Genomic DNA, 120,428 nt, shown 5'->3' on the forward strand with positions numbered 1-120,428 from the left:
GTCTGCTCCTGTCGCCTATGACCCTGAAAGCTGCCACGGACAAGCAAAGGCCTACTGCCTGTCTGCTGGCGTCCAGCTCACCTGCTCTGGTCTTTCCTGACCCTGCGGTCAGGGCAATTTATCTAACACTCACACCAGATCATAGCTCTCTCCTGCTTTAGCACCTTGCCTGGGCGCAAGGACCGTGTGGACTGGCTTCTCTCCCTCCCCCAGCCTGTCCTGAGCCCGGGGAGACCCCCTAATGGGCCGTGCTCTGTCACACCTTCAGCCCTCCCCTCTGCGGTTCCCTTTGGCCTGGGGCCTCCTTCTCTTGTTCTGAATTCCTCCTCATTCTTCAGGGCTTGAACTTCACTTCTCGTGCCCCCCAGACTGGACTAGGCCTCCCCTGGGGGCTCCCACGGCACCCCAAATACTGCTCTGTTCTCCTTCTCCTGGGGCATGAGAGCCTTTGCCTCCCTCCCTGACCGAAGCTTGCCGAGGGCCAGGGCCATGCCCGAGTCTCTGGGTTCCGGGCAGCATACGTTCATGGAGTACGTGACCACAGCGGTGCCCACCGCCACCATGGCCCGCAGGGACCCTGTGTTTCCTTTATTGTGCGGATGAGAAACAGAGGCTCAGAGAAGCCACGGAGCACACAAAGGTCACTCACCTAGTGTGGCAGGCGCCGGGTTGCTTGGCTGGGTGCCGAGGAGCCAGCAGTGACAGAGGGACGGCCGTCCCTGCACTCGCGGTGCACGTGCAGGCTGAGTCGCAGTGGGGCTCGCGTGGGCGACTTCTCTCTGGCACTAACTGTTAAACCACAGCCACCGCAGACGTTCACGCTTCTGTCTTGAGGTTAGAAGGGTTACAGCCTCCCGAGGGTCACGAGAGGCATGAGGTCCCTCGCTGGGGAGGCCCAAGGGTGCTGGGTGTGGGCAGGACTCCAGCTAGAGGTCTCAGTTTCTGAGACGCACTTCCTTCCCAGCTGGGATTCAGTCTCATGGAGGTTCTTCAGACCCTTCCTAAATCCGTGAAGGTCGGCTGGGTCAGGGTTCCCAGCTCACCACCCTACCTTCCACTCCAGGGTTCACTGCTCTGGGTTCTGCCCCACGGAGGGAGCTCTCTCTGCGGGAGGCAGGGACCTGCGTGCTCCACTCTGACCGGGAGCTGGGCAAAGGGCCAGGGTCTGACCTTCGTGGGGCCTCAAGGCTCCTGTCAGGGACTGGGGACATGGGGCCGGGACAGGCTGACACCTGCGGCCTGTGTGTATGCTGGGCCCTGTGTGGGACCCAAAGGGACAGGCCCACGGGGGTGAACTCCAGCATCCTGAGAAGGCCCAGGGGCCATCCAAGTCACTGATGGTCACCAAACCCTCTGTGGGATGGAGGAACCACAGCCAAGCTGTGAGGACACCGACTCCTCAGGCCCCCATCCCTGCTTGAGGGATGCCTCCCCTCTTTAGGGTTCTGTGGACTCAAGTTTGGATTTCTGTCTACCCTCTTATCCTGTCCTCTGTCCTCCCCCAACAACCAGGAGAACAAGGGCCCAGCGGCCACCAGAACCACAGTGGAGTCTTGTTCCCTCTCGTTTCTCACCCCGCCCCGGCAGGGAAAGCCGGTCTGGGGGTGGGAAGAACATGAGCATGAGTGCTTTTGGGAAAGCAGGAGCTTTCTAAAGGCCAAGGGTGCTTGTCCTAGCCGCTCTGCGGTGCCCTGCACAGTTGCAGACGCTGAGGCCGTGCCTCACAGCAAGAGAGGGTCTGGTCAGGGCTGGAGTGCCCTGAGCACGTCCCACCAGCCGGCTTGTCCAAACCGTCTATGAGGCCACGTGGGGGCCGAGGCAGCTGCACTGAGGGAGAAGTGGCCGCTGCCGGCTCTTGGGGACTCCACCCTACGCTCACAAAGGGCCCACAAGGCCAGTGTCTCTCCGCCCAGATGTCTCTGCCAGGGTGGGAGCCCAAGGCTGGAGACCCATGGCGGCTGCCGACCCTGGGAACCGCTCAGGGTCTGAGAGACCGGGCCGGGGCTCCGGGAGAGGCTCCCGAGGGCTGGGAGCAGCTCCAAGTCATAGGAGAAACAGTTTCTTAGAGCAAGAGGGCCTGGACCACAGCCTCCACTTCCTCTTCTGTTCTGGAGAAAAACCCGCAGCTCAGCTGTGCTGGCTGATAATTCTGCAGCTCCATCCCTGGAGCCTGCCCCCAGGGGTCTGACACTTCAGCAGGTAGTGGCAGGTGGCCCCTGGGGCTTTGGATGGAAAAATGGGGTTGGGAGAGGAGGCTGGATTGTCCAGGGAAAGAGCACAGCTGGATTCCTCAGTCTATTGTCTAAACTGGAGCACTTTCAGGAATGAAAGGGAGCTGTCTTAATTACTACACTGGGACAGCAAACACCAACTGGGGCTCTTCCGGGCAAACAGGGATGTACGTTACCCTACTTATCACCACTTCCTAGCTGTGCGGATTTGGGCAGTTACATAACCTCTCTGAATTGTGGTTTCTGCATAAAAAAGGCTAATATCTTGTGCCTGCCTCCCAGGGCTGTTGGGAGGGATTAAAGGAGTGAATTAAATTATGTGAAAATTTGTGGAATAGCCCTCGGCAGAGAGTGGGGTTTGCAGGTTTGTTCTCCTCCTGTGAAGAAGTGGGGTCCCTATTCTTAAAAGTAAGCAAGGATCTGTCCGCTTGTTGGAGTCCTCACGGTGGGAGAGCCCAGCGAGGGTATGTATACAGCTGGAGTAAGATTCTAGTCCTTCTTGTGTCCTCCACAGGGCTGATGGGGGAAGGTGGTAGAGCCCTAGACCCCCGCCCCCGCCCCCCCGCCCTCAGGCCTTTCTGTACCTGGGGAGGGTGGGCCAGTGAAAGGTCCTAGGCTGGAACTCTGGCAGACTTGTCCCCCACCTTCCTTCCACGCCACGGTGATTTCTGTGCATGAAGACCCCAGTAGGGCCCGGTGGCTTTGCTGTCACTGGCTCTCTTTGGCTGCTGGGGGCACACAAAAAAAGTCTGTGTGCTTCTGTTGTCCTGAGATTGCCCCACGTGGATGTGATGTGGCCTCATTCCACGCCCCCCCCCCCCCCCGCCCCGGTCCTCCAGCAGGGGGATCTGAGAAGGCTGGAGGCTGAAGTGGAGGAGGCCACTTATATTTTCTGTGCCTGTTCCTGGGGCCTGATGAATTGACCAGAGCCTGTTCCAACCCAGAATTTCTAAAAAGAGGTGGGTGTGGGGCCCTGCTCTGCTACTGGACCCTGGGCTGGCCCCAGGTTCCTGCTGCGAGGTGGGGTTAGGGTTAGGGTCAGAGTCGGCTCCCTCTGCACCGCCCTTCTCCAACCCCTGGCCCCGAAGATAGGGGCACTCCCGCAGAGATAGCACTCTCCAGGAGCTGGGCAGAAGAGGCCTCAGGAAAGGAACGAGTTAGGTTGGAGCCAGGAAGTGAACCATTGTCTCTGTGCAGAGCTGCCCCCTCACCCCCCCGAAGCTGCCACAGGTGGATGTGACCTCCTGCCAGACCCCCTCATGCATTGCCAACATTCCCAGGTGATCCTATCCCAGCAGCCTCAGCTACAGGCTACTTTTGTCCTGTGTCCTTTCCTCACCCAGAGAAGGTTCTTCTGGCTGTTCGAGTCAGAGCTTGCTGGAAAGATGGTTTCTTTGGAAATGTCAGCTCTGGGGGCGCCTGGGTGGCTCAGTCGTTAAGCATCTGCCTTCAGCTCAGGTCATGATCCCAGGGTTCTGGGATCGAGTCCCACATCAGGCTCCCTGCTCGGCGGGAAGCCTGCTTCTCCCTCTCCCACTCCCCCTGCTTGTGTTCCCTCTTGCGCTGTGTCTCTCTCTGTCAAATAAATAAATAAAATCTTAAAAAAAAAAAAGAAAGAAAGAAAATGTCAGCTCTGGAAGACATTTTGAGAGAACAGGGCACAGCGCTCAGCAGACTCCTGTCGGGCCAGTCTCCTCCGTTCAGTGTGGAGCCCAAAGCCCCAGGTGGCAGTCACGGGAGCAGGAAGTAGGTGTGCAGCTGAGGGCTGCCCCTCAGGGTGGGTGCAGGCTCCACGGCGCAACTGAGCCTCCGGGCAGAGGCCACAAGGCTTCTAGCCACATCCCACCTCAGGACCTTCTGCCCAGGCAGGGCCTCCTGTGCTCCACTCTCCTGACTAAGGTCCAGGAGAGAAGTGGGACACGAAACAGGTCACCAGGGTAACTTACAGCTAAGAGACGAAAGGTCTCCAAAAAGAGGTGCTAAAATCCCACGCTAAGACGTTCTGGCCAAGCAGCCTACCTGCGGAAAGTCTTGAAAAGTGAGGCCTCCCTAATATTAACCATAAACAGCTCCTATATTCTCAGCAGTAGAATGTTCGACCATTCTCTCGTTGGCCCCAGATTTTGGGATATTATCCAGTGTTGACAACTTAAGTGGCAGAAGAATGGCATCTCATTGTTCTAATTTATATTTGTAACTGGGGAGACTGTGCGTTTTCCACATATTTGTGGGCCATTTGTACTTCTGGAAAGAGCCTGTCACAGCCTCTGTTCATTTTTCTACCGAGCTGGTTTTCTTTTCTTTTCAATGATTGATATAGGTACTCTGTATTATGGACATTAGTTCTTCGTCAGATATTTTTCTCTCTTTCCTCTGTCATTTGTCTTTTAATTTTGTTTATGTCACCTTCTGCGGAGTTTTACAGTTTCACAATGTCCCAAGCGTGTCTCTTCCTGCAGCTTGTGTTTCATGTCGTGCTTAGAATTTCTCTCGCTGAGATGATTCAACTGCTGCTTCAGTCGTTCTGAGAAATGACGGCCACAAGGCTTACAGTGGTAGCAAATCATGCTTATTCAAAAGAAAACGTTTATTTTAAAAATAAGAACTGTCACCCCAAGCATTTATTTAAATATTAATAGTTATGTGTAAAAATTATAAATGGTATAACAAAACTAACAGCTTTATATTCACAGATGGTGAGATGCTGACAAACAAGAAATAAGATCTATGTACATTGAGATTTGGTTGTTATGAAAATGCATATGAAGGCTTAAGAAACGGTCTATTTATAGGCTTTGGTGGAGCCATAATCCCCAATTTTCTAGTGGCTCCTGATGCTGCTTGAGAACCATGCACAGAGGAATGGGGTCCAAATATGTTGGAGGATTTACTTTTAGAAGATGTCTTTCTGCACACGGTGGACCCCCTAAAAGGTGACAAAGAAAAGAGAATTAAAATGTTAAATAAAATCAGAAGTGAACTTGCTCTCCGCCTGCACAGAGCTCTATAATCAGTCTGCGATTTTCCTTGCTCTTCCACATCTCTGTGCATTTCCTGCCTATAAATCCCCTGGCAGTTTCCTTTACAATTCAAGGAATAAAGGACTGCTGCCCTTCTCGCAATTCTGTCCTCAACTTGTCTTCTTAAAATGGCAAGGACTGTTTCTTAATTTTGGGACTTGAGACCAACCCCCTGTGCCTGCTCCCCACCCACACCATTCACGTCTGATAATCAAAACCCTCCCTCTGGACAACAGAGCCCAGATCCACAGTGCTCAATCTATTCTGCCCAAGGAAGGGAGAATACCTTGATTTAAGGTCCCAGATGCCCGGACAATAGACACAGTGGAGTTACAGTGCTTGCCCAGCTCAGAGAAAGGTAGCTGTGTGGCTGAGTGGAGCTGGGGTCCTGCTTTCAGCCTAGCGGGGCGGCAGCAGAGCACAGCGGGGAGCCTCCTCCGGGTCAGCGGTCCCAGCGCCGGGAGGGTGGCAGATGCGGCCCCCCGGGGAGGCACCTGGGTCTGGCACCTTGTCAGGGTCGCCAGCAGCTCGCTCTCTTGCCCACTCTCCTCTCCTACTAGCTGCCTTTAAAACCAGGCAAGAAGCCCCGCCACAGCCTATTACAAAGTCCTGCCAGCAGCTTCCCCCGCCCCCCCCCCCCCGAAGATACCAGCTCTTTTCTCCCTGCTAATGAAACGAAAGAAGAGAACCACAGGGCTAGCATTTTACAAGGATAACGGGAGAAGCCTTTCCAAACTGCTTGGGTTATTCCCCATGGCTTGTAACCGGGCTGAGTCCGTGCCCAGAGTTAAATCGGTAACATCAGGGCCTGCAAGTGGCCTCCCATCTCTGAATGTAGAGGCCAGGGTCTCAGGGCCACCCATCTGTACTTAAGGCATTCAACTGGGGGGGGGAGGGGGAGGAGTGCTTTTTTCAACATTTTTAAACTCTTGCTTGAGGGCAGTTTTACTGCAGAACTGGCAAAGATCTGCTGCACCGGCAGAGAAGAAGCCTTAAATTTCCCTACGCTGATTTCCTGCTGAGAAATTAAGCCCTGAGCGAAAACCTGCTGTTTATGTTGATTTACAGAACGAATCTGCCAACAGTGGTCTCTGGCGCCCAGGCCATCCATTTCACGCCCACTCTGAGAGACCAGAACACAACTGGTTCATTGTGTGTTATTCGGAAGATGTAAAGCTCGGAAGGTAGAGCGGGGAGTTAAGGTCTCTGGCACAGAGGCACCGTATTCCGGGGCTGCCTCTCAGCCAGGTGAGCAGCCTGGAAGTGATGGGAAACGGTCACAGTGGTTCAGCGGCAACAAGGGGAATGAAGCACGTGCACAAAGAGGCTGCTACTGAGGGTCAAAAAAAGTTACAAAACTCCCTGGTTTTGGCCAGAAGGGATTAGAAGAGAATCCCATGGTAAACACGTAGGTTAATTAACAACCAGCATTCAAATCGGTACTGGCTTTTTGAGAAGTGTGAGTTTTACTACTTCTTCCTAGATTAGGTTTGGACCCACAGGGCGAAGTGCTTCACTCTTACAAACAGAAGTTGGAAAAACTGCAAAGGGAGCCAAGGGCAATGAACACTGAAATATGGCGCGCTCTGTTCGAACAAGAAAGAATGGGAAGATCACAGTCACGTGTAAGGGATCTCCACCGGCAATGTGCAGAAATGAAAGCACTCTGGGTGGGCGTGGGTGAGCCAGAGGCCGGTCCTACTTGGGAAATTGAGACCCGCCTGGGAAAAGCCTCACACAAGCCTTTCCCAGGCCAGGTCTCAGCTTCCTCATCATAAACCCCGGGGGGGGGCTGGACCAGAGAGGCCTTTTAGATTCTCCTTCTACTCCCTGAGCTCCTGAGGAAATGAGTATTTCCCAAAACAGAGGAATAAAAGAGGAAAATAAGAAAATGTCGCCACTGAAGAACATCTGCTGGTCACTTGCACACGAAAAACCACAGAATTAAACTAACATTTACTAATGCCTTTAATTTCTGTACCCTGGCAGAGGGATTAGCACATACAAGATGTTTGTATATGGACTTAATAAGAAAATGACAATTTGGTAACATTTGCCTTCCTTTCTCTTGCCCCACTCAATTTTTTTTTTTTTTAATTACCCAGCAGGAAAAGAGGTAGAAAAACTGCAAAAGAAAAACACAACAGCTTGCAAAAGTTTACTGAGGACTTGCTTCCTTTTTCCTGTAAGCATTTCTGTTAGGTTATGCGGTTACTTGGGGGGCCACGTTCTCCAGGCTGACGGGATGGTCCCGATCCTGCCAGACCTTGCTCACCTACAAGGCAAGGGCAGTGCAATTATGAAGACATAAGAACACTGCACAGATCATCGGCCAGGACCTGACAGGGCCTCGGTCCCCGCTGGTGTGCAGGGAGCGCCCTAAAGGGGCCGCATCCCAGCCCCGGGGCCAGGAAAATGTGGGACAGGGGAGGTGGAAGACATTCCTGCAGCCCCTGCAGGCCTGGCTTAACTGACCTTTAGGTTTCCTCTTCTCTGCTACCCTGCACAAGTTGGGAGGTCGGTTCTCCCAGGTCTTAAGGAAGGGCAGGGAGTGAGCAGGGCCTGGGGGCAAAGGCCGGGAGCTGCCACACCAATGAAAGCCGTGTAGCGGGTACTGATGGAATCATAAAAGCAACGGGGAAACAAAACCCTTTGTTTACTCAGCTAGTATAGGATTTATAGCATTTTAGGTGGAAAAGTCCCTTAAGAAGAGAAATTATAAAGAAAAAAAATTTTTTTTTCCAAAGGTAACGTCAAAACTGGAGACATTTTGGCAAAGTAGACAACTTGAATGATAACTTAGGAGTAGAGATTTTAAAAATCTGAAACAAATGTTTCTGTTTTGGATTCAGTCTTAATCATCACTCCATTCACTAGAGAGGCAACATTTAACAATGGCTCATTTTAATAAACGCTTCGGAGCGAACAGGAGCCGCTGCGCTTTTGTACTCTCCTCCCTGAGGCACCCGCCGCCTCGCAGCCCTTGGGGCAGGACCTACCCTTTGGTCTTGGAGCCACCAAAGCTGGTTTTCCTCCTCTTAGGCCTTTGGGAGGCTGACATTCTCTTCCTCTTTCTTTCGTTTTTGGTTTTATTTGCAAAGTAGTGAGAAGATACGGGTGTTTCCTCATCGAACTCCTCGGCGGCGCGTCTTCTGGTGCCTCTGCGGCTGCCCGGGCTTCCCCGTGGGGAACCGTCCTCAGCTACAAATGGACAATGCAGACGTTTGTCCCTGATGCTGTGACGGCCCAGGCGCTGTGAATGTCCACGTGGAAGAACACCAGCAGGGGTGCAGTTGGGCTGATACCCAGCTGCTTTCCTGGGGGCCTCCTGCCACACGGGTTCAACAATTCCACAAGAATGGAAGATTTCTTTTATGTCAGAGCCCCAGAGTCCTCAATGGAAATTTACTTTTAACGTAAGGAGATCAGAATTTGTTAAAGAAACCGGTGAGATATATATAAAGTAAGCTCTATGCCCAATGTGGGGCTCGAACTCACAACCCTGAGGCCAAGAGTCACATGTTCCACTGCCTGAGCCAGCCAGGTGCCCCAGAAACTTGCGAAACTCTTTAACTTAACTAGAGACATCAGGTGTCTGTTGCACACCGTCTGTGTCCCTGTTATTGCTTGGGCAGTTAATCCTGCTAAGCACTTTGAAGAGTATAAAGTGCTATATAAAAGACAATTTTATTTATCATTTAACACATGCTATAAAAAAAAAAAGCCCTATATAAGAGAAACATAACAAACTATGCTCTGTACCTCCCTCACGTTTGAGCAACAGTTAGGTAGTGCTAGAAAACCCCAGACCCTATCATACTCTTCAAAGACAAAAAACGCTTCTTTGTTATGGTTGTGAACATTTCACATACCATGCAGGAAATGGGTCGGGATGAAAGCACTAGTTTGCAAAAAAGGTGGTAACTTCCACAAGTACTGGCATCCTAAGGCACCTAAAAAGCATGAAACCTCCTTGTGGGTCCACAGGGATCCCGGCTCCATTCTCGAAGGAAGGTATTTCGGGGCTGGTCTGGCTCCCCCTCGGGCTACGCTACTGCCTGACCGGAAGGGCCCTAATCCATGGGACTCCGCGTCCGCCCAACGGTTCACACGGGGAGGCCGTGCGGCTCTGGCGAAGCTGTCATCCCGTCATCCTAGCTGTGGGGCTTGGCAATAAAAAGGCTATGAAATGGGGTGTTGTGAGGACTGAATGATACAAAACAGGCCAAGCTCTTGGCACGGCGTCTGTCCCTCAGTAAGTGGGAGCGATCATCACCACACTGTGGGCTGTTTCCACAGAGCAGCCTGTCTAATGTGGGCAAAAATCCCCTTCCAAACAAGTTACTACACTAAACAAATGTTAAGTTCCTACCAATATTCAAAGCAAGGCTCTTAATGGGATAATTACCACACAGAGGAATTTATAAAAACCCCACTTTTCAGCATTTTGTTAATGGGTAAAAAACGGAGAAGGAGGGACAGAACTTGAAAGAAATGCTCACTCATTCCTCATTCTGCTTACCTTTTCCATCAGCCTTGGGAAGAAACCCCCGCTGTTTGTTACAGAAACAGGAGAAACATTGAACTTGGCTTGTCTACTGGCCATACGCGGGAGGAGGGCATGGGACCTCGCATCTCCTACAAGATCTCTGTCTCGATCTTCTCACAGTTAATGCTGTCTATAGCTCAGTGAGGAGGTTGACAATGAGGGGCGACATGACGGTCCCACTGTAACCCTTGGGATTGTCTGCTAACGATGCGCTCCCTTGGGCAGATTCTTTCTGATAACCATGATTATCTAGCATTCCAATTGCACATTCATTTTCCCAAAACATTTAAACTCCGCTCTTAAGTTTTATCTTTAGACATGCTTGTCAGATAACACGTTCCTCCCGCAGATAAGGAAACCAAGCACAAAGAGGTTATTTGTGGTCTGCCAAGGATAGCAGAGTAGAGATGGGAGTCCTTGGGCACTTGCCTTAACAGAATTGGAACTCCTGGGCCCAAAGGTCCTTCTCTGGGTCCTACCAGCAGGTCCAGTCACGGGCGTTCCCCCGGGGGGCCTAAGCGCCAGTGTCCTCTAAGAGGTGCCTGGCACAGCACTGGGACTGCTCTGCACTTGAATGTCAGTGTGACAAGGTGGAGGAAGCATTAATACAACCCAGAAACCACAAAATTCTAATCCAGTGAGATGCATTGCTTAACATTCAAACAGGCTTTTAGAAAACACAGAGTTAGCTGTATACAGAACCTGGCAATGTCCACTCAGAGTATTTCTGTAATACTGGAATCACTTCTGCACCATATTTTTCCAGTTTGTCTTCAGTAACACCATCAATTTGAAGCAAAACCTCAGGATCAGAAGATAAAGATTCTGTGCATGGGCATAAAATTAGGAATTTAAATTACCACCCATAGAAAACCCACTGAATTCACACTCATTCACTCATTCAGCACATGCCTGTGAAGTGCCAACTCGCTGCAGGGCACCAGGCACACGGGCCAATTTTCTAAAAAGCAGTGAGAGCCAGCAGAGGCAGCCGACAGGCCTGGAGGAAGGAGCCCCTCGAGCAATTCCAGCAGCAGAGGTGTGTAAGTCAGGGCAAGGGCGGCAGACGGTGAAGGGCACCGGGGGAAACTGGAGGCGGGTACCTCTGCTACGCGCCTCCGAGTTTAACCAGACTTCGCTCTCGCCTGCTGTTCTCACAACAAAGACTTGTCTAGCTGCCACACTGATGCTCCCTGTTTCTGGAGAACGCCCACATTTGTATTTCCCAGCTCCGACTGCTCCCCGGCACTCCAGACATGGATATCATCTCTTCCATAAGGCCGTAACTGAGTTCTTCCTCCACCCCCAACCCAGCCCGGTGCTTCCTCCAGTCTCTCTGCATGGGAGCAGCCGGGGGAAGCAAGTATTCGGACTTGAGCAAGTGGGCCATTAAGAGTCCTCTGCATACAGATGGCCCATCAGTCTTGTAGCTAGACAAGCCTGTCATTTTAAAGATCACTCTGGCTGCCGCATGGAAAACGAATTATCAGGGAAAGAGGAAACTGGGAGCCTGGGGGGAGCCCCTGCAGGAGCAGGCAAAGATGCTGTGAACTAACAACTCAGTACTGGATTCGGTCGGGAGAGAGATCTGGACACATTTCAGAGGCCGGGTCTGGCTCTGGGGAGTGAGGAAGTGATAATTCCTACTATTTGAGCAAAGAAAGGGCTGATCTCAAATCTGTGATTTTCACATCATTTCTATGTTTAGAGGAAAAGGAACAGACCTGTGGGACAGACCAGCAGGTTTAGGGAGGGTTAACGGAAGATGAAGTTGGACAGGCAAGCAGAAATCCGTCCCTCTTCGAAAAAGCTGTTGGGAGTTTTAGCGGACTCTGTGGGAGATTAAAAATGGGTCTCCTGTTCGTATCTGGAGTTAGAGACCAGGTAGGGAACTCACTAATAGCCTAAAAACAAAATGCTGCATTTCCTCGATTCGAAGACACACCCTTTTCCACGCTGTGCCATTCCTGAGGTCAGCATGCGTCTGACAGGGGCTGCTGGCCAAACGGCGGCCGCCACCCGTGTGCGTGAGGCCTCGTCCCGGCCGCCACACGAAATGTCCGCCAGAAGAGACTGCGAGAGCACTGGAAAGGTGACCGTGATGCAGAAAAGCTCAGGGTCATGGGGAACGGATTTGGCACGAATAAAGCCGATGTCTGCCTTTGAGGAAAAGGCCATAAATTTCCTAACTTCTTGCGAGCCACAACCAAGTGCTTATGGGACCCGAAAAGGACGCCGGCAGCCGATGGAGCAGCATTACGTTTGCGTCCCTGAGAGATGTGCGGCCTCCCGCCGACGCCTTCTGGCATCATCGGGGGACACGCCACCATCACATCAGAGCGGCTGGCGTGGGATTTGGTTAAAATGCCGGGGAGAAGACTGGAGTGTGCTAGAAAGGCTGTGTCGCTAGCGTTCTCAATGACACGAGGGAAAGACACGGACAGCCGAGTCCAAAAGTGATTCCCAAGAGTCGGGCTTTGGATATGAATTTCTCTAAGCACCTAAATCAACTTGCTTTGATTTTATGCGATTTTCATATATGCACAGAGTTATATAAAATAAAAATCTGTATTTAAATAGGTCAGAAACAATTCTTTCCATAAAAGCACTGTGTCACTGTTTAATTAGCATAATTTTTTCTTTAATAGTCCACAAAATAGCAGTGTCTGAAAACAGCATCTCAGAGTTGATGAGACGCCGTGATGACCTAGGGTGGTAGGAATGGGAATGGAACAGAGAGGAGGTGTGCATCATGAGATTTTATGAAGGAAGAATGTAGAAGGTAACATGTACACTAATCAGTCAGCTATGTGAAGGACTTATTTCATTTTCCAGGTGCTTTCCTATTAGGATTCTGGGTTGAGCTGTCAGAAGCTATGGAAATAACTCAGGTCAGCATGTATTTCTTAACTCAAGATAAGCAGTGTGCTAGATCTGGGTTCAAAGAAGCATGAAACATAATGTCTTTTCATAAGGAACGTTAGCTCCTCCTTGCAAAGACATTTGTACTTAACATAGCCAATCATCATAAAGCAGGCAGAAAATGAAGACAAAATCTCTGAGTGATGGGTGGTATTAGAGATTACAATTATCCAAATCCTAACATCCGGCATTAGAGGGAGAAGTTTAAATTAAAATTATGCTGTGTGAGGGGCGCCTGGGTGGCTCGGTTGGTTGGGCGACTGCCTTCGGCTCGGGTCATGATCCTGGAGTCCCGGGATCGAGTCCCGCATCGGGCTCCCTGCTCGGCGGGGAGTCTGCTTCTCCCTCTGACCCTCCTCCCTCTCATGCTCTCTTTCATTCTCTCTCTCTCAAATAAATAAATAAAATCTTTAAAAAAAAAAAAAAGCAACTTAGTAAACTACATATTTAAACACAATTTATAAAAAAAAAATTATGCTGTGTGTCTGAATAACACAGTACTGTATGTATCTTATTATTATTTTTAAAAGATTTTATTCATTTGTCAGAGAGAGAGAGAGAGAGAAAGCACAAGCTGGGGGAGTGGCAAGCAGAGGGAGAAGCAGGCTCCCCACTGAGCAGGGAGCCTGATGTCGGACTCGATCCCAGGACTCTGGGATCATGACTTGAGCTGAAGACAGACGCTTAACGACTGAGCCACCCAGGCGTCCCACTGTATACATCTTAAAGACCAGATTTCATCTCAAGTTTGGGGAAGTTGTTTGTTTGAGCTCTCAATTTAGAGATTAAATAAAAATAATGAAAATAAACTGAGCTAGATCTATGCACCTAAAAAGTTCTTTAGTAAGATTAACTTTTGGCTTATTAATTCATGCCACGTAACAGAAGATTCACCCATACCTACCTGCAAGCTTCTTGAGAGTGACAGTATTAAAAATATTAAAGTAGTGAACACCAAAAACTTTTCCCAGAGATTTGCAGACTTCTGTCAGTTCTCCAAGACACTTCTTCACCACCTCTTCCCTCTGAGATATCTTTGCCACTAACGCTTTCTGTTTTTTCACACTGGTGGAATTTTCCGTTTCCATAAAGTCTACCTTTGAGAGAGAGAAAGTGATCACAGGAGTGGGTACACATGCACTTGTATCCAAATACAGGCTTCATTTAATTCTTAATTACATTTGTGTGCCCTTTTTTTGTATTTCTGTTATGCTAAGTAGCTATAGCAAGCCCGTTAGGAATAGGGGCTGTGCATTCCTCATTTTTACATCTCCAGTGCCTGGCACAGAACAGCTTCTTGATAAATGTTTACCTAATGAATGTATGATGATTCAGAGATCGGACGACCCAACTGAATTTACTTTGGCAGGTGCTACATTACTTGGGTTCGATTTTAAGCTCTCTTTCCAGATTAAGAGGAACCGAGTACGTTCACATAGGACAGTATGTATAAATTCAGTATCCATAAGCTTTGGAGAAGACCCTCTAATTTGCAGTAATATATTTTTGCCCACTTACTGTAAGATAATTAAAATAAACATTTAGAACATCATACCTTTAAATGCCCATTTAGTACAGTTTGGGCTTTATTTCCCAGCATTACATAGGCAATCGGCTGGTCATTGGCGTTGATATATAAGTCTTCATCCAAAATCTTGTCAAGTATCAGTTTTTTAAAAAGTCTTTCGGCATTGTGTCGTGAGTAAGTAGAGCCCTTTCCAAATATCCCCGACTGAATTTTTGCGCTCTTACTCCCTGGCAAGAAGGCCCAAGGAGTTAGATTAGTAAATGTAGGTACGTCAGAAGCCTCTAGTAGGAGAGGCTGAAAAAGTCATTTATGGACAGGTCTGGATAAATGGGGTAGATAATCTGTTCCACAGGAAAACCCACAGCACAAGTAGACACCCATTTCCATAAAATGAGAATATTTGAGTAGAACTCTAAAGTTTCTATGGTTCTATGTACTTTTCCTCATCTTTTTATAACATGCATTGACCAAAACCAGCAGCAAAATAAGGCTATCATTTTATGATGGTGCACTTACAACTTATAAAATTACATTAGAGCAAAGAAATCAAAGAGAGAGTTTACATAAACTTTAAACACTTCATATCACTGTGCTACATTAGGATAACTGTGCATTACTGATCTAGTTACAAAAAAATTTGGACAACCATTTTCACAAATACTATGTCTGGTCCTATACTGAAAGCACTACTCGTGTGCAGTCCAATTACTGAAGCCCATACTTTTTGTGACCCTCACAGAGGAAGCCTTTATAGACTGTTAAGACAAAAACACATCACTCCAGGAGACTGCGTCCTTTCCTCCTCCTCCTACTGGCTGAGAGCACCACACTGGGCTGGATCTTTGGTCTCATATCCAATCTGCTGTAATTATTAATGTCTTCATTGTAAACACAACTTTATTATAGCAATCTATTTAAGAAGGCTTGTGATGCTGATTATAATCAGAATTAACAGTTACTCTGTAAAGCTTTAGTTCTATTTTAAGAGTTCCAAATAATTACATTAGTGTAAATGTCAGATGGCTTCTGGTCATATATGCCTCATGATTCAAGTTTTCCTTCCTTTAGTGGTTTGTATCCCTAAAACATCACATTACAGGACTAGCCCTAGTACTGGGGATAACTAAGCAAGCTGGAAAAATAAATAAACTTAAATTAAGTAAGGGGGGGACTGGTTTGAGATCGAGCCCCACACTGTTTGTAGAGATTACTAAAAAAATAAAGCTGAACCACAATTTTCTTAAAAACATGAAAGAGCTAATGAGAAACTGGGTATGTCAGAAAAATGCTTGATTTAGTAATCTTTCTAGGAAACTACATGAAAGGTGCAATCAGAGATGCAGTTGAAGGTATATTTAAAAGGCCATTTATCACATCATTATGTATAATAGAAAAATATGTCCTTAAATAAGACTACTTAAAAACATCTCATCAATATGATAAAATATAAATTACTAAAAATTACTTTAGAATAAAAAAATTAAGAAATGCTTATATCTTGTTATATAGAAATGATATAAACTATATGTACAATATGATAAATATGTGATTGTGAACAAATACATCTTAAAATATTAGCATTTTTTTCTGGAGTTACTTGTATTTTCTACACACTGCAATGTGGAGTGATCACATATCAGTCTTATAATACATTATTTTATCTGCAACCCCTTGTTCCTCCTGACTCCCGAAAGAAGTCCAAACTCAAAGGCAAAAATCCAGAAAGGGGGGCGCCTGAGTGGCTCAGTCAGTTAAATGTCTGACTTCAGCTCAGGTGATGATCTCAGTGTCCTAGGGAGTCCTGGGATCCAGCCCCACATCAGGCTCTGCGCTTAGCAGGGAGTCTGCTTCTCCCTCTCCCTCTGCCTCTCCCCCGGCTTATGCTGTCTCTCTCTCCCAAATAAATACTATCTTAAAAAAAAAAAGGAGGGACGCCCTGGGTGGCTCAATCCCTTAAGTGTCTGCCTTTGGCTCAGGTCATGATCCCAGGGCCCTGGGATCGAGCCCCGCGTCAGGCTCCTTGCGCAGCGGGGAGCCTGCTTCTTCTCCCTCTGCCCCTCTCCCTGCTCGTGCTCTCTCTCTCTCTCTAATAAATAAAATTCTCCCCCTGCTCATGCTCTCTCTCTCTAATAAATAAAATCTTAAAAAAAAAAAAAGAAAAAGAAAAAAGAATCCAGAACGGGAAGACCAGCACTAAAAGTTGCTTTTGTCCGGAGGAAAGAGCAGATCCAGAAGGAATAGTTGAGGAACTGAGTAAACCACATTCCTACACCAATCTAGGTTATTAATGTTTTAAAAAATAAATGCACCTATTAATTGCTTTATCTATTTTTTAAATTAAAGTAAGGTATGTACATGGGAAAAATAAAATATAGTACAGAAAGGTTTAGGATGAAAAGCAACATTCCTCTGTCCCATCCTTCCCTCCTCCCATCCTCCTCTCTTCTGGAAAGCAATCATGTTTTATTATTATTTTTTTTTCATTTTAATTTTTAGTAATCTCTACTCCTAATGTGGGGCTTGAATTCATGACCCTGAGATCAAGAGTTGTGCTCTTCCTGGGGCACCTGGGTGGCTCAGTCAGTTAAGTGTCCGACTTCGGCTCAGGTCATGATCCCAGGGTCCTGGGATCGAGCCCGCATCGGGCTCCTTGCTCAGCGGGGAGCCTGCTTCTCCCTCTGCCTGCCGCTCCCCCTGCTTGTGCTCTTTCTTCTCTGTCAAATAAATAAAATAAAACCTTAAAAGAAAAAAATATATATATTATATATATAAAAGAGTTGTGCTCTTCCTACTGAGCCATTTGGGCGCCCCAAGGCAGTAATTTTTTTTTTTTTTTTTAATTTTATTTATTTACTTGAGAGAGAGAGAGCACGCTCAGCGCTCAGCGCACACACACAGCACAGACGAGGGTGTGGGGAGGGGCAGAGAGGGAGGGAGAGGAAGAAGGAAAGACTCCCAAGCTGACTCACGAGCCCTTCTCAGGACTGAGATCATGACCTGAATGGAAGCCAAGAGTCGGATGCCTAACCGACTGAGTCAGCCAGGCACCCCAGTCCTGTTTTAAATAGCTTTTGTTTTCAGCTCTTCTGGTGGCCACCTCCACAAGGAACCTAAACCCTTGCTGTCATTCCACTAGCCAGAGCTACTGCCTGACATTTACCTACTGACCCCCCACCACGTAAGATGAGGCTTCATCTCATTTAGACTACTCCCTATACTTCGCCTTGCCCCAAATTCGGCTAGTTATATAATACTGTTTAATCTATTGATTATTTTGTTAACTTTATTTTTATTTTTTTAGATTTTATTTATTTGACAGAGAGAGAGAGAAAGAGTGAGAGAGAGCGAACACAAGCAGGGGGAGCGGCAGGCAGAGGGAGAGGGAGAAGCAGGCTCCCTGCTGAACAAGGAGCCTGACACAGGGCTCAATCCTAGGACCCTGGGATCATGACCTAAGCCAAAGGCAGACACTCCACCCAGGTGCCCCTATTTTGTAACTTTAGACAGAACTTCTGGTTACTCTACCTTTTACATAGGAGGTTATGAGCACCCCAAGCCTTTTATTTTTACATCATCAAGGTTAACACCTCCTGTCCTGTTCTCTAAACATATTTCAGTCTATACGTTGACTCTAACTGTTGCAGCTCGTTAGCAGTGTTTATGACAAGTTTCCTTCCCTACTTAGAAGGTCCTGCCTCCCGTGCAACCCTCAGGAGAATGTCTAGTGCACCCAGACAACTGGATTGCTTTTTGTACATCTTATCAATTACTCAAAATCCTGTAACAATTTCCTTTGTTTTACATTTGACCTTGGCTCTCTTTGTATAATCTTTCCCATGGAATTTCTAAATGTCTTTCTCCTTCTGTTGAGAATTAACATTTACATTCTTTACTGCCATCAAAAAAGATCATTTCTTATTCCTTCTCACAATGCTTGGGACCTATTTTTCTTGACTTTGTTACAATTTGCACAGACTGCTTACTACACCGTGGATCCGGGCTTTCTTTTCCCTGGACCGATGGGTCAGTTCCCCTGTTATAGTATCAGAATGAGTGCACTCACTCTTTTTTGCCTTCTAGCCTCTAGGGTTGCTGATATTAATCACCAGTTTGGGTTTGGTTTCTTTCTTTCCAAAGTTTTCAGGATTATCTCTGAAGGGGTCCAGAATATGCCACTGTGGCATAAAAATTATTTTGAGCAGGCTTTTGAGTTCCTGAAACCTCTTATCGGCAAAAAAGCAGAGACCCCCCCCACCCAAAAAAAACCTCAACTGTCATAAATTCTCTCCCTGAGAGCAACCAAAGAAGACTAATTCTTATCATTGGAGATGAGAAGTCTCCATACCACTCCTAAACACTGTCACAAAACTATTCTATCTCCCTCTCATCTATTCTCCTAAGGGCCCACTTATCTTTCCAAAAAATCATTTGTTTTTCCATAAGTGTTCTTCTCCCCCTCCCTTTCCGCTATTAAGATGGTATATAAGCCCCAATTTTAATTGGCCCTTTGAGTCACATTTTGATGAAATCTGTCTTTTGTCAGTTTAATTCACAGGCTCCCAACCACTAAATCTAACAGGATGGAGGAAAAGTTTTTCCTCTCCAACATCAATCTATTCTTGGTATTCTCAAATCTCATGAAGCATCTCCTTTGGCATTCAGTGAACATTTTAATCTGAAGGCTTTTTTCTCTTTCACTCAGGGAAATTTTCTTATATCACTGATTTGATAACTCCCTATATCAAAAATTTTGTCAGATTTCACATCTCTTAAGAATTGATCTATATTTTTTCTCTCATATTTTCCATATATCTTTTTGCTCAGGTCTCAGGAAATTTTCTTGACTTTATCTTTCAACATTTCCACTAAATTTACTTTGTCAATCATTTAAAATTTTTAACAGCTCTTGGAATGCCGGGTTGGCTCAGTTGGAGGAGCCTGCGACTCTTGTTCTTGGGGTTGTGAGTTTGAGCCCCATGTTGGATGTAGAGATTACTTAAAAATAAAATATTAAAAAATAAATTTAATTTTTAAATTTTTTATTTAAAAAAAATTTTTTTTTAAAGTTTTATTTATTTGTCAGAGAGAGAGAGAGCACAAGCCGGGGGAGTGGCAGACAGAGGGAGAGGGAGAAGCAGCCTCCCCGCTGAGCAGGGAGCCTGATGTGGGACTCGATCCCAGGACCCTGGGATCATGACCTGAGCTGAAGGCAGACGCTTAACTGACTAAGCCACCCAGGCGTCCCAAATAATAAATAAAATTTTTAACAGCTTTCTCACTCTTTGTTTCTTTTCCATAACATTCTATTATTACTTAAGTCTTTGTGAAGATTCTAAATTAGGAGTTTCTCCTCCATTCTCCCTAAAGCTACTGCTTCTTTTCTAAATTCTCTCTATCCTCAGGGTCAAAAACTTATTTGGTTTCTCTGATTGCCCAGTTGTATTTACCTTCAGGGATCAGGTTAAACTTTTGAGGTGGATTTCCTCTGTTATTAAAAAAAAAAAAAAATTTTTTTTTAAAGATTTTACTTACTTATTTGAGAGAGAAGCGTGAGCGCCCGGGGGGAGGGGCAGAGGGAGAGAGAATCTCAAGCAGACTCTCCACTGAGTGTGGAGCCCGATAAAGGGCTTGATCTCACGACCCTGAGTTCATAACCTGAGCCGAAACCCAAGAGTCAGATGCTTAACTGATTGAGCCACTCAGGCGCTCTTCCTCTGTTATTTTATATCTATTTCCCCTCAAATTCCTCCCCTGAATGGGAATATCCAGGTTTGCTTTCGGGTAAGTGGGTGGGCTGGGCGGCCCCCAAATGCCACTTAGGCGCTCTGGCCCCTAACTCAGCTGCCTTTCTATTCCTTAGGCCATTTATTTCTGTTCTAGAATCAATTCCACGCTGGCATTTGCTGCAGTTCTTTCCCCCCTATTTCTGGCTCCTCTGCTTTCACTCCCACCCCCTCGGACCCATAGACTCAGTCTGAGGCCTCCTGATCAGTGGAGTTCTGCCTGGTCCATAGTCCTCCCTCTTCTATGACACTTGCCTCTACATTCATTTTGCAGGTGGCTTATTGTTATTTCATTCCACATGTCACCATGCTTCTATCCATTTCCTAAAAGATTTGAAAAATCTTGAATCTGATGATGGTCTCCCTCTGGTTCTCTATGCCCTAATGAATTGAATCCCCATTTTATTTCCTATTATTTTAATAGGGTCACAAACAAACAAACAAAAAGAAGACATACTTTTACCCAGGCTGCCATCCGGAACTGGAAGTCACTCAACAGGTAATTCTCCAAGCAAGTTATATTCCACTAATTCAGATGAAATTGTATATGCTATAATAACTTCTGTGTATTTATTTATTATTATTACTATTATATTTATTATCATATAGTTGACATACAGTATTTTATCAGTTTCAGGTGTACAACATAGCGATTCAACAATTCTCTACATTACACTATGCTCAGCATGATAGGTGTAGTCACGTTATTACAATGTCATTGACGACATTTCCTATCAGGTACTTCTCATTCCCATGATGTATTCATTTTATAACTGGAAGTTTGTACCTCTTAATCCCCTTCACCCATTTTGCCCTATTATTTGTTCTTCTGAATGTGAAAACCTCACCTTAGTAACATATAAATTCTATATAAATAATTGGTATAATTCAATAAAGTTGATTTTCTTTCATTACTCGAAAAAGTTTTATTCTGAAATCTTTAATTTCTACAAGACAGACAAGAGAGATTTTTTCTATGTACTTGTGATGAATTCTTTAGATGTTCAATTTTATTTTTAAAAATATTTATTTATTTATTTGAGAGAGAGACAGAGTGCGCGCCTACGTGAGCGAGCACACAGAGGGAGAGGGAGAGGTAGAAGCAGGCTCCCTGCTGAGCAGGGAGCCCAATGCGGCACTCGATTCCAGGACCCTGGGATCATGACCTGAGCCAAAGGCAGACGCTTAACCAACTGAGCCACCCAGGTGCCCCTAGATGTTCAATTTTAATTGCTATAACTCAAACAATAAAAAAGATAACTTACCCAAGAAAATGTCGACCAGCATATTCATAGTAAATCTCCCAGAAGGACCTATATGGTTTTTATTTCTTGTTCCTTGCGATGAACTATGTTCTTGAACAAATCTGACAATATTTTCTACATCATCAGTCACATCTCTTGTCTTATAATCCTATGAGTAAAAAGATATTACCTTCTGCTGTAATTAAGATGATACTTAGATCACTAGGGTTTCACACTGTGGTAGTCTCATAACAAACCATTTCCACACCAAAACCAAGATCCAAGCCCAAATTTCAAATGTTCTTTCTTTTCTATGCTCTTACATTAAGCTTGTGTCTAGAACATTAGCACTCTACGACGTCTATGTTATTACTGGGTTACAGACATACCTCTCAGCATGCTGTGGGTAGGAGTATCCTTTGCTCCTTTTCAAACCCTTCATACCCTCTAGAACAGTGCTCTGTCACTTGGATGGTGATTTCTGGGATCAAAAACACTGTCCAACCATGCAAATCTGTGAGTTCTGATCACTTTTGGGGCTTTGGTGTCATAGTCAACCCTTTTAATGATCTCCTGTCAGTTCCCTTTCTCCATCTCCTCACTGGTCTCCAAACTCGGCCTACTTTTTAAAGCCCCCATTACTGTATGGTCTGTCTGCTTTCATCCATCCTAGATCTCCAAACTAGCAATACTAACCAACCATTGTTCTCAAAAGCAGCATCATGCTTCTGGCCTCTGTCTATGCAGCCTCCTCACCTTCTAACCTTTGTTCCTCTGCCACAATCTCACAGCCTCAAGACAAACAGGTTTCTTGTCTTATTCTAACAGTTAGTAGTGATTCTGAGGCTCTATCTAGAACCATCACGAAACAGTGCTCTGTCATTCTCTCCAACACCATTCCTGCCTTAATTCTTGGTGACTCAGCAGACAGATGATCCTCCCATCTTGGCCTCTGGCATCTTGAGCTCCTCTGCCCCACTGACCCCATCTTCCACGTATGCCCACCGCTCACTCCCTTGGTCACACCTACGACCTTGGCCTCACTAAAATCAGCAACCCCTTCATTCTCTGACAGCCACCTCGTGCCATCTAGTATATTCTGATTCCAACAGGCCACTGAGCCTGACTATCCACTCACTCCCATCCTCGGATGCTCCCCTAACTCAGCTTAAATTCCATAGCCCCTCATATACCTTCAGCTCCTTTGCCCTCAGGTCAATTCATCCCATTCGTTGTTTGACGATACACACTAGATCCAACTCTTCACCATTCTGTACCTAAACCTCGGTAGCTGGAGACCTTGGCTGGAGAAACACATGCAACCATGTGGAAAGTCTGCACTTTCAACACATGGCCACAAACCTCAAGTGGACCCTTCACGTAGCCAGGTAATCATCACACATCCTTGGTGTCCCACTCCTCTGTTCTAGAACAGGAGTCAGCACACTATGGCCCGTGAGCTGGACGCCTGTTTCCGTACATCAAATTTACTGGAACACGGCCATGGAAAATCGATGTATTTATTGTTTATGTCTGCTCTTGGGCTAAAAGAGCAGAGTTGAGTACTTGTGACAGAGCCTGTGATTCTAAGGCCCACAAAGCCTACCGTACGCACTCTGGCCCTTTAAGATAAAGTTCTCTGACCCTTGTCCTAGATGACAAGACTACTTCACTTTCTCCTTTCTCTTCAATCCCCTCTCTTATCCTGACTGTCAGCTGACAACTTGGCCTGCTACTTCACTGAGAAAACTGAAGCAACCACAAGAGAGCTTTCACAAACTTCCCTCACAACATCGGTCACCAGCAAATGCCCCACATGGTCTTCTCCCTCCTCCTGCTCTTACAGATGAAATCTCTCGGTTCCTGCCTGAAGCCAATCTCTGGACTTGCACACCAGATCCCCCTCCCCCCCACCTATTCAAGGACATTGCTTCAGTGGTTCTCCCCTTTCCTTACACATCAGCTTTTCATCCTATGCAAGTATGTTCCTATCAGCCCAGACAGATGTTACTTTTCCTGTCTTTTCCTGACTCCACTTCCCTGCCAGTTGCCGTTTCATTTCTCTGATCATCCTTGAAGCAAAACTTGAAAGAGTTCTCTGTATTCGTCGCCTCCAGGTTTGCCCCACTCTGTGGAAACTGTCAAACAAATCAAGCCACGTCTTCTCAGTCCCTTCCTGCCTGGCTTAGCGGAAGCACTCCCTCCTCCCTGGGACGCTTTCTGTACGGATTTGTGCTTTTCCTCTTACCTTGCTAATTCTCTTTCTTGGTCTCCTTCTCTAGTCCCTCCTCTTCTCCTTAAACTCTGAATGTCCCAGGACTCGGTGGTTTGGTTTTCTTCTCTTTGGTCTAACCTTATACCCCTGAAGATTTCATCTGCTCTTATGGCTCTGAATACCATCTGTACACCAACCAGTCCCAAACTGGTAGGTACCACAAGCCTCTTTTCAGAAATTCTGAATCTAACAGATACATCTAATTCAAAACACCCCAAACTGAGCCGATCTGCCCTGCCAAATGGCCATCCCCAGGCATTTTGGCTGAAGGTCAGTCACACCACCCCTCCAGCTGCAGCTCTGGCCCGTCATCTCTTTCCCCCCGACTGACTCTTAGCCCTGCTCAGCTACACGCGCTCCCTTTGCTATCCCTCCTATGCACGGGCATGCCCCCTACACCTGGGGGCCAAGAATGCCCATGTCCAGGGAGCTGCTCAGCTAACTCCCTTTTCAGGTGTCCCCTGCTCAGGCTGGCTGCATCTCTGTGATAAGACTTCCCTGGGCCACCGCACCTGATCCTGCAGCTTGCATCCCACCCACTACTCCTGGCTCCCACACCGCTGAGCTTCACAGACCCTTACACTGTCCGTACTCAGCCTCCCTCAGCCACAACGTAGGCCCCGCAAGGGCAGGGATCTTTTTATTTTGCTCAGTGATGCATCTCAATATCCTAGAACAGTGCCTGCCACACAGCAGGCATTCAAGTATTTGTTAAACAAGAACTGATACTGATTGGTAACGTCTGCAGGGCAGGCCGTGGGGGGTGCAAATGGCCATGAATCTGCAGACCCCGCCCTCTGCGCTGGCTAGTGCTGCAGATCTTTGTGACTGCTTATCACGCAGCATCATTACAATCATGTGAATACGTGTATGTCTGCCCCCCTCCTGTCTATGAACTGGCCCGCAACAGGCTCGTTTGTGAGTCCCCGGCACCTTGCACAGGCGTTTCAAATAATGTATCAAATGTGAAAATGCTCTGTAAACTGTAGAGTACGGAGACATTAAAACACAGAATTACCAGGAAAGGTAGAATTAAGTACCTAATGATTGAATTTAACAACTTCTCACGGTTATTTTTAGGACAGATGATAGCAAATTCATCTAGAAGCTATTGCCATTAATTCTTTATAGTTTTTAGATAACCAATTTATAGTATAATGTAATTGACCTGATTCAAACACACAGTACATCAGTTATTATAACTCTTCAGAATGAGAACTTCAAATATATATTGGGATTGAATCTAAATATTCTACCTGCCCATGTTGATCTTTTTGGATATTTACAGATTAATGATATTTCTAAAATATTCTATAGTACACACATATAACTTCAATATTTTAGATAGGTCCACGATATTTTTTTATAGGCTTCTAATTCAAAAGCTATTCCACAGAATTACTATTAAATGTTTCTATTCCAAATTACTATGGGGAGGAAGCCATCTTTCCCCGGTTCAATCCCTGAGGGCCCATTTATGGTAACCTTTGTTATCTTGTATCTTGTATCTAACTTCGCTAAATTAAAGTGTTGGCAATTTCCTGAATTACAAGGAATTTAAAACTTTCTTATTTTACCTTTGTTTTACAGCAATTATCACAAGAAACATCTGGGTATTTCTTACAAAAATCAGGATTAAATCCATTTTCACCAAAGTAAGCCAAAAGTTGTATTCTCCTGCATTCTGTTATATTTTCACAGTAATGCACCATACTATACAAATTATTGAAGTGAGTCTCTCTGGTATGATGGTTTCCATCTTTTTCCACTAAAAGAGGTAAAGAACAAAGTAAAAATACTTATTAGAGTAGGAAAACAGAAGAAAATATCACAGAAATATTTGTAATAGATTCATATAACTTTAAATATTAAATGAAATAAAATTACTAATAGCACTATAGATCAGTATGACATCATTCTATATCATGACCAACCTTGTACTTATGTTTATCCCTCAAATTTTTAGTTTTATAGGAATAAATGAGTAGCTGAAAAAAACGTTCACATCTGCATGATTCCCGATGATGAAGATCTGAATCAAATTTGCTGTATTTATCAGACAAGCATGTCCTTAGCCGGACGTCCCAAGTCAGCAGAGCAGGCAATTACAGCAGTGGGCCAGGCGCCTCCCTGGGTATCTGGGGTCCAAGTAGTTAAGCCAGTGGTCCCAAAGCCACGTGCCAAGGAGCCCTGGGGTGCTGCGGTGAACTCACGGGGGTGTTGGCAGGGTATTTTAAATTTAAGGGAAACACAGCAATATTTGAACACCACCCAAACTGCCAGTCTGAGGACATGGTGCGCTACACTCCTTCCAATGCCATCGCTGCGAAACTGAACTTTTGGCAGTTGTGATAAATACAAGTACCTCCAGAAAATCCATGTGAAACAGGAAATAAGGGTGGCAGTGTCTAATCTAATTTCAAGGTTTGAGAATCACATGCACATACTTTCCGTTTGTAAGCAACTGAGGTTACTTAAGAATGCAAATAAAATGGTTTTTTCTAGTTTATGACTATTCTTTTTTTCAAAATGTTGCTAAGCATTTAAAACTTAAATGCTTATTGAATTATTTAGACCTAACAATATAGGTTCTGTTAAAAACACAAACGGTCATGCTAAGTTTAAAAGTCTCATTTTTATTTATTTATTTTTATTTTTTTTTTAAAGATTTTATTTATTTATTTGACAGAGAGAGACACAGCAAGAGAGGGAACACAAGCAGGGGGAGTGAGAGAGGAAGAAGCAGGCTTCCCGCCGAGCAGGAAGCCTGATGTGGGGCTCGATCCCAGAACTCTGGGATCATGACCTGAGCCGAAGGCAGACGCTTAACGACTGAGCCACCCAGCCGCCCCTCGTTTTTATTTTTTTAAAAAGATTTTATTTATTTGGGCGCCTGGGTGGCTCAGTTGGTTAAGCGACTGCCTTCGGCTCAGGTCATGATCCTGGAGTCCCGGGATCAAGTCCCGCATCGAGCTCCCTGCTCGGCGGGGAGTCTGCTTCTCCCTCTGACCCTCCCGACCCTCCCCCCTCTCGTGCTCTCTCTCTCTCAGTCTCTCTCTCTCAAATAAATAAATAAAATCTTTAAAAAAAGAAAAAAAAAGATTTTATTTATTTATTTGAGAGAGAGAGAAAGAGAGAGAGCACAAGAGGGGGGAGGGTCTGAGGGAGAAGCAGGCTCCCCGCTGAGCAATGAGCCAGATGCGGGGCTCGATCCCAGGACCCTGGGATCATGACCTGAGCCGAAGGCAGATGCTTAACTGAGCCACCGAGGTGCCCTCACTGAGAATCATCGCGATAGAGCGCAAGGGGCGTGGACTTTGGGGGCTGGATAGACTTGGGCCCCATCAGGGCTCTGCCACCTACTGGCTTTACATCTGCCGTGCTCCTGTGTGAAATGAGAGTAACAGCAGTACCTGGAGGCCTGTTGTGATGAAGGGATATAATAAGCAGCTAAGACAGCGTATACAGCAGGTACCAAGCAATGTCACCTGTCAGTACTGCTACCACTGTATCCCCCCCGCCCCCCACTCCTACCACTGCTGCTGCCCATCCGTGCTCTCTTGGAGGCAAGTTACAAAACCTTAATGAAGTTCCCTCTTACCATGGGATGAACTCTACCTCAAAAGCTAGAGATTATGGGTACAAAAGATGACCCGATATTTGGCACAGTGCCTGGTAAGTGTCATATCCCATGTGTAGTATCTCTGGCAGGATCCATTCAAAAGTGGTCTCAAAATAGCAAATTTATTTAGGAAATGTATTTAACTATCACAACTTAGTAGAACAGTGGGCAAAAGGCATAATAAGATTCTAAAATATGTATTCACTTTGACCTGGCAAGTCTAAGTCTGGAAATTTATCCTATATAGACAATTGTCCAAATGCCCAAAGATACCTGCAAAAGGTGCTCAATACTAAGCCTTCGGCTTAGATCATGATCCCAGGGTCCTGGGATTGGGTCCCGCATCAGGCTCCTTGCTCAGCAAGGGAGCCTGCTTCTCCCTCTGCCTGCCGCTCCCCCTGCTTGTGCTCTCTCTCTCTCTGACAAGTATATAAAATCTTTTATTAAAAAAATAAATAGACATGGAATTCTATGTAGTTGAACTACATGTATCAGTTGGAGTCATAATTCCATCCTAGTGTGGACTGAAAACAAACTATATGTACGTAACAAAGGCATATAATATAATCCCAAGCACAAATGGCAAAATATATGCACATGGCAGGGGTAATCACCAAATACAAGATACTGCTTCTCTCTGATGGGGGAGTGGAGGGCTGAGGTAGGAGAGGGATATACGGGGGGTTTTATCTCTTATCCCGGTGGTATGTGAGGGTTCGTTATTTTTCCCATTCTACCTTTCTGCATGTTTGAAATATGTGTTACACGCAAGGACGCATGCAGAGGTTGGATCTGGAAGGATACACAGGAAGCCGACAGCTGGAGTTATTTCCTAGGCCAGGACTGTATGCAAGGCACGGTCTGGACATCTTCTGCCGTGTACATGTCTGTATACACACGTCCGTATCATTTGAGTTTTACATGACAAGCATGTAATATTTTTATAACCATTTAAAGAAAGCTGGAGCAAAAGCACCACAATGGTAGGAGCAGACTCTATCAGGAGACTGAAGAGGACAGGGGCTTAGCTTACTTAGTATGAGCCTCTTCAGTCGGGTCACATCATGATAGGTATAGAAGAGCAGGCAGTGCGATATTTCCCCGTCTCTCCCAGCTCTGCCGGACTCCTGGTAGTAGCCCTCCACAGACTTAGGGAGAGACGCGTGGATCACAAACCGCACGTCGGGTTTGTCAATCCCCATTCCGAATGCTATTGTTGCACAGATAACCTGATGGAAGAGCAAAAGACGCTTAGGCTCATAATAGACAGAAAGGAACATTTTAGTAACAGGTGCCTCTAAAAGCTCTACCCTCTATTTTACTTTAAAGCGCACTCTACATAGCAATCTAATATCTTAACTTGGTCCCATTATTTAGCATGACTAATGTGAGGTCTTACTATTGATGACCTGCAATCCTTTGAAGACCTGAGAAGGTAAAGAGGAGCTTGCGGCGGCAGGCACTTTCTTGTGTTATTTGGTATCATGGAAGGGGCCAGAATCAAGAGCCGTGACATCTCGGTGGGTGGCCACTGCCTGCTCTCTTCCATTTCTGATACGTGAGGGGCACTGTCCACACGGCCATGACATCCAGCGCCAGGGTCAGGAACGAGAGTTCCCAGGGCTTGAGCGGCCATGACATCCAGCGCCAGGGTCAGGAACGAGAGTTCCCAGGGCTTGAGCTCCCAGAGGTCACCTCTGCCGATTTCTCTGATGCTCCGGGAGCAGTGGCATATTCTCACCTGCCCCCGCGCTTACTGTCTGTGCTCCCAGTGGGAGCAGCTGATGGATCACACACCAGCTCTTCTTCCTCAACAGCTGATTTCAAAGTAAAAACTTGTGAAATTTTCATCGGAACTCACATGGGTGAAAGTCTGAGAGGTGCTTATACTAGAAAAAAAGACTGGAGACTGTGGATCTTGGCCTATGCAAATTACTTAGGACAAGCAAGGTGACAGTTAAATTTCAGGAGCTTCATAAATCCGCTTTTAGTAAAAAAAAAAAAAAATCATTTTCAAGAATGTCCATTTCCATTGCAAACGTAGGACTTATTAACCCAGACAAAAACATTACATCTCCAGGCAAGATTATATTATACAAATAAAGCTGCAAGACTTTTTTTTTTTTTAGCTCTCAAGAAAATAAATAGCAGCTGCAAGAACAGTATTTCAAAAGCAACTGAACTACCTGGCAGCCACACTGAGGCTGAGGACGTGGTCTCGGTGACTGAGCACCAGGGCGAGCAAGTGCAGGCGGTGGAGAAATGGCCAGCGAACGGGTGTGCTCGGCAGTGCTGGGGGCAGCTGCGGCCTGAGCTACAGGCCAGTCAGCCCTCCAAATTTAGGGCACTTTGATCGAAGGAAGTGTCCTTGGAAAAGAGAAAGTCTACTGGAGCCTCTAGTGGTGGAGAGCAGGTGAGAGGCGGTGCAGGGAGGTGTGGGCAGCCCGCAGCCGTCCAAGAAGCGGGGGTGCGGGTGTGGCTCCCCAGGTCGGGTGTGGCTCCCCAGGTCGGGTGGGCCTCGGCCGCGAGGCAGCGTGCGGGCTCCCAGTGAGGCAAGCCCAAAGCCAGCTCCCCCTTGAAAGCCTTTACTTCTTGTCACTGGGAAAACTGGCTTAGTCGAGCTGTTACTTCCTTATTTCTGTGCTGCTTTTGAAACTTCAGACTATAATCATCTCTTCGTGAAGAAAAACAATGAAGTTTTATTCTATCTTACAAATCTAACAAGATCAAGGTTGTCCAGTGACTGTATAATTATATCTTGACTGCGAGGATTAGTCTGAAAACAGAAACAAAAACTCACCCATTTTCTTGAACTATATTTTTGATCAAAGTGTTTTATATACATATATACAGGTATGTATGTATGTGTGCATTGGTATTGTAGAATGTTTATACTATACAAAAAGATTTAAAGAACTTGAAAAGAATTAGTTTTTCTTTTTTTCTCATCTATTTTTCTATTAATTTTCTTTTTAATTTTTTTTTAAAGATTTACTTATTTATTTGAGAGAAAGCTAGAGAGAGCAGTGGGGAGGGACAGAGGGTGAAAGAGTCTCAAGCCAACTGCACTGAATGCAGAGCCCAATGTGGGGCTCAATCCCAAGACCCCAAGATCACGACCTGAGCCGAAACCAAGAGTCAGACGCTTAACTGACTGCGCCACCCAGGTGCCTCTCAATTTTCTTTTTTATGGTTGAGATTTCACACATTTAGGTTCTATTTGTCCCTATGTTTCTCCATCATTGACATCTGAACATTTTCATATCATTATGAAATTCTTCATAAACCATTTTCAATGCCAGGAACGCACTATAATGTACCCAGTCACTCTCTCAGGACATTTAAGCTACTTACTATTAAAAATAATACTATCAGGGCGCCTGGGTGGCTCAGCTGGTTAAGCGACTGCCTTCGGCTCAGGTCATGATCCCGGAGTCCTGGGATCGAGTCCCGCATCGGGCTCCGGCTCAGTGAGAAGCCTGCTTCTCCCTCTGACCCTCTCCCCTCTCATGCTGTTTCTCTCTCTCTCTCTCATTCTCTCTCAAATAAATAAATAAATAAAATCTTAAAAAAAACATAATACTATCATACAGTCAATGATATTGTAATAACTTTGTATGGTGCTAAGTGGTTGGTACAATTACTGTGGCGAGCATTTCGTAATGTACAGTATTGTTGAATCACTATATTGTACACCTGAAAGTAATATAATACTGTATACATCAGCTATACTTCAATTAAAAAAAAAACCAAAAACCCATAAACAAACACTGATGTAAATTCCACACGTGCGTTTCGGATCTGAGGCTCCTATAACAGTCTGCCATCTTCTTTTCCAGAAAGGCTCTCAGGAACATTGCAGGAAATCGCCTCTTATAGCACCGTCCCCAACAGGTAATAAAAGTTTGCTGATACAGAGGTGAAAATGGTCTCTCACTGTTTTAAGTTTGGATTCCTTTAATAATTAGCAAAGTTGCACTTTGAAAAACAATTCTACTTAGCCTTTTGTGGCTCCTTTTCGATGTCTCTTGATAGCCTGGGATAATTTACTATTTGAGACTCATGTTTTTCTCACCAAAGTTTTGGGATGTTTTATTTGCAGAAGACATTATTTCCCTAGTTGTTTTTTATTTGCTATTGCCTTCAATTTTGTTCATTGATATAGAAGTGTTTAGTTATTTAGATTTTTAATCATTTCTAGCAATTACTTCCTTTTGAGCTCTTTTTAAGCTTGGGTTCTCTTCCAGCCAGAGTTCATACATTTAAAAATACCAATACTTCTGGGGCACCTGGGTGGCTCAGTCGTTAAGCATCTGTCTTCGGCTCAGGTCATGATCCCAAGGTCCTGGGATCGAGCCCCGTATCGGGCTCCCTGCTCAGGGGGAAGCCTGCTTCTCCCTCTCCCACTCCCCCTGCTTGTATTCCCTCTTTCACTGTCTCTATCAAATAAATAAAATCTAAAAAACAAAACAAAAAACAATACTTTTATTTACCTGTAATTAATTTTGATAAGAGGATCCAAAACGATTTCCCCCAGCAGGTAAGTGGTACCACTGGCTGGATCATCCTCCTTTCTTCATTCTTTTTCTTTAAAGATTTTATTTATTTGACAGAGAGACACAGAGAGAGAGGGAACACAAGCAGGGGGAGTGGGAGTGGGAGAGGGAGAAGCAGGCTTCCCCCTGGGCAGGGAGCCCGATGCGGGGCTCGATCCCAGGACCCTGGGATCATGACCTGAGCTGAAGGCAGACGCTTAACGACTGAGCCACCCAGCGCCCCTCCTCATTACTTTTCAATGCATCCTTGTCACATATTGTTTTTACATGTTTTCCTTTTTTTTTTTTTAAGATTTATTTATTTTTTTCGGGGTGGGGGGAGAGAGAGGGAGGGAGGGAGGATCTCAAGCAGACTCTGCCCTGAGCACGGAGCCCTATGCGGGGCTTGATCTTACGATCTAGAAACCAAGAGTTGGATGCTCAACTGACTAGCACCCAGGCACCCCGTTTTACATGTTTTCCTTCCTAATTCTGGATTTCTGTGTCACTGAACTGTCTGCAATGTACTGCAAAAACCAGTGTTCATGTGTTTTCATTTTCTTGCCAAATTCTTTCAGTTATTTTAACTTGAATATTCTTCCAGGCAAACTTTAGAAAAAGTTTATCAAAGAAAAAAAAACCTACTAGAATTTTGCTTATTCAATATACAAATTAGGGAAGACTGGCATCTGTCATTACTTGAGTGAAGATAAGCTGGTGATGCGTTTCTGGACTTGACGAATCTGAAAGTGCCTTCCTGTTGGGCCCAACAGCTGTGACAATGAGCTGGCTGTGAAATCCTTCAGTCCCAAGCTTCCCTCCTGTGATTCAAGACAGTGTGTTCCTGCTTTTGTTATTTAGTGGGACAGTCTCAGGCCTGCCTGCTTTTTGTAGAGCATCCTACCTCTGTATCTTCGTGAATATAATTTCTTTTAGCTCTTTGCAAATCAAACAAAGTGGTGAACTTTGTCTACATGTAAGTTTTCCCCCAGCGACTCTGAGATAATGCTTTTAAATTTGTTAAATATTTGTTATGTATTCATTTAGAACACATCTGACTACTTTAGCTACTTCAGCCACCTTCATTTCTTCCTTGGATACAATGATTATTCTTAGGCTGACATTTTCAAGTTATTCACTACCTGACTGATGCAGATGTCTGCACCGAGTTGAACCATTTATGTCTTGATAGTGATCCTACTTGTTTTTTTGCCTTTTGTGCATTTTCTTATCTAGATAAACTGCATTTTTATTTGTGCCTTCATCTCAGCCTGTGATCTTCTTATGGCAAAGTACTTCTAGTTCATATACGCCAGGTATTCTGACATCTTTCCAAGGACACTAGGCTAATATCCTCTAAGATTTTCTCCTGTTTTCTGTTACAAAATAATTTTGAGAGATATTTTTCCATTGAATCTTTGGGGTAATTTCTCTTTTTGTGAACTGAAAACTTCACAGGCTAAAAAAAAAAGTTATTAGTCATTTTTCTCAAATTCATCCTTGTATTTAGAAAGATCTATCCAAGGCTGGCACCTGCCATCGTACGGGATGCCTAGAGTGTTCTTAGCTTCCTCCCTCTTGATCCACTTGGGTGACAAATCTGTCATCTCAGACATCTCAACACAATTAGTTATTAGGGAAATGCAAATTAAAATCACAGTGGGATGCCACTTCACATCCCCTAGGATGGATATAGTTAAAAAAAACAAAAAAAAAGTAGTAATAATAAGAAGTCAGAGACATTGGAACCTCATACATCACTGGTAGGAATGTAAAATTCTGTAGCTGCTTTGGAAAACAGTTTGGTAGTTCCTCAAAAAGTTAAACAGAGAGTTACCATATGACTAAGCAATTCCACTCTTAGGTATCTACCCAAGAGAACTGAAAACATGTTCATACAAAAACATGTACACAGATGCTCACAGAAGCATTATTCATAATAGCCAGAAAGTGGGTGCAACTAAATGTCTACCAACTGATGAATGGGTAACAAACTAGGATATATCCATACCATGGAATATTATCTGGTGTACAAAGAGATACACAGTGTCTTAAAAACATTATGCTAAATAAAACAGTCACAAAAGAACACATACTGTATAATTTCATTTATATGAAATGTAAAGGTTGCCAAATCTATAGAGGTTGACAAATCTATAGAGACAGAACAGCAGTGGTTCCATTAGTGGTTGCCAGGGACTGGGGAGTGGATGCTAAAGGGTATGGAGTTTCTTTCGGGGATGATGAGATATTCTGGAATCAGACAGTGGTGATGTTTGCACAACCCTGTGAATATACTAAAACCCACTAACTTGTAAACTTTGAAAGGGCAAATTTTATGGCATGTAAATTACAACTGAATAAAAAAAATTTTTTTTATTTAAGAAAGAAAAAGCAACTTAAGTCTCAAAAAGATCTGTTTTTAAATTTCAGTCTTATTTTGATGTTTGCAGTCTTTAAAGTAAAAACAATTTTCATCCAGCCTGTACAAGCGTGTTCATATACTATAAAAGATTATTTCCTTTATTTGTTTATTTAAAAAAACGTTACCTGGCAGCCATCCTGATTAATCCACTTGTGCTGTACTTCATCCCTGGCAGAATCACTGAGGCCGGCGTGATAAGCAAGCGCAGCGAGACCATCTTTCTGTAAAGTGTCAGCCATGGTGTCACATTCTCGTCTGGAGAGGCAGTAGATTATCCCGGAGTCACCTGCCAAGAAACCAAAACAGTAGTGAGACATGAGAGCTTTTGACATAAATAACAACACAATTTTTGTCATGTTCTTTTTTTTTTAAGTAGGCTCCACATCCAGCGCAGAGCCCAATGCGGGGCTCGAACCCACGGCCCCGAGATCAAGCTGCAAACCAAGATCTAAGAGTGGGACGCTGAACCAGCTGAGCCACCCAGGTGCCCCCTCATTATGTTCTTAGAAATAAACAAACCACAAGCAGACCTCCATAGTCTTCTTAGAGTAGAGCGGGGTCACACAGAGTAATTTAAGCAAGGAGTTCACGTGTACGGGAAATCACAAGATGTGACCTTTTGTTCTGTCCCCCGAATGGCTCCTGGGGTGGACCTGGACGAAGCCCGGGCTCTACTTCACATGGGCGGTAACATGGGAGGGGACCCTTACACAAACGCTGTGGAAAGTGTGTAGCAGCACGTATCAGCCTTACAAATGCTTCTAGCTTTTGATTCAGTTTCCTTCTAGGAAACTAATCTAGGAAATAAAGTGGTACAAGGATTTCTACGAAAAGTTTTGTTTCTCCTTTTGAAAATTAGAAAAATTTTAATGGCCAACATTAGGAAATTAAGAAAGGACATTATGAAATAAGATATACTGAAACTTTTTACGTGATTTCTAAGTTTTAAAAAAAACCCATGAAAATGCTCAAGATATAAAACAGGTTAAGGGTAGGAAAGCTGTAGACACAGTATGCTAATGGAAAGAAAAATGCACACAACTGCTGGAAGGAAATAAACCCTGAACGGTAACGGTGACTTGTCTTGAGATAAGCTTTGCCTTTTGCTCCTTTCTTCTTGTTGCTTTCACGGTTTTTCTTCAGTGAACACGTATTATATGTACTGTTTCTAGAGTCACAAAATGAAAGTTATGAAAGAAAAAGTCCTCTCTCCTTGGCAGAGCCAAAGGTATAGACAGACAAGCTGTCTACGTTCTCTGCTTGGGAGAAGGAGGCCTGGGAGGGAGATCGTGGATGACTTCTTAGTCTATCCCTGCATCGTTTGATTTGTTCAAACAAACACATATAATAATTTTTTTAAGATTTAATTTTTTTTTTAAAGTGATCTCCAGGGCACCTGGGTGGCTCAGTCAGTTAAGTGTCTGCCTTTGGCTCGGGTCATGACCCCAGGGTCGTGGGATCAAGTCCCGCATCAGGCTCCCTGCTTAGTGCGGAGTCTGCTTCTTCCTCTCCCTCTGCCCCTCCCCCCTGCTCGTGCTCTCTAACAAATACAATCTTAAAAAAAAAAAAAAAAAGGTGATCTCTACACCCAATGTGGGGCTCGAACTCACGACCCCGAGATCAAGAGTCGCTTGCTCCTATGGAGCCAGCCAGGAGCCCTGCAAACATGTATACTAGTTTTCAAAAAATGAAACAGAGGTGGTTAACAGAAACAATTCTCTGTGGGAAAGTAGAAAAGGGGTTACATGGAAAACTACCAGGCATTTCAGGATCTCATTTTAGTTAACAGAACTCAGAGGCACTCTTGGGAGAAGGCCCTAACATAGAGATCGGTGTAATTCATACCAACAGAAGCCAAAGGAGAGACACTGAAACCGTGAATTATAACACGGCTGTGTAGGAGGGAATATTTCATATACTTTTTCTTAGGGTTTATTGTTATCAAACCAAATGCGATTTTATAATTTCCAGGATTGAGAGAGTTGCAATATTCTGTTCTATAAATAGCTAGTTAGTGCTATTATAACGAAAAAAGAAATGTTTAATATGCACATTGATATATTTTTTTTTTTTTTTAAAGATTTTTTATTTATTTATTTGAGAGAGAGAATGAGATAGAGACAGAGAGCATGAGAGGGAGGAGGGTCAGAGGGAGAAGCAAACTCCCTGCCGAGCAGGGAGCCCGATGTGGGACTCGATCCCGGGACTCCAGGATCATGACCTGAGCCGAAGGCAGTCGCTTAACCGACTGAGCCACCCAGGCGCCCACACTGATATATTCTATTGTGGTAATAAAAAGACATTTATTACTTCTGGACATAATCTGTCACATGGCTGTACTCACTTGGGTGATGCTTTCTGATCCATTCTAAGCAATCAAATGCCACCTTCTTGGGTTTTTTCGGTAACACGTAGTATTTCAGATTATGTCTGTTAAAGCTCATGCTGAACCTAGAAGTCCCAAACATAAAATTTTGTTATTGTAAGAAAATACAGTTTTAGCCACCTTCACACATTAAACACTGATTTTCCACTATGCCAACCTAATTATCAAGCCATCTCAAGCTGAATACGACCACCGGCAGCTTGCGTAACAGAACCCTGGAACGGAAGTCAGGTGAAGGGTTCGTGGACAGAACGGGGATAAGGAGCAAATGTCTATGGATGAGATGACAAGGAATCAGGAGGGCTGTAGAAGAGAATGTGTAGAAAGATAGGTGAGTCGGGAGCCCAGTCGCCAGGACGAGGTTGACAAGCAGAGCCAGCCAAAACATTATTTAAAAGATTAAGAAATCAGAGAAAACACACGTCTTTAGGCCACCGGCGTTCCCAAGTTTTGACTGTGTACGCGAAGAGCACATCATGGGTCACCGTCCTCTGCTCTGAGCCCCAAAGGGGATTTGGCTGACTCAGAGACAGACGCACTCCCCTTTCGATGGCCCTTTGCTCTTGGTGGCCCACTTCCTCCCTCCCGCTTCCTTAGGGAGCTTTTCTCCACTCTCTCCTCTCTTGTATTTCAGTCTCTTCCACGAATTCTTCCCTTTTGTCTGAGTATGTTCTATAGGACCACCAATCCTAAAAGCAACAGAAGCTCCTCTGGACCCTATATTCCACTGTGGCTGGCACCTCATCTCTTTCTTTCCCTCCAATGGCAAGTTTCTCAGAAGACACTTAGGCCCCCAACCAACTAACCGTACATCCAATTTCAATTCTCGGCACCTCCATTCTAGCTTTTGCCATTACCATTCTGCCAAAATTGTTCTATCCAGGCTTTTAAAACTAAACAGGGGCACCTGGGTGGCTCAGTCAGTGAAGTATCTGCCTTTGGCTCAGGTCATGATTTCAGGGTCCTGGGATCGAGTCCTGCATCGGGCTCCCTGCTCAGCGAGGAGCCTGCTTCTCCCTCTGCCTGCCACTCTGCCTACTTGTGCTCTCTCTCTCTCTGTCAAATAAATAAATAAATAAATAAATAAAATCTTTATTAAAAAAAAAGAAACCTAAAGAAAGGTGAGGGGATTGTTACAGGGTCCTTGGCCCTGCAGGGACCCCCCACTACCCCAGGTCCCAACATCTCCACAGGAAGGAGAGGTAACACTGCAGAACAGTTAAGGTTAGAGCATAAAGACATGTCAGTGCCCATGTGGATGGAAGAAAAGAAAGAGACCGTAACTGTAATAACCCACGGTTAAGGAGGATGCCTACGTACAGGGGGGTGGGGCTCAGAGAGAAGGAAGATGGGGAATAAAACCACTGGCTTTCTGTCTTTGTACCTGAATCCAAGCTGGTCGGGTCCAGGTTTTGTTGCCAGTGGTAGGGTAAGCTCGTCTGGTTTGAGGACAGAAGAATGGCTTGTATGCGGAGGGCAGCGTGTGCGTGAAGGGACTGCTACGCAGGCAAGAAGGCCACGCAGCAGGGAGTGGTCACCTTCCTGCTGCATGCGGCATGTGCATGGGTCTTTGTGCAGACCTCATTCTCTCTGACCTCTCTGTCACTCTGCACAGAAACCCCCTACGGGCACGGACGAGTTCACAGTCCATGGACGTGCCCCCCTTGCTCCTTTAATTTGTCTCCTTGTCTTCTTCCTTTGCTTACTCCTTAAGTGGGGACCACTCCCCAGCATCTGGCTCCTTCTCTTCTCCCCGTCATCTTCTTTGGGGACCCCACTTGCCGCTTTAAGCAGCACCCAAGTGTCGTCCCCACATGCCCCAACTTCCGTCCCCCGCTCAGACCTTAGAGTTCTAAACCACAGTCCAACTTCTTTTTAAATCAGTGGTCTGAAACTGGGGTACGCGTCCCCCAAGGGTTCACAAAGACTTTCTAAAGGTACATAAGCAAAGACAACTGTAAAGGAATCAATTTGCAGATCCTCCATTTTCACATGTATTTTCTCCCAGAAGACTGATCTGAGGGTGCTCCTGCAGTCCCGACATCCTGCTTGTCACCCCTGCCCCGCCTCTCCCTTTTACAACTGTCCCCTCACTTTCTAAAAACAAACAAACAAACCCCACTTTTCACCCATTCTGAACCTCACAACCGAGCACTGGTCTGGCAGTAAAAACCTCCAGGACACCACACGGAACAAACTGAATATAGTTATGGGTGCAGCTGAAACTTTATCTTTTCTTTTTTTTAAGGCGGGGGAAGCGCCTGGATGGCTCAGTTGGCTAAGCGTCCAACTCTTGATTTTGGCTGAGGTTACAATCTCAGGGTCGTGGGATCGAGCCCTACATTGGGCTCTGTGTTCAGCGCGGAATCTGCTTGTCCCTCTCCCTCTGCTCTTCACCGCACCCCCCCCCACGTTATCTATCTCATAAATAAATAAATAAATAATCTCTGAAAAGAGAGTGTGCATGCATAAGCAGGGGTGGAGAGGTGGGGGAGATAGAGAGAGAATCTTAATCAGGCTCCATGCACAGTGTGGAGCCCGACGCTGGGCTCGATCCCACGACCCTGAGATCATGACCTGAGCTGAAATCAAGAGTCCAATGCTCAACCAACTGAGCCACCCAGGTGCCCCTGAAACTTTCTTTAATCAAAGTACCAGAAACCCTTGGTAGGGCTTCTTGTCTTGTAAGGGTTTTACAAATTTCTGCTGGGAGTAAAGTGTGACACGAGGAATGAAGTACGCTGGCCCTTGCTGGGATATTCTGATTTCAGATACATCGAGAGCAAAGTGGTGGGAGTGGAGATGATTTTCACCTTACGATGTTGCTTCTTGCATAGCTGGCTATTGTCACAGGATATCTTGCTCTAAGAGTCTTGTGAGATGTCTGTTAACCAATCCTTTGAAACCATCCCTCTTTTGCTATTTATATGCACCAAACACTGAGAGCTCTTTTCTAGGGCTGGAAATGGCAGAGGAACGTGTAGCGGGCTGTGGCAAGAAAAAGCAGTAGGTAAAGGACTGATCCGTCGATGGACTACTTCGATCGATTGTTCTCAGTCAATTATTTACAATCACTGTTGCAGCAAAGAAAACCACAGTCCTGACAGAATGATGGCATAAAAAGAACTGCTCAGGTATACAAATGATGTAGATGGTCTTTAAAATCATTTGAGTTGCTTTGGGCTTACATTGGGAATGGTGCGTGAGTCTCCCTACCCACACAAATGCTGAAATGCCTACAGACAAGAATGGCCTTGTTACCTTTCCCTACATTTTACACTATGCTTTAATTTCAGAACAATGTTTTATGTATTTTTTTAAAAAAAGGTCTGGGTCAAAAAAGAGACAATATCAAGTGCAGGGGGCATGAGAACTCTGCTGGTAGGAATGGGAAACGGTGCAGCTCCTTTGGAAAACAGCCTGGCAGTTCTGCAGAAGGTGAAAAAGAGAGTCACCCTACAAATGTGCACTTCACTCCTGCGTGCGTGCTCACGAGAAAGGAAGACAGGGGTCCACACAAACACCTGTGTGTGAACATATATTTTAGCATTAGTCATAAGAGCCAAAAATGGAGACAACCCCAATATTCACCAATAAATAAAATGGGCCACACCCATACGATGGACTACTATTCAGCAATAAACTTTGAAAACATCATGTTAAGAAGCCAGTTAGAGAAGACCACGGATCGGGTGATTTCATTTGTATGAGATATCCAAAACAGGCAGATCTAGAAACAGAAGGTGGATTAGAGGTTGCCGTGGGCCGGCGGGGGTGTGGGGGAGGGGCAGTGACGACTACCGGACATGGGTGTTTTTGCAGGGTGAGGAAGACGTTCTAAAATTGATTGTGGTAAAACTCACTAAAACCCATCAAATTGTACACTTTAAATAGGTGAATTGTATGGTATGTGGATTACATTTCAATAAAGCGGTTATCAAAAACTGGCACATAATCTGAAAAAAAAATTTTTTTTTTAAAGATTTTATTTATTTATTTGACAGAGAGACACAGTGAGAGAGGGGGGAGTGGGAGAGGGAGAAGCAGGCCTCCCGCTGAGCAGGGAGCCTGATGCAGGGCTCGATCCCAGGGCCCTGGGACCATGACCTGAGCTGAAGGCAGACGCTTAATGACTGAGCCACCCAGGAGCCCCAATCTGAAAAATTTTTAATATTTGTGTCATAATTTAAAAAAACACCTTAGAAATGTTAACTTAGTCAAACAAATTACTAAAAATAATAAAATGACATGAGATTAGGAAATAAAGCTGCCGATCTCAAACTCAAAACCACAAAGCTGCAAAAGGCCCGCTGAACCCAGCACATGGGCCCCTGGCTAAAAGCAGCTTGTACACAGTTTGCTATGATGAGAACGTAAACAGATGCTTAGAGTTTGTCTTACTTGGTCTGTTGGAAAATGGGACGTCTGGAATTACCAAATATTCTAGTCAGAGAAAGGTCCCATCAACTGATGAATGTATAAATAAACCTGGAATGCCCATACAATGGAAGATTATTCAGCCTTAAGGAACCCAGTACTGATACGTGTGGGAACATGGATAAGCCTTGAGAAAACTCTGCTCAGGGAAAGCCAATGGGCACACACGAGAAGGGGAGCATGGGGAGTGACCGCTAACAAGTTCCAGGTTTCTTTTTGGGGTGATGAAAACGTTCTACGCTTAGATTTGGGGGATGGCTGCATAACTTTGTGAAAAGACAACCCCCCCCAAATGCCAACCTTTAAATGAGTGAATTTTATGATGTGTCAATTATCTCCCTCTCTCTTATTTATTTTTTTTTAAGAAGGCTCTATGCCCAATGTGGGGCTTGAACTCACCACCTGGAGATCAAGGGTCTCACATTCTACCGACTAAGCCAGCCAGGCACCCCAATTATATCTCAATAAAGATCTTATTTTTTAAAAAGCTTGAGACTCTAGACTGTGTCTTCACTAAGGGAGCACTGTATCAGCTGACATTAACCTGGTAACTATGATTAGGTCCAGGGTGTCAAACTCATGTCATTTTAAGTGACGTGTCAGGAAATGGAATCAATTTGTGCTCAGCTCTTGTTGCTTTTGAAATTGAGAGAGTTGTCATGGGGATGTGTACTAAAGAGTTTATGTGGATTGAGAAAGTCAGAATTTTCCTTTTAAATAAATGAAAGTAAGTTTAATTTAGGTGATGGGTCTCGTGATGTACATTGGCTTTGCCAACCAGGTTATATAGTAGTCATGTCCCAGTATTTGAAAAAGCTAACTGGTAGCCACAGAATTTTGGTAAAACTATTATTTAAAAGCATATCCCACAATAAAAACACCTGTCAAAAATATATTAAAAAGGTGTACTGAAACTAACAGCATTTTGATTCCCCCAACTCTTCCAAATATAATGGATACAAGATTCATTTCAGTGAAAGATGAACAAGAATATTTATTGATTGATTTATTGATTGGTGGGGGAAGGGCAGAGGGAGAGAGAATCTCAAGCAGGCTCGCAGAGCCTGATGCAGGGCTCAATCTCACAACTCTGAGATCATGACCTGAGCCAAAACCAAGACTTGGATAATTAATCAACTGAGCCACCCAGGCGCCCCAGCAACAACAATATTTAATGGTCATTAGATAAGTCTTGGTAAAATATTTTTATAGCATGTTTCCCAGAAAAAGTAAAGTGAGTAACTAATGATCTGACCTATTTTGCCAAATAGTTTATAATTCTTTGCTTTCCACAAAATTTAAAGGACTTAAGTTGTCAACTGACAGATCATTAAAAATAATTTTTGATGACAGATCATTATGTAATTTTGGCATATACATCAGAAAAAATTCAAATAATTGAGCGTTACTGCTATAATAAAATGCTTTCCATTCCCATCTACATGTTTATGTGAGCAATGGTTCTCAATGCTTACATCTATAAAAATAAGAAATATGAACTGTCTTGATTTGTCCGCAGAGGTATCAGCTAACTGAAAAGAAGTCCTATCTCATTAAATTACATTCCCAATCAAAATGTATGCTTAAAATTTGAAAAATACAGTTAAACTATTCTGATCAGTTATATATAACTAATGATTATAATAATTCAATCTGGAAGAAAATTTTGGCATGGGAAATTTAAAAACAACTTTTAATTTATATTACCTATTTTTGTTGCAGGTAAGTATGACAGAGTAAGAAACAAGACTTCATGTATAAAAACATATTACCTTAGGATAAAAACCTGTGGGGAAACTGAAAGAGAAATAGGAGTTCAAAAAGAAAAAGGAAAGATGTAAAATATCTGTTAAAGAAATTTTTGAAGAAATTTAAAGTTAAAAAATTTTAATGTGCTTTTTAAATGAGTGAAAGTAGGTACAAAATTGCTATTATGCTTATATTCTACTGGATACATTTAAAAGGGCTAGGTAACAATTTTATTTAAAAATGTTATTTACAACAGACCGTATTCTCTTTATTTAAAACTCATGCTGAAAAATATTTGGTGTCAGGTTAGAAATACACAAGTGGTACGGTTTTCCAAAATTCTTTTAGGAGGCCCATATGACCAAAGAAAGTATGAAGACTGAGGCCATGACCATCCCCACTCATCCCGTAAACACCCCCAAACCACAGATCTAAAAATCAAATTCATTACCCACCGCTCCACCCCTCTCCCCTCCTGCACGTCCAGTTATGGTCAGTGGTGCTCGTCACCCGCACCAGAAACAAGTAGAAACTTCCACGTTGTCTGCTTTTCTTATGCCATCGGCTGCCAGTCTTACGGATTCAACTGTGATTTCCCTCCACCCTGTCCCCTGAGTCCCCATCACCCCTCTCCTAGAACGCTACAGTGGGCTTCCTAGGGCCGTCTGGCCTCTGATCTCTCATTCCTCCGCTCCACCTTCTGCTCTGCTGCCACGGTGGATCATTCTACCGTAGGGTTCAGGTCAAGCCACTTCCCAAGTCAAGCTGCCCACAGGACTAAGTCCAAATACTTTATCATTGCGAAACGCAAGATCCCCAGGATCAGGCATCAAGCCACCTCCCCAGGGCCAGCCCTTCTCCATGTCTCTCCACTCATCCCATGGATTATTCTCTGTTCCTTGGAACCAACCTGTACTTTGATGCCTGAAACTTCAGCCCTGAATCCTCACTCTCCACCCGCGAAAGCGCCATTCTCACCACTTCACACCCACTAGGATGAGTATCATCAAAAAGACACACAGTAACACGTGTTGGTGCGGGGAGAAACTGCAACCCTCACACACTGTGTGCCGCAGCTGCTTGGGAAAACAACCTGCAGTTCCTTTGACCCAACAACGCCACTGCTGGACAGATGTCCCCGAGAAAGGAAAGCGCCTGTCCACGTGACAACTTAGACACAAAGGTTCATGGCACTATTCCTAATAATAACAGCCACACAATGGAAACAACTCAAATATCCAACACATGATAAATGAACGAATAAAATGTAGAGAGTACGCTTACGATGGCGTATTTTTTGTCACTGAAACAGGATGAAGTACTGACGCGCTACGACACGGATGACCCGTGGACACGTGATGCTACATGAGAGGCCAGCCACAAAAGGCCATGTTTTGTAAAATTCTATTTATATGAAATGTCCAGCTTAGGCAAAAATCTATAAAGACACAAAGTAGATTAGTGGTTGTCTAGGGCTGGGGAGATGGGGGGGATAGTGGGACCTGACGGCTAATGGGTATGGAGTTTCTTTTAAGGAGACAGAAATGTTCTAAAATTAGATAGTTGTGGAGTTGCACAACCCTGTGAATAAACTAAAAAAAAAAAACAAAAACATAGAGTTGCATACTTTAAATAGGTGAATTTTAAGGTATGTAAACTGTATCTCAACACAGCTGCTTACAAAAAAGACTACTCATTCTACAAAGCCCGCTTCCCTTATAAAACCCTATCTGACCCCTCCTCATTAACAACTAGTTGTTATTTTGGGTTATAGTCAATCTTGCCTTCCTGAGTTCCTGCAGTCATAATTTACATCTCTAATTACCACTTACTTCATTCTGCAACTTATTAAAAAGTATTTAAAGGGTTCTAAAACCAGACTGTTTGGGTTTAAGTCCTCCCTCCAGCACTCACGAAGCATATGACCTTGTTGAAGTTATTTCTCTGTGCCTCCATTTCCTCATCCCAAAGTGAGGAAAATAGGAGTACTTAACCTCGTAAGCCTTCACCTTTTGTGTAGAGAAATGAGTTAATATACATAAAATGTCAAGAACAGTGCCTGGCACATTGTATAGGCTAAATATGTAACTGTCAGCTCTTGTTATTGTTGTATTACGATATTATTGTTATATCAACTGTCTATATGTCTGTCTCCTGTTTCTCACTTTATATTTTAAGGTTCTAAGGAAAAGGAATAAAGTCTCTATTTTATTACCTATCCTTGTACTTCCCAAAGAAGAAGATCAGCACAGACTGACTGTAGGAGAGGAGCACGGGGGCCATGGCTCCAAGCCTAGGGAGACCTGCCTTCACCAGGGCCCACAGCACAGCAGCAGCTGGATAAATTTAATCCAAACAAGGGCCTATTGGCAAAAGAGATCAGGAAAAAATGTACCAGAAAGTGTCTGTTAAAATCTTTTACTTCCACTAAGAGATTTAAACTCTCCCAAATATAGAAGTACCAAATATATTAAGGAATCAACAGACTTGCCCAAATCTTCATATTTTACCCACATTTACCAAAATTCCTCCATATGTTCCATTTATTCATTCTTACTGAGTGCCAATTATGCACAGGGCGCCACATGCTAGACTCAGGAAATGTACAATCTATTGCTTTTCCAGGCTTATCTCCTCACGTGACTAGGAAAAGATACTAAAGGTGTCTGTCTCTAAATGCGTATGTGCAATGTTTATTCAAACAAAAATGACAGATTCCATACTTACAGAAAGTTACTCAAAAGGTGAGTTGAATTTATACAATTTCTTTTAACTGTGTGCATTTGGCAATTAATTTGACTGGCCTAAAAGAAGAGTAGACTGCATCTGGCATAAATTTGGTGGAAAAAAGCTAAAAACATTGCCTATTAAAAAAAAGAAAGGCTTTCACAGATCAATATAGTACTTACAAAAGTGAATTTCTAGCATGTAGGTTATTCACTAGAACCTAAAGCATACTATGACACCTCAAATCTAATGTTATAATGTATACCAATTATGGAAGCAAAGTCTCCCAGCACCCCCAAATTCTACACAAACACCCTTCTGCAAGTGAGATTAAAGTAAAATATTCCATTCCAAATTTTGTGATTTCACACACAAAATTCTGAGGACTCTAAAATTTGTGTGCTCAAGAATGCCAGTTTAATCCCTGTGGCTGTCTTACTCCCATATCTTTCATGTGGCACTTTCGGTTCTTCCCATAACCCGTTGAGGGATGCTGCTGTTTTTACCAACGACAATACTTAGAGAGCCAGCTTATTGTCTTTACTTCCAAATGAACAAAAGGTGTGCCGTAACAATTCACCCCAACTATCGGTCATTTCTTCAGGCATTCCTCAGACTCAAAACACCCATTAATAAATTAGAAGGGAACAGTATTTTAACTTGGCACACAGCAGCTGTTCAGTAAATATTTGCTGAGTGAATGAACCTATCAGAGAAGGCACCTGTCTCTACAAACTCATGCGGAGGTACGGAACAATCCAGGACAACCTAGATATGTGGGGATATTTTTTTTTTTATAGTAGTTTCTGTTACAAGTAATTATGGATTTGGTGGCAACAAGAAGCACTTTGCTGTTGAGATGCAAACAAAGTATAAAAGCTGTTACACATCGTTTCTGGACGGTTTTCAATATCTTGGATATAAGTGGGACTTCAGGGGAAAATGACAAAGCAGGGTCATCTGTTTATTTCATCATGTATACTCTAGGATGTATGGGAGCTGAAATGAGATGAATAAAAGCTCATTTACTCCTGGGACCATCCTAGAGTTAACAGGTACAGCACACACTTTATCCCTACTTCCAAAATATTGGGGTAGAGTTTTAATGTTAGTAAGTAAAAAGCCGTTGGGCCTCAGTTCCCAAATTTTGCTGCACAGTGGAGTCACCTGGGGATTTTTAGAAACATAATGGCCCCCGGCCCCCCAAATTGTGATCTAATTGACAGAGTGCAATCTGTGCCTGGGATTTTTAAAGCTCAGTACACGATTCCAATGTGCAGCAATCCGGGAACCACTGTCCCAGGGTTTTTAAATTCAGAACTTTCAGCAACTTACACCTGAGGTTGGAGAATCTTCAGCTGAGTGAGGATGTCCTTCTGTACCCTGGGATTAGCTGTGGCGGTAAGGGCCATCACTGGAACAGAAGGGAACTTCTGGCGAAGCATATTCATTCTTTTATAATCTTGGCGAAAATCATGTCCCCACTAGTTGGGAGAAAAAAAATACCACTTTTCAGACTATTTGGATCTTCCTTACATAAAAAGCAAACACTGCTCACTGTATTGAGAACTATCCTTTTTTTCAGTGAGCTAGAATAAGTCACTGATTTCCCTCTATTCTGAAAATATATATCCTGTTGGTAGTATGTATTTATTGATATTCCAAGTCACATAAACCAGTATTTACCTGACTGACACAATGTGCTTCATCAATGACAAAACGTGCCAAGAGCTTCCTCTCATACAGATTCTCCAGAGTGGAAATCAGTCTATTACTCGCACAGACCTAGACCAGACATGTATCCATTAGAGATCTGAAAACATTTAAACACCACATCACCTTAAGGACTCTGTTGTCTTTAAGTTCCACTACAACTTAGGCTGCATCAACACCTCCATATAAAAGGAGTTCTTATTTCAGTGTTTGAAGAGAATTGGCAGAAGTAATAGAAAATTCCAAATGAGACCTCATAGAATATTCACCCTTCATTTAGCAAGCAGTTATGTATTGGGCCAATGGTTCTAAAACATTTTTTTTGCCTCAATATACCTGAGGTTCACCACACGTTTACGCTGGTAACAGGGTTACAGATGTGTGTCGTGGGAATGCATGTCATTTCGGGGGGCGACACATACTCTCGCATGTATGTATTTCATGGTTCTGTCTATACAGGGCCTAGAAGCAATGATATCCCAGTAGCAATGACAACATCTGGCAACCACGTCTAGATAGGGACATGTCAAAAGGACACAGAAGCAGTGAGATGGAGCTCTTCTACTTGCCAAGTCAAGGACAATTAGAAGATCCAAATAAAGAGAACTGATTATAGCCCCCTGACAAATTAAGAACCCATGATTTTATGTTGATATAAATATATATGTAGGTAAAAGGGAAAGCTCTTCCTTACAGGAGAATGCCAGCTAAATTAAAAAATCATCATTTGGCATCCATTATAGTCAACACTGATGGAGTCATCAACGGATGATAAAGACTCTCCTGGGTCAAAGTCTGATGAGTAACAGGATACTTATACAGTCTCAGTGTGCCCCACAGCAGGATACCTACTCATTACAAAAGCAAAAAATGTATGTTTATTTTTGTAATTATTATATTAATGGCAACAACAACAACAACAAAGAAATCATTGTACAGTGGAGAAATTGGGCAGATGCTACCTCAACCAAGTGATCAAAGTTAACATCACCAGTAGTGGAATGAGTGGACATCAAGCGCGTCCCAGTCGGACGCACTGAGCACCTACCAACACCTGTGATCCTATTGCCCAAATGAGCGACATAAACCTAGTCATGAGGGGACACGAGATGCACTCGAGCTGAACGGCAGTCCTCAGAACTACTGGCCTTCACGCCTCACCACTGTCAAAATCAGGAAAGACAGGAAAACTTTAAAGAGACATGACAACCTAATGCAATCCATAATCCAGGATTTCCTTTTGCTATAAAGGACATTATTAGGACAACTAGTGAGACTAGAATAAGGTTTACAGATTAAGTCACTGTATGGCATCAGTAAACATTTTCTCATTTCAATGATTTTTTTTTTTTTAAAGATTTTATTTATTTATTTGACAGAGACAGACACAGCGAGAGAGGGAACACAAGCAGGGGGAGTGGGAGAGGGAGAAGGAGGCCTCCTGCAGAGCAGGGAGCCTGATGCGGGGTTCGATCCCAGGACCCTGGGGTCACGACCTGAGCCGAAGGCAGACACTTAACCGACTGAGCCACCCAGGTGCCCCGGAATTTGTTTTTAGGAAATGCACAGTGAAGTGTTTAGGGTTGAAAGGGATATCATGTCTGCAACCTACTCTCAAATATTTTAGGAAAAAAGTAAAGAGAGAGAAAGAACGATAAAGCAATTATAGTAAAATGTTACCATTTAGGGTTTCTGGGTGAAAGTTATACAGGAATCCTTGTACTATACTGTATATCAGAAATTACGTCAATGGCTAAGTCGGTTGGTGGCTCAGTCAGTGCTCGTGCTCTCTCTCTCAAATAAATAAATAAAATCTTTAAAAAAAAAGATCATGTCAAGAATTTAAAAATAATACGTATTCTAGTGGGCTTTAATGAGATAATAGAAAAATATATTGGTCTCTGCTTCCAGTTCCTGGCACAGAGCTCTTGAAACCCTTGTAATTTGCTAAGTGATAAGAATAGAAGCCTCCCTCGGGGCGCCTGGGTGGCTCAGTCGTTAAGCGTCTGCCTTCGGCTCAGGTCATGATCCCAGGGTCCTGGGATCGAGCCCCGCATCGGGCTCCCTGCTCAGTGGGAAGCCTGCTTCTCCCTCCTTCACTCCCCCTGCTTGTGTTCCCTCTCTCGCTGTGTCTCTCTCTGTCAAATAAATAAATAAAATCTTTAAAAAAAAAAAAGAATAGAAGCCTCCCTGATTCTAGTATTTGTCTCTGACCCCATCCCTGACACAAGGCTCCGAAATCCCTTCTAAATTCTTAAGTGATAAGAGCAGCAAGAGTCTTTTGTTCGGGTGTGGTGACTCTGGGTGGGCTCCCGGATGGCTTCTGGGTGGGGGCTGCTCACCAGAGAGACCAGCCACGATCAGAAGCTTGGAATTTTCAGTAGCACCCCGTCCTCTAGAGAGGGGAGAGGGGCTGGAAATGATCCTGCCTAAGTGAGGAGGCTGCCACAAAATCCTGAGAGTCGGGGGTTTGGCAAGTTCCAAAGTGGACGGTGAACGCATGCACACCGGGAGGGTCACTCATCCCAGTGCCACGGCGACAGAAGCTCCTGCGCTTGGGACCCTCCCAGTCCCTGCCAGTCCCCGCCCTGTGTCTCTCTCATCTGGCTGTTCATCTGCATCCTTTATCACGTCCCTTAATAAACTGGTAAATGTTAAGTGTTCCTCTGAGTTCTGAGGGCCGCTCTAGCACATTAATCGAACTGAGGAGGGGGTCATGGGAACCTCTGATTTGTTAGCCAAATCGGACAGAAGGTATGGGTAACCTGGGGACCTTCTACTTGCTGCTGGCATCTAAAGAAGGGTGGGAACCATCTTGAGAGGCCAAGCCCTTAACCCGTGGGATCCGAGGCTACCTCTGTGCAGACAGTGTCAGAGTTGAGTTAAACGGTAGGACACCCTGCTGGGGTCACAGAGAGCTGCTCAGAGTGAGGAAAAACGTCCACACATTTGGTCACCAGAAGTGAAACACTCTAGGTGATGGAAAAGGAGAAAACACAGAAGGGGAAGACTGGGTTTTTCCCTCCTCAGGAGGCAGCACTGGGCTGTTTTTCTAACACAGCTTTAATACCATATTTTAAAATAATGGTATCAATACAAACCTTCTCTGGAGTAACATATAGAAGTTTGATAATTGGGTCTTTCTTGGATAATTGCAGGTAAATACTTGTTGCTTCTGAGTCAGTCTTATCACCTGTCAGATATGTAGCTGGAATCTAAGTACAAAAGTGGTAAACGTAAGCATATATTTATCCTTAGGTTCTATAAATATTTTATAAGTCACATATCAAACCTGGGTCAAAGGAAATATAATCTCAATGCAGTGAAAATAAGTATTTAGAACGTATTTAAAAAAAACTTCTCTTAGGCATAACTCAAAATATTCCCATTAATTTCTTTCTTTTTTCTCTTTTAGACTGCCTTTGCTTTTCATATCTGTAAGAAGATAAATATGAATTCAGTACCCAAGAGAGTCACATCCTAAGGTATGGCTTGTTTTAGTTTGGGAAAATGTATCTCCAGCATTTTTAAAGCACAGGGACGATGAGAGGGCCGTAGCATCAGGCCTGGTGGGCCACTGGGGATGGGCACCGCACAAACACATTCTTTGGGAGAAAAATCAAACCAGTGGTCTTGTTGAGGGGTGGGGGCTCATAACCTTGAAAATATGCAGGATTTGGCAGAATACATTCATATACGTTCTTAACCTCAGCCAGGAGGAAAAAGGATGCACGTGTGGGGTGCTCCTGTGTACGCATTTTGAGATGTGAAGAAAGGTGGGAACTATGCTGATCCCACAGTAGTAAGAAAAGAAATCCTTTCACATTAGTAAAAGAAATTCACATCAGCAAAATACAGGTTAAAAGTTCTTGATAAATTACATTTTTCTAGAATAAAATCAGACTGAACTACAGAAGGTTATCTGTTATAAGAATTTTCAAAGACTCGTACAACTTAATGAAACTGCTGCATTTTATTCTTATAGTTCATGAACTACTTAACAAAAAAAGGTTACCCAGAGTACTGAAATATAGTTATTTTTATGTGTTTATTAGTATTTTTATTATAATTGGTAGTGTTTTAACTTACATCCAAGGAAGTCAGCTTTTGGACTTGATCTACTATGAGTGATCTCAAGGGAGAAATGACAATAGTGACACCAGGAGAGACACAGGCAGGGAGCTGGTAACACAGACTTTTACCACCTCCTGAAAGGACAAACAAAAAAAAAAACAAAAAACCAAAAAAACAAAAACAAAAAAACCTGTCAGGTTCTATCTTGAGAACATGAAGGCAAAAGTTACAAAGTAAATCATATGGTAGTATTTAAAAGCAATTAAGTAATAGGACACCAAGTGACATTCCCCATGGTGCCAACAATTTGCCATATTCGAATGAGTCAAAATATTTAGACAATTTAAATGTGCGAAAATTACCTTTTAGGACATCTCATGTACTCATACATGAATGCAAAAGCAGGAATCAGGGCAGGGAACTTAGAGGCAATAGAATGGCTTTAAAAATCTAATTGGGAAATCCAAATGCAATACAAGGGGTATTCTACCACAGTATTAGGATGAAAATAATTACTCTGTATAATATTTAATTTTTAAAGACTTAAAATGTGATAAACTATACATCACTTAAGACCACAGTGAACATGTTTAATATTTCTTTGATGATTAAGAAAACGCTTGCAGGATCTCACTTTTTTAAACCACTAGTATGAACCTTTCAACATTAAATATCTGTGCTTTGACTCCCTGTATGTTTATCAATAAGGAAATATTCCCAATCTGCCTTTGAGATAAAAAGAAGGGTAGAACTACGCTGGTGTGTACTAACAGAAGATGAAGAGAAAGACATTCTGAGATGCACCCCCATCTCTCTGTGTAACTCTAATTCAAGATGGTAAGACAATCAGTACACATTTAATGAGAACTAAAATGATTAGTCTCTAATTTTCAACTTCTCCCATCCACTAAAGGTAGAAGCTTGTGCCAGGCAGTTTCTAGGAGTGAGTTTGTTTTTTTTTTTTAAACTGTACATCACATTCTACCTTTTTTTTTGCATGTGGGGTAAGTACATTTCATTTTGGTATATATGTACGTGTAAATGTCAAGGAAAGATTGGGAAGCTGTGTTTTAGCTTCTATTCCACTACTTAATAGGCTGTCTGACTTAGAAACACCAGCTAACCTTACCAGGCGTCAATTTTATCACCTGCAAAATGTACTAGATCAGTGTTTTTTTTGGGGGGGGGAGGTTCTAAAAGAAACCTTATTTGGATCTTTATCTGTATAAATCAAGAGGTTGAAACTGGGGTGGGAAGACCCTCAAAAAGCCCCTCGAAGTCCTAAAGGACCATGAAAAGTCCATGAAAAGTCTAAACCACTGGACTAGATCATTGTCATGATCCCTTCCAACTTCTGTTCTGCAATACCAAACCAAGTCAGAGCAGGAGACAGTGAACAACAAGTTAATGAAATATGAAACGCTGATTATTAAACCAGTGTTGTCTAAATTCTACAATCAGCTTGAAAAAGCTCAGATGCTTGCTCAACATAATTTAATAACGATGGCAATAACTAATTGCTAAAGTTCACAGCAAGGTGGGTAAAAGGCAGAGGGAAGGCTCCATGTAAGTACCACAGCTCGGATTCCTGAGCTCCCTATGCTAAGTGCTGCTTTAATATTCCTTCTTGGATGACTGTAAACCATCAGACAGCTGTTACAGACTTTAATGGCACAATGAAAAGTCCTGGATCTCTTCAAAACGGAGGCCAAGAAAGCTATGGCTAAACGCTTTCCGTTTAATCCTCACGACATTCTGTGCAGTATTATCATCATCCTCCCTGCACACAGGAGGAAGCCGGCGCTCGGGGTGAAGGGCCTCGCTCAAGGTCACACTGCGAGTAAGTGGCAGGGCTGTGCGTTGAGGCCAGGCCACTGCTCCAGAGCCGATGATCTTAACCACCCTTCAACACTAGACTGTGCCAAATAAAGTGCCAGAGATGGGCAAGGTCTCTGACGGTAATTTTTTTGTTCAAGTTCCAGACTAATTTAGACTTAAAAAAAAAGAGAGAGAGCTAGAAAGAGGGAAATTCTAGATCGATTCAACACAACAAGCTTTGAGCTGCGAACCTTAATGGGCTATTAGTGTTATCATGTCAACAGAGGACGTGAGGTAATACACTGTCTCACTGAAGCACAGGTGGTTTAGAGGTCCCTTAATGATGGAAATACCATGTGGGTGTTCGTTTTATTTCTACTAAAGGGCTTTCATTTAACATCTGCCAATGGACTCCTGCCAATTTACATCTAAAAATACATACCAGTGGGCATTAAGATAAAACAGTCTTCACCCAGCAGCGCAGCATTGATCGCCTCTAGCTGATTAGTTCTAAAATTATGCAGGCCAAATTTTTTATGAAAAATCTTCATCATTTCTTTTGTATGAGGAAAACTAAGACTTTGGAAACGCTCATGTTTCAGATTTCTGGATGCTAAATTTTGCGCCGACTTGTCTGAGAAAATAATCGATGTTAAGAAAAATCAGTGCATTATTGTTAACAAGTCAGTTTTAGCATTTACCCTTTGCCACACAAAATCAAAGGCATACATGTCCCTGCAGCACATCTTTCTTTAACCACTTATCAGGGTTTCATCCTCGCCAAATGTCAAAGCCGCCAGAGACTTCCTGAGGCCAAATTCCAGGCTTTTCCTTGATCTTTCTGCAGCACCTACCACTTACTATTTCATTTATTCCCTTCTTCCTTCTCTCTTGACCTTCAAGACAATCATGGGTTTTCTACTTAAATTCTCTCTCCTGGCTCCACTTTCTCCACCTGCCCCTTATAGTTGGGAGTCTTTGCAGACTTGAGAGTCTTTTAGCCATTCTTGCTTTGGAATTCTCCTAGTGCTCTGATCTTAAACATCACCTCTGTGCACAGAATGCTCTTTCGTAAGGTCCCACTGACACCTGCCGAAGTGCCGGTCCTGCACGCGTCTCCAGATGTCTGCAAGACATTTCTACCTGAATGACTTACCAAGACTTTAAGCTCCACAAGTCTTAAAATAGCCCTCCTCAGCTTTTCTCCCAATCAGCTCTGCCTCCTGACTCCCCTGCTCTGCTAATGGTGTCACAGATTTCTCAGTCACTGGGTCTGAAACCTCGGAGGCATCTCGGCTTCCTCTGCTCTTCTTCCAACGTGTCTATCACATCCACCCCCCTGCTCTGCTCCCTGCTCTGCATCCCTGCTCTTGCAGCCCTGGTTCAGCACATAGAACAAGGGGTGCTCACGCCAGCTCTGGCAGTCTCTCTCATCCCAACACTCGACTGTCTCAAAGATAATTGGGAACATCAAGTATGACACATTCTAACGTGATACAAAAATAAATCCATTAATGGTTATTCTAAAGGTCAACAGTGTAACTGTTAAGAACAACCTCCGTGGTATTAAGTCATCAATGGCAAAAATAGGCAAGGCTGTACTTTATAAAACCTTACACATAGAAACTTGTTTCAGTTAAAAAACACTTGGCAATAACTTTACAGGGTTGATGTAAGGTTTTAAAATTAATTTTGGCTTCTCTCTGCAGCCTTTCCAGTGACTAATTGCACTTCTCCACAAACTTCTTCTAAACTGTGAGCTCCAGGAGGACAGGGACTACTTGTTGCTCATCTGTCTATGACCAGAACGCAGCACAGAACAGGGCCGGAGTGCGCACTCCATAAATATTTGTTGAATGAATTAAAAGGATTTTAGGCCCAAAGAAATAATTTGTCTTTTTTCTTTTTTTAGAGAGAGAGTGCGCGCGCGCACAAGCAGGGGGAGCAGCAGGCAGAGGAAGAAGCAGGCTCCCCACTGAGCAAGGAGCCCAATGCAGGGCTCCATCCCAGGACCCTGGGATCATGACGTGAGTTCAAGGCAGATGCTTAACCGCCTGAGCCACCCAGACATCCAAGAAATAATTTGTCTTAAGAAATTTCTGACTTCATGTCTTTCTTAGACTGCCCTGCATGTTTCTCTACTTTATAAATTGATCAATTTTCATCAATTCAGAGTTCTAAAAATACATACAATTACAGTTTTAACATATAAATTCAGCCTTGCTTTTACTCATCCCCCAAATTATTAAAAACTTGGTCCTTATGAGCTTTATTGTTTTAGGGACTTAAAAAATGTTAATTTAAAGGCAAAGCACATTTGTAATGACTTTAGAGCTTTACTACAATAGGTTATAATTAGTCATTTTATAAAACTACAGCTGCTACGGAGACAAAGGAGCAACTTGCTTTTGAAATTGTGATTTGTAATTCATAGTATCAGCAGGAATTTGCATAGAAACAATGTACTTTTCAAGCAAGGATGATTTGCTATCGGTTTTCTTACACAATTCTGATTTTGGACAGTTATGTTTTCATATAAAATATAAGCATTTATTTTAAACTTACCAGTGTAATTCTGAATTGACTCTGAGTTTTTATTTTGAGCAGTAGATGCCACTGGAAGACAGTTTGTCTTGGCTGAAGAAATTCTTTCTGATACTGGCTTAACTGGCCGACCTTCCTTAATAGGTTGACAGACAGCTGTGGAAGATTTGCTGGCTGCTAAATTATGCATAATATCTTCCCAGTCATCATCATCATCATCGTCATCAAAGCCATCTATGTCAAAAGTGTCAATATCACAGGCAGCCTGGATTTCTCTTTCTAAGTCATTTATTGGTGCAGCGCGTTTATTCTGATCTTTCACAGCCGTGCTTGTGAGAACATTTCCCGGGAAGTAAGAGCTTTCATTTCTTTTTTCTATCCTTGGTGTTTCAGCCCAGTTGCTACTTACAAAGGACTTCTGTAAATGGGGACTGAATAACGGTCTTTCAAGGGGATTCTTCGTGGTGGCTGAGAATCCTGTCTTTCCCGGGGTAGTAGCCAGTAAACACTCCCTAGTGGAACTGGAATGTGAGGGAAGGTGTGGAAAATTTAACTCCTTAACAGAATTCCCTGTAGGACAGGAATTGCCCTTTGGAAATGCATCGAGAGCAGAAACAGATGCCATCCCCTCCAGAGGGCTACCAGGTGAGTCAGGCCTGCATCTCCACCCTGAAGCAAGAATACTGGCGTCCCTTGTATTAAGGTCAGCTTCGGCCAGGAGCTTCCTTCTGAAGAGGAAACAGAACACCACATGAAATGTGAGGCCACGCAAGTATACCTTTAGTTTTCATCCCAAACTGTGGCGAAATATATCCTCTTTTCCTCAGTCTCGAAAATGTGAATACAAATGCTAAAGGGGCGGTTTGGAAAGTAAATAAATTTAAAACATAAAGCACAGTGATAATTAGCCTATTCCGTTTCCTGCTCAGAATGCCTGGAAATTCTGCCCCATATGTTCTGACTTAGGTCGGTCGAAATGTAATCAGATATATTCCAGAAGAAGAAAAAGTAAGATACCTTATGTCCCGCTGCTGATGCAGTTCATTCCCACAATCCAGAGCTTTCAGTTCATCATCAGGAATAGTATCGACTAATTTACAGATCTGGTCCATCACGTGAATAAGCTGCTGCTGCAAACTTGTCTGTCTAACTATAAAGTGTTATAATTTCGTTAATATTTTTCCTTGAAAAAAGACTTACAATTTTGACAGTCACGCATGTCAAATTGACAGTAGTTTAACAACAAGATTATGAACTACCCTATATTGCCATATTATCTGCCTGTGAAATAATCTGAAATCATGTTATCTCTACTTTATTTCACGAGAGTCCAAAACTGCGTTATCATCATTTCATTTCATGTTAGTTTTCAGTTATTTCTCTCAGGGTAACCAATGTCATTGTAAGATGCAAAGGTTTATCAGCTTACTATCATTTTTCACTAACTTCAGGGGTAAATCTCACCATGCCCAGACAAGGTATCAAGAACTCCACCCCCCCTGCAGTCCCAGGCTGCTCGGCACCCACGCTTCCTTCAAGGAAACAACTCAGCACTGAGACTTTCTCTTTGGAGACACCAGGCCCCCAACCTCTGGGCATCTGATGTCAGGCAGCTCAAAGAGAAGTAGGTCTGGGAGTTTTCTGACTGGAAAAGAAGACTTCTCTTTTCAATAAGCTGTACAGGCTGCTGGTGGCCGCCCCTGCCACCACCCCGGGAAACACAGCTTGAAAATAAGACCCACACAAGGGAAAGCGGAAAACGCGAAAGAAAGGAGCGGGGGGACTGAGATGGGGCCAGGGGGTGGAAGAGAGGCGAGAAGACAGGTGTGAGAGAGAGAAATGCCTGGTGATGATGTTTGCACGTCAGAATCCGGCCAGCCCGCTCCACATTTTTTAAATTTACGTTGTAGAACTAAGAAAAAGAATGTCAAAGAAGGTAAGGCTTTAAATGAAGGAAGAAAAGAAAGGGCTAGAGTAGCAATGGGAAGCAAGGAAGATGCCTACTCCACCCCGAGGACCTAAGGGATGTGGGAGAAATAAACGGTTTAGGTGGGCTGCAGAGGGAACTATTCTCAGGAGACAATCCGAGAGCTAACAGGAAGAGAACGGTCAGAGAAGAGAATGAGGTTACCGGGAAATCACTGGAAGAGGGCAGCCCATCGTAGGGTCCAAAGGGCAGGAAGGAGAGGGAGAGAGGACAGACGGGGGTTTGGGGAGACAAGCGTCTATGTCAGAATGACTTGGGAAACATGGACTTTTACTGTGACCGGCATGGACTAGGACGTGAGGTCGAAGATGGTGAAGAGGAATTGCTGAATCCCCGTTTTGCCTGTTTTCTCTACATGGAGAACGGGTATCAGATTGGAAAGAGGAGAATGAACAATGGTCTGAACGAAATGAAAGCCAAGATAGGCTCAGAGAGAGAACAGCTATTGAAAAGGAGCTCAAGTCTCCTTGTCTAGACAGATTACACCTCAGAAAACAAAGGAAACCCGCAAAGAATATCCCGCTGATATGTGAGGCATTCAGTGAACAGGACAGTCAATGGAAGAGCGAAGACAGGCAAACCCTGTTCTAATTTTCAAAAAATTCTGAACGGATTGCCAAAAGCTATAGGCTGGTGCTTTGGATGTTAATTCAAGGCAAAATTCTAGAACATGTTATCAAATGGCTGCTTTGTGAGCTCTAAGAAGAGGAAACGATTATAGAGTTAGCAAGAGTTCATATAAATAAATCAGTAATCTTAATGTATTTCCTTCTTTGAAGGGATTACCAGACTGGCAGATAACAATAGCTACCATTTATCGAAGGCCGAGAGTACACTGGGCCCTTTACCATGAATCCTGACAAATACCCGGCAAGGTAGAGGTCATTCTTCTCATTCCATAGAAGAAACTGAGGTTCAGAGAAGCTTCACTAATTTTCCACAGTCTCCCAGCCAGAGGCAGGAGGAGACAGGTTCGTACCTGGGGACTGCATCACTCAGAAGCCCATGTCCCCCGCCCTGTTCCCTCTTGCCGCCTCAGACCCTGAACCTGTGGAGTCCTGTGAGTCTTCTGCAGCCCCGTGGGCCAGGGAGAGCCGCGAGGTCTCAAGGCAGGTTGGTGACAACACGACATCAGCTGAGAGGGAGACCTCGGATGACATTCTGTCCTTGCCCCCGGCCTAGCCCACCACTTTATCAGTGGGACCATGCCGCACCAGCTGCAGAGCGTGTGGCTACAAACATAAACTCGGGAGCCTGCACACCGCTGGGTTTCAAGCCCCGCTCTGCCGTTGTCTAGTTCTGTGAGCACATGTGGTCCTAGTTAACACTCCTGTGCCTCGGTTTCCTTATTTGTAAAACGGGGAGAAGAGAAACTACCTTACAGGGCTGCTGAGAGGATGAAGTTAATAGCACAAAACATCCAGAAGAGCGCTGAGGACATCAGGTGTTTCAGGGACATCTCTAACAATAAATTCAGACACCAAAATAAAGAAAACGAAATTGGGAGGAAACAGAAACAACACACATATGTTGTGCATGCACACCACACGTGTGCACGTGCACACACACCCTACCACACGCGCGCACACACACACACAAGTACAGAACCCATCAAAAAAGGCCAGAACACGTTGCAGAAATATTCAGAGAATGAAAAAAGAGCTTTTGGAAGAGGGCTGATTAAAATGAAAAATCCCATAAACGAGTTAAAGATAAAAGTTGGTAAGTCTCCCAGAAAGCAGAGAAGCAAGAGATGGAAAATAGAAAAGATAACTCATGGAAGCCTAATATCCAAATAATAGAAGTTCCAGGAAGAGTGAAAGAGAAAAGAGAAGACAAACAAAAAAAGAAAAGAAAAAGAAATAGTATCAGAAAACTTTCCAGGATAGAAGGACACAGGCCTCGGAACTGACAGAGCCCCCGCGAAGTAGAAATCAGGAGTGGGAAAGGAGGCTGCCGCTTTCCAAAGTTGTAGGGTGGCTGCATTCTTTATATTAGATATTTAATAGAAAGTTTAAAAATGAATTAGAAACAAATCAAACAAAAAGTATTAAACTCTGCATGGACATCAAGTCATAAACCCAGAGTACAAACAAGGGAAAATCAGGAGGATGGAAGGTCTCAAAACCAGTATCTATAAAGAGAGTTAAAAGACCCAACAATATTTAGCCCTTAAAAAAAAAAAAAAGGGAAAAAAGAAAAGCTTCTAGGAGCTTTAGACTTATCTCACAAGGATTAAAGTTCCAGGAAAGCAAATTCTGACTCAATGTGAGAAAAAACTTTCTAACTAGTAGTGTTTTCACATTAGAGAATGGACTATCTTTAGAGAACACGAGTTTCTGGGTTATTCGAGCAAATGCTGGCTAACCAGCGTCCAGGGGTGGTTCTGTGTTAGAGCTGAGTAACTGCAAGTTTGCCATCTTATGCCAGACAGCCACAGGTTAAAAATACAACCGTACTTTGTTTTCCAACGTTAGGTGGTTAAAATATGTGCTATGTCGAAATACCTTTTGTACCGTCACAGTCTGTGCTGGTCTCTTGAGTGGGCTGCTGCGTTGTCATCCCCTCGGGCGTTAGCAAGTCCTTGGATGTGCTAGGACTATCCTTTGTGCCAGAGGTGTCAAGGTCCTTTAACATACTGCAAATTAAAAAATATAAAACCAACTGCAGTACAGACTTAGACCAAATGTATAATTTTTCCTCTCATGTTTTTCCACGACTGGTCAGACAATATATAACAGAAAAGAGAAATATGTTTTTTTATCTCTATTCTAGAACCTCTTCAAAGTCTCCCATCTTCTGGCCCCGAGAGACCTTTTCAATTCTATCTCCAATTATGTCCTTCCAGTAACCCTGTGAGGTGTCACAGGGCACGACTTACATTCCTCACAGGAGCCCAGCGTGGTCTACTTGGTCTACCTGAGGGATTCTGCCTCGCTCTCCTCTCAATTTGGAAAACCCAGGGTCCAATCTCTTCCGATAATTTATCATTCTATACAAAAATTATTAACACATATAAACATGGTCAGCCTGACTGGATACAAGAAATACTTTAAAAGTAACAAAATAAATGAGCATTAAAATTAGTGTTAAGAGGGGCGCCTGGGTGGCTCAGATGGTTAAGCGTCTGCCTTCGGCTCAGGTCATGATCCCGGAGTCCTGGGATCGAGTCCCGCATCAGGCTCCCTGCTAGGTGGGGAGTCTGCTTCTCCCTCTGCCTCTGCCTCTCTCTCTCTCTTTGACTTTCATGAATAAATAAATAAAACATTAAAAAAAAAAAAAATTAGTGTTAAGAGAGGGTACCGTGGAAATCCAAAGATAACACCTTCTGGAACTTGAGAAGGCTTCACCAAGGAGGGAGATTTGAGGAAGCCTTGAATGACAGGTATGGGAAAAGTAACGGAACGTGAGGAGAGACAAAGGACAATTCTCTTTATTTGATATCAACTGTACTTGCCTAAAGCAGGATTTTGGAATGCAATCCTCTTCGTTTTTTTTTTTTAAAGATTTTATTTATTTATCTGACAGAGAGAGACACAGCAAGAGAGGGAACACAAGCAGGGGGAGTGGGAGACGGAGAAGCAGGCTTCCGGCTGAGCAGGGAGCCCAACATGGGGCTCGATCCCAGGACCCTGGGATCATGACCTGAGCCGAATGCAGACACTTAACAACTGAACCACCCAGGCGCCCCAGAATGCAATCTTCTAACTTAATTGAACAGTGATAAATAACTATGCTTTACATAGTCTTAAAAACCGGTAATTAAAGAAAAGGCCTTATATTTTTAGCAATGTTTTCTAGATTGTCGGTTTGTCTCATTTGGCTCATTGGAGCTTAGGGTTATCATAAGGGCGTAACTGGAGATAGAAATGAAGAGGTAATGTGGGGCCTGAAGATGGAGGACTTTGAGGGCTGGCTCGAGAGGTTCGGGCACGCAGGAGATACACAAACATTTTTCTCTTTTTTGTTATTTATTACCTGACTGCTACACCTCCGAAATTAGTCCAGAAGTCACAACCAGTGTTTCAAAACAAGATAAAATACAAAATAAAATTTAAGTGTGTACTGCACATAGTGAGAGTATCATTTGTGAAAATTCTATTTCAGTTTTAAAATATATACAAATATGTATTTGAGATTGCAATGGAAAATACAGAGAGAGACTACTTTGGGAATAACCCTGGAAATAAACATTTTCCAACTGCTAAAAATCTAGGTAAAGTTAACCATGGTATGACAACTCAATAAATTAGGTAGCCATTAGAAAGAATAAAGACTATGTAGCAATATGGGACATGTTTTAAAAATGTTAAGAGAAAAGAAGAATAAAAAATTATAGTTACATATTGATTACAGCAATGCAAAAATCACATACACATGTAGAGGGTATGAAAACCTAACATGGGTAAAGAAAATGTCTGGTTTGTTGGAACTGCAAAACGACAAGCATCCCGGTAAGCTGGCTGCAAGGTCATCTGTGCAACACACACTTTTTTAATAAATAGAGAAAAAAAAACCCAGATGTTCCGTAGGAATCAGTATGGTCCAGGAAATAGCCCTACACTGGATCTTAGTCCATGTGCCATTAACTCTATCATCCTGGGCAATCCCCTGCTCCCCCCCTGGGCCTTGGCTGCTTCTCTGTTAAATGAGAATCTTGTTTAGAATCTACATTCTATATGAACTCTTGCTCAGTTCTTTCATGTTCTATAATTCTGTCCTAATTTCTATGGGAAGGGAGGAGAGGGCAGCTCCTGTAGTTTATTAGTTTTGTCATCAAATAGTAATCACACTTTTCCCTCCTCTTTAAACAACCTAACCCACCTGTTAAAACACAACCCCAGAGGAACAAGGTTATGCAGGCAAACACCTCCTTCCTGCCTGCCTTCCTTAATTAAGGTGGTATACTAGAGGGACATGTTTCTCATCAAAATACTGGTTCACAGTAAATACTCCACCACTCACCTGGACCATGATCTAGATTGGGTCAGGCATGGAGATAAGACTGACTACTAGTATTTTAAGCTATTGATGGGTTATGTGTACCACCTCGTTTTCCCATAATACTGCCAATTAACCACAACCATGTCACTGATTTACTAAAATTCAGTGAATGACAAATATAATGGCCAATTCTATTCTGCAGGGCAAAGAGAAAAGAAAAGAAGAGAAAAGAACAGGACATATTATTTACTAAGTCACTTCCCAAATAAGGAGTTAGTTTTGTGTCATTTCAGGTCTAGGAGTTTGGAAATATAGTATTTCTAGGAATATATTCCACACGTCAAAATCAACTAAATAAAACTGTTTGGAGGTCCCACGTAATTAATCATAATGTAACTTTACAGCTTTAAATACCACCAATTAAATAAAATGTATAAATAGGGATTTTTTTGATGCTGTCATGTGGATATAAAACTTTGCAGAAGCATGAAACGAATCTAAAACAGAAATGACACTACCCAGCTAAACAGAATTAGTTCAAATATCCCAGAAATAAACAATAATGTTCATTGATTAACTTGCTGTTTTACCTGAAACATTTTAAAGAGGAAGAGGCAGAAATCACTTCTTCTTCTGGAGAAGGTGGGACAAAGTCTGTATCGTAATCATCTTCATCAAGCTCAACACATGGAGACTTCTCAACTGAATGTAATTCCGTTTCTTCCAAGTTCTTCTTTTCACTACCATCTAAAGTAAAACCGTGGATAAACACAGGTTACTTTCATCGCTACTGAGACAGAAAGTGCAAGGCAGGAGCACTGGGGTGGGCGCTCCGGGCGACTCATGCCCCCTGTGTGCCCTCCTTCCACACGTCCGTGCTGGGGCTTTCTTCATGAATAATGACAGAGTCACCTGGATTAAGTCTAACGGATGCGGGAATGAGGCTGAAGATCTGCTTAAGGATTTGCATGACGGTCTCCAGTTCAATTATGAAACTTCTGTTTTTCTATTTTTCACTCATATTTCAATAAGAGGGAAGTATAAGAGATGAATCTGATAATTGTACATTGTTAACTTTACCACAAAGGCACCCTAGTTACTGAAGTCCCCCACAGTTGGTGTCTCTCTCGACTATGTGGGATAACAATGCCCAATGGTTGCTTTCCAGTTTATCTCTGACCCAATTTTCTCTTCATAAGCAGCCAGCATTTGATTAGACTACAGTTGTACTTATTATCAATCACTTTTCTGTCCCCTCTCACCCCCTAGTAACCTTGATGGGATTCAGGTGTTTAGAAGCGTTAGTCTCACACTTACAACCACTTCATAGGGCGGGTACTTCCACACATGGCTAATCTCAGCTGTGAGGTTCTGGACACCTAAAAACTAGGAGAACTAAACAGATAATGATTTGAATGTCATCTGTAATACTTTAATAGCATAATTAGATCACGTCATACATCCACATTTGGTGGGAACAAGCCATAAAGGAATTATAATGGAAAGGCTTGGTTTCACGTCCCAATTCTGCCACAAGCTAGCCAGTAGGCCATCAGGAAACCATTTAACTGGGGCGCCTGGGTGGCTCAGCTGGTTAAGCGACTGCCTTCTGCTCCGGTCATGACCCTGGGGTCCTGGAATTGAGCCCCATACTGGGCTCCCTGCTCTGCAGGGAGCCTGTTTCTCCCTCTCCCCCTGCCTGCCACTTCCCCTGCTCTCTCTTTGTCAAATAAATAAATAAAAATCTTAACAAAAAAAGAAACCATTTCCTCTATGGACCTTATAGAGCTATCCTTGGTGTTTATATAAAAACTGTATTAGAATACAATCTGTCATTTCATCCGTAGGTCCTGCCTCAAGAAAGTGGCCAACAGACTGTAACAGGTCCCTCCACAGAGCCTAAGGACAAAGGCTGTATCTATTTGCTATTGTTCCCGGTGCCTAGCTTTGAATAAATTAATACAGTCAACATACTGAAAGGAGATAAAACATCATTTTTACCTCTTTCTTCTCCTAAATGAGTTTTTAAAGGATGACTCTCCTGAGCATCTCCACGTATAAGCTCTTCAGGATTGGGGTCATCGTCAATGCAAATCACATCGTTACTGAACCATTCCGAGTCGTCATTCTGTTTCTTAGTCAAACATGCTTGCTTGCTTTCAGAGGAGGATGGAGTCAAATCAGCCTTTCCTGTATTTGCTTCGGGAAGCTGTGCTTTCAAAAAGTTTCTCTTAGACTTTTTTGATTTCTGAGCAGTGCTTACTCTCACAAAGTGATTTTTGCATGGCGTAACAAATGCTTTTGAATTTCCAGAAGTATCAAAGTCATCCATATCATCCCAATCATTGATGGTAATAAAAGAATCTGATGAAGAACTAAATTCTAATTTCTTGAAAGTAGCATTACTGGATTTCTTTACGATTGGTGTGTTCGGCGTATTACATAAGACCCCCTGTGAAACCTGCAACACCTCTGGCAATAATGGTTTTGAAACCGCTCTCCTGGTTTGCTGTCCTGCTGGAGCACTTTTGAAGTCGCTGGGCCTTGTCTGCTGACTTGTGGTGAGGGGCGGAGGTCCAGTGAAGGAAAAGGCCTCAGTGACATTAACATCTTTATCATTGAACACAGGTGTTTTCGCTACTGACACACTAGTGACAGATACATTGCTGGCCGTCGTTATTTTCTTTTTAAAAGTAAAACCTCTGAAAGATAATTGAAAAACTGAATTAGACTGATTAGTTTTAACAAACCCACCAACTATACAAACTCTAAAATTCGTTACTGATGTATACAGCAACTCCTTCACCGTATCACAAATGAGCAAAGAATCTATCTCCCTCTGATTTTGAAATTTATATGGTAACTTCAATTATACTTTGTATGCTCTGATCTTTCCAATTTAGAAGCTAATTATTCAGTTTTGAGAGTATTCGGGCCATTCCCACTACTTTATTTCTCAGGCAGGTCGTCCTTAATGTCCAGCGGGAGGAGACAGCATATAAGGAAAAGAGAAGAGACTCAAATGTGGTGACTTGTTGTCTCTCTGATACAAGTTCTGTGGGGAAGAGAGGTGACAACTGAACAGGCCACACTGGAATCTGAAGGACAAGTAAAAGGGACAAGTGTCTTGGATGTCTGCTGGCCTTGGTGACATGAAGTTTAATGGTAACTTTAAAGTCCAGCACCCAGAACAGTTGGTAAAGCTCTAGAAATTATTATTAAATATATTATTATATTATATATAATTAAATATATTATTATCAAATAGAATAGAAATATTTATTAAAGAATAGAAATTATTATTAAATATTGTCAGAAGGAGTTTGGAGTCTAGCTTGGAGGAAAGAAAAGAAATGGAGAGCTACAGTGTCCTTATAAACTGTTTTTGGAATGGATATAAAATTATATTAAAATATTAAAAGTACCTATGTGCCCAAATTTATAAGAAGATTCATTATTCATTCAGCCCACAGATATTTACTGAGCAAGTATTACGCGCCAGGAACCATGCGAAGGTACTGAACATTTATTACCTGAGCTGCTAAAGCAAATGCTCTACCGTTAATTTACAAAGTGGGAACATCAAGGACCCCTCGGCTTCATTTCCTCATCTGTGCAGTGAAAGGGTTGAAAGACACTTCATTTGTACGATACTGTGGGTCAGTGCGTGTATGAAAGCCAAAATACTTACAAAGATCTCGGTTTAGAAGGACTTAATTTGTTATTAAGTTTGATGGCTGAATGGCGCTGTAGTTGCTCCTGTAGATTATTCTGGGGAACAGCGGCCATGATCCTAAACAGTGAGGAAAAGAACTATCAGCGGAGTTACGTACTTTGCATTAATCATAGTACTTCTTGGGGGGGGTGTGTGCACAGTACTTTCCAACTGTGCTCAGATAAATTAGGGTTTTTTTTGGTCAATAAACTGTTTCGACATTTTTTTCACAACTGGTGGTATTTGAAATATAAAACCCTTAACTCACTGAAGGCTCACTTAAATAGCAAAATGACCTGGTTTCCCTCAATGCTAAAATAAGCACAAAAGACATCAGAGAAGAGATTATCTGTAAAGGGTTTGGAGAAAAACAGGACCTGGCTTGGGCTTGAAGAGTAAACAAGCTGGATGGGAGTGGCGTGGGAGTGAACGATGAGAGCACGCGGAAAACCACAAGAACAGGTGAACAGAAAAGAAGAAAGGCATCACCAGTGAGAACAATGGTTTTCCGGCAAGATGCTGTGCTTCACAATCATTAAGTCTCTGCCTGAAAGAGTACTTTCACCAAGCACCTTTATACCCCTCGTGCGACAAGTGTGATATTGCTGAGCTACTGTGCAGGATAATGCAGTCTCAGCCACCTTAAAATTCGTGAGGCCGAAGGAAGACAGGATAGCTGATATCTATGCATAGTCAAAAATTCTCATTCAGGCTGACAGTTACAATCCTCTTTCCCATTCCATCTTTACCAGAGATCTACTTTTATTTTATGCCATGTACCTTAAGAGGAAGGGTTAACAACACTAGATGACATTCATGGAAATACGAAGTTTTACATAAATCATATTCCACTCGCTGATTATTAAAATGATCTGTTTAACAACTGTTTTACTTGATTTTTTGTTTAAGTTTATTTTAGTAATCTCCACATTCAATGTGGGGCCCAAACTCTCGACCAAGATCAAAAGTCACACTCCTCTGACTGAGCCAGCCAGGTGCCCCTATTTTACTTTAGATAGTAGTGAAAACAACTTGGAAGAAATGGAATTATATTCAATTGAGAAATTCCCATTTGTCCAGCTTGATGAAGATGATTATGATATAAATTTTGTTCCACGATCTCCAGAAAGAATGATTTCTGCCTCTTCTTCCTCTTTAATATGCTTTAGGTAAAACAGCTAATTAATTAATAAACACTGAATAATTCACATTGATAATGTGAATTATACCTTTTTTTTTTTTAAGATTTTTTTATTTATTTGACAGAGAGAGAGACAGCAAGAGAGGGAACACAAGCAGGGAGAGGGGAGAGGGAGAAGCAGGCTTCCCGCTGAGCAGGGACCCCGATGCGGGGCTCGATCCCAGGACCCCGGGATCATGACCTAAGCCGAAGGCAGACGCTTAACGACTGAGCCATCCAGGCGCCCCTGTGAACTAGATCTTAATAAAGTTGTTACCAAGGTAATCATAAAAAATTAGACAGAAGGGTTATAATGAACTCCTACATACCCATCACCCAGAGTCAACAATTATCAACTCCTCCAATATCGTTTCATCTGTACACACATCCCAGTGTCCTCACCTTACCATTCTGGAAGTTAACCTCCTCAAATAATGTGTTTTAATCCTGTTGTCCCTTCTTTATTCATTACCTGCAATATTTCTATCAAGAGAAGCCTCCTTTGATCTACTATTTTGTTACCTAGTATAGTGCAGTTCACATAGGAAAGATAGGATAAATGTTAGATTCTTTATTTATTAATTTCCAAAACAATGACTTGATTTTTTTGTTTGTTTTAAAGATTTTATTTATTTGACAGAGGGAACACAAGCAGGGGGAGGGGGAGAGGGAGAAGCAGGCTTCCCGCGGAGCAGGGAGCCTGATGTGGGGCTTGAACCCAGGATCCTGGGATCATGACCTGAGCCGAAGGCAGACACTTAACGACTGAGCCACCCAGGTGCCCCTGACTTGATTTACCAACAACCCCCCAATGATGGTCAATTTTTTCTTCAATATTATAAACTCACAGGTTAAACATATTAGGTATATTTTAGTCCAATAGTTATCGTCCTTATTGATTCTCCAATTATTTCATGTTTGGCCAGTGGGAGACTCCTTAGTCCTTTTGACATAACCTTATTAGTCTTTGCGAGCTCCCCTGCTATCTGGAATGAAAAGATATTCCAGGCTCATCTTGTGCACTTTTTGCCCCAGACTTAGAATCAGACATTTCCCCAAAGGGCCCCGATTTTTTTCATGGAGAATATGTTAAGACCACAGTCTCCATGTGTCCAAAGGCACCTTCCCATTTCATCCCAATGTGGGCTTTGAACTCACGACCCCGAGATCAAGAGCTGCACACTTCTCTGACTGAGCCTACCAGGAGCCCCGGCACCTCCCCATTTTATATCCAGTTAAAAGGAATGGTCTTTTGTTGAAATATGCTCTCTCCAAGGTCTGTCTAGTGTGGAAGTCCTTCACAGTATAAATGAGAAAGAGTGAAGTCACACTGCTGCCTCTCAGAATTTCAACCTTAGCAGCTGACACGGAGGCAGGGGAACACAGACCTTCAGCCTTAAGACACTAAGTAGAACAAAATGGTCCATGGCATCATCAATACTTAACTTTTTCCCACATTCCTTCTAAGTTTTTATAGTTTTTATCTTATCCCTCTATGAATTTTCCATGTCTTATTTATGTTTGGATCAAAACCAGCCATGGTACTCTAAGAGATTTCCAACATCACTCCACAGCATGATGATATGTGTATTTAGTCATCTCAATAGTACAAATGTTTGATTAAATATTTCATAATTGTAGTGACACATTATGGATTCATAGTTAGCATGCCGTCAGCCTTAACCCTGGGCCACCTTTCTCTATTTTTAAGGAACATGACACTTTGGTTATTCCCAGAGGGCAGCATCCTCTAGCCAGAGACATATTCCAAAGCATGGTAGCAAGCACATAATTTTATTTTCCTTTTTTTATTATGTTCACAATTTTCTACTCATAATCCTTTAGTGGGAACGCTCTTAAGAAGTTGGTAAGTGCTGGGCGCCTGGGTGGCTCAGTCATTAAGCGTCTGCCTTCGGCTCAGGTCATGATCCCAGGGTCCTGGGATCGAGCCCCACATCCGGCTCCCTGCTCAGCAGGAAGCCTGCTTCTCCCTCTCCCTCTGCCCCTGCTTGTGTTCCTGCTCTCGCTGTGTCTCTCTCTGTCAAATAAATAAATAAAATCTTTAAAAAAAAAAAAAAAGAAGTTGGTGAGTGCTGAGAAGCAAAAAGGTGTCTCCTTTGTACCTACTCCATTAAAACATTAAATTGTTTAACACATAAAAAAATTGTTTACTAACAACAGCAAAGATCAGTGATATAAAATTAAAGGAGGAAAATAAACTGAAAATAGAGACCAGTGAAAAGTTTCACAATACCAAAAAAGAGGAACAAAGTAATGAGCCCAGAAAACTTAAAGTAAAATAAACTTCTGAATTAGATTCACCACAGAAATCACAAGTATAATTTGGAAATGATCAACAATTTTCTCGCACTTATAGGAGGGAAATCATTCTTAAGCCATTGTAAAGCAAAATACTGATTCAAAAGTGAGAAAAAAATTACTGAATGAAACAAAATAAACCACAAAACCAGAAAGAATAAATAAATGAGTAAAAAGAAGGAATGAGAGGATGATAACAATCCAGAGCTGGAATACAAAACATATACATAAGACTGTTGAATCTCAGATCTGTACCTCTGAAACAAACAATGCAATATATGTTAAGGAAAAAAAAAGAAAAAAAAAAGAAGAAGATAGCAAGAGGGGAAGAATGAAGGGGGGGAAATCGGAGGGGGAGACGAACCATGAGAGACAGTGGACTCTGAAAAACAAACTGAGGGTTCTAGAGGGGAGGGAGGTGGGAGGATGGGTTAGCCTGGTGATGGGTATTGAGGAGGGCACGTTCTGCATGGAGCACTGGGTGTTATGCACAAACAATGAATCATGGAACACTACATCTAAAACTAATGATGTAATGTATGGGGATTAACATAACAAAAAAATTTTTTAAAAAAGATAAAGTTTAGAAATTTTAAATAAAATTCAGCCATTAATATCAGGTTAAACTCTTGTTAAGATATCCTTGGAATGATCACAGTTGACACTTAATATTTGGTATGTAATCTTGAATTAAATTTTCATATTTTACTGTTTTTAGCATGCCTAGGTCAATCCTTTATTGTATCAGACTATTAGTTATTCAAACTTTTTTTTTTCACTTCCTATCCTATAATAACAACTATAATGCCCCTCCTAGTTGTTCCCTACTTCTGCTCTGTGCTCATCTAAAATAAAGCATGAAAGTATGGATTAAAAAAAAACAAAACAAAACATATACCTAGTAAACGAGACTTCAAGTCTTTGTAAATTAAAGGAAACCAATGGCAAAAAATAAATAATTAAAGGTGTCCTATCTGAACAGTATCTTGAATAAACAAAAATAATTTAGGCCAGAAATTGAGAGGACCTTTATTTAACAAGCAGGCTGTTATACTAAGAAGTAGTCCAATGACATTAAACTAAAATGAAAAAAAAAATTTAAGTAATCTCTACACCAATGTGGGGCTTGAACTCACAACCCTGAGATCAAGAGTTGCATGCCCCATTGACTAAGCCAGTCAGGTGCCCCTAAAAGGAAAACTTAAAAAAAAAAAAAAAAAGATCCAAGCAACTTTCATTCACTTGTGACAAGAAGAGAAATACCTTCTTGGAGTTTTTTTTTTTTTTTTTTAAGATTTATTTATTTATTTGAGAGAGGGAGACAGAGAGAGAGAGTAGGAGAGCGAGTAGGGGTGGGGAACAGAGGGAGAGAATTTCCAGCAGATTCCACATTGAGTGTGGAACCTGACCGGGGGGGGGCTCAATCTCACAACCCTTAGATCATGACCTGAGCCCAAACCAAGAGTCAGATACTCAACTGACTGCGCCACACAGGTGCCTAGAGTTTTAACATTGTGAGGTACAAGCCTTATCTCCCAAATTGGCTGTTAAGAAATGTGCAAATAGATGGGGCTCCATGCTCAGTAGGGAGTCTGCTTCTTTCCCTCTGTCCCTCCCCCAGCTCACACACATGCATACTCTTTCCCTCCAAAATAAATAAATCTTTAAAAAAAGAGAAATGTTCAAATAGCAACACTGATTTTAAAAACACAAATTTCGGTAGACACAAGGGGTAGCTTGCAGACTCTGTGTCCCTGCCTTGCCAGAAAACTACGAAAGTTCCTGTGGAAGTGAAGCAGAATTTCCTAAGAACATAAGGGGTAGAGAAGAGAACACCTATGATGGCTGTGAAGGCCCGTGGACGTCAAACTGATGTCTCTGGATGGTCATGAACTTATTGTGGAAAGAACATGCATTAACATCCGGAACAATAAAAGCCACGTTGCGTGGCCCGAGTCAATCTGCTGAGAATGAGACTACTAAGGTCAATTTCAGAGAGATCCCTTCATGTATGCTATCGAAAGTATGCGTGGGGGTGCCTGAGTGGCTCAGTCGGTTAGGCATCGGACTTGATTTTGGCTCAGGTCATGATCTTGGTGTCGGGAGACTGTCCCGCGTGGGGCTCCGCATTGGGCATGGAGCCTGCTTGGGATTCTCTCTCTCCTTCTGCCCCTACCACCCATCTCTCTTTTAAAAAAAAAAGTACAGGGGCGCCTGGGTGGCTCAGTCGTTAAGCGTCTGCCTTCGGCTCAGGTCATGATCCCAGGGTCCTGGGATCGAGCCCCGTATCAGGCTCCCTGCTCAGCGGGAAGCCTGCTTCTCCCTCTCCCACTCCCCCTGCTTGTGTTCCCTCTCTCGCTATGTCTCTCTCTGTCAAATAAAAAAAAATCTTTAAAAAATAAAAAATAAATAAAATAAATAAATAAATAAAAAAGTACATGTGTATTTTACCTACAAGGTTCACTACACTAACAGCTCCACAGAAATGCCTAAATTCCCAACTGCACCTGAAACTGCGCTGGAAATGCTGGTGGCTGTGAACTTCTAGGTTGTTAAATATGATAAATCATAATAAACCATTAACTTTTTTCAGTGTTTCAAAATAAACAATAGAAACAAAAATTTAAAAAGTTCGTGGAAGGAGCAGCTCATCTGAGTTAACCAGGTCTGAGACGTATTCTGAGAACATTGGCGGGAAAAGGACAGTTGCTGTGAAATGCACAGTTATTACAACCAAAGTAAGGTTAAAGACTGCAGAAAAACAGAAGGACATAGGACAGAGAAAGCAAAGTTTTCTTCCTTTTTTTTCTTTAAGGGCAGAATTCCTTTTCTTTCAAATAAATGAGACTAAAGTTACTATTTTGGGATCTATCACAATCAGTACTACCTTCTCTCTAGGTCAAGCCTTTCTTTTATTCTTTTTGTTGTCTTAGGATGGCTACTTCAGGACATGGGGATACACTACTTAAAAAGACTGCTCTTAAGAAATCCAGTGCCAGCTAACATTCAGGTATGTCTTGCACTGTTTCCAGTTTTCTGCTGGAAGTGGAGGTTTTAGGGGTGAGCTCCACTTGGTTACTGTCCAAAGGGAGGAGCTACCTTTCCTGGGGCAAAAGTGAGGGCCAATCATAACCTTACAAACCTCAACTTCACCTCAATGAGGCACCAGGGACAAGCAACACTCTCTCTAATCAAACATCAAGCAAATACAATTTCTAGAAGAGGAGGGACTTTTGACTAGGATTTCATAAATATGTGTTTTCTTTATTTATTGTCATACATAGTTTATCTTCTAGGAAGAGGCATATCTGTGTGAGTTACCCAAGAAAAGCAGAGCTGTCAAAATGTGGAATCTCACTGTATCCCACAAGAAAGGGAAATTTATTAATTACTGGGTATCAGGTGGTTGCCAGGTCCATTTTCCCAAAGATCTTTCATATCGCTATTTTTATTACAAAGGTTTTAATTATCTCTCTTTTTAATACCCATAGTAAAAATGTATTTAAAGTAATTCTCCATCTTTTAGATTTTTATTTAACTTCCAGTTATATTTAATAAGTAAAATTAAAACAACGGATAAGAGCTATAAAAAGAACCTACACATTATATCAAAGAAGAGTCCAAGGCAAAGGGAATAAATAAAAAAGTCATTACAGAATGATAAAAAGCCCAAACTATACTTAATTTCTATGACCCAAACAACACAGCAAGAAAATGAATAAAGTTAAAACTATTAAAAATGCAAGGAGAAATAATGGAAAGAAACAGAATTGTAAGATTACTACAAAACACAAAGACCAGTGGAAATGAGAAATGTACTAAGATCCCAGCTTCTTTGGTCAATCCTGCCACAAATTCACTGTGTGGCTTGGAGGAATTCATTTACTCTCTCTAGCATCCTCATTTGTAAAATAAGGAGGTTGGGTGGGAGAATTTCTGTGTTTCCTTCTAAAATTAGCCTTCTATGATTCCAGAACTAAATGGTATCTGGCAGGAATAAAATGAGAAGTGGAGAATATAATCCTTTAAAAAATGTTGATAAGCAATAAAAAAAAAACTGTCAAAGAAACAACATATACAAAAAAGTAGAGGGGCGCCTGGGTGGCTCAGTCATTAAGTGTCTGCCTTCAGGGCGCCTGGGTGGCTCAGATGGTTAAGCGTCTGCCTTTGGCTCAGGTCATGATCCCAGGGTCCTGGGATTGAGTCCCGCATCGGGCTCTCTGCTCCTTGGGAGCCTGCTTCTCCCTCTGCCTCTCTCTCTCTGTCTCTCATGAATAAATAAATAAAATCTTTAAAAAAAAAAAAAAAAAGTGTCTGCCTTCAGCTCAGGTCATGATCCCAGGGTCCTGGGATTGAGCCCCGCATTGGGCTCCCTGCTCCTCCCTCTCCCACTCCCCCTGCTTGTGTTCCCTCTCTTGCTGTGTCTCTCTCTGCCAAATAAATAAATAAAATCTTAAAAAAAAAAAGGTAGAGATTACATCGTTTCAACTTGGAGGCACAAGTTAATAAAAACAAATTAATAAGGAAAATAAAAGCAAAATTTAGAAAGTTTAAATTATGGTCTAAATAAAACAACTGGAGCTGATAGAAAAATCTCAATATTATAGAATAATACTATTTTTAAACAGTGAAAATTAAAACACTATATATTGAACTCTTAGTTGGCAGTGGTTCTTAGCATTTTAGGTCAGAGATTCTGATAACAATCTGATGAAAGTAATGGACCCTCTGTCCAAAAAAATGAACACAATTTTGTCATAAGTTTCAGGTGGTTCTGAGTCCCACCAGAAACCCATAACCCTTGGTAAGAATCTGCTTTATCTTCTTTATCCATTCTACATTATATGTTAAAAAAAAAAAAAAGAAGATAACAGGAAGGGAAAAATGAAGGGGGGGAAATCGGAGGGGGAGACGAACCGTGAGAGACTATGGACTCTGAGAAACAAAGTGAGGGTTCTGGGGAGGGGCGGGGATATGTTAGCCTGGTGATGGGTATTAAAGAGGGCACGTATTGAATGGAGCACTGGGTGTTATATGCAAACAATGAATCATAGAACACTACATCAAAAACTAATGATGTACTGCATGGTGATTAACATAATAAAATAAAATTAAAAAAAAAGAATCTGCTTTATCTGAATATGACTGAAGGAGAGGAAAACAAGGAACTAATTATACATTGTATAATCTTAGAAAAAGCACAGAATAACAATTCAAAAAAATTTTTTTTAAGATTTTATTTATCTGACAGAGAGAGAGGGAGAGGGAGAAGCAGGCTCTCCACTGAGCAGGGAGCCTGATGTGGGGCTCGATCCCAGCACCCCAGGATCACAACCTGAGCCAAAGGCAGACACTTAACCAACTGATCTACCCATGGGCCCCTAAAAAAAAATTTTTTTTAATGTCATGAAAGCCAATAAAGAAAAATTAGGGGAACTGATAAGAGGTTGTTTCTAGAGCACAATAAAGGGACAAATAGTAAAACAAAATATGAAAGGACAAAGTAAAATACAAAAAAGGAAATAAAACATAAAGAGAAACATATAAACACTAAGTACAAAAGTATGCTGGTTGATTTGAAATATCCAAATTAAATACTTTTCTGAAAAAAACATGTCCTCAATATCGACACAAGATACAGGAAACCAAAATGAACAGTCAGAAACAGAAAGAACTATAAAGTTTCTCTAAAAAGCACCAAATTCATTCTATAACACAAGCATGATCCTGACCCTAAAACATCATAAGAACAAAGTAAGAAACCTAGGTAAGAAGTAAGAATGCTCACCAACCTCAAATGGGCCTGCAGCTCTGCTGGAGAAAAGTACATTTCTTTGGTCAATCTACTCTCACCTTACTTCCTCAAACTTCCTACTCCTCTCTCTCAGCAGATGACTTCCTTTCTACATTACAGAGAACATAGAAACCATCACAGGAAACTTTCTCACTTTTCTGCTGCCAAACATGCAAGCCCGCCCTTTATGTGAACCCAGCCTACTCTCTTTGACAAGATCAAGTTCCCCACCTGAAACTTTAGATTCCCCTACACATCTTCCATCTTCCCAAAAACCTTACTCTATTTATTACTAAAACCCCAAAACACGACACTTATATGACTCTGTATCTCCTTTCCTGTAGAGCCAAACTTTTTTTTTTTTTAAAGATTTTATCTATTTGAGAGAGAGAGCTCACGCAAGGGAGGAGTAGAAGGAGAGGGACAAGCAGACTCCCTGCCAAGCGCGGAGCCCAACGCTGTGCTTAATCCCACAACCCTGAGATCATGACGTGAGCTGAAATCAAGAGTTGGACGCTTAACTGACTGACCCACCCAGGTACCCCTAGAGCCAAACTTCTTGAGAGACTTACCTTCACTCTCCATTTCCCCACTCTCACAACTCTTTTCTTCATATAAATCTGGCTTCTACCCTGACCACAATGCTAAACGCTTAATAGGGCCACTAATGATCTCTATGCTACTTAATCCAATAGCCTTTTTCGACCCTTCTGTTTTCTGACCTCTAAGTATATGACATAGTTGACTATATGCTCCTTCTTGAAACAGGAGGCTTCTATCAGACCCTCTTGACACAGTTTACTCTTAACTCATCCTTCAACATGTCAACCGAATCATTACTTCCTTAAGGAAAACTCCGTATTTAGGCAGTAGCATAAGAGGTTAAGAGCATGGGTTCTGGGCCAAAGTACATGGGTTTCTGTCCTGACTCTGCCACTTACTAGCTAAGGCCCTTTGGACATTATCATTTAATCCCTTCGTACTTCAGATTCCTCATCTACACAGTGCCCACCCACCTCATGTGGTTGTTACGTGAATTTAAGTGAATTAGTGTTTGTGAAGTGTTTAGAATGGTCTCTGGTAGACAGTAAGCAATATATATGTGTGTGTGTGTTTGATAAAGAACAATTCCCCTATAATACATTCTTATAATAACAAATACTTCTCAATTGCAGTTCTTATCGTAGTTTTAACTCTACATTCATTTTTGTAATTATTTGATTGGTTATTTCTTCTACTAGATTTTAAGTACTATGCAGATTGGGCCATTATTTATTTTTTTTAAGATTTTATTTATTTATTTGTCAGAGAGAAAGAGAGAGTGCGCGCAAGCAGGGGGAGCGGCAGGCAGAGGGAGAAGCAGGCTCCCTGCCGAGCAGGGAGCCCGATATGGGACTTGATCCCAAGACCCCAGGATCACGACTTGAGCCGAAGGCAGACGCCTAACCAACTGAGCCACCCAGGCATCCCCATTATTGGTTTTATAATCCATAGTGTCTCTAAGTACCTAGCACTTAACTAATATTTATTAAATGAAAGAATAAAAACAATTTTAAAGAATATAGAAAGGATGGCTCAAAAGGACTTTATTATTTTAAAGATTTATTTATTTGAGAGAGAGAGAATGCGAGAAAGAGCATACACATGTGCACAGGGGAGGAAGGGGCAGAGAGAGAGGGAGAGAGAAACTCAAGCAGACTCAACTCTGAGCGTGGAGCCTGATGCGGGGCTCAATCTCACAACCCTGAGATCACGACCTGAGCTGAAACCAACAGTCAGGTGCTTAACCAACTGCGCCAACCAGGCACCCCTCAAAAGAACTTTAACTGTGATCAACTATGGCTTATCTCAGAAATGTAAAGCTGGTTTAACATTAAGTAAAACCATTAATATGATATGTCATCTTAACAGTTTACTTAATAAAAATCAGTATGATCAGATGAACAGATTTTAAAAATACATTTCTAGTGGGGTAAAACACAAATGCAGTAAAGTGCACTGAACTTAAATATACGTCTCAATATAGTTGTACTTATATATTCAACTACATAAACAACATTCAAATCATGGCATAGAACATTTCTAACATCTCAATATGCCTTCTTATTCCCTTTCCCAGTTAATATACCCCAGATGTAACCACTATCTGACTCTACTACCAATGATTAGTTTTGCCCCTTCTTGAACTTCTTTATTCATATATAGAGAATTATACAGTATGTATTACCAATGCATTTTTGAAAAGCCATCTGATAAAACTCAAACTATGTCTAATAGATAGACTAAAACACAGAAGTTAAAATTAAGGCCCAATGTAATATCTTATATTTTACATTAGGGGTGAATCCAATAAAAACAGGGGCAAAAAACAAGGCTGTTCTCTTATTTTCACTCTCATATTGGACATTTTTGCCAATACAAAAATACTCAAAAAGGAAAATACTAGAAAAGAAGAGATGAGAGTATCATTACATGCAGACAATATGATTATATACCAACACAATCCAAAGGAAATCAGTCATAACAATAGATAATTAAAACTTCAGGAGAGTGGTTAAATAAAAGATAAATAGAAATCCACAGAAGTCAAGTGCATTCTCGTGTAGTGGTAATAACTAACTAGAAAATACAATTTTTAAAAAGCATTCAGTTAACAATAGCAATTAAAAGTATTAAACTACCAATTAACCTAACAAAAGACATACATCTTCATGATATAAAGAAAATGACCAAATATTACTGGGAGAAATAAAGAAAAGTTTGGAAAAATATTTCATAGACAAATGTTTCATATTCTTCAATGAAAGTTTTAAATATCATTAACAGTTTTTCATAAATTAATTCACGAGTTTAACAAAATTCCAATGAAAACACCACAAGAACACTTCACAAAACTCAACAAAAATGCTTCTAAAGTTCATCTGACAAAAGCACAAGATGAAATAACATTGGGAAATACAATTATGTTAAATATAACAGTAATTTAAATGGCATGGTACGCATCTTTAAAAAAGAAAAATCTAGTCTCCAAAACATAATGTTTAATGTGTGGTGAGAGAAACATAACAAGATAGGGAAAATAATTAGTATTTAACAAGCATTACTGGGGTGTTAGCAAGCAATATATTCCAGATCAGGAGCTGGCAAACTACGACTCATGGGCCAAATCTGGCCTGCAGCCAGTTTTCGTAAGCAATGTTTTACTGAAACACAACCATGCTTATTTGTTCACATATTACCTATGGCTGCTTTAACACCAGAGTTGGGTAGTTATGACAGAGACTATCTGGTCTGCAAAGCCTAAACTATTTACTATCTGGCCCTTTATAGAAAAGGTTTGTTGATAGTTGCTCTACATTACTGTTGGGTTAAAAAAAAAAAGGAATTATTAAATACATCAAATCTCCGACAAGAAGTTAAAAAAATTATCAGGCCAAAATCTAAATGAAAGTGGGCAACCAGAGAGTTATGGAAACACTGAAATTGCTTTTGTCCTAAGACAGATGTCTAATCCCAAGAATCTAGATGTCAATTTTGATAGCCTTGGAGGGAAAAGATGGACAAAATGAGAATTAAGGCCTAACCAGTGTGGGAAATGTTCGCCTATAAAACCAGCACCCCCAATGGCTATATGATTTGGGAAAATGTAAACCAAAATTAAACCCCATTTCTATCCCTCGTGTCTGTAAGCAAAGGGAAGTTACCAGTTGCTGAGGGACTAAGTGGGACAGACCCTGAGACCACAAGCCCAAGAATATTTTCAAATCAATTTTTAGACCTGAATAATTCCTTAAAACTTCGAGTCATGAATTTAGATTAAAGTGATCCTAACTCCAAAGCACCTGGCAGAAGCAAATGCAAAAATGTCCCTGGAGAAATATACCTTTATCTTAGGGCTTAAATAATTTCCATAAATAATTTTTCAAGACAACATGTAGCAAACACAGACAAAAATAGCCAAGTACACAAGGAAACAAGGCACCAAGAATGAGAACTAGTTGTAATAGAGAAACAGTTGAACAGTATTAGGCATAAAAGTTTGAAGTAATTAAACTTACTGTGTTTAGAAAAATCAACGAGCTTGAAAGTATCTGCAGTAAACAGAAAACTATAAAAATGATCTTGCCAAGAGAACTTCTAAAAATGAAAAATACAATAACCAAAATTAAGAATTCAATGAATGGATTTACCAGTAAATTACACACAACTAAAGAGATAATTAGTAAATGGGAGGGAAAATCAGAAGCAAGTGTCCAGGATCCGTCTCCAGGGATTTCTCACATTCCTACATAGTCCAAGCCTTTTGAGCAAAGGACATGTTAAATCTTTGGCAGCTAGACATAGCGTGTCCCTCAAAGACAGATCTGGAGTCATACCTCCCCAGAGACATCCCACAGTAGTAAAGACAAAGCCATCTCCTTTCTCTCCCTGGAGACATTTCCTTACATTTCAGGGGTAATAAACCTTAAGACACCTTCCCCATCTCACCCAGGGCAGATTTGCCTACATCCTAGGGTAACGAGTAATCTCTCTGGAGGGAAGGATGTGCAGTGTGTCAGCAACCCTTAAGTGCTCAGAGTCTCTAAATTTTGGAGTTCCTTTTCTGTGATGCACTAAGCTGTATGCATGCACAGATATCACCTTGCCCTCATCACCTCACCCTGTGGGAATTAGGGCATGGGGAACTGATGTAAGATATTGCTGGCTGTGCTTGCTGTAATAAATGGTCTGTATCTCTGATCCAGGGGTCTCGGATCTTGTCAGTACTATGTAAATGTACACATATGTGTGTATAAAAACCTGTGACAGGCTAACTTGATAGTTTAAAAGAAGGGCAAAATCTAAGATCCTTCATGGTTTCTGACTTAATAAATGCTTACACAGATAAAAACAGATGGAAAATATGAGAAGTTAGAAGACATGGAAGATAGAGTAAGAAACTGTAACAGAAATTAAACAGAAATCTAGTTCCAGAAAGAGGAGAAACTGGTGTAGAACTAATACTTAAAAAGGTAACAGCTGGGATGTTTCCAGAATCAAAGACATGAATCTTCAGATTCAAGAAAGCAAACAAATTCTGAGCAGGATAGATAAAAAAGAAATCCACACCAAAATATATCATTGTACAACATTTGAATAGAAAATTGATCTCTTCCGCAAAAATGAAAATCAGAAGACAGTAGAATGATATTTTCCATGTGCTGACAGAAAATAACCTAGACCTCTTTTCCCAGCAAAAATATCCTTCAAAAATTGAGACTGAACCATATTCTTTAAAAGGATGAATTTTGTGAAATATGAATTACATCTCAGTAAAGCTGTTACTTTTAAAACTGACTATAACAAAAGCAACAGATAATAAGTGTTGAGGATGCAGAGAAATTGGAACCCTCATACACTGCTGTTGAGAGTATAAAATGGTGCAGCTGTGTTGGAAAAGTCTGGCAGTACTTCAAAAGATTAAACAGAGAGTGATTTCACTCCTAGATATACACTCAAAAGAACGGAAAACATGGATTCAAACAAATACTTGTGCCTGAATGTTCACAGAGGCATTATTCATAATAGCCAAAAAGTAGAAACAACCCAAACGGCCATCCACTGACAAATGGAAAAATAAAACATGTGTATCCCTGTGATGAAATATTATTTGGTCATACAAAGGAATATAGTACTGATTCATGCTACAATAATGATGAACCTTGACATACTACGCTAAGGGAAAGAAGCCAGTCACAAAAACCCACATATGGTATGATTCTATTTATATGAAATGTGCAGAATAAGCAAAGCTGTATAAAGGAAGTAGGTTAGTGATTGCCTGAGGGTGGGGGTGGTGATCAGACTGGGGGGTGATGGCAAGGGGTGTGGAGGTTCTCTTTGGGTTGAGGAAAATATTTTGAAATCAACCGTGACAATGGTTACACAAGTCTATGAATATAATAAGAGCCACTGAGTTGTACTCTTTAAATGGGTGAATTTCATGTTTTGTGAATCACATCTCGAAGTTGTTATAAAAAAATCAAGGTGAAATAAAAACATTTTCAGACCATCAAAACCAGTAGTTTGCCACCAGCGACTCTCATTAAATGAGATTCTGAAGGAGGTACTTAAGGTAGTAGAAAAGTGAGCCTACCTGGAAGTTCTCAGATGATAGCTGGACTGAAGAAGTCAAGAAAGTGGCAAATATGTGGCTAAATCTATGAAAGCCCTGACTGCACAAAGTAACAATAATGTCTTGCAGGGCTAAAATAAATAGTTAAAATACTCAACAGTGATGACACATAAGTAGGGTAAAGAAAGTTAATGTGTTCCAAGGCCTCTGTGTTGTGAGGGGTGTATGGTGTTGTTTAGCTTTAGACTTTGAGAGGACAAATATGCATGCTGCACTTTCTAGGTAACCACTGAAGAATAAAAATAGATTAATTTAAAACTCTTGATTTCAGCTCAGGTCATGATCTCAGGGTGGTGGAATGGAGACCCGCCTCGGACTCCACGCTCAGCAGGGAGTCTACTTGAGATTCTCTCCCTCTCCCTCTGCCTTTCCCCCTGCTCACACGCTCTCTCCCTCTCAAATAAATAAGTCTTTAAGAAAAGCTATAAAAAAGGAGAGAAAAGGAAAAATATAATACAAAGTACAAAATAAGTTAGTAGATTTAAATCCAAGTATTTGTTAGTTACAATAAATATAAACTGACCAATTACTTTGCCTGAAAAGATTATCAATCTGAACTTAGAAAATGAAATCTAACTATTACATTTGCTGTTTGTTAGAGACATGTCTAAAACACTAGGTGTATAGGAAGGTTGAAAGATGAAAAATATATGTAAAAACTCACCAGAAGAAAGCTGAGATTGCTATATTAATATCAGACAAAATAGATCTTAAGACAAAAAACCTTACTAGAGGTAAAGAGGGTCACTGTATAATGATAAAGAATTCAATTCACTAGAAAGATATAACAATTTTAAATCTGTATGGCCCATAAAGTAACTGCAAAATACATGAAGCAAAAACTGATAGAATTATAAGAAACAGAAAAAGACTATAATTATAGAATTAAAATTAGCTCTCAGTAATTGATAGAACAAGTAACTAATCAGTAACAACCCAGAAGATCTGAATTAACACAACCTTTACAACCACAAAATGTGCATTCTTTTCAAGAATAGACGCTTACAGAAGCTGACCATGTACTAGGCCATAAGGCAAGTCTCAACAATTTCAAAGGATTGAAGTCCCAAGATGTTCTCCAACCAAATGTAATTATGCCAGAAATCAATAATAAAAAGATAACTGGAAAAAGTAACTGTTTTAGTATCCATTGATGATTCATGCCTGAAGAAATAATAGTATGATTGTAAACAGTAGGACTGTGTAATGATGGTTTTCATAACCCCATCCATCATTCTTTGTAGTTGGCACCATGATTCAGTAGCTGGCATAAAACTGTAAAGAACTTTCCCTTCTCCCCTATTTGCTTTTTATCAGTAAGGATTCTTAACATATTTGGTGGGCTGTAATCCATTACTGTCATTATTTTCATGCTCAAATGCTTTCATATTTGATTAGTGGGAATGGAGCTCCTTAAAGCTGGCTCCTGTATCCTTTTATATTTTTAATTGTGCTAAAATACATGTAATATAAAATTTACCATCTTAATCATTTTTAAGCATACGGTTCAGTGGAATAAAGTATATTCACATTGTCGTGCAACCAATTGCCAGAACTTTTTCATCTTGCAAAAGTGAAACTCTATACCTGTTAAACAGTAACTCTCCACTTCCCCTCTCCCCAGCTCCTGACAATCACCATTCTTTCTGTTTCTATGGATTTGACTACTTTAGTGGACCCATACAGTATTTGTCTTTTTGTGACTGGCTTGTTTCACTTAGTATATTGTCTTCAAGGTTTATTCATGGCTGTAGCATGTGTCAGAATTTCCTTCCTTTTTAAAGCTTAGTGATATCCCATTGTATGGATCTAACACATTTTGTTTATCCATTCTTCTGTCCATGGGCATTTGGGTTGCTTCCACTTTTTGGTTATTGTGAATAATGCTGCTGTGAACATATGTGTACAAATTATCTTTGAAACCCTGCTTTCAATTCTTTTGGGTCTATACCCAGAAGTGGAATTCCTGGATCCTACAGTAATTCTATTATTTTTAATTTTTGAGGAATAGCCATACTACATTCAACAGCAGCTGCACCATTCTACATTCTCACCAGCAGCGCACAATTTCTCCACATCCTCACCAACACTTGTTGTTCTGTTTTGTTTTGTTTTTTATAGTAACCATCCTAACAAGTGTGAGATGATATCTTGTGTTTTCAATTTGCATTTCTCTAATAAATTTGTGATGTTGAGCATCTTTTCATGTGCTTTTTGGTCATCTGTGTATCTTCTTTGACAAAATGTCCATTCAAATCCTTTGCTCACTTTTAATTGGGTTGTTATTTGTTTTAAGGAACTATAGGAGTTCTTCATTCTGGACTAGGGGAAGGGGAGTAGAAAGGAGGCAAGACAAAGGGGCATGAGGAAACTTTTGGGAGAGATGAGTATGTTAATGAACCTGATTGTGGTGATATCTCTTGTCAAAACTGATCAAACTGTACACTACACGGGCACCTGGATGGCTCAGTTGGTTGAGCAACTGACTCTTGACTTTGGCTCAGGTCATGATCTCTGGGTCATGGGACTGAGCCCCACGTCAGGCTCCATGGTTAGCATGGAGTCTGCTTGGGATTCTCTCCCTCTCCCTCTGCACAGCCCCCACCACACCCCTGCAAAAAATTGTACACTCTACATATATGCAGTTTATTGTAGATCAATAAAACTGCTTTAAAACACACAAAACCCAAAGACATCTAGAAGACTGAAAGTTTTGGGGAAATTTTATTTCACTTTAGTCCTTCAACAACTCAAGACAGATGACTAAACCAACAATAGTAAGAATACAAAGTTAACTAATAAAAAAAGAATTTGGAAGTTTTCCTTCATTTCCTATGCTCTGAAACAATGTACTTACCACTGGGATTATGCGGACTCAAAAAATTTTCAATAGAATTTCTCTATGAAACCATTTAGATCTAGTGTTTTTTTTATGTCCAATGGGACAGTTCTTTCATAACCTTATTCTATGAAAATTGAGTTATTTAACTTCCAATCTTTGTTGGCATCAATATTGGTCAATTGTATTTTCCTAAATAATTTTCCATTTCATTTGAATTTTCAAAATCTTTTAACACAGAAGTATGCAAATTAATATCATTAAAACTTTTTTCCACTTGTCATTTGTTATTTTGTATTTGTGATTTCTCCCAATGTTCTTAACTTAGCTATTAGCTTACCTGGTTTGTTAAATAGTTTAAGATCTAAGATTGTGATTTCTTAATCAGATGTTTCTCTGTTCTCCATCTCATTAATCTCTGCTTTAATCTTTATTGTTTTTTATTCTCTTGTGCTTTCTTTTGTTTTCTTTTGTTCTTTTTCTAACTTTCTAAGTTTGGAATTTACTTCATTTATTTTCCTTCCTAAATTGACAACGTGTGTAAGACGAGGAACTTCCCCCCAACCACTACTTTATATGTATCTTACAGAATCTGATATTGTGTTTTCATTTAATTAATTTTAAGGAATCCTTTATTTCAATTTGTAGTTCCTTGTATCCAATAGTTCTTTAATTGAGGGTTTAATTTTCCATATGGACCAGACTTTTGCTTTTTTAAAATTTCATTTTAAATTTCTAGTTTTGTCGGGCGCCTGGGTGGCTCAGTTGGTTAAGTGACTGCCTTTGGCTCAGGTCATGGTCCCGGAGTCCTGGGATCGAGTCCCACATCGGGCTCCCGGCTCAGCGGGGAGCCTGCTTCTCCCTCTGACCCTCTCCCCTCTCATGCTGTTTCTCTCTCTCTCTCTCTCAAATAAATAAATAAATAAAATCTTTAAAAAAGAAATAAATTTCTAGTTTTGTTGTATGATGATAAGAACTGTTTGCAACGTTTCTACTTTATAGAAATTACTAATTTTTTCCTTGCAACGTAATATATGAACTATTTTTATGAATGTAAATACACTTAAGTAGATAGATCATGGGGCGCCTGGGTGCCTCAGTTGGTTAAGCATCCAAGTCTTGGTTTCAGCTCAGGTCATGATCTCAGGGTCCTGAGATCGAGCTCTGCTTCAGACCCTACGTTCAGTTCGGCGTCCCCCTGCTGCTCCCCTTGCCCCCACTCCCTCTTCCCTCTCCTCGAATAAAGAAATAATCTTAAAAAAAAAAAAAAAGATAGATTACTGTACTAATCCTGCAACTTTTCCAAAGATTTTTAATTTTTCAAAGTAAAAGAAAAAAAATATAGGAAATCTCCATGTTTAGAAATAAATACACTTATAAATAAACTGTGCGTCAAATAAGATATCACAATGGGTACTGGAATATATTTGGAACTGAACATAATGAAAGTCCGCATATAAAAATGTGATATGCAATTGAAGAGGTAGTGACCAGAAAATGTACAGCCATAACTGTTAGAAAAGAAGGCAGAAAATTAATGAGCAGAAAGCATCTATCTTAAATAGTTAGAAAATGTAAAACAAACTAAGCCTGATGAGAATAGAAAGGAGAAAGTTATAAACAACTAAAAATAATAAACAAATGATAGAGAGGATCAATAAGCTAAAGTCTGTTCTGTGAAAAGACTTACCAAAAACAAGAGAAAAGACACAAATCAGTTAACAGGACTGAAAGAGACTTAACTATATATACCATAGACGTTAAAATATCGTAATAGATCCTGAACAACATTGTGCCAATAAACTTTAAAATTTAGATGAAATGGACAAACTTCTTTAAAAATTAACTTATCGGGGCACCTGGGTGGCTCAGTCGTTAAGCGTCTGCCTTCGGCTCAGGTCATGATCCCAGGGTCCTGGAATTGAGCCCTGCATCAGGCTCTCTGCTCTGCGGGAAGCCTGCTTCTCCCTCTCCCACTCCCCTTGCTTGTGTTCCCTCTCTCGCTGTGTGTCTCTCTCTGTCACATAAATAAATAAAATCTTTAAAAAAGGAATTAACTTATCAAGTCACTCAAAAAGAAACAGAAGGGGCGCCTGGGTGGCTCTGTTGGTTAAGTGTCTGTCTTTGGCTCAGGTCATGATCCTGGAGTTCCAGGATCGAGCCCCGCATCAGGCTCCTTGCTCAGCGGGGAGTCTACTTCTCCTTCTCACTCTCCCTCTGTGCTCTCTTTCTCTCACTCTCTCTCAAATAAATAAAACCTTAAAAAAAAAAAGAACCAGGGCGCCTGGGTGGCTCAGTTGGTTAAGCGACTGCCTTCAGCTCAGGTCATGATCCTGGAGTCCCTGGATCGAGTCCCGCATCGGGCTCCCTGCTCGGCAGGGAGCCTGCTTCTCCCTCTGACCCTCCCCCCTCTCATGTGCTCTCTCTCTCTCAAATAAATAAATAAAATCTTAAAAAAAAAAAAAAAAAAAAGAACCAGAAAACCTGATAGCCTTATAACCACTTAAGGGAAATATCTATGGTTAAGACTTGCTCTGCCAGACACATAAAAGACTAATAAAAAACTTCTTTAAAACCATAGCAGTGATGGGGTGCCTGGGTAGCTTAGTCAGTTGTGTGTCCAACTCTTGATTTCGGCTCAGGTCATTATCTCAGGGTCGTGAGACTGAGACCCACATTGGGCTCTGCACTGAGCATGGAGTCTGCTTGAGATTCTCTCTCTCCCTCTCCCTTTGCCTGTCCCCCTGCTTGCATGTGCTCGTTCACGCTCTCTCAAAAAAAAAAAAAATAGTGGTGATGATGTAAGGACAGGCAGGAAGACCAGTGGAAGAGTAAAAGGACCCAGAAACAAACCCATACACAGATAATTTATAACAATTTATGACATTTATCACTGCAGAACACTAGAGAATGAGTCTTTTTGGTAGTTGGTGCTGGGACCCTGGATACCTATATGGAAAAGAAATGAAGTTTAAACTCTACTTCATTCACTTCATACACATAAATCACTTTCAAGTGAACTGCAGATCTAAATGTAAAGGGCAAAACAGTAAAGTTTCTGGGGGTGCCTGAGTGGCTCAGTCAGTTAAATGTCTGCCTTTGGCTCAGGTCATGATCCCAGCATTCTGGGATCAAGCCCCATGTCCGGCTCCCTACTCACCCAGGAGTCTACTTGTCCCTCTCCCTCTGCCCCTCTCCCCATGCGTGCACACTCTCTCTTTCTCTCTCTCTCTCTCAAATAAATAAAATCTAAAAAAAAAAAATAAAGTTTCTGGAGAATAATATAGAATAACTTCATAACTTCTAAGAGATTTCTCAGATAAGATACAAAAAGCACTAACAAAAAAAGAAAAAGACTGTAAAATTGAATTACATTTTAATTTAAGAATCTTTTATGTGTCGGGCGCCTGGGTGGCTCAGTTGGTTAAGCGACTGCCTTCGGCTCAGGTCATGATCCTGGAGTCCCTGGATCGAGTCCCGCATCGGGCTCCCTGCTCAGCAGGGAGTCTGCTTCTCCCTCTGGCCCTCCCCCTTCTCATGTGCTCTCTCTCTCATTCTCTCTCTCAAATAAATAAATAAAATCTTAAAAAAAAAAAAAGAATCTTTTATGTGTCAAATTGCCGAAAACAGCAAGACTTTTGAGACAACTGCATATAAAGAAAAGCAAGGTAATGATTACACGTAAGTCAGGATAATGGTTGTTTTGGGGTAGAGGATGAGATGGGGCAGACATGGGGCCTCTGAGGGTGTTAGCTACGTGCTTGCTATTTCTTACCTGAGACATAGGTACAGGGGTGTTTGCTTTGTCAAGTATGTCATTAAGCTATTTCGGGGGCCCCAGAGACTACCCCCTCACGTTCGGTGATTCACTGGAACAACTTACAGGACTCAGCATATAGTAAGTACTACTCACAGCTAAGATCTTCTATAGCAACAGGGACACACAGCCAGATCAGCAAGGGGAAAAGACCTATCAGGCAGAGCTTGTAGGACTCTGCTCTCTAAGTCCCATGAGAGCACAAGCTCTCTCAGGGAAGATGCACCATTTCTGCCCCAGGACACCTATCAGAGACTCAAAATCTAGGGTTTTTACTGGGGACTGGTCACAAAGGAACCCTCTGCCCACTAAAAATTTGGACTCTCAGAATGTGCTAGCTCCATGAACCAAGTGGGGAGTCGTGTTCTGCCTTCTGCCGGGGCCTGCACACTATGGGAGTGGGAGAGGGAGAAGCAGGCTTCCCACGGAGCAGGGAGCCCGATGCGGGGCTCGATCCCAGGACCCCGGGATCATGACCTGAGCCGAAGGCAGACGCTTAACGACTGAGCCACCCAGGAGCCCCAAGATACAGGAATTTCTAAACAAAGTAAATTCAATAGTTCCTTGCAATTCTAGAGAACAAAGTCCATACGTCATAACCGCAAGACCTTTCACAAGCTGACTTCAGCGTGTATTTTTCACTCTGTGCCAGGCACCATGCTGGGAACTGGAGTAGAGACGGGCAAGACAGAATTACTTCTAGGCTGGCAGGAAATGGACATGTCAACAAATAATTACAACTCACTGAAGTAAGTCCCACAAAAAAAGTCTCTTCTTCAAAGTCTATGACTTCCCACAGAAACAGACCCATAAATACAGAGAACAAACTGATGGTTGCCAAAGAGGAGGGGTCAGGGGACGGGCAAAATGGGTGAAGGGGAGTGGGAGGTATAGGCTTCTAGTTACGGAATGCATAAGTCACGGGGAGGAAAGGTAGAGTGCAGGGAACAGAGTCAGTGGTACGGTAGTAGCTTTGGGTGGTGACAGGTGGTGGCTATACTTGCAGGGAGCACTGCAGAAAGACTAGAGTTGTCAAATCACTATGTTGTACTTGGGAAACGAAGGTAACATTGTGTATCAACTATACTTCCATTTAGAAAACAAAATGGGCCAGTGTGGAGGTGGGGGCCAGTCTATAGCTTCCCAGGTGAAGGAAAAACTCAGGAAAATCACAGAGAAGCTTTCAAAAGAACACTGAATTGGATCTTGAAGGACGGGTCAAAGCTTCCAGACAGGGTGGAGGTGTGAAGGGTAGTCCATGCCTATTTGTGCCAAGTCTGAGGTAGAATAGCAGGTGCTTGGACAAGGAGACTGCTTAAAGACATGCTCCTGGCAATGGCGAACCACTAGGGTTTTTAGCATTTAGTTCCCGAGTACTTTGCAATTAAATTACTTTGGGCCTCTCTGTTCTATCCTTTCTTCCCTTAAAAGGAAGTATATAAAAGTATATACAGAAAATAGGTATTGTATGTTAGAATAAGTGTATATTTAGTTAAAATTAGTATTAATATATTTAATTTTAATATAGCATATATTTAATTTTAAATATTTCAAACATACAAAAAAATGATACCCATGTACTCACCAACCAAATTTAAGAAGTCAAATTCTGTCCTACTCTCTTTCAAAGGTATAAAATGTTTCAGATATATTTAAAATCCCACTCACTCCTCTTTTTTTTTTTTTTTTTAAGATTTTATTTATTTATTCATGAGAGAGAGAGAGAGAGAGAGAGGCAGAGGCAGAGGGAGAAGCAGGCTCCCCGCGGAGCAGGGAGCCCGATGCGGGACTCGATCCCAGGACCCTGGGATCATGACCTGAGCTGAAAGCAGACGCTTAACCGACTGAGCCACCCAGGCGTCCCCCCACTCACTCCTCTTATCTCCTTCTCTTCCCCTCCCTCATAGATAATACTGACTATCCCAAAGTGGATGCATATGATTTCTCTGCGTATTGGTCTTTCACTACACATCTAACACTATGGGCTTTGTCCAGTTTTTAAACTCTGGGTTTCCTTATCAGTAAAATGAAGGCAGTAACTACCTCTTCCAGTTAGTGGAGTAGAAATAGAACGTATATGGTGCCTATCATGGTGACTGGCACTGAAAAGAACTCAAGACCCAGAAATTTCGTTCCCTCCTAGTAGACTGTAAGCTAGTCTTGCAGCCTTGCTAACAAAATGTTGGTTCAATTTAGGTCTATTTACATTCCCCATATGCAATACTTCTGCCTTCCTTCCTTCCCAATTTCTGACCTCTGCACCAGTCTCTGCCATTACTGCCCTTTAACCTTGACAGGGACACAAAAATGCTACTTATCTACATTGGTGGCACCAGGAGCTGTAGGGTGGCTGCTCCATCTCAGGCCATTAAATGTCCAAAGTGCTGAGTAACCTGAGGGCAGGTGAAGTGTATGGGAGAAAGTCTGGTGTTGGAAGATGCCTGGAGTCAGGCAGCTCTTTCAACACAGGAACAATCTCCTGATGCTTCAGCTTCTCCTTGTCAAAAATCAGGACAACTTCACCAACTTCTCTGGGTAATGGTGATAACAGAACCTTACCATGTGCCAAGTACTCTTTGAAGCATTATTGCATATATTAAGCCATTCAATCCTAAAAAAACCTCCAGGATGTGGCAGATTTCCCCCGCAGGACAGAAGGAAACCGAGGCACTGAGTTTAAATGACGAGTGGACACAGTCACTGAGCTAGTACGTGGGAGGGCCGGGATTCGAACCCAGGCAATGTGATGCAGCCTGTCCTTAACCACTCCCCTTTGCGGAGGTATTGTGGAGCTACACGTGTAAGATAAAGGGTCCCAAGCACGTGGCACGCTGTACACCCAAAACACAGCAGCCCGGCACGTGACCGTGGAAGGGCACAGGAAGAGTACAGAGTTTTGGTCTTCAGGGGGGAGGTGGGGAGTGCCAGAGGACTGGGCTGGGATCACGGCAGGCACCGGAGTACGGGAACAAGAACAGAATGGGTGCTGGGCCGGCTCTTCCACCGACGCCCGGGGCGACCCTGGCCCCACCCCCGGGCCTCTGCGGGTCTGCGAACACGCGTGCTTTTCTGCTCTCCTCCCAGGCCTCCGCGGGCCTAGCCGAACCGGGGCGGGCAACGGAGGAGACGGCGAGCCTTCCACTCCGGCCCCGGGGCCGGGTCGTGGGAGCGGGGCTGGGCTGGGCCAGGGCTGGGGCCCGTCCGCCCGTAAGTCCGAGCGCGCCGCACTCACCTGTCCCGCAGGCTCGCAGCGGGGGGAACCCGGGTCCAAACTCCCCGCGCCGCCTCCTCAGCCCCCGCGCCGAGCGCGAGCTCACTTCGCGCCGGAAGCCGGCCGATCCCGATTGGCTGCTTCCTGAGGAAACCGACCAGTGCCGTCGCCCCGTGGCACCTGTCCCCGCCTCCGGGGGGGCTGCTGGGGCGGGGTGTTCCCAACGCCCAATCAGAGTCCGGAAGTCGAAGTCACGCGACCACGGTTAAACCCCGGGCTTCCGGCACCCTCGGGGTCTTTGTTTTCCGTGAGTTATTTAGTGTCTGTGGAGGCTTTAAATAAGACAGGATCCTGAGACCGAGAGCTGTGGCGGGAGTGAAAAACCCCGGAGTTGAGAGGAGCCTGAGACGTGGCAGTTTCCACAGGCCAAGCTGAGGCTCTTACCCACTGTCTCTGTGAGGCTTCGGCGGATTCTCGCCTCCACTTCCTTGTAACGCTGGCCTCTGCCCGACCCGAGCTCCTGTGCGCAAGCGACTGTAAATCGTCATTGACGGGAAAAGGGGTCGCAAACTCAGATGCTTCGGGGGACATGTGCAGTACCCGAGTGAGAAGCCACGCTGCTGGGCTGATTGTTGCCACGCCGGACTGTGGGCCCTGTGATGCCAGATTTGTTTTCCTTCCCTCCCTTCCCCCCTCCTTCTCTCTTTTCCTCCCTCCCTTTCTTCCTTCTTTCCTTTCTCTTCTCTAAGAAAAATTGAAAATGTGTTTATGTGTGAAATCTGCCGATTTTAAAATGCTACAAAAATAACACGCTGCAGTCAAACAAAACACGCTGGGAAAAAGCAAAAGCAGGTTTTTCATAGAAAAATGGCCAAATAGCAGGATAGAGACAAAGGAGGAGGTATGAAAAATCTACCAAAAGAGAAAGCTCCGAAGACTCAAAGGGTACTACTACCCAGAATAAGTAGGATCGTCTCAGAACTCAATGAGGGGTGACACTCAGCTGAAATCGCCTGGGCCACACACTGCCTCAATTTTCCTTTAGCTTTTTACTAAATTGTCCTTCACATTTCTGCCATCTCTAGTGCCAGGCATTGTGCTAAGCTCTTGAGAGCTTTCTCATGGAGCGCACAGGACATTAGACTTGCACATTGGTGACAAAAGCGATAGGAATGCTGATGGATGTTTTGGGAGCACCCAGGAGAGACACATACACAGATTGGCAGCATTAGGTAAGACTCTGGGAGATGAATAAGAGGTATGATTTGGAGGCAAAGGCCAGGACACAGGAAAGACCACAGTAAGGTACCTTTGAGGAAATGTCAGGAAAATGAGCAACAGAGAGAGATGTCAGGAGAGGAAACAGGGACCAGATCTCAGTTTGGACTTCACCCCAAAGATAAATGGCAATTGTTGGAGGGATCTGGGAACAAGTGGGATAGGGAGAGCTTTGTTCATTAATTTTAAGTAAAATCAACAATTTTACATATATGTGTATATATATGTATCTCCACCGCCCAAATCAGGGTATATACGATTTCCAGCACCCGGTAAGATTCCCTTGGGGAGCTTCCCATCTCTCTGTGCCCCCAGCCGTAAGCTGCTATCACCAAGTGTATACTCCTCCATATCTGCCTTTTTTGGCTCAACACAATGTCTGTGAGCTTCATATATATTGTGTGTACCAGTGACTCATTCTCTATTACTGTGTAGAGAAAATTCATGAAAACTTAGAAATGGTCCCCAAAATATTACTTCTTGTCCAGTGAACAGGTGTTGTCTAGCATACCCTCAGGGATATCTGATTCTATGCAGGCTCTACACCTTTCATTGTCTTTGATATAAAGAACAACTCTGTAAGGTTTTTTCAAAAAACGGTTCTTGTCTAGAAAAATACAAGTTGTGTCCAGTGGCATGCATTTAATTATTGTCAATTTCATCAGTCCTGCCAGCTTTTCATCTATTTGTAAAGTATTTCATTATTTCTTATTTAACTACAGTATATATGTGCGGTACTTTAAATTTTAAATTTAAATTTTCCTTTGACTCAGTTGTAATATCCTTCTGGATCTCATTAATTAAAGAGCTAAATAAAACCTTTGGCGTGTTTATTTTATGAGAATGAGATGAGAATCACGATTATACTTGATTTTAAAAATTATTCTTTAACACCAGTAAGCTATTGTATGAACACACCACAATTTATTTATCCATTCATCTACTGATGGACATTTAAGTTTTTTCCCTTTGGCTATTATAAATAAAGCTGCTATGGACATTTTTGTATAAGTCTTTTGTGATTGTATGCATTACTTTTTCTTGAGTAAACAGTATCTAGGAATGGGATTTCTGGGCTATCGGGTTAAGTATATATTTTACTTTGGTAGAGGCAGTCATGTTTTCAAAGTGGTTGTATCATTTTATACTACCACTAACGCTGGGTGAGTGTCCCATTATCTGCATCCTTGCCAACACTGAAATTGTCAATCCTTTTCATTTTAGCTATTCTGCAGGGTGTGTAATGGTATCTCATTGTTGCTCGTTGTTGTTGTTTTAGAGATTTTATTTATTTATTTGAGAGAGAGAGAGAGCATAAGCAGGCGGGAAGAAGTAAGGGGAGAGGGAGCAGGGCAGGGAGCCTGATAGGGGACTCGATCTGGGATCATAACCTGAGCTGAAGATGGCCACTTAACACCCAGGCGCCCTCACTGTTGTTTAATTAACCATAGAAGGTTTTCAGGAGGGAAGTGAGTTGAACAGATTTTAGAAAGCTCTTTTCAGTTGTCATGTGGAGAATGACATTTGTATACCAGCGCTCACAGCAGTGTCACTGATAATGGCCAAAACGTGGAAACAAACCAGGAGTCCATTGGCGGGTGAACAGATAAACAAGCGTGCTGTATACAAGCAACGGAGTATGTATGATTCAGTCTCAAAAAGGAATGAAATTCGGACACATGGAACAATATGAACCCTGAAGACAGCACACTAAATAAAATCAGCCAGGTACAAAAGGACCATTGACTGTATGATTCCACTCATATCAGGTACCCAGAATTCAGAGACGGAAAGTGAAATGGTGGATACCAGGATTTGGGATGGGGGGTATAATGAGGAGTTACTGTTTAACAGGTAGAATTTATGTTTGGGATGGTGAAAAAGTTCTAGAGATGGATGTTGGGGATGGTTGTGCAACACTGTGAATGGAATTAATGTCACTGAACTGTACACTTAAAATGGTGAATGGTAAATTCTATGTCATATGCACCTTCACACATGCACACACACACAGACCCACAGATACACACATGAGCCTAGTATTCTGGGTCTGACAACTGAGCAGTGGCTCCTGTCTCAACTGTACCTGCAAAATTTTAATTTATGCAACTGACTGAATGAGGACACAAAGATTTTATTAGTTAGTGTTTCCTGAAAGGAGGAAGCACACCGCACAGGGCCATGTGGGGAAGCAACAGGTGCGGTCAGGATGCAGAGAGGAGCAAGGGAAAGCCTAAGCCAGAGCCCTTATTGGGGTGTGTGCAGGCAAGGCAGGCCAGGGCAGGGAAAATAGCTCAGGATTGGCTAGTGTGAATAATCCTGGTGGGCTTTGGGTCTAGTACCTGGCCCTGAATGGATTTCGGCCAGGGGAAAACACTGGCATGGTGTGTGAGAGTCAGATAAGGAGGTGACTGTGGTTACAGACTGGAGATTGGAGGCAGGGTTTCTAATATGACTTTTCTGTGCTTGAAAAAGCAGGATTGCAGACTTTGGCTATTCATCTGGCTGTGTGGTTAAGAGATGTCAAAAGGACAAATACAGAATTGAAAAAAACAAACACAAAACAGTTGGTGCTGTGGCTATCTGCATCATTTCAAGGGAACTTTTCGGTGATGATAGTGGAGAACTTCAGGAAGTATGGCCTAAGTTGCTCCATACAACACAGGAAACATTTTACTATGAGCATGAAATGGAGGAACAGATGAAGTATAAGGAGTCCTTCTAGGCCAGCCCATAACCAGGTTTTCCATTTGTACAGTATTAGTCGAAAAAACACCAGAAATTTTTAGAGTCTCTTAACAATATTTTGGTGGAGTTTGTAAAGTGCATTAAAAACATGAGTTTGACAATAATGTCTTGGTGTATTTCTCAGGCCAATTTGTACCCTCAGGCCAGGTATATTTCTTGACAGTTATGTTGCTGGAGGGTATGAGCTGATATTTATAAAAGCACATTGGATATGGAAAGTCACAGACTCAAGGTCTGTGAGAGCCTCTATTTCCAGGAGAGCCCAGTGTGTAGCCTGTTATTTGTTGTTTTAATAGTGTATAGCATGGGGGCGCCTGGGTAGCTCAGTGGGTTAAGTGTCTGCCTTTGGCTCAAGTCATGATCCCAGAGTCCCAGGATGGAGTTCCACGTTGGGCTTCCTGCTCAGCGGGGAGTCAGCTTCTCCCTCTGACCCTCTTCCCTCTCATGCTCTCTCTCACGTGCTCTCTCTCCCAAATAAATAAAATTTAAAAATCTTTAAAAAAAATAGTGTATAGCATGAGGCTAAGAGAGCTAGTTTCTTGTATCACAAGCTCTTGGGCAACTTACGGCCATCATAAGTAGTCTAGAAACTCCAGGAGGCATAAGAAGAGGTTGCCAAAGACTACAGTGAAGGAGTTTCTGAGGGCACGAATGCGAGTGCCTACTGATTTTAATTTGGAAGGAAATCTGTAAATGAGGAATATGTCACAACCAGCCCCCAAAGGACTAAAAGATATGGGACTTATATGTCTGCAAGGGGTGTGTCAAATGAGTCTCCTTGGAGAAGGATGTCATCAGCCATGGCATACCTGTGCTCCTGGTGGGCATGGTGAAGATCTTGTTTTCACAGGCCGTATGTGGTGGCAAAGCTGTTGAGAGTCCCCATGCCTGGAAAAGGTAAGTTGTGTCCCTTCAGGGGTGAAGGCAAAATGCAGCTGAGAGGCTGTTGGAATAGGCACTCGATATAACATCTTAGCCACATTTATAAGAGCAAAATATAAACCTATTACTGATTGGATAGATTCAGTAATCTTAATAGTATTAGATATTGGGTATCTAAATACCCAAGGATGGGACCAGAGCATAATGGGACCCAAATGGATGGGACCAGAGCACTAATGTTGTAGTAATCCACCATGAATCACCTGTTAATGGACTGATTATGGGTGTTCTTAGAAAACTGATATGTTGAAGCCCCAACCCCCACTGTGACTAGATTTGGAAATAAGGCCTTTATGAAGATAACTAAGATTCAATGAGGTCATAAGGGCAGGCAAGTAATCCAATAGGACTGGTGGCTTTACAAGAGGAAGAGAGAGATTTCTCCTTCTCTGCACCACCAGAGGGAAGGCCATGTAAGGACACAGTGAGAAGGCCTACAAGCCAGGAAGAAAGGTCTGACTAGAAACTGAGTCAACCGACCCCTGGATCTTGGACATCCCAGCTTTCACAACTGTGAGAAAATCAGTTCCTGCTGGTTAAGTCACCCAGTCTGTGGTGTTTGGTTATGACAACCCAAGCTAACTAATACAGCACCCTTTATTTTGTCCAGGTTTAAGAACAGGAGAAATTGGGCTGTCAAATGGGGAAGCAGCAGGGATAATCACCCCTTTGCTAATTAGGTTTTATATAATAAGTTTTAATCCTCGAAGGCCCTGTTGTAACTTACATTGGGTCATAATAGCTATTTTAACTAAGGGGTCCGTGGAGTCCCATTGTATCAAGCCAATCTGTAAGTGTCAAAGATTTAGTTTTAATTTATTATTCATTGTGCTAGAGTGTATGTGCCCAATATGGGATATTTTTAGGACAATGGGTATTATGACTATGGGGAATTTAGGCAAAGCTATAGTTAAAGTGAGACATTCCTACTTTTTTTTCTCTATCTTATATTTAGTTACTTTCTTAAGATTATAGCAGGCACGATGTTTAAATTTAGTGGAATCTCTAGCTATAACTATAATTTGAGCCCCAGTATTAAGACCACGAAATTGCGTCAATTGGTGCATTTTAGCAAATGCTAAAGTTAATTTGGAACTTTGGTTGCAGACACACAAAAGACAATCAGCACCATTTTTATCTTTTTGTTACATAAATTCTTTTAGTATATACATTTTCTGTACACAAATTTTGGATTTTTAATTGGGTCAAATTAAGAAAATTTCTTTTAGTTAGATGTCATCTATACATATGTAATGTATCTATTACACATTTGTGTTAAAATATTCTATAGACACATAATTTATTTAGTTACCTTTTATTTTCTCCCCCTGTATCTAGGATTTGGTTTGGTTTTGTTCTTTTTTTCTCTGCCTACTGTTTTTCTCCTGCTTCAGGCTTCTAGCTGCTGGAAGCAGTGGTTTTTAGTTTCTGTCTCTGGCTGATAAGAGGAAAGAAGGAGGGGAAGAGCCCCCTGATTCCAGGCAGCAGCCTCTCCCTGCCCACAGCCTAATCTGTCCCCTTCTTGCCATCCCCCCCAACACACACCTTTTTTCCTCTTAAGCAAAATCTTTCAGAACAGCCAGACAGAGGTATCTCTAGGTGGGTAAAGGGGGGGAACTTTCTTTTTTTCTTTCTTTCTTTCTTTCTTTCTTTCTTTCTTTCTTTCTTTCTTTCTTTCTTTTTTTCTTTCTCTTCCTTCCTTCCTTTCTTCTTTCTTCCTTCCTTCCCTCCTTCCTTTCTCTTTCTTTCTTCTTTTCTCCTGTCACTGACTGTTCCCACCCACCCCCCTTTTTTGCTTTTGAGTGTTTATATGATAAAGTCCTAGTTTGAATAATTCCAGCAGGATCTGGAAGGCATAGGGGCTGTCCCTAAATGTCTGTTCCTAGCCCTGGGCTGATTTAGGGCAGGGGAAATACTGGCAAAGGATGTGGGGTTATATAAAGGAGGTGGCTGTGGGTGTGGACTTGGGATGGGTTGGAGGGTTTGTAACAGGACTTTCCGAGCTTGCAAAAGCGGATCGCAGGCGAGATGTAAACAACTTCGGCTGTTCTTTTGGCCCTGTGGCTAACAGATGTCAAAGAGACAAATACGGAATCCAGGAAAACATAGTTTGAGCAGCCCTTCTCCACCCTGGGGCATTTCCCAAGAGGCCAGGGCGAGCGGCTGTGTGTCACCGCAGCCACACGTGTTAGGCGTAACAACACAGCTTCCAGGCATGAAAGAGCAAAAAAAAAAAAAACCCAAACAACCCCAAAGACAACGAAACAGCATCCTTCGTAGTAGACATCTGTCACTTTCACCTTTCTGCTCGCAGCACCTTGATACCCCTTTGGAGAGCCACGCCTTCCCAACTCCCAGCCCACGCCCTTGTCGGGACGGACTTCTCAAGCCTAGAGCTCCCTGGGTGGTCAGGTGACTTCCGCTTGGCCAATCAGCCTCACCCCGCTGTCTTGGCCTCCGTGATTGGTTGAGGGAGGGGCCTGTGATTCCAGCCAGTCCATTGCCAGAATGTACTGGGAGCCTGGCAGGTGCACTCTTTCTAGTGTCATCTTGGGACTGGGACTGGGAGGGGAGCACCAGGGGGAGGAGAGGGAGCTAGCCTGGGAAGAAACCACCACCGAGGAGAGTACAGGCAAGAGCGGGAGAGAAACTGGGTTCTGACTGGATTGTCCGACACCGTGGATCCTGCGGTGCGGTCAAGTACATGAACTGATAAGTTCCCCTTCATACTTAAAAAACGCAAGGTGCAAACTAGGGGGCATAATACACTACTGTTTGTGTAATAAAAGGAGGGGAAAACAGTGTTTATATGTATCTGCTTGCAAATGCATTTAATCTTTTCTGATAAGTAAGAAACAAATAATCGAGCATACCTATTATGGAATGAGAACTGAGTAAATGGGGAAAGAATCATAGAAAGACTTCACTGTATATTTTAAAATATCTTTTGACATTTACACATCTGAGAATGTTACCTATTCATAGTATTAAATAACAGAATTCTAAAAGTACAAAAACTAGAGTTTGCAATGGTATTTGATAAACCTTAGGAAGAACAAATCCTATTACATCAACTACATTGAATTTTCAAAGCGTGTGCTAGTAAGATATTTATATTCCTGACCACCTAGGAACAAAGTAAAAAAAAGAACAGTTAAAAGACCAGGTATAGAGAAATATCTTAATTAAGGTTAGGGGCGCCTGGCTGGCTCAGAGGACCATGCGACTCTTGATCTTGGGGTTGTGAATTTGAGCCCCAGGTTTGGCATAGAGATTACTTAAAAAAAAAAAAAACTTAAAAAAAAGTAAATAGGGACGCCTGCGTGGCTCAGTCACTTAAGTGGCTGCCTTCGGCTCAGGTCACAATCCCAGGGTCCTGAGACTGAGCCCTGCATAGGGCTCCCTGCTCAGCAGGGAGTCTGCTTCTCTCTCTCCCTCTGCCCCTCCCCCCGTGCACGCTCTCTCAAATAAATAAATAAAATCTTAAAAAAAACCTTAAAAAAATAAATAGGGGCGTCTAAGTGGCTCAGTTGGTTAAACATCCAACTCTTGATCTCAGCTCAGTTCTTGATCTCAGGGTCATGAGTTGAAGCCCTGTGTTGGGCTCCATGCTGGGCACGGAGCCTACCTACCTAAATAAATAAATAAACAAATAAATGAATGATTTTAAAGTTATGTATACATAGCCTGCCTTGTGTTATTTGCTGAGAAGATGCAAGAAGCTTTTTGAGATATCCAGTGATAACTGCCAAGTTCTAGAATATTCAATGTTATCCACAAGGAACTTCACCTCTGAGTAGGAAGTAGTAGGTATCAGTAGTCATCAGTCCTGCTACAATAATTGGGTGGGGGGAAAGGATAAACTACAAAAATCATATATTTTTTTTATTAAGATATTTTATGTATTTATTAGGGAGAGAGAGAGAGAAAGCACAAGCAGGGGGAGTGGCAGGCAGAGGGAGAAGCAGGCTCCTTGCTGAGCAGGGAGCCCAATGTGGGACTCGATCCCAGGACCCTGGGATCATGACCTGAGCTGAAGGCAGACGCTTAACTGACTGAGCCACCCAGGCGTCCCTACAAAAATCATATTTTTAAAGACATCAGAGAGCAGTGGAAGCAGAGAAGGAAGAGCCCTTTCTAGGTGAGCTGAGATTGTTGGTCTTTTTTTGCCTGGGTCATTTGTGAAGTCTGGGCATAGGCTAAAGCCTGGGCTTGGTTTACACTGAACTGTTGAGGCCACTCAGGCTATTGTTATAGGCTAGAATCTAGATATGAGGTTCTTTTCCCCTTGGGATATTTGGTAAGTGCTGGGGTAGATTGGGGCTGGGGGAGGGGGTAGGGGAGGGTCTGTCTGGGACCTGGGCTGGAAAGACAGAGTAAGATCCGCTGTCTCTTAGTGTTTGGAAGGTGAAGTCCTCCTAGAGGGAAGGGCCTGCAAAAAACACAAGGCAGGTCTCATTCTCAAGATAATTAAAAACAGAGGTGGACAGAGTCTAATTAAAGCTGCAACTCACTCCAACTCAGCTCAGTTCCTGATTGGATTGAGGCATCATCCCTTTGAGCTACATTGCCTTACAGAGGATGGGTAAACCCTCCAGGAAAAATTTGATTACAACTTTTGTGATTCTTTTATACACAATATTTGGCATATAGTAGAAAATTACAAGTCATAGAAAAAGCAGGTACAGTAGACTGAACAATGGCCTTCCAAAGATGTGTGTGTCCTAATTCCTGGAGCCTGTGGATGCAGAGACTTTGTGGATATGATTAAGGATCTTGAGATGGAGAGATGATCCTGGTTTATCCAGGGAGAGGGGGCTGATAAAAGCACAGGGGTCCCTATGAGAGAGAGGCAGGAGGGTCAGAGTCAGTAGTCAGAGATGTGAGGATGGAAGCCAGAAGTTGGAGTTACATGAAGAAGAGGTCACAAGGCAAGGAATGCAGGTGGTCCCTAGAAGCTGTAAAAGACAAAGAAATGGATTTTCCCCTGGAGCCTCTAGAAGGAAGCAGCACTGCCAACACCTTGACTTTAGCCCAGTGAGACTGGTTCTGGACTTCTGACTTCTGGAACTGGAAGATAATAAATCAGTGTTGTCTGAGATCACTAAATTTATGGTTATTTATTAGAGCAGCAATAGGAAATGAATACAGCAGGGCAATGCGACTGAGAATCAAGAGAAAAAAAAAATGAGACGGTAAAAGTAGACCCACATCTGATCTGGATGTTAAGGATTTAAAATAACTATTTAAATATGTTAAAGGGGTGGTTCTGTCTGTTGAGCGTCCAACTCTTGATTTCAACTCAGGTTGTGATCTCATGGTTGTGGGATTGAGCCCCGAGTTGTGTTCCACACTCAGCAGGGAGCCTGCTTGAGACTCTCTCTCTCCCCCCTCTGCCCCTCCCCCCCCATAAAATGAATAAATAAAATCTTTTAGAAAAGTAAATATGTTCAAGAAAATAGTGGGAACAGTGGACAAAATGGTGACAAAGTGGGGAATTTCAATAGAGAATTGGAATATGTGAAAACCAAATGAACATTCTAGAATTGACAGATACAATATCTGAAATAAAGAATTCAGATGGGCTGGGCAGCAGAGTGGACACAGCAGAGGCAAGAGATTAGTAAACTTGAAGACAGGCCAATGGAGAACATCCAAACTTAAGTTCAGAAAGATAAAAGAATAGAAAGAACAATGTTAACTGCAAAGTTCTTGTTTAATGGCTTCCCAGAATACAGTATTTAACCAAGAAGATTATTCCTTTTAATCTTAGAATAGTTGTAGAAAATAAAAGGGAATTTGTGTATTTAAACTATAAATAAACTCACTCTATAAATCCTATCATAGATGCTCCTATTAGACTCCTGGATCTAGTTTTCTCTCACGGATTATAAATAACATAAAGTAAAGCTTCTAGCAGGTTTGAATCTACAAGCCGCATCATTTGACAACTCTGAATTTGTTTTCACATTTGAAAAATGGAGGTGGTAGTACGTGTCTCACAGTTTTAGGATGAGGATTAAGTGACATAAGGCCCTTGGCATAATGCCTGGCACAGAGTAAATGTCTGTTCTTATTAAGTTTTTCTCAGGCGGGTACGTCTGCCTTGTCAGAAGACTCATCGGGGGAGTATGAGGCAGTGAACTTCCATCACATGAAATGAGGTTAAATGAGATAATGGGTGTAAAGTTTTCCATAAAGTCCTTACAAATGGTGGCTTTTCCTATTATGGCACGAATCTCAGTTTACCAACTCAGGTGTGCAATAAATAGCATTTTCTTTATTTTTAGATAATTTTATGTTGTGGGCTCCCAGTTGGCTAGAGGGATGGCACATTAATCTCAGGAATTTGGGGTCTTCTTTCCTTTCTGCTGAATGGTGCCGAAGTTCTAGGGGCTCACATGGCATCAACGTGTTAGGGGGGGTGGTCCCGATCATCCTTCCCCGTAGTCACAAAGCATTATCCTGTCCTTGTGCATGTGTCTTCTTCCCATCAGTGGACTCTCTCCTCAACTTCCATTCCCAGTTTGGGGGCCATGGGAATCTTTCTGCTGCAACTGTGCCAACCCAGGGCGTGGGGATCTTGGAGAGGCTGCCTGGGGCCTGGCTGGTCCACACATCTAGAGAGTAGTGCCCTCTCTGCAATCACGTTCCAGGGGGTGCTGGCCAGGAAGCAGGGTCCCAGGCCTTTCTTTCTTCAACCCACCACATCACTGTTCTCACAAATCAATTCCTCGTTTATCTTTCCCCTTCTTAAGGGGCTTTTATCTGGTCTCTATAGAGAACCCTGTCTTCTTAATAGGTGTAGGCCTCTGGAAACTATTGTTTTCAGACTATAGTAGTCCCCCTTTATCTGCAGGGGGTACTTCCAAGACACCCCCCCCCGCACAGGATGCCTGAACCCGCAGATAGTACTGAACCAATATGCTGTCTTCTCCCTATACATACATACCTATGACAAAGTTTCATTTACAAATTAAGAGATTAACAATAACTAATAATGGAACAATTCTAACACTACTGTAATGAAAGTTATGTGAATTTGGCCTCCCTCTCAAACTACCTTATTGTTTTATACTCACTTTTTTTTTCCTTTGAAGATTTATTTATTTATTTATTTGAGAATGAGAGAGAGAGTGTGCAGGAGGGAGGGAGAGAGGGAGAGGGAGAGAGAATCTTAAGCAGACTCCATGCTGAGCGCAGAGCCCGATGCGGGGCTCAATCCCAGGACCTTGAGATCACAACCTGAGTCAAAACCAAGAGTTGGACGCGTAACTGACTCCACCACCAGGCACCCCTCTGTGCTTACCCTTCTTATGAGGATGGGAGATGACAGAATGCCTATGTGATGGACAAAGTGAGGTGAATGACGTAGGACTGTGATGTAGCGTTAGGCTACTACTGACCTTCTGACAATATGTCAGAAGGAAGAATCATCTGCTTCTGAACCACGACGACCATGGATAATGAAAGCACAGTTGAGAGGAGGACTGCTGTATTGTTTTCTGCCTTCATTACTGCTTCATCTCTCACCTGAGCCAACAAACAGAGAACTGTCTTAAATTGATGAAGAAGGGAGGAGGGAGGATACTACAAGAAAATAAAAATCTAGGGGCACTTGGGTGGCCCAGTCAGTTAATCATCTGCCTTCAGCTCAGGTCATGATCTCAGGGTCCTGGGATCGAGCCCCAAGTCAGGCTCCCTGCTCAGCGGGGAGTCTGCTTCTCCCTCTGCCTATCCCCCAACTTGTGCTCACGCACTCTCTCTCTCAAATAAATAAATATAATCGTTTTTAAAAAAGAAAAAGAAAATAAAAATATAGTATTTGAGGGTTCCAGTGATGGTGTAATCTTGGTACCAGATTAGCTTTCCTGCCATAAACCACAGTAAAACTGGGCAAAAGATATGAGCCACCACTCTCAGGCACTGGACAACAGGCAGTGCGTGATGGTGATCTCTGAGAGAAGGGGAACTCAGGAGATAGACCCCAGATCGTTTTGGCTCTCTGCTGGGGAACAGTTTTCCAACCGCAACATAGCAAGCAGAGTAGGGATGCCCTGCTGTGTTTTGGAGGCAGAGATCAGAGTCCACAGTTGCTGAAGTGGACACAATCTATAGGTCATGGCACTGGAAAGGATGTTGCTCCACGTGTGGGAGGCAAAAATCTATGTGGCAGGTCCCCTGTGTCATTGCCTGAGAGCTGGGATGCACATGTGTTGGGGAAGACTGCCTGAAGCTTCTCAGAGAGAAGCTGCTACAGAGTTGAGAACAGAAGAGATACTAGAGGTCTACCAGATAACGGAATCTAGAGCATCTACAGTGTATCATTCACAGTGTCCATGAAGCAATCTAAAATTCCTACACATGCAGGAAAACAGGAAAATGTGACCCAAACTAACAACAATGACAGTCAATAGAAACTGACCTCAAGATGGTCCAGATGTTGGATTTAGCAAAGACTTTAAGGAAAATATTATAAATGAGTTCAAAAATGTAAAAGAAAATATGTCCAAAGAATTAAATGAAAATATGGTCATAATGAGTGTGCTAATGGGAAACCAAGCCCAAAGGTATGCAGTAGGTAAGGGATCCAAGGATCTAACTGCTCTCAAGCTACTTGCACCTAATCCTCATTATTTTAGACTTTCCTTCACTCCTAATTCCAGAGATACCTGGTTCTTTTGATGGCTGTTCCTTTTTTAGGATTCTGCGGTATAAACTGAATTGGTTTTCACCTTATCCCACTACTGGCTCAGGAATGGTCCCTTCTTAGATCAGCTAAGACAATCACCATTCCTCTTCTGTTGTGTAGCCTCCAAAACTGTATTACTGTTGTCTCCTCTGTTGTCCTCATCCTTGTAGATATATTGTTTTTTTTGTTTTTTGTTTTGTTTTTTAATCAGTTTACTGTGGTTTTAATAAGGGTTTTTAGAGGGAATGAATGTAGACGTGCATGTTTAACCCACAGTTACAGCCCAGAACTCCTGTACTAAGTCTTTTTTTTTTTTAAAGATTTTTTTATTTATTCATTTGAGAGAGAGAGAGAGAGCACAAGCAGGCAGAGAGGCAGAGGGAGAGGGAGAGGGAGAAGCTGACTCCCCACTGAGCTGGGAGCCCGACATGGGACTCGATCCTAGACCTGGAGATCATGACCCAAGGCAAACGCAGATGCTTAACCATCTGAGCCACCCAGGTGCCCCTCCTGTACTAAGTCTTAAAAGTGATTTCAAAAACATAACTTTTCCTGGAAACTGTTCTCATCCAATATGTGAACAGCCTTCTGTTTGCCTCCCCCTCACTAAAAGGCCTCAAATGAGATTCCTCAATTTGTCTTTCTTCTTGTGTTCTCAAGGGCCACAAAGCCTCTAACATAAAGTATAGTTATGCCAGTCCCAAGCCCATTACTTGGAGATGACAAATCAGGAAGAGAGAGACACTCATTTTCTTCTAAGGAAGTAGCCCTCCTCAAGGGACTTGTGCTCACCACAATTTTACAAATGCACACCTTCTTAGACATGTCTGGCTTTTGATGACAGTAAATATTAAATTGTGTTTCAAATATAAAACCTCTACTGCATCTAACTCAAGCTAACAACATTAAATGACTCCCTAGTTTTAAAAATCTAAAAGGCTTCTTCTTCCCTTAAACAAGTCCTGTCAGTCTCAGCTCAGCATTAATTATTCTGGATTCTAGTGAGCACTTCACTCTTTTCTGCCATTGGGCGGGGGGAGGCGGGGGAAGCACCTTTGTTGTACAAAGACTAACGGAGACAACTCCGTTTTGCCTATTATCATTCTCCACGCAGTTGGTGGCATCAGATGCACCTCCAGCCTGTGGTCTGTGGTCTGTGATTAGGACATCGATCTGGTTGAAGCTTTCTTCTCTTTCGGACTTGGCCATCCCCTGAATGGGGAGGGGGCTGCGGTACAGTTTGGCCAATGGCATGCATCAGGGGAGTAGGTACAGCACTCCTTCTAAAAACCAAACTACAATTCCTACCTACTGTCCAAGTATGTTAGTATTAATTTTACCTATTTCAGCTGGTCATATTATCTTCATCCCTTGGGCCCAAGTAGACCCTGCACCTTCATTTCCAACTCCAACATACCAGAAACCTTATAATTGCCTTACAGATTTTGCACCCCCCTCTGTTTGCCTTCACACAAGCTTTCTGCCCTCTCTTTTGTTAACAGAATCTTGATTTCATGCAAGCATCTGTGCATATCCCTCCTCTTGTAGAAACGGACACTGTCCCCAGCTCAGGGGCAAATCTTGATTAATTGGGTACCCTTTCCCTAGATGGGATTTTTCCAGTATGGATAAAGTTCTTCCAGTGACACATGTGGACACATCTCCTGGAGAGACTCCTGAGAAAGGTTTCCTCATTCCCAAAAAGAGACCCCTAGGAAGAGTCATTCTCTTTCGCTGATCATTGTCAGATCTGAGTGTGGCACCTAGAGCTACAGCAACCTTCTTGTGATGGGGACAGAATCTAGCCTGGGGAGGGCAGAGGAGAAAGATGGAAAGACTTTGGGTCCTCCATGACATCCCCAATTATACCAATCATGGAGCTTCCCCACTTCAGGAAATCTTGTTAAATAAATAAAATGCTCTTAATTTTTAAAGCCAAATTGAAGTTGAGCATATTACATTTTTTCTGTTTGGCACTTCAGGTCCACTGTCCACTCCTCTCTGGATCAGGAAGCTGGAGTAGATCAAAGGGTAAGAATAGAGAGCTGTTCCCATAACTACTCCTTCTCTTTGCCCTCTCAAGTACGAGGGTAGCTTCTCTCTGTTACTGGTTATATCCCTTGGTTTCCTGAACCCAGCCCATGCTTTGTAATCCCTCCATTAACCTCCCTGAAATGTCCCCTTTTCAACATGCCATCGCTTTCCGGCTAAGACGCTGACTGATATATCGGGTTTTCAACGGATGAAGTTACTGTCCACCTGACTGAACTATAATGGCCTCAAAGACATTTTACTGTCTTTTACATAGATGGATCTGTTCACTGGTTTCAGTTCATGAAGTAGGGTAGTGTTCCCCTTTGATGTCTCACATCTGCACAGTTGATGGGCTGACTACTTTTTTTTTTTTTTTAAAGATTTTATTTATTTATTTGACAGAGAGAGACACAGCGAGAGAGGGAACACAAGCAGGGGGAGTGGGAGAGGTAGAAGCAGGCTCCCTGCTGAGCAGGGAGCCCGATGCGGGGCTTGATCCCAGGACCCTGGGATCACGACCGGAGCCGAAGGCAGACGCTTAACGACTGAGCCATCCAGGTGCCCCTGGGCTGACTACTTTCAACACACATACCCTTCTAATAAATCTGCCCATGTTTTTATTGACTGCAGGTGACTTTGGGATTGTTCATATTTATGGCCAAGGAAAACAATGAAGAGAAATAAATCTCCAAATGTCATTAGATTAAGGACTTTTTATGCCTTACAAGCTGTCTTCCAAAGAAGCCTTGCAAAATGCTCCAGCTGAAAATGCTTTGGCAGCTGCAGCCATTTCTCTCCTCAGGCCACCGCTTTGTTTTCCTCACCCACCAACCAGGCTCCTCTGACAACTTTCTTGAAAGTTGCTCTGCTCCAAAACCAGGCCCCACATTCGGCGGTCGTCGGGGGCGGCGGGGGCGGGGGGGGGGGAAACAGCTGGGAGGCTGGAGGATCTTCACCCAGATGACCTTAGTAATACCCCAGATGGCCACTGGATGGCGCCCGAGAATCTTCTCCTTCACTTTGCTCACATGCTCCAGGAACTGCTCACGTGAATAAAGCAGGTATGATAAAGAAGTCGGATGAAAGCTATTGATGCGTTCTGAACGTTCCATTGTGGGTCATAGTACTGTCGTGCCTGCCATTTTTATGTTATTTAAATATTTATTTATTTATTTAGAGGGAGAGACAGAACAGGAGCGCAGGGGAGGGAAGGCGAGGGGAGGGGCAGAGGGAGAGGGAGAAGCGGAGTCTCCGCTGAGCAGGGAGCCTGTCGTGGGGCTCCATCCCAGGACCCTGGGATCATGACCAGGACTGAAGGTAGCCGCTTAACCGACTGAGCCACCCAGGGCTCCATGCCTGCCATTTTTAAAGCATGCAATGGAAGGGCACAATCCACAGCAGGATTATTCTGTTTAATTTCATCCAGATGAAGAACTACTGATCACATAAACAGAAATGTATGTTCATAGGATATATAGAAATATCACCATATGCAAAATGTTATATACTATTGTCATCAAAGAGCTGTGGAAAGGTTTCACAGTCAGATCTGAAATACCCCTGTCCTTTAAGATAAGGAGACACACACTTTATAGATTATACTGAAAAGGAAGTCTGTGAAGCCTCTCAGAAACAGCATTAAATTCACTGTAGACTTTCAGCAAGGGGGGTGAAGTGGCAAAATAGGATTTTGAAAACTAAATTGTCCAAGATATGTGCAGATACCTGAATCAAACAGCCTAGATCTTGCCCTTAGTTCTTGCAAGCACAAGATGCATAGCTATCAAACAGACAAGACTTTCTCGCCTTGAAATATTACTGGGTTGACTCATGAAACTTTCTTCTGTACTCTCAGGGACACCCACTTAAAAAGCATCATTACTAAATGCCATCTTACTATAGTGCAAAGCATTTAAAAAAAAAAAAGTATGTCAAGCTCTTCCATACATAAGTGTCCTACCATAGCAAATGCTGTTGCTGCTTCACCTATATCCCTTTGGATCCCTCTGATTCTGATTCCAATTCCAACAGGTATTGTTTTTTCCCACACCAAGTAATTCTCTGCATCACCATCTATCTAATTCCACTCAGTTCTGACACAATCTACCTGGAGATAACATCAGATCCCACAGGTTAAGGCGAAGTCCTACAAGATTGTCCCCCTCTTCAGATGCCAAACATAAGTCTAGGTTGTCCCCTGGGCTTCTGACCAAACACTATAGGTTGGAGGTTCCCATGGCCCCCTCCTTGGGCTCGATTAATTTTCTAGAGCAGCTCACAGAAAAAGAAACACTGAACTCACTAGATTACCAATTTATTATAAAAGGATGTGACTCAGCAACAGCCCGATGGAAGAGAGGCACAGAACAAGGGATGGGGAAGGGGTGCAGAGCTTCCATGTCTTCTCCAAGCATCAGTCTCCCCAAATCTACACTTGTTCACCAACCTGGAAGCTCTCCAAACCCCATCCTTCTGTTTTTTTTTATGGAGGATTCATTACATAGGCACGACTGATAAAATCATTAGCCACTGGCAAATGATTAACCTCCAGCTCCTCTCCCCTCCGTGGAGGTCAGGGGGTAGGACCAAAAGTTCCAACGCTCTGATCACAAAATTGGCTCGGCTGGCAGGACCTTCCCCTTAGGAAGACTAAGGGCTTCCCAGGTCACCTCATTCACCCAACTTTAAAAGACACCTTTATGACTCTCATCACTTAGACAATTCCAAGGATTTTAGGAGCTCTGTGCCAGGATCAGGGACAAAGACCAAATATACATTTCTTATTATAAATCACAATATCACAATCCCTTTCACCATTTCTGTTCTGTGATCCTCCAGCCCCTGTGCCATTCATTTCCAACAGCTTCTCCCTGTGATTGTTCGAGGATCTCCCTTGGGCTATGGGGGCTGCTTTGCACACCAGCACACAAAGCTTGCCAGGATGCCTGGGAGTTAATGTGCCCCTCCTCTGAATCTGTGGCTACTGACCTGTGCGGGGGCCTGAGGAGGGACACACTCCAAGGCATGCTTTACCCTTCAGAACTCCCCTTTGTATCTCTTGGCGCTTGGCCAACATCACACTCTTGCTGGCTTCTTATCTTTCCTATATGTCTCTCCCCCATTCCTTCCCTTGTTTCTCTCTGGAGCACTTCCTTAATAAATCATTTGCACATGACTTCTGTCTCCATATTTGCTTTTGGGAACCCAACCTAAGAAACCAACATCCCTATAAACCATGGGGCCATCCCCTTACATTGGGATACACATCAAAGTCCACCAGAAAAAAAAAAAAAAAAAAAAAAAAAAAAAAAACCAAAAACCCTTACTGAAACATTGCAGAAAGTCTTTGGCCTGGAATCCATTCCTGCAAAGAGAATTCGGCTTCAGAGAGGCAGAGTAATAATGCCTACAGCTTCGCTCTTGACAAGCAGACAGGAGCTGCCAGTGAAATGTCCACCAGAGTCCTTTGTGCTTCAAGAGGACCAGTCACAGGGGCTCTTGGTAGGGACTCTGTTCTTCCTGACTGCTATGGAATGATCCTGGGGGGGCGCCTGGGTGGCTTGGTTGGTTGACCATCTGCCTTTGGCTCAGGTCATGATCCCAGGGTTCCTGCTCGAGCTCTCTGTTGCTATTTCTGTCTCTCTCTCAAATAAATAAATTAAATCTTAAAAAAAAAAAAAAAGGAATGATCCTGGGTCTCTCTTTTAATTTCCTATTCAGTTGAAGATTTGCAACCCCAAGACAAAGATATTTGCCAAACAAGTTTTTAAAACCCAGTGTCTCGAGAACTATTGGCTACACACTGGCTACAACTATAATTTTCTCACTCATCATTTCTGTCCATGCCTGTGTCCAGAACACTATGCCCAATAACTGTGGAATACGCTTTTTGTTTAAGAACACACGGAACTTTCCCCAAGATAAGCCACACGCTAGACCATGAAATAAATAAATAAATACATACATAAATACATAGATAAATAAATAAATAATGAAGGATTGATATCTTATAGAGTCTGTTCTCTGATAACAATGGAATTATATTATAAATGTTAAAAATAATTTAACCAAGTAAATTTGATGATCTAAGGGGTTTTACTAAAGGATTCATGAATCGGGCAGCATCCCATCTAGCAAGTAGAACAGACCTCCAAAGGGCCACAGAAAAGGGAGGGTTTTTAAAGGTAGAGCGGGAGTGGAAAAAAGGAAATTATAGCAAAGAATCCTTTCTTCTAGGCCAGGTTACCCTCTTAAGGGGAACAGAAGGAGCCTATCAGTATATTTCCTAATGCTGATCAGGAAATTGCCATGTCCACTGGTAAAAAGTTACATTTCTGGGGGGGGGGTGAAACTGCAATTAGGTTAGGTGTTAAGTCCTGGTTTACTGACTTAGGGCCTTAACCTAAGCGATACAATTCTGGGTCTGTGGTTTTCTTTTGAAGAGAAATAATAAAAAGGAACCTAGAAGAGCCTAAACTATTTGGAAATTAAGCAACACACTACTAAGAAACTCACGAGTCAAAGAAAAAATCCACAAGGGGAATTTTATAATATCTTAGGGGTGCCTGGGTGGCTCAGTCAGTTGAGTGTCTGACTTTTGGTTTCAGCTCAGGTCATGCTTTCAGGGTCCTGGGATCGAGTCCTACATAGGGTTCCTCACTCAGTGGGGAGTCTGCTTGGGATTCTCTCACTCCCTCTCCCTCTGCCCCTCCCCACCTCTAAAACAAACAAACAAACAAATAAAATCTTCAATAAATAAATAAAAATATCTTAAACTAAAGAGAATAAAGATACAACATATCAAAATATGTGGGATGCAGATAAAGCTGTGCTTAGAGGAAATTTATGGTTTTAAGTGCTTATATTACAGAACAAAAGTTTTGAATCAGTGATCTAATGGTCCACCTTAAGTAGCGAGAGAAAAAACAAATTAAGTCGAAAGTAACAGGAAGAAAGGAGATAATAAAGACAAGAGTAGAAATCCGTGAAATAGAAAACTAACAAAAATAGAGAAAACCAAAAGTTGGGTCTTGGAAAAGATGAATGAAATTGGTAAACCAAATAAAGACTTAGCAAAAAAGAGAGAGATAGAAAATAAAAGTGAGACCAGGATATGAAAAAATAGACACTCAGGGGCGCCTGGGTGGCTCAGATCGTTAAGCGTCTGCCTTCGGCTCAGGTCATGATCCCATGGGTCCTGGGATCGAGTCCCACATCGGGCTCCCGGCTCAGCGGGGAGCCTGCTTCTCCCTCTGACCCTCTCCCCTCTCATGCTGTTTCTCTCTCGCTCGCTCTCTAAAAAATAAATTTAAAAAAAGAAAAAATAGACACTCAGATCAATGGAACAGAATAGAGAGCCCAGAAATAAACCCACAATTATATGGTCAATTAACCTACAACAACAGAGGCAAGAATTCCAAGGGGAAAAGACAAGCTCAACAAATGGTGTTGGGAAAACTGGACAGCTCCATGCGGAAGAATGAGACTAGACCACTTTCTTTCACCAGACACAAAAATAAACTCAAAATGGATTAAAGAGACCTAATGTGAGACCTGAAACCATAAAACTCCTGGAAGAAAACAGGCAGTAATTTCTTGACATCGCCCATCGCAACACGTCTCTAGATATGTCTCCTCGGGCAAAAAAAAAAAAAGAAAAGACAAGAAAAAATAAACTGTTAGAACTACACCAACATAATAAGCTTTTGCACAGTGAAGGAAATCATCAACAAAATGAAAAGGCAGTCTATCGAATGGGAGAAGATATTTGCAAACAATATATCCGATAAGAGGTTAATATTTAAAATATATAAAGAACTTATACAACTTGGGGTGCCTCAGTGGCACAGTTGGTTATGGGTCCAACTCTTGGTTTCAGCTCAGGTTGTAAGATGGAGCCCTGCATCAGACTCCCTGCTGTGTGTGTGTGTGGGGGGGGTCTGCTTAAGATTCTCTTTCCCTCTCCCCCTGCCCTTCTTTTTCTCTCTCTCTAAAATAAGTCTTAAAAAAAAAAAAAAGAACTTATACAACTCAACACTAAAAAAACCCCAAATAATCTGATTAAAAATGGGCAGAGGACCTGAATAGACAGGTCCTCTTTTCCAAAGAAGACCTCCAGATGCCCAACACATGAAAAGATGCTCAATATCACTCATCCTCAGGGAAATGCAAATCATAACCACAATGAGATATCACCTCACACCTGTTAGAATGGCTAATATCAAAAACACAAGAAACAATAAGTGTTGGCGAGGATGTGGAGAAAAAGGAACCCTCATGCACTGTTGGTGGGAATGCAAACTGGTGCAGCCACTGTGGAAAACAGTGTGGGGGCTCCTCAAAAAGTTACAAATAGAACTACCATATGATTCACTAATTCCACTACTGGGTGTCTACCAAGGAAAATGAAAACACTAATTCAAAAAGATATATGCACCCCTCTGTTTATAGCAGCATTATTTACAATAGCCAAGATCTGGAAGCAGCCCAAGTGTCCAATAGATGAATGGATAAAGACGATGTGGTACACACACACACACACAGGAATATTAGCCATTTTTTAAAAAGGATGAGACTGTGCCATTTTCAATAACATAGTTGAACCTAGAGGGTATAACATTAAGTAAAATAAGTCAGACAGAGAAAGATAAATGCCATATGATTTCACTTAAAGTGGAATCTAAGAAAACAAAACAAACAAACAAAGGCAGAAACAGACTCATAAATCTAGAGAACACACTGATGGTTGCCAGAGGTGGGCGGGGGGGGTCACGGGGGGATGGGCAAAAGAGGTGTTGGGGAATGGAAGGTACAGGCTCCCAGGGACGGAATGAGTAAGTCACGGGGATGAACTGTAGTCAGGGGTGCTCGAATAGCTTTGTGTGCTGCCAGGTGGTGGCTACAGGTGGTGAGCCCCGCGGAAGGCAAAGAGATGCGGAATCAGCACGTTGTACACTTGAGACTAATGTCGCATGTTTGACATCACAGTAATCTCCCCCCTTACCTGCAGTTTTACTTTCCACGGTCTCAACCATGGTCCTCATCAGAAGCTCACCGGCAGCCTAGTGCTAAGTCACAATGTCCACGTAATCTACCGCATGTCAGCTCAGCACCGAGGCATTTTATCCCCTCCCATCCTCACAGGAAGAAGGGGGAGTACAGACAATAAGATATTCAGAGGAAGAGAGAGACCACGTTCACCTACCTTGTATCACAGAGGCTTGTTATAAATGTTCTATCTTAATCATCAGTCATTGCTGCTCATCTCTTACTGTGCCTAATCGATACCCCAAATTTCTCATAGGTATGTACGTGTAGGAAGAGACATCGTGTGTCCCTTTGGTGCTATTTGCGGTGTCGACATCCACTGGGGGGTCTTGGAACGTATCCCCCATGGAGAAGGGGTGACTACCGTATGTCAGAACACAAACTTCAACAAAGTGGGTGAAGTGTGCCAACTGATCATCTTGAACGACTCAAATTTTTGTCAAGAGGGATTGTCTTTTTCTGCTGAATGGAAGACGGGAGGGGGAGAAGCGTGGGAAGGAATAAAAGTGGCGGTGGCAGAAATGGAAGGCTGAGCCCTCAGCTGCCCCCCGCGATCCCTCAGCTGGGAGGTCGGGTGCCAGCCTCGCGAACCCACAGGCCTGTGCGTGCGCGGTGGTGGCTCGGCCATGCGGAGCTGAGCTTGTTGCACGTTTCCGCTCCGGTGTGCATACCGTTCTGGACGTTTCTTGCGTTTAAGCCTCTTGCAGCTTTAACCCAAACACTGTGTGAAGCCAAGTCTTTTCTTCGGTGTTACAGGGAAGAGGACTGAGTTTTATGGGAGGGAGAAGACAGGCATTTATATTTAGACGTGGTGAATGAAAGCAAGTCTCATGCTGCATCTGAAATCAGAAACGAGGCAGAGACCCTTCTTTATTCTAAAAGCCAGCAGCTGCTCAGAGACAAGCAGATTGAACCACTTCCTCCTTGCTCAGAAACTCTGAGTACACACACACACACACACACACACACACATTTATATACACATATGGTTAGAAGAATGAAGAGGAGCACAAAGAAAAATAATTCATTGATGATGTCATTTGCAACTTCCATGCACGGTTACATGTCTCATGTCCCATGATGTCCTGCAAAAAAGCACGGTCACGAGCCCAGGCAATTCTCTTAAACCAGGTTAAGGATTGCATGACAGATAAGCACTCACCAACCAATTAAGACAGACTGGTTACTTTTATAAAACACACAGAGAGAGATGTTACTTCTTTTTTTAGATTCTCATGAAAAATTTCAAACACACACAAAAGAATAGTGTAATGATCCCCTCCTATACCCATCACCCAGACGGAACATTCCAATTACACTGAGTTGGAAGGAATCATGAAACAGGAAGTCTGCAGTTTGGGATACAGAACAGGGCAGAGTTAAATTTAGCTTTCCTGGGAACTTGCTCCAACTTGATTAATCAGCTAATCAAAGCTCTTTGTCTGATTTCAGTTTCCTTATCAGGGTAAAGAAAGGCTATTCAGAGCTCACCATCTGTGCCCGGTTTCTATAGGTCTGGATCGAATGCTCATGCTCTGTTCAAGATTCTCAGTCTTAGCTGATCCCTTTCTCATCAGGTTTTGGGGGAAAAAAAGTTGACTTATATTATTTTCTATAGTTCTTTCGACATAAATGAGACTTAGATTTTTAAACCGCAATCTGCCGTGTTTGAGAGGGTGGCAGGGTCCCCACGTGGAGACAATCACGGGGCCAATGAAGCTCTGCACCTGGCCATCACGAGAGAGTTTTGGACGGCACATCTGTTAGGATGGTCCATAGACCCGGGAGACAATGTCAGGAAAGAAGAGTGCGGGTGGAGGGGAGAGCCCGAGTGGAATTCTGTGGGACACTCCCATTCAGGGTAGGTCAGAGCTAGGTCCTGACACGCAGCCCTGGGAGAACAGAGGAAATGCAGGGCTCACCCCACAGAGGGTGCAGACATCCCTCGGAACTCAGCAGGAGAACGACATGGCACAGAGATGATGCGGCAGAGATAAAAGCCTACTTTCTACCCAGCCCATCTCATCCCGCTCCCCCTGCCCTTTCGGTCTCTCCTCCTTCTGGAATCCTGGTACCCTGGGGGAAGACTGCCCTTACTCCTTTATCTCAGTCCCCTTGTCACCTTCCTCCCTACTCCTCCTGGACTAGCTAATTCCTACTCAACAGTCAGACCTCAGCCTCAAGCTGTCTTTCCTGACTTTCCAGGGAGGCCAAACCCCACTATTCTTTGCTCTGTACTTTTCCTCTATAAAACATCTAGGTGGTCACTGTGTATCTTCCTGACTCTTTATTACCCACCGCCCTGAGTAGACCGTCAACCCCATGAAGGTAGAGACTAGGTCTGTTTCATTCACAAGGTGGAGGCCAAGTGCCTCCCTCAGTGGCTGGCCTGAGTAATGCTCAATAGACAGGGAACAAACGAAGGAAGGAAGGAGGAATGAAGGCAAGGAGGTGTTGGCACATTCCCAGGACTCAAGGCCAGCTATTCTTTCTGGAATTGCTCGGAAGGTCCAAGCTACCATCTGCAGTTCTGCTCACAACCCTGGGGAAGGCCAAGCGTGGCCGTCCCCTGCGGCCGCTCCCACGGCCAGAGTCCCTGCTGGGGTCAGGCCGGCCTCCCGCTCTCCAGCGGCTGCTCAGCCCTGCCCGGATCATGACCATTCTAGCTGTCTCCAGGGCCTGGTGAGGGCGGAAGCCAGACTGCAGTGAGTGAGGTGAGGACAGGGAGACAGTGGATGTAGACAGCTTTCTCGCAAGTGTGGCTTCCAAGGGGAAGGGAGAATTAGGGTGATAGCTGCAAGGAGCTTCGGGGTCAAAGCAGGTTCGTTTTGTTTTTTTGTTTTTAATTTTGGGAGAGATTTAAACATGTTTAAAGGTTCCAGTTAGGAGGAGGAGGCTAAATAAACAGGAGGGAGAAAGAATCCAGAGAAGAGGAGCAAAGTTGCCTCTGAAGGGCCCACGGATGTTAACACCAGCTCCTTCTGCCTCACGGTGGCTTAGGCCCCTGACAAGGGCCGGCCCTCGCCCCCCCCGCCCCCATTTCCACGTGCAATGCCGGAGCTCCCAAGCAGGGCCAGGAAGGGAGATGTCAGAGCACTGGGTCTGAGTCACTACACTGACCGCCCACCTTATACAGAGGTTGGATGGGCCCAGGGAGGAACCAGGAACTCTGAAGTTGATTTCTGCAGGAGATGTCTGCACTGTAGAGTGCAAGCGGAGAGGAGAGGCGTGCTTTTTCTTTTCTCAAATCAGCTGTGGGGGGGGCCATCTGCAGGACCTGAGGTGTGGTCCCTAGAGCCGGGGAGACACAGGGGTGCCCGAGTCATGCCTGGAAATCTAGGGGAGGCTGTGGCCATGGCCATGGCTAGGCTTTCACGAAGGGCTCTATTTGAGAGGTAGGTGAAGGTTGGTCAAATGTGTGTACTTCCTGTGGATCAGACGTGGGCCCCAAGCGTAAGACAGAGTGACCGGTGGTTGGTCTTCAATGGGTCTCACCTGGGGAGACTTTACACCCCAGGTACATGTGGCAATGTCTGGAGACATTTCGATTGTCATGACTCATGGGGGGAGGGTCATCTAGTGGACAGAGGCCGGGGGAGCTGCTACACACCCTGCAGGGCACAGGCCAGGGAAGCACAGAGGGGAAGGAGGTGCAGGTTTTGTGTTGGGAAGATGAAGGAGTTCCTGTATGATGGTCTAAACTTTTTCTGTAGAGTAAGAAACTTGTCTTCTGCTGGGAGTGAAGGGGATGGGAAGGCCACGGAGATTGGAAAGAATGGATAATTGAGACCGTTGTTTTAGGAGGGGGAGAGCTAGGTGATGCACAGTAGGGTTGTCAGACAACAGGCAAGAGAGAGCAACGGGGGAACTGGAAGAAGAGGCGGAGTCAGGACAGATTCCCGGGGGACCCCCGGGGGCAGGCCTCTCCAGGGGCTCCATAGCTGAGCCCGAGCACCCAGGCCCCCAGCACAGCATGGCGGGAACCCAGAGTGGCACTGGGGTCCTCCCTGATAATAGGCTCATTTTCTCTTGTTGCTGAAGCCCTCAGTCCCTTGCCGCCATCCCCCACTGGCCCACATCCAGGGCCAGGTCCTCAGCCAGGCATGATGCAGTAAGTGTAGGGAGGTTTCTGCCTCAATGGCTCCCACTTCGCCTTACAGAGGGGAGACTTCCTAACTTGCACCCCGTAAATGTCATTGAGTGTGGTTCTAGCCCCACATGATCTTGGCGGGAGGCGGCTTTCACAGAAGGCCTTGGTGCTGTGTGGTAAGCAATAGACACTGGCCCCGACCAGGGCGAGTTCCCTGCAAGGACACAGTCCTCATGAAGTGAGGGGGAAGGTGAAGAACCTACTCGGAAAAGGACAGAAACCAGGGAGGCCTTGGGGACCCAGAAGCGGAAACTGACTGACAGTCTCATCCAGCTGCTGCAAGGACGGGTCAGCCCTCACCTGTTCCCAGCTTTTTCCTCCTTCCATTCAAGGATCAGAGTCCCAGGAGAGAGTGCCTGGGGGGCCCAGTGTCCTCAGCCCGCAGAGAGGATAGACACCGGTTCCAACGCCCATAGACTAGAATCCGGGGAAATAGAGGCAGGCTCACGGGAGAGAGGTCTGGATGCTCATTTCCTGGAAGGCCCTCCACAAGCTCCCAAGAGGCCCTTCCTTCCCAATGGAGATTCCTATGCTCTGAGTCTCGGATGGAAACAGAGCTGCAAAACAGCATCAGGGGGTCGCTGGACCCCCAGTCTAGACTCACCTCCTGCAGCTGCAGGCCTCACACAGTCTCGAGGGAGGACATGTGCTCACCCCTTTCAGACCCACTGACACATGGGTTACGCAAAGTGGGGCTCTAAGCCTGTTCTTAACCTCGTAAAATAATTTTTTTTTCTAAAAGGGAAAAACACTATTTTAGTCACTGTTTTGCAGAGAGAAAAAAGCCCTGTTTGTCCTTATGACTCATGTCGGTGGTTTTTGGATGATGTTGTATTGATTCACGACGACTCACTCAGCATCTGGTATGAATTAAGTGGGACTTTCTCTTGGTGACAGTAAAACGAGAGCTCTGAAACAGGGCTAACATGAAAAGGAGCCTCGTGGGAGCACAGAGAGTTTGAGCAATCTTCGGGCCTTGAGCCGGTTCAGTCAGATGCTGCATGGGCTCAGCAAAGTGAGCAAAAAGGGACATGTGGCTTCAGTGTGGGGCTGCCCGTGACGTAATGTCTGATCCTCACTTTCGCGCTGATGACTCCTTGCGGGTCAGATGGCTTCCCATAATGTGTTGTTTTACCCTGTAGCCATTACCCTGACTAGACCCACGGGGGAAGGAGAGGCAAGGAAGCTTGCCATAAGTGGCCCATCAGGGCCCAGGTTTTCTCTAGTTGGTCCAAAATGCTTCCCGTAGAATTCCAGAGCCTATCTGGTGGTTCTGAATGGGGGATGATTTTGGCATTCCAAGGGGCATCTGGCAATGTCTGGAGGCATTTCTGGCTGTCACGGCTGGAAGGGGGCTACTAGAATGGAGTGTGTAGAGGGCAGGGAGGCTGCTGAACATCCTACAGAGCACAGGACAGTCTCCACAACAAAGAATTTTCCGGCCCCAGATGTCAACAGTGCTAAGGTTGAGAAACCGCTCTAATCCAAACCAACCCTTCCTTAATCCCAAGCGACTCGATGGTTTCAGGTCATTAACTGACTTAAAGAAAAGGCCTCTAGCCTCTAGCTGCCATCTTGCGTCCCCGTGTGTGTGCTCCTAATCTCAGCTGGTCCGCCCGAGACCCCCTGAGCGCCAACCCCATTCCCCCGCGCGGTCCCATTTCCGCTCCAACAAGATGAAAGAAACTATCATGAACCAGGAGAAACTCGCCAAACTGCAAGCACAAGTGTGCACTGGTGGGAAAGGAACCGCTCGCCGAAAGAAGAAGGTGGTTCATAGAACGGCTACGGCAGATGATAAAAAACTTCAGTTCTCCTTAAGGAAGTTAGGGGTAAACAATATCTCTGGTATTGAAGAAGTGAATATGTTCACAAACCAAGGAACAGTGATCCACTTTAACAAGCCCAAAGTTCAGGCATCACTGGCAGTGAACACTTTCCCCATTCCAGGCCATGCTGAGACAAAGCAGCTGA

General features: G+C 43.0%; 1 protein-coding gene and 1 pseudogene across 3 annotated transcripts; one reads left to right on the forward strand and one right to left on the reverse strand.

Moving 5' to 3' along the window:
• Nucleotides 1-4,403: 4,403 nt before the first annotated feature.
• Nucleotides 4,404-91,735, reverse strand: BLM (BLM RecQ like helicase). Of its 3 annotated transcripts, none has more exons than XM_081831712.1 (22): nt 91,585-91,735; nt 66,205-66,306; nt 64,515-65,215; nt 63,104-63,260; nt 60,077-60,207; nt 56,600-56,732; nt 55,604-56,310; nt 53,481-53,672; nt 51,236-51,354; nt 50,248-50,361; nt 47,120-47,218; nt 46,769-46,917; nt 36,479-36,585; nt 34,260-34,420; nt 28,208-28,403; nt 25,130-25,320; nt 21,299-21,446; nt 14,278-14,477; nt 13,627-13,819; nt 10,503-10,625; nt 8,251-8,452; nt 4,404-5,157 (listed from the first exon to the last, which is right to left on the reverse strand). In XM_081831712.1, exons 2-22 carry the CDS (start codon nt 66,300-66,302, stop codon nt 4,980-4,982), a joined length of 4,299 nt encoding a protein of 1,432 aa, XP_081687838.1. In that variant the 5' UTR covers nt 66,303-66,306; nt 91,585-91,735; the 3' UTR covers nt 4,404-4,979. The 3 variants fall into 3 exon arrangements, with proteins under 3 accessions (XP_081687838.1, XP_081687837.1, XP_081687839.1); XM_081831711.1 differs by lacking the exon at nt 91,585-91,735 and adding an exon at nt 75,520-75,596; XM_081831713.1 differs by lacking the exons at nt 4,404-5,157; nt 8,251-8,452; nt 10,503-10,625; nt 91,585-91,735 and adding an exon at nt 75,520-75,599 and having other exon boundaries at nt 13,634-13,815.
• LOC145723326 (elongin-C pseudogene) lies at nt 71,304-72,275 on the forward strand (annotated as a pseudogene).
• Nucleotides 91,736-120,428: the final 28,693 nt, after the last annotated feature.

This window comes from Leptonychotes weddellii, chromosome 9, assembly GCF_054177405.1.
Source record: "Leptonychotes weddellii isolate Sample4059 chromosome 9, ASM5417740v2, whole genome shotgun sequence".
In the NCBI taxonomy this organism is placed as follows: Eukaryota; Metazoa; Chordata; class Mammalia; order Carnivora; family Phocidae; genus Leptonychotes; species Leptonychotes weddellii.

Excerpts from the sequence above, each read along its gene's own strand:
- BLM (XM_081831711.1), bottom strand. The coding sequence starts at position 75,557 with ATGTACTTTTCTCCAGCAGAGCTGCAGGCCCATTTGAG. Across the intron at positions 60,208-63,103 it reads TCCTCTTTAAAATGTTTCAG|TATGTTAAAGGACCTTGACA; the intron begins GTAAAACAGCAA and ends TTTAATTTGCAG. Across the intron at positions 34,421-36,478 it reads GATCAGAAAGCATCACCCAA|GTGACTCCGGGATAATCTAC; the intron begins GTGAGTACAGCC and ends GTTTCTTGGCAG.